Source organism: Lipophrys pholis (genome assembly GCF_963383615.2).
Source record: "Lipophrys pholis genome assembly, chromosome: 16".
In the NCBI taxonomy this organism is placed as follows: domain Eukaryota; kingdom Metazoa; phylum Chordata; class Actinopteri; order Blenniiformes; family Blenniidae; genus Lipophrys; species Lipophrys pholis.
In genome coordinates this window covers 5,491,531-5,615,305 of record NC_137634.1, presented here as the reverse complement: position 1 = coordinate 5,615,305, position 123,775 = coordinate 5,491,531, and the positions used below count along the sequence as shown (strand labels likewise).

The window sequence follows — 123,775 nt, the reverse complement described above, 5'->3', positions numbered from 1 at the left end:
TACCAGACCGCAGCATTAAAGTACAGGAAGGTTTTCAAACAGTCACATGGGCTGAAGGAGGTCAACCAAAGATACATCAGATCAATAGAAACACACAGCCACATGGAAAACACACTTCCCGCTCCTGTCTGTTATTAAACCTTTTCTTAAAGAGCCCACCCTTGATCCAGGTGTTTTAACAACTTCCAGGCCAATATACAACCTTCCCTTTATTTCTAAAATCCTGGAAAAAGTGGTTGCAAGTCAGCTACTTGACCGTTTATGTACAAACTTTGATACTATTGATCAGAACATCCTGAGACTGGATGATACTATGGTATCATCAGGATTAAAGGCACGGGACCGGTTTCAATCATATTTATCAGACAGGTTCCACTTTGTTCATCTTAATGATGTCTCTTCAGATCAGCCTAAAGTTAAACATGGAGTTCCACAGGGTTCTGTCTTAGGACCTCCGCTTTTCTCTTTTCTTTTCTCCGTACTATCATATATGACAAATTCATAACACACTGTGTGGTGTGAGGTTTTATACCAGAGATCTGACACAGATTTGTTGATATTTTACTACAAGAGATGGTTTTGAATGAAGAAATGAGATGGGCTCAAAACCTTGCCATGAAGAGAAGGTGGCTGAGAAAAAAAAAAACTATAAAACATTGTGTGTTTTGAGCCAAAGATATCATAGATTTAAGTGGATAAACCCTTCATGCAACCCACAGTGGAAGCAGGATGCTGAATGAGCCGTTCCCTTGTAATGTAATTAACTTTGCAGCAGAGCCATCAAACCACGAAAAACAAATACAGTCACTTTAAACGTTTTGTACTAAATCGGCACCAGTTTAAGGAGAGCTCCAAAATACATGTTTGACTAAGTACAAAAGCCCAATAACAAAGATGACCTGGTTCTGATTGTGAAATAAATGTGGTATAACAGTGGTAATAGGAAATATTACGCTGAAGAAAACAATTGGATTCATTACAAAGTTTTAGGAGTAAGGATAAGTGTTGCTGGGCATTCGTGCCTTCTCTCAGTGTTAAATACTTGCATTTTCTTCACAAATACAAACTAGGTTTAAGGAGATTTAACTGGATAAAAAGGGTGTGCTTTCCTCTGCTGTGTAGGTGGGTCAGGAGCAACACCCGACTACACGTTACTACGTTAAAACGGCGGTTTGGGCTCACTATAACACGATATTTCAACGTTTCCTCTCTGTTGGAGTATATTCGAGTAAATATGATTATATTTCAGCTCGCTGCAGAAACAAACCGTCGGAAAAACGTCCACATTACCTGAAACCACAAGGGCCTCGTTCGGTCCAACGGTGTGGCAGTTTCCCATTTTATACACGGTACAAAACCTTAATCCTCTCACACTCGACGCATACAAAAACACCTTAAAAATTAAACTCCGATGTTTTTCTCCGATGTTTGTGCCGTTGACGTTGGATTATTGTCTTCACGCCCCTACCGAGCACTTTAAGAATTGTTTTCTTTTTTTTTTTTTTTCTTTCAAAATGGAGAATGGAAATTAACGCTGAGTCAAGTTAACGACCACATGACTTTTTACTTCCGGTTAACTCCTTTCAAAACAAAGCTCTATGCGTACACAACGTGCCCAAGCCATTCTTACTTTTAACACTCGGTTGTTGGATTGGTTTAGTTGTGTTACTGCAAACTTTACGAACTTGATTTATTGCCCCTCCCTTCAATGCGGCCCCCTCCTCCAAGTCACAGGATTACGATTCCATAATATTAAAATGGGCGTGGTTGGAGAGTGGCTTTCTCACGCAAGTCAACGAGAATCTGTTTTAACTGACCGGATCACATGATACTGAGCTCATCCAACATCAATTAGGCCGTTTCCCTGAAATGTATTAGTCATTGGCAGGTCTGATTGAGCTGCACGTCACGTGCCACAGGGGCTTTAAGACAAAACATGCGACAGAAAACAAGATCAGGTTTACACACAGTGGGTGAAATGGGCACAATCGTGTGACACACGAAAACAAACGAGAGTAAAAACAGAACATAGTATTAAAGTTGTCAGGAAAGGATATACAGTATATATACTAACGGAGCCAGAAAGATGTCAGTGGGTGGCCAGGATCAAACATGTGTGGCACATAAAACACTATCAAAAGAACACAAAAATGTGTCCCACCCAAAAACAATTGTCTATATAAAAGATAAACACTACAAACATGTTTAAAGTATTTTGCGGAATATGCAGATTTGAAAAAAAAAAAAAAAAAAAAAAAAAAAAAAGAGACAAGAAAAGATTGTTGTTTTTTTTATATAGGTGGTGGGAAACTATGGAAACGCTGTCCTGCCACAGTAAAGCATTAACATGAGGAGGCCCCGGCCATCCCCTGGCTCTGCCATATCCCCTGGCTCTGCCACTACACACAATACATTTGGAAATCAGTTTAGCAACATACAATAAGTGTAAGAATAAACTCAGTTTGGAAAAGTACAATACAAATAAAGTTAGAATTTTTAATTGTTGTTGTTCGGTGGGTCTGTCGTCTCCCAATCAGAAGATTGCAGCGTGGGGCTGCTCACGCATTTGAAAACCGCCATATAAGTGAAGTTCATTTATGATTATTATTGCAAAGTAATATTATTTGCTGGTATTTGACAGATTAAAAGCAAAAAGCAACACAGGGACAGTATTATCAAGTTTGCATAATCTGTTATATATATATATATATAATTAAATTTAAAAAACAGCGTCAATTCAGCATTTAAAGAGTTGAATTTAACCAGTGTCAACTTTTCAGAGTTAATGTTACTTGTTTCAGAGTCAAAAGTCAAAGTGGATTGTGTAAAAATATGACACTGAGAATAACATGGTTATAAAGCTATTTTCACTCAAAAAGTAGTTAAAAAGGACACTTGATATTTAATTTTAATTTCTCTGCTATATGCATCATTTACATATTCATCATATCACAAGTTGCTCAGTTGTTGTGGTCCAACTTGTCTAAGGGAAATAAATGCAACATACAAAACTATTCATATGGTGCCATGCTTACCAGAGAAATATAGGACTACAAAGAGAGCTACAGTATGTCATTCAGTCCATACGACTTTAATATGTCAACAGGCCTGAGAAAATGCAGACTGTCCACATGAAAGACAGCAAAATCTTGCTTTGTCCTGGTCCCGTCATAGCCATGGAAATGTCAGTGAAATGTTGCATACAACTGACTTAACAGTGACGTAAAGTGACAGAATGAGCGTTCTGATGGGTTTCATTCTCAATAATATATATTAATTATATATTATCATAATCTTAATTTGTACACACCAACTCAAGAGATAAATTGCTTTTCACACGAAATTCATAAAACAGTTCCCTAAGACTTTACACCAGCCACAAAAAGGAGGATGGAAATATGCCAATTCACTACACTCGGCATCCAGCAGAGGTCGCCACTTCTCAAAACTATGACTAAAGATAACTAATAGTTGAGAAATGTGAAAGAAAGGAGGACCTGAAAGAATAAACCATAGATTTTGAACAATGACAAACCACAAGTGTAAATACCATCATGAAGGCCACTCGTTAGAATTCAAATTAAAACATTTTTTATTTACTATAAATATAAAGGCAATTTATTCACAAAAACATAGCTGAGGTACAGGAAATTATATGTTGCAGCAGGTATTCATACCTGTAGACAGATATGAACCCTACAAATAGTCAACTCACAGTAGTGATGTTAAAACACAACATGTAACACTTACATCAGAAATATGCAGGACAAGGACTACATACAATTGGTCGTTTTATCTAGTTGAATTTGCATTAAGTTGGAACAGAAGATAGAATAATCTTTTCAAGCTTTGTGTTAAATATTTAAATAGTTCTTCTTGAAGGCAATATGTGCCCCATGCTGATTATTAATAAAATAGATTGTGACACATATTCAGGTATTTGCCCAGCACAAGAGAATTAAAAGATTTCTTAATCCGTGGGTGGTCACTTTGTTTAATCCTCGATCTGTCCTGTTGCACCTCTGTGTTTCCTCCAGCAGGGTTCGCTGTGACAGAGTCCAGATGATATGTTGACATACGTAATATCCTTCTTCCCTTCTCAGGTTGTCGTGGTGAAAACCAAACTCCTGCAACTTCTGGCTTTTGATTGAATAAATTATTTTCAATTTCATTTTTAAACAACAGAGCTACATTTATATAAATATTACTTAATTTCTTTATAGCTTCCTGACTTGATATACAAGATGTGATGCCCAGCTGGACCATTGGATTTCATCAATTCACCCAAATGGCTGCTTTGTGTTTACAGTTCCCTTCAAAGTAAGAGGGTCAAACTGTTTTTCATTCAGGGATCACATGCGGCCCAACATGATCTGAACTGTGCCCAGTCATAAAAATGATAGTATAATATCCTTTAAGCAATAACTCCAAACGTGTCCTTCTGTTTCAGTGCAAAACAAAAAAGTCCACATTTAATTCAAGATCCATTTCCAAAACCTTAAGAAGTTTCCATGCATAAAGAAAAATTTCAACATCTTGCAGTTTTTTTTCTACAATCCTCCCTGGTTCGAAGTACCACGAAATGTCTAAAAATATATCCTCCATTTGCAGCTCCTGTTTTCTCTTCACATTTTTTTTTTTATAACCAAAATACAACACATGACTTGATGTTGCATAATAAAAAACGCACCTGCAACAGTGTGGCTTAGACGCTAATGTTTCTTTAGTTAACATTTACGTCACTGAGTCCCTAGATCAGGTTAATTTTTTTTTTTGTACTTTAATATTTAGTCAAGATCAACCTGTGGGCCTACATGGACCTCTTTGCGAGTCGGTTTTGGTCCATCAGCCGTCTGTTTGACACTTTTGCGGTAATATGTGTGCGCATGAGAAAACCCTGGAGAAAGTGTTGAGAGATTCTTTTATCTCTGCTACGGTCGAGGAGGCAAGACGTCACACTGACAGATGAACTACATCCAGAAGGTACAGTTCAATAGAGTCAGTGTGCATAGCGTACGACACTAGATGACGTTTGTTTACAAATTTTGGGATAGAATGTTCTGAGATTATGTCAGTGAGCAAATCATGCAGCAACACACGCATGAGAATAAGAAGATGCAACACAAGAATCTCGTGAGCTTTTATGACTCATTTAGACAAACACATAAAAACCTATTTCAATAAGACACCCAGGAGGGGAATTAGGAAAGTAGTCAAACTCTTATAACATTAGATTGTATTTTGAAATAAATATTCAATCCATGAAAGTAGATTTCCACACAGGTAAAAATGAATAAAATGCGATTTAAGAATAAATATTGATGTAAATACAATCACAAATATATATTGGGTAAACATCTGCACCGATTTCCTGTGCATGTTATAAATTTGCAAACAGAAATATGTGAAAACTGAAATTTGCTTTCTCTTTCTGTTCAACTAAAGTTTTGTCATTGTATTTTAGCACACATTTCAAAGGCAGGATGACTTTCACACGAGTTAAATGTCAGAGGACATCGTAAAAGCAGGCTTCTTGGCCTCCTTCACAATCATAATTCTGTAAAACGCTAGAGAGGTATACCCCCATCTGACTGTTATAAAGGTGTTGCGACCCGGCTCTGCTAAGAGAAGGATGTAGGAAGCAACAATAACCGGGTGAGTTTGGGTGAAGTGAGGGTTTTATTGGTAGTCCTCAGGTTTACAATAATATAACAAAAGAGGGCCAAACAGGTAATGCCCAGTAACTATACAAAGGTTGATTCACTATAACAAAAAGGCCGTGGACTAAGGTTTCAACCAACACTAATTCAATAACCAAGAGAGCGGCAAAAATGGAAACAAAACACCCGCTTAACACAAAACAACACAGCTGGTGCCATCGCCAAAATGTTGTAAAAAAAAAAAAAAGGTCAACGAAATTCACACCCTCAAAGATCGGAGTGGCGCAGAGTCCAAAAGATCACACACGTCCAAACACACACCGAGGTTTCTCAAGGCAGACCGAGCAGACACTTTCCACATCAGCCGCCATGAGGAGCCTGCCGGAGCCGGTTAAATAGTCTCAGCTGGTGGGCGGCGCTGAGCCAATCAGCAGTCATCCTCCAATCAGAGGGCTCCACATCAGGACAGGAGGAGGAGGAAGGCGGTGAGGATACCTCCTGTCAATCAGCACACTAACAAACATACACACACAGAGGGCGGAGGCGAGGCCATACGGCCTGTGGGCTGTAACAAAAGGATAATTGCATATATATTTGAAATGTAAGATGACTTTTAATAGAGTTAAGGGTTAGAGGATCTCATGAAGCAGTTTTATAGATACCAGTTGATCTATCAACTCATTTATCAACATACGCTGATATACGAGTTGCCAACTGGTCACAGGTTTTGTTGTCTGGCCCGTGAGACCCAGAGAAGGAGAGCGACCTTTGTCCCCAATGCTGTTCTCCTCTTAAACTTTGAGGGGTTACAACTTTAAGCTTTGTGCAGTATTGAGCAATATTGTCTCATGTGCAATATCACAACATCGTCATATATAATTTTTACTGTGGCTGCAATTTTTACTTAGAGGGTTACTTTTACCTTGACTTTACACTGTGCAATATATTACCACTCTATACATTCCACTGTTCATCCTGCTGTTTTAACTGCTGCAGATAATCAAATTTATTTTCTTATTCTTTATAATGGGCGACTCATCCAGGATTTTAGGTGGTTAAGTTAAACTTTCAGTTTGACACCTTGATCAGTATCATCTGGCTTCATAAATAAATAGATTTGTGTAACATCCGTATGGAAGTCAATGGGGTGTTTCCTGATCATATTCTCCACAGGAAGCATATTGTGAAAACAATGTGTCCCAGCACAGAACTCTGTGGAACTCCAAAGTTAACTTTAGTCTGAGCTGACGAGTAATCATCAACATAAACAAAGTGGAATCTTTCTCATCAATCAATCTATCTATCTCCTCTCAACTCTGAGTTGGTTAAAGAAGTACAGAAAAGGGACGAATGACATATGAGCTCATGGAAACAACATATCATGCATGATGTATTATGCAGTTTTAACTCTGAGGAGGCAGTCTGCTCCTGGTGTCCAGCATTTATCCAACCAGCTGCATTTAGAATTAACCTTGGCACATAGTTTCTGATCTCTTTTCGTACATGTTGCATCTTATCTACACTTGTTTGGTCTGGAACTTCTCGAGGACACGGTGACGCTGCTCCCGTGGAGCTGATATCAGCTTGTTGCCAGGAGTATAAAACTATTGGAAATAAAATATGAAAATTACTCTACAGTTACTTACTTACAGTTTTTTTTTGTCAACTTGTCACTCAAGTTCATCTCACATTAAAGTTTGCCTGCAGTTTCCATCTTACACACAGTTCTGGTCTGGTTATTTCATCTGAAAATATGAATCACAAAAGAATAAGAAGATACGAATATACAGAGATATCAATTTCTACAAAGATATTTGTTCAGTCACTAAGGGATATAAGAAACTATATAAAATTGTGAGTCATTTTGTAAAGTAATACTTTCTTGATTGTGAGAAAAGAAGCTTCCAGTCATTCATACAGAAATGCACATTTAGGCTGACGTTTCATCCAATACTGTGTTTTCATCTAATTATCCGACCAGAACCTTTGCTTACTTCTGAATAAAAGTGGGGCAATACACATTTGTGGTTTTCCCTGGTCAATACATCATAAGTAGAAGTTTAAGTCAGGAGAGTTTTTATAAATATGTAGATGTCAACAATATGTTTCTTATTCAACTAACCTGTTTTGAAAAATGTATTCTTAAATATATGGTTTGACACGGCTATTATTTGTATTGTTCCAGAAACGTTAAAATTATTGATTCCAAATCTATTACAGATAAACAACTATTCATTTACTTCTACTTTCTGAGTGCATGCATTCATTTTACTTGTGCACATTTCTGATAATCATAATGATAAAATGATAAAGATAAAATAAACTTTTCACAAGTGTATTTTATAGGGTTATTGTTTTATGATGGTGTGACCATCACAAAAGATTAGAGCATGAATTTGAAAGGTAGAATGACTTTCACATAAGTTACAGATTAGAAGACGTGACAGGTTCAGGTGTGTGCTGCTGTTGTGGGCGCCATTCAGACCGTCACCGTTGTTCAACCAATCAGCTTTCAGCTCTCCAAAAGCAAAATGCTCAGCAGGAGTCCACAGGGGCGGCTCCTTTTCTGTCTCATCTTCATTACAACATTTACACTCATCACTCTTTGATTTGTGTTAGTCGGTCTTGTTTTGTTTAGTTTTTTTCCAAGGGAACGTAACACATGCCTTGGAATGTGAGCAAATTCAATGCAAAATCTTGAATATTTTCCATTGAATTCAGCCTCACTCGTTGTTTTTCACTACATCAGTGCCGGAACAGAAGCCCCGATGGATGCACACACATATGGATCTTCATTTTCTTAAACCAGGAGTCTTCAAACTTGAACCGGAGGGTCTCTGTTCTGCATATTTTAGGTCTCTCCCTGCTGCAACACACAAAACTGCAATGAGAGGCTCCTTATTGTGCTTTCCGAGGAGCCTGAATGATGATAAAATCATTAGATTGATGCAGAGACACACGTTAAACATGTAGGACAGGGGCTGGAGAAAAAACCACGACAAACTTATCCATGACTTGTATAACTCCAACCCTTACCCCGTAACCTGAACTTCATCAGGTGCCCGTAACAGCAACAATACATCTACACACACACACACACATGCACACTCCGGCCTGCATTTGAACCTCGAACCTTCTTGGTGTGAGGCGACAATGTTAACCCTTGAGACTTGTTATAACACACAGCAGCTCACAGTTCAATCTAAAAAATAATTTCCACGCACCCTATCTGTCACCATAAAAAGTCAGAGATTACTGTGTTTACAGGTAGTTTGTTTGGCGGGGATGACCCACTTGAAAGTAATGCAACAGCACGTGTTGCTGTTTGAGAGGCTTGTGCCATATGTGACTTCCTGCACGTGTGGGTTATAAAAGAGACTTTGAATGGAAATATTTCAACATATATTAAATCACAAGAAAAAAAATATTACAGAGAGAGAGAGAGAGAGAGAGAGAGAGAGAGAGAGAGAGAGAGAGAGAGAGAGAGCAATCAGAGATATGTTCAAAACATTATTTAAAGTTAGGGTTAGCTAGGGAAGAAAATCATTTCTGACATAGTCAGATTTTCAAACGACAGTAAATCACAATTTTAAAAAAAATTAAATAATCCGCCCCACTCTCAGTAATATAACCATAAATCTGAGCCGTTTAAAACAAATATTAACTCAGACCAACTTTTCTGTCATGGAGCTGCTGAAGGCTGCGTTGTTTCTGCTCGGCTAATCATTAAAGATAATAAAAAGGAAGGTTATATCAGCCACAGCCACTTAAATTCCAGTCAGGCTTTCTACGAAGTTTGGGCCCAGACGAACAGGAGTGGCGAGCACACATGGATCAACCGCCCAGCAGACCAACATGGAGCAGGCAGATAGAATTCACCCTGGCTGGCATCGGCTGCGCCGTGGGTCTGGGAAATGTTTGGCGGTTCCCTTATCTGTGCTACAGGAGTGGAGGAGGTGAGAAACCACACTGCAATATCAGAATGAAACCGAACTGTGGATTATTTTTCAGGAGACTGACTCAAACATGTATTGTCATGGTAGGAAACAGTATTTCAGAGTGTGTCGCTATGGGCATGGGAAAAGGTACAACCTGCAGGATCCATTGAGAACTGATGCACCTTTTCACCTCTTTGGACTTTGGAAAATATAAAACCTTGGATTGTGGAAAAAAATGTGAAGACAGTCATGGGATAGACAGCAGGGGAAAACAAAGAATGTATGTTTTGTGAAATTCTGAAACAGCCACACTAAGTTGTAAAACTGTATTAGTTAATCTTATCACTCATCAAACATTTCAGGGCATTATGACTCCAAACTCTGTTTCTTACTTTTGGATGATTTGCAAATGTGCTCAAGATGATCGACCCATTCATTAAGGTTTTTTAGTTTTTTAAACTCTGTGATATTATGTTGAAATTCACATGTGAGTCCATGACGACAATCTGCCCAGTCCCTGAGGCACAGCTGCACAAATGAAACCTTGCAATATCCCCACCGTGCTTCACAGTCAGCAACAGCTTGTTTTCCCAGAACGTAGTCAATGTTTTCCATCCCAAAAATTCTTAGGGAGCAAATGATTCCAAACAGAATCCAGTGTTTGGGTTGTCTGTTGCAGCATTACTGGGTGAGAGGTAATTGAGGGACATATTACCGCCACAACGGCAGCCACATGATTGGATTCCGACCAGATATAAGACCAATGACCAGACCACTTCTCATTTATCAGTCCCCATCCAAGTTACTGAACTTACTCCTTACATCGAGCAGTGCAGTTACTTTTATGTAACAGTAATTTCCTCATTAACCGTTTCTCTCCATTATGACGTCCCACAATGATTCATTCATTTGGTTCAGCTGAAGGTTTATAAGTCAAATAACGTTGCAAACATGCTGCGTTGGTCTGTTTGATAAACTCTAGTATTATTAAAATCAGGTATTTTAAAATGCTTTCTTCGCCTCTCAAGGAGGATGCAATTTGGCGTAACACCCGTTATCCAAGGAAACAAGAGTATTGATTCAAGTCAATGGAAAGACACAGCTGAGATAGGCTCCCAACTCTGTTAAAGGGTAAGATGAAGACAAACAGCAGGTTTAACCCCTCGAGGACCGTCCTTCCCATTCGGGGAGGCTTTGTATTTTATTTTTGCTGACTCAGTAATCCAGAGGTTTATATATTTTTCACTACATGCATATTATACCTTGTTTGAAAGAGCTTGCTTTATCTACAAAATGAATATCGTGTTTATTTTGTGATTAAAAACACCCCCAAACAAACCCTAAAGTAATGAGCAGTGATACTGTGTAAAAGGCAAATCAGTAATCGAGCATTTTGTCTGATTCTGTAGGTTCAATACAACTTCAATGTAGGGATTCTTGTGCTCATTCTGTTCACAATAATCCACTAAATAAGAATATTACAACATATTGCCCATCTGCTAGCCCATGTTCCAATGTTCCCATCTATAATCACAGAAAATCAACTCAAACAAGGTTTCTCCATAAGAGTTTAAAGCCTTTTACTGAACAGGTAACAAGCTCATACTAACCTCACTAAATGTAACTGTGATTATTTTCATATTAGTAATCAGATACTTTCACATTGCTGCCAGAAGTATTGACTGTAAAGTGGAGCGTTACGGCATAATGCATTATTGTAAACACTGGAACCAGCGTGTCTCTCTACAGCCTTCCTGCATGGTGGTGTAGTAGTTAAGCACTGTGACCTCAAAGTCAGAAGAGCTCCAGTTCAATTCTGGAGTTTAAAGCAAGTTGTGCATGTGTTGAGTTTCTCTGGATGCTGTGGTTTTCTTCCAACAGTTTAAAAAAACACAGATTTTAAGATCATTGATTACTCTAAATTGAATGTCTGTGTTGTTGACTTCTTTAAGTGGCATGGACATTCAGTGGTTCACAAGGTTGCCTCAAAAACAAGAAGATCTGAATACAAAATAAGAGCAGGGATATTTTCCAGAAAAAGGTTCTTGATATTAACTTATGAGATGAGTGGATGAAGAGTTATACAAATAAAATGGATGGATACTTCTGTTGACCACTCTGCCTTTGGAGATAAAGATTTGGATCGTTAATCTTATGTATATGAAATTGTGAAGTTGCCAGTGTGTCATGCAGAAATGCACATATTTCATAACTCTGAAGGAAAGTGGTGCAACTTTCCCACACATTTCTCCACTTTCATTAGGAACCTTTTCCCGTCGCGTTATGTCAAATGTAATGCAATACAATGTTCCCATCTGAAAAACGTGGGAATGTCACAACTAGACAAACGGATCAACGCTGAAGGTTTTCTGGATGCTTTGTAGCTTCCCTGGTTGAAAGATCAAGAGCAGGAGTCAGAAGAGTTTTGTTGGATTGAAAACTGAACTTGTGTGCTTTCTTGTTCTACTCAACTCTGTATTTTGTTTCAGAAAATGTCCAAGTTACAGATGTATCGCATATAAACGATTGAGTATTCTACTTTCTAAGTGTACACTTTCCCTTTACTGTACAGGTACAATAGTTGTACTTTTAAAATCATGGAGATAAACAATTTTTTGGAGGTATACTTTATGTGATTATTGTTTTTATCATGATCAATCAAGGGCATACAACTATAAAGGGGTAAACCTCTGGTGAATGTCATGAGGATTATAGCATAAATGCAAATGTAGGATGACTTTCACCAAAGTGAGCGATCACAGGACCTCATAATGCAGCGGCTCTCTGCTCATTGTGTTGCAGGGGCCTTTCTGGTGCCGTACCTACTCATGCTGGTGGTCCTGGGGATTCCCCTGCTCTACATGGAGCTGACTGTGGGCCAGTACACCAGGAGAGGGCCTGTCCACGCTCTGACTAGTGTCTGCCCACTGTTGAAAGGTACTTTTAACCGCACGCTTCCACGAGCGCATGACAGACGAAGTGCGGATTCTTCTACTGCCTTTCTTTCTGACTTCAGGAGTGGGCATGGCATCAGTGGCGATCGCCTTCATCATGTGCACCTACTACAACATCGTCATCACCTGGGCCCTCTATTATCTCTTCAGCTCCTTCCAGGATCCACTGCCGTGGCAAAACTGCAACAACACCTGGAACACTGCCAACTGCACCGTTTATGCAACCAACAGTAGCTACACGTCCACAGCGAGCCAGGAGTTTTTCAGGTATGCTTTATAGATACTGATTTTGTAATTTTACAACTGTTTTAAGTGAAAATTGATCATTGAAAAAGATGACAGCGGCATTACATAATCACCCCCAGCGTGTCACATAACTGGCTGGATGACAAGTCCGAGTAGGAAGGAGGGAGGAAGACTTCCTGACTCATTTCTTAACAGAACGCACATGTCAGAGGGACGGCTTGTATTTAATCAAGCCATATCAGTCAAAGTGAAGGTCAGTGATATGACTAAGTGGCAGATATTAAGTCATCTTGAGGAAGTATTAGAAATGTTACTGTCAATAAATAATCTTTAACCTTATCAATAACCAGCCAAACTATGCATTGCTTGTATGCAGCTGCATTAGAGTCTATGCAGGTTCAGCAGATTTTAATATTGCTGATAAACTGGTGCAGCAGTTGATGTGTTATGGATTTTTATGGACTCCAAACGTCCATTTTCTTAAATGCTGTGAATACAGCAGGTGAGGGGTGACAAACATAAGGCCTGTGGGCCAAAACCGTCCGCAAGAGGCTGCAATAGAATAGAATAGAATAGAATAAAATGCCTTTTATTGTCACATGTACAGGTACAGTGAGATTAAAAACAACTCCAGTGACAGTGCAGCAGTCAAAAAGGGCAGAATATAGTGCAAGAAGGAGGGTGGGGGGTGTAGGGGGTAAGGTGCACGGTCCAGTCCTGTGAACGGTACAGAGTGTATTTACAGGGGTACAGAGTGTATTTACAGGAGTACAGAGTGTATTTACAGGGGTACAGAGTGTATTTACAGGATAATAAAAACTATAAAAATTATATTGCACATTATGAGGTAGTCTGTAAGTAAAGTAAAGTAAAGTCAGTGCATACAAGAGTTCACAGTGGTTACGGCTTTGGGGAAAAAACAGATTTTGAATCTGTTCGTTTTTGATCTCATGACCCTGTAGCGCCTTCCCGAGGGCAGCAGGTCAAACAGGTCAGAGCCAGGGTGGGAGCTGTCCTTGATAATGTTCGTAGCTCTGCTGAGGCAGCGGGAGGTGTAAATGTCCATCAGGGAGGGGAGAGAGCAGCCGATGATCCTCTGTGCTGCCTTTACCACTCTCTGGAGCCTCTCCCTGTCTGCAACGGTGCAGCTGCCGTACCATACTGTAATACAGTAAGTCAGCAGGCCCTCGATAGATGAGCGGTAGAAGGTCAGCAGCAGGTTGGAGTCCAGGTTGTACTTTTTGAGAACTCTCAGGAAGTGCAGCCGCTGCCGAGCCTTCTTGGTGACGGCCAAACCACCAAGCAAATGGCAGTGAATTCAAAGAAAACATTAATTAAAAAAATATATATTTAAACAATTTCCTAAGAGTTGTGGATGTGTGAGATCTTTGAGCCATGCAATCATGTCTTTTTTTTACTACATATTTAAAACAGAGAGCGAAAACCCATAACATTACAGAATAATAGATACAAGTGGTGCCAGTTGAGGAAGAAAAGCGACAAAACACAAAAAGGCTGCTCAGGTTGGACAGATGTGAAGATGAGTACATGTCAACACTCATTGGCGGAAACTGAGCTCAGTATAAAGAAAACAGAAGAACTGAGAGAAAGAAGAAATAATTGTAAAAACAATCTCAATGAACACGTAGATTTTTTTTTAATTATTCATCAAAATGTGTTTGTTAAGTTTAGTTAATATACATTCGATCAACTGTTTATTTTTCCGTGCTTATCCGTCTCTTCACATGCATTTCAATAAACATGCTGTTCAAATAAAGTCATTTGTTAATGAAAAGCTCCAGCACATTACGAAAAAGGGTGTTTTTCAACATTACATTGAAACACATACAAAATGATCTTTCAAAATGTAATTTCATCACTCGCTCGCTCGCTCGCTCTTTGTGCCTCTTTATAGCTACAGTACCATTAAAAGCCATATCTTATGTCAATCTGTTATTTGCACTGTAAATGTAAACCAGAGATTTATTAAAACTTGATACAACGAGGAGCAAATCATTCTCTCTGTAGTCATACGTGCACAACACAAGGCGTTTCATTCATTCCCTTCCTGACATGATTAGTGTAGTATGATGTTCATACACCAAGTCAGTGGAAAGAACTGAGTAGTTATAGTACATCTCAACCTTTTTCAGGGAAATGTCTGGTCTTCTGAAAGTATTTCCTAATATGTGATGACATAAGACTTCTTGGTATTTGTTAAGTATTGATAAATCTCAGAATCAATGTGGACTGCAATCCTCTCACTACTTACCCACCTCTGTTTGGTTCTTCTTGCAGGTACAGAATGCTGGAACAGACCAGCGGGGTGGATGTTGCAGGAACGCTACGATGGGAACTTTTCCTCATCCTCATTCTTTCCTGGGTCGTTATTTACTTTTGCATCTTCAAAGGAGTTAAATCCACAGGAAAGGCGAGTAAATAGAGAGACTGAGACAATTGAATGACTCAAACAGCTTTTTTTTTTTTTTTGTAACATAGTTTTCTCTGTGTCCAGGTGGTGTACTTCACCGCTTTGTTCCCATATATTATCCTGATTGCCCTGCTGATCAACAACGTGCAGCTTCCTGGAGCTGTGGATGGAATCAAATTCTTTATTGTACCAGAGTGGGACAAGCTACTTTTGGTGGAGGTGGGCGAGGGTATTTACAAGGACAATTGCATCTCCAACAAAGTGATGAAACAGTCGTGTGTCGTCTGCGCTGCAGGTGTGGGTGAACGCCGCAGCTCAGATCTTCAATTCCATTGGGATCGGGTTTGGCTCGCTCCTGGCCATGTCCAGTTACAACGCCTTCAATAACAACGTCCTGAAGTAATGAATCAAAGACCATCTGCACTTTCTTTTTTCTCACTTTTTCAGAAGAGTCCGATCAATGAATGAGGTCCCGCCTCTCTTTCTTCTCCCACAGGGACACACTGACTATATCCATCATCAACTCTCTCACCAGCATCCTGGCTGGTTTTGTCATTTTCTCTGCCTTTGGTTACATGTCTCATCTCCAGGGACTCCATATCAAAGATCTGGCTGTTGACGGTTGGTGGATTTTCTTTTTTAACTTATGCACAAGTATTCTAATATCGTAATGATGTCAGATATATGATATATACAGACTTATAGTTGATGGATAATTATAGATCTGATCTATTTATTCTGTCAAATGTAAACCTGTTTTCATTTTCATACCAACCAAAACACAACAAACGTTGCACAGCGGAAAATAATCAGGTGAATTCCTCGTTGGCATGAATGAGAAACAGGAGAACTCCGTCAATAAAGATTAAAGAGGCAGAGATTAAGAGGTCTTACCACTGTGTTACTGTGTCATCAAGCAGTGCAGTGGTTTAATTGAAGAATTCTTAAATTGACGATAGAATCTAACAAACACAAAGTGTTTTGCATCTTGTACAAAAGCTACATCCGTACACTCAATAGGTGCATTTGGGATTTAATAGACATTTTGTTTGTGGATCTCCAGGTCCAGGATTGGTTTTTGTTGTTTACCCACAAGCCTTTTCCACCATGCCGGTCGCTCAGGCCTGGGCTGTGCTGTTCTTCTTCATGCTGCTCTGCCTCGGGCTGGACAGTGAGGTACATACAGCTCGCCACAATATTTTACATTCTATATTTAGAAAAATAACCAAAACAAAACCTGCCACTTTCTTATTAAATTATAATTTTTTTTGCTTCAGTTTGCCATGGTTGAGGTGATGGTGACCAGCCTCATGGATGAATTTTATCATCCCCTGATGAGAATCTTCAAACGGAAGGAGCTGTTTGTTCTCGCAGTTTGTGGAGTAGCCTTCACTTTTGGAATCCCCTGTGTGATGCAGGTAGAATCTACGTCTTATCTACAGCAAGATGAACCAGATTATTACCAAATTACAAGAGCCACTGTCCCACCTGGCTGCAGTCTTGAAGAGTGTCCCTGTTTTCAGGTGGGAATCTACGTCTTCCAGCTGATGGACCATTACACTGCCATCGTGTCCATCATGTTTCTGGCCTTCTTTGAGGTCATAGCCACCTGTTGGTGTTATGGTGAGAACATATTCACTTCAGTCACGATCGATTTCATCCCCATTGTCAGGAACAATGGAGAAAATATGAGTGAAAAGGGAATAATGTGGAGCTCTGAAACTTTGAGTGGGGCAACAAAAACAGAATAAACAGGATATCAAAAAAAACATGGAAAAGGTGCTAAAATCAATTATGTATACGGTTTAAAATTTCACAAGATGTTTAGGAGTATGTGTAATATATAAAAAAATAAACAACAAACAATTAGATACATTTTACACGACGTGAAAAAAAGAGGTGAGCTGACCTTTAAAGGCACAGTGCAGATATTACAGGCCAATGTAATCAGATTACAGTAATGAGTAAGACAATGCAGAAAAAAACATTTCTGATACTGATTGTATTCTATTTTTTTTATTTAACTTTCAATCATAAATATGTAGATTTCTGCAAAAATAATGGACTTTTGGGTTTCCACCGTGCCTTACAGTTTGTTCAATAATTATGAAAATTATCAGAAAATTCTAAAAAGGACACTTGGTCTCATGATACATTTTATTCGCTCTATAGAAAATATAATAAATAGTATGTATTAAATGCTGTTTTTGTAGAAAATGACTCGTACATGATCAGTGGGTTTAATGGTAAAAGAGTCACTGGTAAATTAAACGTTTTAATTGATTTCCTCACCGCATTTGAATCCTTTTAACTTTAAATAGACCTTTTACTTAGTGAAACTCTATTGCACTAATAGATTTATTGACCACCACCAACCGTTTTAACGCACTTTTTTACCTTTAATAGCCAGAAAGCTGTAAATACAATGAACGAGGAACTGAAGTAACTTCATGACCTCTTCTTCAGGTGTGAAGCGACTTTCAGACAACCTTGAGGAGATGACTGGAAAAAGAGCAAACATCTTCTTCAGAGTGTGCTGGCTTATAATCGCTCCTGCCTTGATCACTGTGAGTTGATTTTTTCAACGGCTTTTATGTTTCATTCTCGATATAAAACCCAAAGAGATGATTGATGACTGTTTGAACTCTAATGCTCGTCTCTGTTGTTGCAGGTGCTCCTGATTTTCTCCATCATCCAGTTCAAACCAGCCCGTTACGAGGACTACGTCTTCCCCCCGTGGGCTCAGGGCGTGGGCTGGGTCATCGCTCTGGCCTCCATCATCTGGATCCCGTTAGGTGCCGTCCACACATTGTGGGTGCTTCCTGGTTCACTGATGGAGGTGATGCATATGAAACATGTTTTTGCAATGAACAAAATGAACCATTCATTCATTCATGTGTTGTGTGTTGTTAACATTGTCGTCTGTCCTGCAGAAACTGAAGCTGTCCATCACGCCATACGCACTAAATGAGAGGTCAAACGACAAGAAGGGAGGGACAGACACTCTTCCAGTCGTCTCCGTCATCAGCTCTGACTGGACGTCTGCGTCCAGCATCCATCCGCCTGAAAAACCCGTTCAGACTCACTTGTGATACATTCAGTGTTTCCTGCGTCAGCGGCTGTTAAACTCGGGATAATTCCTACGTCATGTTTGCCGCTCGTTTTCCAGTCTGAGATTTAAGTTCCGGTCAGAAAATGAAAACAGATAAAAGACTTTGCAATAAATTATTTACTTGATTGTGGAAATGTGATGCTACATATCTGCCATGCAGATAACCTAGAGCGGCCATTTTTGTGAGCCGATGAACTTATCACATTTAGAAAAGAGTGTTTAGAATTATTATTTATGTGCATCAGTTGTTCATTTCTTACACTTCTTTACTGTGACATGTTTCGAGTTTCCTGGTAAAAAGAAAAAAGGAAAAACACCAGATCTTATTTGATGATTCAGGCTAAAAATTTAATAAATAAAAACAAAAGTTGAAATCTTTGTTTATTGGTAATGATCTCAAATATTAGTCAATTTCAGTTTTAAATGATGGAAAATGTACTTTTCCACTCAAATCTTTGTGGATGTACACGTAGGTTAAGAGTGCCATCTTTTGGCCATATCGGTTGAGACAAGGAGCGAGGTACAGAACTATTTTCTCAAGAAACGGTAAAATAATCCCACTATTCAGTATTTTCCTCCCCAGTTAAACCCTCTTATCCTGTTTCCTTTAAAACCATGAGTCAAATTTTTGCAGTGATGCAGACGTGTGTAATACATCAAAATGACATTTGGAGCTGATAACAATCGACATAGATAATTATGAAAGGAGTTCATAGGTCACGTCAACTGTATAATATGTAATAAAGGTGTAATAACCTGTCACAAAGTCCAGAATCTGTGTCTGACTCAGGATAAAAAAAAACATGACACAAATGATAACCTCATTCCGGGCAATGTTTTTATTTTTTATTATTATTTATTTCATTTAATGTGAAATTTCCAACAGAAGGGTACATGTTTCTACAATATACATGTGCACAGTTAGTTTCCTCCTACGTGAGTTGCCAGTGTTTCCCTCATGTGACTCCTCGCGATTCAAAGTGCAGAACAACTGAAACTACACAGGCAGAAAGGTAGAATGTAAGAACGCCTGCGATTTACAGACACGAGTGTCTCTCCTTATGCTTTCCCCCCTCAGAGGAGGTTTATTGATCCAAACGATGTCAACCGGGCAGAACGGTGGGGAATCTAAGTTAAGTGAAGGTGGCAGAACGACATATTCATCGGTTACTTAAGGGGTGGGTACGGCATGTTATAGCATCGGGTTAGTTAATGTGAGACCACGTCTATCTATAATCAAAAGCTAAAATATTTAAGAAAAATGAAAACGAGCGAGAGAAAAAAAGAAATTCTTATAAACAGCGATTACTCTCAATTTAATTTCAAAAAGATATGTTGTAATGACCTACAAAAACAAAACAAAAAAAAAAAGAAATGAAAAGAAAAACATGTGCAATCAATGGCATACTCTTCCCTCTGAAGTGACTGTCATGCAGATGACCACAGCACAGCAGCAACTCTCGCTTTATTTGTTCCTACTGTAGTTTGGAGTCGGCTTCGGCTCTGGGGGGCGAGGGGGGGGAGGGGGCTCAATTCACAAATGTCGGGTTGCTGCATTCAGTAGTATTTTTGTAGTGGTTAACAAAGTCCACGCGCCCTTCGGTTCCACCTCCGCTCAGCCTCCTCAAGGCTCCGGCCCTCCTCGATCACGTCCCTGCAGACCCAACACAGCTGTGGTTGATTTGTGTTAACCCCCCCCCCCCCCCTTCCCCGCCCCTCCCCCTTCGCCCAGCAGAGTTCGCTAAGGAGTCACCATGGCTGCTGTGTGTCGGCTCCTCCTGCAGGTTCCTGCTTCACTGCTATGACACCTGCTCCACGGGCCTCATCTGCACGTCTCCGATCTGAGAACAACAACATTCGGATCAACACTCAAAACGTACCACCGCTCGACTCCGGACAGAAGAACAGTGAGTCACGGATACCTGGACATGAGGAGGAGCACTGAGGACAAATGTGACAACACTGGCTAGGTCTTCTGCTTTCAAACACTGAAACCAGAGAGAAATGACACTTTAACGGGGAAGCAGAATACATACAATACATAGAAGTACAAGTAGCTGGAAGGTCTCTCAATCAACCCAAACCGACTTACTTTGATACTCTCGTACACCGACGCTGCTTTCTCTGGATCGCTGTTGTGCAGCCGGAAGGCAAATTCAGTCTCCACTAGACCGGGGGATATACACTGCAGGACGGGAGAAGACTTATTCGCCGCTCGCTGTTTGCACCAGCACAGACAGACTTTATTCTGCGTGAGCTGCTCTAACGGCGTGCGCTCACCGTGGCTCTGATGTGGGTGTTCGCCTCCCGCAGCTCTTGCCGGATCCCCTCGGTCAGAGCAGTCACGGCGTATTTGGTGGCAGAGTAGAAATGCACGTCGGCGTTCGGCACCACTCTGTGCCCACTCATACTGGAGTGCCAGGAAAAAGACGAGGCCGTGTGAGAGGGACAGCGTGTGAGCTGATGAGCACATTTTGGAGCTCGACCAAATCTGAATGAAGTTTTCTGAGCTCAAACCTCACAAATAAACTGAAGTTTAGAACATCACAAAGACAATTTCTTGTCAGATTAATACATTAGAGATAGTTTATTAGGTCACATTCTTAATTGGAAATGAGAAAAATCTGCAAACGGGAGGCTTTATGGCTCCTTATGTGTTAGTATTTATTGCATTATGGTTTAACTCCTCACCTGTTAATGTTGATGATGTGGCCGTCGTCCACGTTCCTCTCCTTCATTGATTTATAAGCCTCGCGGGTGCAGATAGACAAGGCCAAGATATTCACCTGCAGAGGGGGCGAGAGCAGAAAATAATTTTTTACCATTTTCATATGAATCGGGGCGCAGAAATTCTTTCATTTTAGAAGTGCGTTTCTGGCAGGAAAGTCGAGTCCACACCAACAAAACCCCTCCATGTGCAGATTTCAGTCGGTACACGTCTGTTCACGAACAGTGAAAGGACTGTACTGAACGTTGATGCACAATATCAGGAGAAAGGAACAGTTTACACAACAATTTCTGTTCCCTGGCTGTCTCTGTTTGATATTTAATCTAAATTGCACAAAAGAAATACACCAATAGCACCATTGGAACAGTTTAACACCAATAAAAATGATCAATAATTCCAGATGCAGCAGTTCCAGCTAATATTGCCCTCAATGATGTCACTGGTTTTTACACCGTCTGATGACACCGGGAGACAAAGGATCTCTTGAAGCACTCGGTCCGCTCACTGCAGCTGCTCTTTTGTCCCTGTATAGAGTGCAACGGTAAAAATAACCGATGAAACAATGATCTGTTTACATGACGCATGCAATTAAGTGCTTTGTTTTTATTTGTGAAGGAGTGCGATTTATTTTCCCAGTGAATAGGGTTCATGTTTGCAGGCACCTTTTATCACAGTTGTTGAGGTGTTAGAGCTGAAAATTAACTTGCCGTCTTATTGTGGAAAAAAATAAAAAATAAAAAATACACGACTACCGTTGCATTTTGGGCGTCTGGTTACACGCCAACGGAGCTTGGAGCCACTGACGATGCAACTTCCTGAAAACGGCTCCCATGGTGGAACTTTTTAAAAGTGCTTCGACGCCGTTTCCATGGAAACGCTCGGGCTCCGACTCCGTGAAGTGGAAACACGCAGTGACGAGGACAATAAAAACAACCCAACTTGGTCGTTAACGTTTATAGCTGATTGTTCTCTGTGCTTGTGTGTGTGGTTTCATCACAAAAACGACAACAGCGCCCACTAGTGGCCCATCACGAAAGCCTTCATGTGTTCTGCTCAATGTTCATGGAATGTATTACAGAAAGATTTTAAACTCACAGAGCTGGTCTCACTGGGAGAGTTTAGGGCTCTTTTACAGCATCTGGAAACAAAAAAATCACCTTTTTCTTGTTTTAACTAACTTATTTTTAACTATTGGATGGCTTTTAGAGTTTTATCTTTCATATGCTCTTACTCTGTGTCTGTATTTTTAATTGTTTTTCATGTACTTGCCTCTTTGCTATCCATTTGTTTTAAGAACATTTTAGTATTATTGACACTGTAATTTTATTGTATGTACTGCTGCCAGGACACACTTGTAAAAGAGATTGTTAATCTCAATGTGGTTCTTCTGACTCAAAGGCTAATAAATAAATAAATGAAACTACATCGTTTTCATAATGTTGCGGTGCAAACACAAAACTCTGCTGAAGCGAAAGGGCAAAAACGATGCGTTTTCACTTGAAACGTTGCCGTGTGCAAGGGGGCCTGAGACGCATCTCTACTGAGCAAAACTGAAGTCAATTTATTTCTCGGCAACATCAGTCCTAGTTTTGCACGTGGCCCCTACTGAAGGGATTATAATCCCAACACGTCGTGTCAAAAGGTGCGATCATATTTTCATAGTGTCATAATCACTCTTCATAAAATACCAGATTACAATCTTTAGCTTAACTTTCTTGCGTTTAATCACAGACATCCCACTGCAGACGTCTGTGTTCAGCTGCTCCGTGTTCCCCGGGTCACCGTGTTCGACCATCTGAAACCTGCTGCTCTCGGCCGGCTTTGAGCCACATTGATAGATAGCAGGTTAACGGCAGTGTGGAAGCAAGATAGGGGGGAGGTGACCAAACAAGGTCAGTGGGCAGATTAAACACAGGCTAAAAATACACGCTGCTGTACGCGTTCGTGTGGGCTGCCATGACAACAGATGGGCGAGTATTACGAACGCTGGACCCGGGAGAAAAGAGACTTTTAGAGAAGGGGGGGTGTCTTCAGTGGTCAAGGGCTTAATGAATGACAATGTGGAGTCCAAACATGAGAAATAGAGCTGGCTTTCATGAGTGGGCCTCAGCTTCTCCTCAGAGCCAATGAAACTGACTCTGTGAGGGGAGGGATGCCGCTACATATTACTGCTTTCACTTCAGGAACCGTTTCAGCTCCTCCCTCTGCTTTCCTATTACAGAAGACTATCAAATCAATAGAACATTAGCAGGCAGCTTTCGGCATCATTTTTCTCAGTTAATTTAAAGTATGTTAAACCGTATGTGCCTGTGATTCACTCACATCGATCATGTTCCTCCAGCCCTCCGTCTTTCCGCTGAGCAGCGGCTCGCTGTGGGCCAGGCCGGCGTTGTTGATGCAGACGTCCACGCCCTTGTGCAGCGTCTTGATGGCCGAGAACATGGACAGGATCTCCTCCTCGTTCGACAGGTCACACTTGTAAGGGATGAGCGTGCCGCTGTAGGCTGCGCTCTGGCATTCTGCTGCCAGCTTCTGAAAAACACACAAATAACGCCCCATTTAATTTCAATATCATCTTAATGGGGGACACGGTCGTTGAAAAAGTGGCTTATTTTGATCTCTTGGACTGAAACCGTGTTAATGATTAACTCTCAAGCGCCATAATAGAGATGAGTCGGCTGATAAACGCCCTACCGGCTCCCACAGAGGAATCGCAGGGAGGCCGTGCAGCCATAAAACCAACAGCACATCAGCTGAGGGCCAGAGGTAATCTGTCAACACCACTGCTCAAACCACCACACTGGTGAGGATGAATGCAGTTAAATTCTGCTCAAAATCAAACTTCAGACGAGAGGAGAGCTGCTCTACACTGAAATGCCGAGCGACGCAGGCAGAACTGCAGACCGGTCCACCGCCGTGTGTGGTTATGATAGTAACTGACACATCTCCTGCTGCCACGCACAGCGGCACCGGTCACCTGACGCCTCGCTCCGGACGCACAGCGGGTGAGGAGGGCAGGGCTCCTGACACAGAGACCGTGACACCGGCAACAGGATTTAACGTCGAGGAAGTTGACCGTGAACGCTCACACACGTTAGTACCACAGTGGCAATGATTCTGTCTGCAGGGAGCAGCACTGATCTGAATACCAGGCGATGGGTTCAATAACATCCTATCAATGCTCCGCCAGCTGGCATGAGGCCCGAACATCCTATCGGATCTTCATTTCTTGTGTTGTTTAATTCCCTTTATTAAAAGCTCTACATAATACATGATCTAAAACACAACGTTTAATCGAAAAAACACAGATACAAGCTGAAATTATTGATTATAACTATATCCACTATTCGAGCTAGTATCACTTCACTACGTCAACTTGCTTATTTATGTGCTTATTTGCAACGGATGACAGTAATTCACTGGTTATTTAGCCTGAATGCTGTTAGGAAATGTTACACCGATATTGTTAACTACACGATATGGAACGTCATTACTATAACACTGCTATAAATTTATAAAAAGAACAATATTTTTTTCACAATGTTTTATCCAATAAGAGCTTCCTGTTTATTTTATAATCTGAAATAATTGCCAATAAAACGTGTTAATCCACCAATTGCTTAATTTAATTTATTTAGCAATAATAGCAGCATAGTTATCTCAAGAGTTTTTATTATTATTATTATTATTGCTCTGCAGCAGAATCAAATAGTAAAACACCAAGAGGATGACATAAATTGCTCTATTTTATCATCTCTGACTGTATGTTTCTAAATTCAGTTTTCATGAGGAAAAAACTCACAAAACAACAATTTATGGCATTTATTAGTTAAAAAATGCCATAAAAATTTTAATTATTTAGTTGAAAGGAACAAACATTATTTTCATAAAAGCTTTTCCTATTGCAAACTAGTAAGGTTTCATAAATACACAACATATATAGGCGCTGTCAAATTCTATTTACATATTAACGCACTCATCTTATGAGCAAGTGCACACAGCATATATTTCCAGATTATATTTATCACTGAGGTGATGATCTCCTGAAAGTGTAATGAAATCACTGTTGTTTAATTTAATTCTTCCAATAGCCTCCTAAACTTCATTTCCTTATCTGACAGGAGGAAACAATCACTTTGTGCTGCTGTCTAAGCCAGCGAGAAGAAAAAAACAAAAAACAAAGGAGGGGCAAAAAAAAAGAAAAAAAAAGAAGCCATTTTTGCACAACAGTCATGATACAAAACCACATCCTGATATTGGACAGCGAGAAACTTAAGAAATCACAAAGTTAAAACCTTGTTATGCCATTTTCACACAGTCTTCAGCTGACCAAAGCGCATTACTGCTCAATAAAGACACAATCGCCTCAGAACGAGGACTGAACCTTGCTTTATAGGAACCGCAGCGTGTGGTGTTAAGAGCGCTGACACACATTTAATGATCATTTGTTCATGGAGCTTCTCATGAAGCAAGAAAGATCCTGACACTTTCTGACATTTTAAAACACTTTGCAGGCGAATTATGATACAAAGGTGTAAATTTAGTCATCTGTCTATGTTGTAGAGCGCATATCTTTAAACACTGCATGAACTGTAGTGGATTTTCATATTATTATTTAACAAAATAAAGCATTATATGCAAAAAAAACTAAAAATATGACTGACTGAAGTGGGCGTGTGTCACTACAGTCACTTGCACTAGTCTAATATGCATTATGTTAGAAGAGGTATTGTCGTATCTGGTGCATTAACTGGAAGAGAGGCTGTAAAGAGGTCACATGTGCAAAGTGCATGCAACAGCAGTATTTCTGTTATGTGAATGTTGTGGATAGAAACAGAGGCAGCACCAATTTAGCACAACTAGTTGGTCTGACATTGTCTTGCTGGTCATCAATTATTAATATTAGCCATAAATGAGGAGTCATTTGGCCTTTGTATTCCAACAAAACACGTAGCGGAGAGAATTCACCGTATCCCTCGCCGCGAGTCTGCAGATTTTGCTGCTCCGCCTGTAAGCCGTTTAACTGGGATTATCCAGAGACGAGCTATTACCTGAACAAAGCTGTCAAAACGCTAAAACACTGAAAACGTGCAACAGCTCTGCAAACACCACAAAACTTAATGTTGTAGACCCGGGGAGCGGTTTCCTTCTGATGTGACACTGCGTTTGTGAGCCTGCTCAGCGACAATAATGCCTTTTAAGCTCGACATCTGACGTGCCATCAGTCTGAAGCTTTGTACTTCACACTCGCCCGAATCCCCTGCAGGGCCTGCTTCGGACAGGCTGCTCTTTAAAAGAGGCTCCGCTTTATTCAGAAAGGAGGTTAATGTAAAGAGGAAGCCGGGGCCGCTCTTTTGTTGGAGAGGAAGAATTACTACTGCTGCTGAGGTTGAAGTGAGAGCGGCAGTGCAAAACCGGCTGTGATCTCGGTCCAGCTCCAGGAAGTCCCAGGCTGTGAATCTCTGTGTGTTTGTGTAAGTGGGTGTGTATCTGGCACCAGCTGCACTGTACTGATCAGTACCAGCCCTCATGCTCACGCCACACCTACAAACGACCGAGCGAACGCTGCAGCAAGCTTCCCCACAGATAAGCAACCAGAACCAAATAAATATCGCAGCTCTGGAGCTCGAACCAAACGTGATGATTTTCCCATTTTCTCAGGGTGCAAAGCTTCAAAGTTGATAATCAACAACAGACAGCAGTGGTCTCTTTAACAGCGTGAAAATGTGACCTAACCTACTATTGCTTCACAATTAAATATGCAGTCAATAGAAGATAAATCCAAATTATGTTGACGACAAGAAATTTAATCAACCTTGAAATAACTTTGATTTCTTGTTGTACTGTTGATCTTTTAAAGCTATAAGGATCAGCTTTCAGCATACATTATATGGTTTAGGTGTTTTCCGTAGTAACTGTTGGATTTTTGTAAAAAAAAAAAATAGACATTTACAAGACTACAACAAAGTAAAACTTTAAAGTTAGAATTTTAAGGTGAATTTTAAATACATTACTAAGGAAATATATAACATCAGAATAAGCATGAGTCAATGTTCTGTAGCATGGAAAGGTCAACTATGTAAGAAGTAATATTTATATTAAATAGCTACATTAGAACATTCTTATTAGCAAAAGGTAAAGTTTCATATTCGGGGTCAAAATTCTATGGGGCGGCTCTTTTTTCCATACTAGAAAAGTGACCCGGGGATCACCTTTCCATGGGGTCAGAACTCTACATGACACTGGTCTGGCAGACTCGAGATGAGATTGGATTGTATGTGGAACATGAACTAAAATGTGTCTGACACCGGTGATTTTAACGTTTTCACTTTTTCCCCAACCGATACCAGCAGTCACAGATGGATCGAGATGTTTCAGTTGGTTTTGCAGTCGAGTTACAATCCTTCATACGAGTCCTTGTCGAAGACGGACAGATCTCTAGAGCTCTTACATCAGTGACACAAAACATAATTTGCATACTACTAATTCACACCTGCCTCTCATAGGTTGTGACCATTATCAACTGTTTTATTTAAAAGAACTATCTAGCTGGATAAATGTGTGCAGCTGAAACAAGGTAATATTTTCAAGAGGTACAGGCCCTTTTAAACGAATGCTGCCCACACACCAAAAACGAGCTGTAGACGGACTCATCGTGTGTGTTTGAAACCCCTCGATAATTGTATATACTATCAAAAAATAAGCTTGACTTTGTTCAGTTAGATGTAATCTGCCACTCCTCCACTAGATGCCCTTATATTGCCCAAACCACCCAGAGAGATGAATCCTGGTGGAAACCAGGGAAGGTGTTTAGATATTACTTTAAAACATTTCACATCAATACGTCTTCATAGGTCCTGGCTTATCTGTCATTTCAATACATTATTCTTGGGCGACTCAAAATCAATGAATCTCACAATCTAGATAAGCTCAGCACACAAAGACAAACATTCATGCAATTTATTTGACAAATATTGTACTGCAGATCATTAATTCCTTACAAAGACCTCTGCAACCGACGCCTACGCCTACACAGTCACATTCATGACCTGGACCTCCTGCAGAGGGGCTGTTGCATAATCTCCACAATGCAATGGGCATCATTGTCCAACATCATAATCATCAATCATTCACCCATTCACGGGAAAATGTTGTAAATCGTCCAGCAAAACAAGTCGCCAGAGAAGAGCGGGGAGATAAGGAGGAGGATGCTAAAGTGCTGAAGGCAAACAGGCTCTCAGTGGAGAGCCAAGATCGATTGCACAAGGCATCAGCCATGAGCGTAGAGAGCGGAGAAATTAGATTTGTCTCAGGTCGACTCAGGAGTTCTCGCTTACAAAAGGAGGGTTTGTGTTGTAGGGCGCCATGTCTACCCTTACTTTATATACCGGCTGTTAAAGGTAGCAAAAAAAACCAAAACAAAACGGGAGATGTAATGCAGCCATAACTCAGACAGCTACTCCCTTTTCTCTTATAATGTATTCTAAATACCTGTGCCACAAAAAAACTGTTTAGCCTGTCATGACACATTTTCATCCTCATTATCAAGAGTGACGTCCAGTGATTACAAAAAAGTGTGCAAAAGGAAGGCGAACAAGAGGGAGGCGAGGGGAGGGAGGCTTGGCAGCCACAAAGAGAAACGGGAGGCGACTGAGAGGAAGAGAAAACACTGAAGCATAATGCATTAAAACGTATTGAAGCTCATGCAGGGTACACTATACTTTCTCTGGGACATGTTGTACAAGTGCGGCTTCAAGGACATATCCACCCACTGACTGAAATTTAAGCAATACTTCAGACTACAGTTAAAGTCAATGCAATGTCATAAAGTTTTTACTGGTAGACACACCTTGAAGAGTCAGAAAACCCTTCATTCCTTACTTTTCAGATTGAGAAATGTATCATGCTTGAAATGCTTCATCACTGAAAACTCATTATTCAACTTAGCTGCTGTTATGTGATTTTTTAATTTATTTCTTTTAAAAAGGTTTTTTTCAAGTGTAGGTTGACACAGTGGTGCAGGCTGCAGGGTCGAAGGTGACATTAGGCTGTATATTAGGATTGCAGCAGGGTAGAAGGGATGGTTGCCTGATTATCTCTTGTTTACAATGAACACTGCCACTAAAAGGTCTAAAGGTTGAACGGGGTGGTTTTTATAGCGCTTTGCTTGGGACAGCCTAATCTACACAAGCAGATAAGAAAAACAATTACCTCTTTTGAAGGGAACTACCCTCATGCACAAAGTAGGGGAGTTCCAGGCAATAAAAAGACTGCGGGTCATACGTACTCCTCACAAGCTGTGCAACAAACATTTCAATTTTGACATGTGCACACTGCTTGGAACTTCTATGAGACTCAAAGTCTTCATTACCTTCGCAGGTTAAGGACATTGCAGTCATGTATTGTGCAACAGACTGGTGCAACCAGTGTGGTTGGATTTTACCGTCCTAAACAAAGCAGTAAAACCCAAGAAGCAGGGCTTTACTCAAGAAAGCACAGTGATGTAAAGAAAGCTCCTTAAGTGACACGTCCATATTCACAAAGGGATCTTGACACAAAAATGGCTCTCAGTTTATCTTGTTTGGTGTTGAAACATGTTAAATATTTAAATTATTTGTTTAAAAGTTGGAGCAACAACGTTCTCACTGCAGCCCTGATGCAAACTACGAGTAGATACACTTTATTGATCATCTACGGGAAACTGTTGTGTTGCAGCAACATAGACAACAGAAATGCTGCAATGAGCATATGAATATTTATCTATCATCATATATCAATATTATATGATGTAGTATATTTATATTTTGAAAATAGTGGTACAAGAGCAATGGAAAAAAAAAAAAAAAAAAAAAAAAAAAACACACATTCATATTCACCCCGGACCATTTAGAGCAGGGCTGTCGAACACATTTTAGTTCCGGGGCCACATACAGCCCAAGTTCATTATTTAAATAGTGCCACGATAAGCTTCAAATTGAACCTTTAAAGTTATTCTTTGTGGTGGCGCAGAGTACACGTGATGATAACGTCAAACCTTCCGGTGCAAAATAAAGTGAAATGTCTTATAGGTGTTGCATTATGGGTGTTTTTACAAACCCTGACAGCATTGCTTTGAGGATAATGCTAGTTTGTTAGTTTTCATTTCAGCATCATCAATATCTCAGCTCAGGTCTCAGTGTTATGTCGTGTCCAAAACTCTTAAGAAATTTGTTTAAAAAGAAATATATATATATATATTTATTTCTAATGCAACACCTGTAAGACATTTCACTTTATTTTGCACCAGAAGGTTTGACGTTATCATCACGTGTACTCTGCGCCACAACAAAGAATAACTATATATATATATATATATATATATTCTTGGTGGTTTTAGCGGCTGATTGGAGCCTCTTGTGGGCCGGTTGTGGCCCACGGGACTTATGTTTAATTAACCTGATTGATCAAGAGTCTCCAATGAGCCTCAGCTGCATCTGTTTGGACAGTGGGAGGGTGTTATTGTCCTCTAAGGAAGAATCATCACTGATACAAAGAGATCCATCCCGACTACACGAGTGTGACCAAATTGAGTCCCTTCATTTGAACTTCAACACCTCCACCTAAGCAAAGAATGCAAGCACTTCTGCCAATTTTATCTATGAGTCATATCACTCACACTAGTGTCATGACAGAAGAGACTTTAGAAATTGACAGGGGAGAGGTTTGTTTGGACGGTGGTGATCCGACACGATCCAGAAGCAAAGCCTTTCAAAGTGGGCCAGGCTGGATTGTGTCTATTCAGCATGTGAGCTGAAATGTTTCCAATATCAGACCTAACACTCTCAGACAAATCCAATCTGCCTGCTGTTGAAGCAAAAACAACCCCAATCCAGAAAACTGGAGTTGGTGTACTTGTATTTTTGTGAAACAGATTCATTAAAAAAAGTGTTCACCTCATGGCTTCCCCTCTTATTCATCTCTCTCCGCTTCACATAGAAGTACGTTCTGTTGCAAGCGCTGACCTGCTGCCACAGTTATTTACATTTTTCTCCCCCCGTCTTGCGCATCGCGTCTGCTCACACAAATACACACACTCACAAATTATGTACACAGCTAAAGTGGGTTTCAGCAAGTCTCCAACAGGACAGGACAGGAAATGCTCCACCTATCATAACGGGAGGCCCAGGGAGGGAACGTCAGTGCCAGTAAACCTTACACCTTGAAAGATGATAAAACGCTGAGAGGACGGCGCAGTGGTGGTGCATGGAGGACGGATCATAAGGGTCACTGAGCTGTCCAGATCTATCACTGTTTACAGCAGGAAAAGAAAAAAACAGTGCTCCAGTAAAATAGGTCATTAAAATTGCTCCACAAAATATTTCATTAATCTGCACAGAATCCAGCCTGTACTGCAGCGATACAGGAAGCGTGACGAGTAAATCATGTTTTAAAAAGGCCTTCAGTCTGAATTAATACAAAAAAACTAAATGATTTCACCTGCTCAAGGGTCTTTGCATGAGCCTCCGGCCTGATGTAACATCCATTTAAATTGTTAAAGTACACAGAGATGACTGCATGGTTAAATCTACTAAGTCCAGTGTTGTTTGCACAGCCGTGACTAATGGAGGATTGATATTCAAAGAAATGCTGTTTGTATTTACTGTGCTGCTGTGAGTCCTGGTTCTCCCGAGGGAGGGGGATCCATGGAAACACGATGGATTATGAGTTAGGTATATGTCTTTGTCAGCTCACGTGGAAAATATTCAGTCAGTGGAAAAGCTTTCTGCCGAGGTAAGACAAAAGCCGAGAGGTAACTCGATAAGCTCGGCTGAAAATTGACACAGGGAATAAAACCGTAACCGTGGAAGCTGTGATGAACAGTGACACAGCAAAAACGCTTAAAGTTAAAACATGACATCAACTATTATTAGATTCTGGATGTAATGCACATATGGGTGAAAGCATTCAAATACAACAAAGTATTTTGGGAAGACTCTTGGAAATCACTAAAATTAGAAGCCACGCAATACGACAAATAAGAATCAGGACAAAGAGATAAAACCACAAAGTGAGACAGAGGGTATGAGACAACTGAGTAAATCTGTCTGACCTGACCTAGTTCAAATCTATTCACTGCAAACCAAGACGACAGACTGCCCGGACGCAACCTGCAGGAGGTGGTGGAGACGGCCTCAGATCTGACGAAAGAGAGACGCCGCTTCACTTTTACTGTGCCGCTTTGGATTGTGAAGCATGACTGAGCAGCTTTTACTTCCTTTAGAATGGGCACCAAGTCCAGGCGGGTCAGCCAAGGTCTGAAATTAACCTTCGAGGGCTAACCTGCCGAGGGCTCAAAGTTTTAATCCGCCATTTAATCACGCAAATAAAAAAGGTGGCTGGGCGAGGTGAAAAGGCAATGTGCGAAGGGTCGACGCCATGGACGGGTTGAAGGTGCTGCTTTGCTCAGGGGTGTGTGAGGCTGGTCACAAGCTTATTTGCTGGTTTGCGGTGACAAATTTCAAAACAGGCAAACATGAGAAAGTAAACGTCAATAGAGAAAAAGCATGTCAATTTTTTCCAGTCCATCTGCACCGACAGACCATATATAGATTTACATGACACTTAAGCTCATTATTCTTTTTTTCCCCCTTAAATGTTTGACCTAATATTAAACTAAATATTTGTACCGTTCTCTTCCCAATCAGTTTAGCACAAAAAAAAAAAAAAAAAATCTAGGAAATATGCAGCCAGAGCTTCGAATTGAGACATCTGCTTTTATCTGCTTCAAAAGCAGCAAACACAAGTCTGCTTCACTCAGTCAGTTTGAAACAAGCTTATGTGCAACACAAATATTCATTATCTTGAGGGTGATGCTCTTTCTGTTTTTAGTCCGAGTTCAAACAAATGTGACGACTTGCTCCGAGCGCAGAGCGCTCTCCCGGAACGAGAATGAAAAGGACATTTTTACCGGAGCCACACTGCCTAATTCATGATGCGTTTATTGATACTTCTATCAGGACTGCTTATGCACCAACACCAGCTATGCTTTCTATAGGCGACCGTTCAATTTGATTGATTATATGACAGGCACCGCCCCGTCCCGACCTCTGCCTCTTCTCCTTAAGATGAACTGCAGCATGAATGCAAATCTCCAAAAACACGGTTCAACATGAAAAAGCAAGTCATGGTGTTCCTTCTCCCCTAAAAGTCATCCCTCGATTAAAAAGATATGAAAATGTCCTCTCGCAATTACTAGAAACAAAATTACGTTTATCAGCATAATTAAGATATTATGCTGTCGAAGAAATTATCACTCAAATGTGACATTGCTTTTAAACAACAGTTAAATGAACACTATTTACTGTATTCCTTGAACCAAGAACATGTGATTATAAATGTTTGTTCCCATTGCAATTAAAAAGAAAATCACTGAACTGTTTGTGTTCTTAGTGGTGTCATTGTGATGTCTCAAACAGCCACAAAAATATAATTATATATCTTTCCATCAATCACAAACTTGTGTTGAAACTATAGATCCAAAGTAGGAACAACCCATTCAATATTAATGCTCAAAATACTGAAACTACTGATAGAGCTATAGCTGTTTCATAATCAGTTGTCTTAAAATCCTAAGTGAAGATATTTGTCATTAAAATGCTCCTAATTTCATCCCTCGTGTAGACTGGAACCAGAAGGAATCAGGTTTTCGGGCTTTTTTAATTCACATTTTATGAATACTCACATTTCATTTGTGAAATCATACGCAAGGACATCTCTGTAAATGAACTTAAATGTTAACTTTCAAAAAATGCTGTCAAATAAACAATTAAGAGTTTTAGACTAATGATGAGGCAAAGAGAATATCATTAATTATGTTGTGTTCTTCAGACATTTCTTCCGGGGTTTTTTTCCCACCTTTTGTTTGTAAGTTATATATATTCAAGGTTATACTAGAGTTTATAATGGAGGCAAAAATGAACAAAAAATTTATATTTTTTGATGTGTTGAACTATGACCAGAAATAAATAATTCATTTTAAATGTGACAGTATATTAGGTTTTCAAAGGAATATGAGTTTTTCCAACTGCAGGTCTTCTTTGAGGTTGAGGATAAGAGTCACATCCTATTTGAGGATTTCTTGTATTATCATGCCGGCTGTCCTCCTATATTCAATCCATAGGAACTGCCTGGAATCAGAACTCACAATAGAATCAATTCTGCTCTAAAACATGAAACACACCTCACTGTATGATAGTGTAGTCCTTAACTCTCAACAAGTACAACTGTCATCCACAATAAAAAGGTAGTAAAATTACCCGTTGAACCTGTTAATCTTCTGCTTTCCATCAAATTAAACCACTTGACAAAATTCATAGACCCAGAAGTTTATTTTGTCTAGACATCCACTGGAACAAATTTTAAGCGGTAACTCATTTCAGCTGTGAGAATCCTTAATGCTAAAGTTCAGCACTTGGATGTTTCTTATCACTCGCATCCAAAAAGACCTCAAAAGATATAATACTTCAAAAAAAAAACCTGACAATTTTCTAAACTTCATATTTGTGTTATGAATGACTACAACGTAGGTCAAAGGTGTCAAACTCATTTTCATCCAGGGCAACATCATCATGATAGTTGTTCTTAAAATGCCGGTTCTAACATTTACCTTCAAAGTTAGAACCGGCATTTTATGAGAATAACAGAGTTAAATAAATGTCTGTTCAATTACCCTTTTTAATCAATATGTTATTAAAAGGTGAAAACCTTGAATAAAACTCTTGATTCAGCACTGAGTGCTGTCTGACTTTTAATTGAGGGAGAATTTAATGTTTTTCTTGGAGCACACCTCACTCAGACGTGTTTTCAGATTAAATTTTGGCACCAACATGTTTTTGAATATCACCCTTCCTCTGCGTGGATTCTCCTTCTCAGGCACGTTGGCATTCTTTTCACAATCTACTTTAACACAATTACTCATGACCAAAACCACAGTTAAACATCAAGATGGAAACATTGCGATCTGGAAGCAGGATAGTGTGGCACAAAGTCGGCATGTCATTTGATAAATGCGGTTAATTGTTACTTCTGGACTAATATTTTAGGACTATTGTGAATTTCAAGTCTCGTTGGCCACATAAAATGCCATGGGGGGCCGGATTTGGCACATGACGTAGGTGGTGCACTGCAACCTTGATCTGGAGTGTGTGGGAATCTGAAAACCCCGGTAAAGTGAGCAGACAAATGAAAGACACTGATCAGCATCTGTGTTCATCCTCCCATAACTGTAAAAAAACAAAAAACAGATATGAAGATAAGACATGTGGGTGATGTGGGACAGAGCAGTTGAAATGGTCTAAAAAAGAAAAATGAGCTTTAACTTTAAATTGTACCTGAATCACCAAATTCTTTTTTCATGCTTCCCTCATTTCAATACCTACAAACTACAGCACATAATCTCAACAACACTCCATATGTATAGCTACGATAAGCACACTTCTTGAATGTGTTGCAACTTTTACACACTTGGTAACTTTACCGAACAAGTAGTTTATGCGCTAAAGGAAAAAAGTAAAGCCCGGTGCCACTGGTTGTCACAGGGTTTCACCAAAGTTAGTGAGAATGTGTGTTGCTGCCTCTTGGATGCTGCCCGAGCGTCTCCATTCCTGCCCAGAACCCATGGTGACCACACGTCCACCCCCCCCACCCTCCCCGCTCCCCACCCCCCTACTGCCAGCTCCATAGTCTCACAGACAGCAAAACAATGCTGCCGCCACAACCCTCCACTCCACTCGATCCCAGTTCTGTTTACACACAAAACAGAAGCCCATAACATTTGGATATATTTCTCCCTCTCCTCACTGGAGGGAGAAAATATTGCTGCTACGAAATGGCAACTCTAAGAGCTTTATTTCCCCCCCAAGTAAAGTAATAAACCCGAGGAAAAAAAAGAAAAAAAGAAAAAGGAAGTCAAGAACAATTGCTCGGTGATGCATGGACAATTGCATTCCGCACGAGCAGCATGCCAGCTTTGGCACAACTACAGCCGGTTTACATAGCAGGGAGGGTACAATGCTGGCTTTATGGCTCTGCTCACACACATACACACACTCTCAGGTCTGACACTCTCAGGTCTGACATAAGTGACAAAATAGTTTAAATAAATCCTGATTTGTGCTTTGGGCCCATGTGTTGTCTTATCAATTGTTCAAAGTTAAAAAGTAATAAAGTACAAATATGCTACTGTTTCCAAGTAGAGGATTTATCAATACAGGATAATTATTGTGTGTTTCAGAGAAATAATTCAAGTTAATAACTTGGAGAACATAAACATTACCATTCTTGTACATTTTAGAAGTTATTACTTCACTTTAAATTTACTCATTTGTTGTTTTTCTTCAGCGTATCCAGCTCAGGACGCTTGCATTGGGAAAGAAGACTGTACTAAACCGCGTTTGAGTGCGATGACCTTGTTTTAGTCATGCAGAAGTCACAGACAGGGGCTGAAACAAGCTGTTGCAGTTAACTATTGACAAGCAAGGCCACGTGACCGGAGTATGAATGAAGGCATCTATTGCACAATTCTGAGTGCTGTGGGCATGGGTGTGTGTGTGTGTGTGTCGGCAAGGTAGGGAAAAAATGCCAAGAAGTGATTCAGTAGTAAATCGCGACACTCAAGCAAAGCCGTGGCGTGTAATCGGAGTTGGACCTTAACATCAGTTATTGAAACTGACAATACTGCAATCCTCTTTGTGAAACTTCAGTGTTGTAACCTATAGAAGTGGTGTAAGAGCCAGAGGGTTAATTCGCAAACAACTCAATACAACATGATTGATGCAGGGTGAGGAACTAATTCAACTATAGCAGCACATGCTGGACAGAGAGATGTCACAGGTCATCATGTGTGATGGTATCACATGGATGAGCCCTTCAGAAATAAAACAAAATAATCATTAGGCACATTCTTAGTCCTCTGATTACGTTAAAAAAAATAAAAAAAAGACAAGTCAGTCTATATTGATCAAATGAGCTCACATTGCCTGTTATTGCTTGCATGAAATTCTATAAGTAGTGGATAACTACTGTCCCGAGGAAGTAAATATTGATAACACACATGCACAGGTGTACAACTTAGGTGTAAAAATAAAAAAACAACAACATGAAGACACAAAGTTGAAGTGTAGAGGACTCGTCGCAGCACAGAGCTGGAATCTGTGGGGCGAGGAGGGCAAGGCTTAATTATTGCCCGACAAGATAAGCGAAGGCGTAGTGCCTTATGGCTTATAGATTGGTTAGAGAGGCCGTTCCAGCAAAGCTTGCCCCGGAGGAGGAACCCGGCTTTATATTGATACGCCCTGAAAGTGGTTCTGCTGGAACATGTGCCACAGCACCTACTCTTCATACCTGAGATAGTTTACTGTCATGATCGTCTGAAAGGCTAAAAACGCTAAGTAAACAACAACTCTATTGCATAATCAAGTCTGACACCAATTACTCAGTTACAATGAGTGCAGGATTTAATACTTACTAACGGGTGTGGCTTGCACTTCCTATGATACAGCTACTGACCTCAGAAATTACACGTGTATTCAGATGTATTGAATTGAAAGCACTAGATATTCATTTTTTCTGGCTGAATGCCGCATGCTGACTGATTTTATGTGATTGCAGTGCAAAACAAGGGGAAAACTTTAGGTTCATGTCATTTATCTTTTCAGGCATTCTTGTGGGAAGATGAAAACAGGCTTGGATCTGTGATCAGGAGAGACTTTCCTACACACTTTCTTCACAGTCGCCCACTGTTGCAACTGTCCCACACAATGTGGCTATTATATCTACTTAACTGTGATCTGGTGAGCCAGAGCTGAAAAGCTGCAGCTGGATCTGATCTCTCCGGAGAGAAATCTACCAGAAAGTGACACTTAATGGATCAATGCATGGGGGGGATGATACAATCAAGTATCCTGACATGATTATTTACAGGTCACGAGAACATTAAATAAACTACACTGAGCAGCAGTGGTATTTTGACATTTGATCTAAGTTAAGATTTATTTTCTTGAGACACCGTAGTGATGTTTTAGTGAGTTAAACAAGAGAAATCCAACTACTGTTCATCTGGTAAAGCCATAGTGGAAATGCTGCAGCTGGATCTGACCTCTGGAGAGAAAATCTATAATGAAGTGACACCATCATGGAGGTGATGGTGCAAGTAAGTATCTTGATCAGTTACAGGTCGTGAGAGCATTAAATACTCTCCCGGGGTTCAGGATACACTCATATTAGTGTTACATTATGCTGCAGTGGTACTTTAACATTTGATCCCGTTAGGATTTAGCTTCTTTGGACACTAGAGTGACCTTAATAAAACAACAGATAATTATAGATTTTTTTTTATACCTCTCAACACAGCTTCACTTGTTCCAGAAAAGGACAGAAATACGTGTTTATTTTACACCCACATGGTGTTGATATAAGGAGCTAGAGGTTCGTAGCTTCAGTGGCGGAGCTAACGGCTAGCTAGCCCGGCTCGTTCGTTCGCCAGAGGAAAGAAAAAAAAAAAAAAAAGAGCTTCTGAGTTTCACTGGAAGTGATTAACGCTTTTTAAATGTCGATGACCCACCTCTATTTTGTCCACATTCCTGGCACAGCCCACCACCCTCATGCCTTGCTGGACCAGTGCCCGGGCTACTGCCGCTCCAATTCCCACCGAGGCTCCGGTGACCAGGGCCACTCTGCCTTTCCACCGCTCCATGCTCGCTACACGAACCGTACAGCCCCGTCGCCACTGCCTCTCGGCCCCGGTTCAAGCCGTCGACTCACGCCGCCCGGTCGGCAAGATTAAAGTCGCGGTGCGTTTTTCGATGCACCGGCTACTGTGTGTGCGCGAGTCAATGCAGCATCCACTGTGCGCGTAAAGCCAAGATCCATGCGCTCCTCCGGTGGAAATATGAAGGAGTCCGAGTGGAGAGAGCGCGTAAAATGTTTGGTTCACGTCACCTCCCACTTCGTTTTTTTTCCACGGGCCCGGTGTAGAGGGGTCTCCTGTGCGGTCCTCCACCACCACCTACTGGAGGGAGGCGGAACAACAAGGGCAGGGTTTATCCATAATCCAAGATTTTGGATTATTGTGGATTTGAAACGTGCAGTTCCCCTAAACCTGCAAGCAGACTGGTAAATCCCAGACTTACAGAGTTTTAACTTGTAATAGCAAAAACCAAACCGGCCCGCAGAATGAACAACATACAATGCATATTAATAAATATTCTTTATTTAGTAAATTTTTCCACATTTTGACATGACACCCAAATCCTTATTACAAATGAATGCGTATTCTCTGTAAAATCTTTTATCATTAGAATTTCTGTACACATTTAATGGTACAACTTGTATCACTACACTGAAGTGTTATCAAGAGAAACAAAGAAAATTTTTTTTTTTAAAATAAGACTTCTAAAGCTGCGTCCCTACTGTCACAGCTTGCAAAGCTTGATTATTGATTCCACTGAGCTCTTGCCCAAAAGCCCTACACAAGATTAACAACAGAAAGCTCGGCTTGGTCGAAGAGAACAAATACATATGTGAAAAAATGTGTTGATGAATTGGTGGGAGATAGAGAATGATGTGATAAAAAGAAAGTAATAATCACAAGAGACCGAACAAGACACCAAGAGGTACACCAGAAGTGTGATTTTCTAACAATGCAGCAGTAGTGGTCATGATTGGTTTTGCCAGCGGAAGACGCCAGTAGTGCAGCTAACTGACGCTGGTTGTGGCGAACCATTTCCCACAGACCGGCTTGCTTCGCTCAGTGGCACGGCAGTAGTTGGTGAATTTCTCTTTCAGGAGCTGTCGGTACTGGTGGCGGTTGTTGTAGAAGGACCGATTTCTTTCTAAAAACGCCTGGATCTCATCCTGTGTGAGACAATTCTCTTCGTCTGAGGTCATCTCTGAATCATCCTGAGAGAAGAAATGAAAGAAAACAAAGGTTTGTAAGGACCAGAAAATAACCTTTGTTTCAATTCTAAGCACAACAGAACTCCTGTGTTCACCGGAGCCTAAAACCCAGGCATTCACAAAGCATAGGAACTTCAAAGTCTTCACAATATGCATTGTATAAAAGTATTAACGCATCAGTTTTACTTCGTCAATACTAAACTAAAAAGGGACTTCAACATGACTTACCAGAAGTTCCACAAGACTCTTGTTTTCCTCTGGAAGTCTCACGTGAAGGCTGAGCTTCTTCTGATGTGCCGTCCACGGCAATCGCAGAGCAATACTGGCGAGTTTGTCACCACATAAAGAGGAAAAGATTTCTTTGGTTCGACAGCTGTGCGTGGACGTGAGATTGTGGTCCGTTGCTTTCTCCCCCTGTAGAAACATGCATGTCGATTAAACACACGTCGCTGAGTATTCGCTGCAATAACCGTTTTCCTCAGAGTGCTCTCTCTCTCTCTCACCTGGTCGCCGCAAGTCTTGCCCTTCCTTTTCTTCTTTTTACTCTTACACTGAGAGCTTCCGTCAGAGTGTGACCAGCAGTCCATGCAGCTGTGTAGTCCTTCCTCCTCCTTGTCTTCAGCGCAGTGATGGACGTTCGGATCGTCTCCTTCAGAGGGCGGGAGGAAAAACCCAGACAGTGAGACACAGTCAAACGTTTAGCAGGACGACGTGTTCAGAGTCGGCTGCTGAAGGCCTCACCTGCTTCGTGGTTGCAGATGCCCTCGGAGCAGGCGACATCGGAGCCTTCTGGAGAACACGTCTCGCTGCCCTCCATACTTGAGGAGTAGCCGCAGTCGCTGCCGTTACCATGACGGGACAAATCTGCAGACAAATGGGAATGTTTACCGGAAAGTTCTTCATTCTAAAACAATGAAAGTTCTCCACCGAGAGTGTGTATGTTTATTTTACCTTGTTTGGTGTTGTCCGGACAGCGGCAGGATGTGGAAACATTAACGGTGACGCTCTCCTCACAGCCGACCTCCTCTTCTTCGTCCTCCTCATCTTCGTCGTGGCTCCCGCAGGCCTTGCAGCTGCCCTCCACAGACTCGAGAGATCCCTGAAAGACCCCAAAAGGCCGCAGTTAAAATCAAGCAAGAGCCGTCTTAAACAAAGTGGAAAGGGCGAGATTGTGCAGTGGACTCGTTACCTCATCCAGAGTTTTGTCCTTGTCCTCTGCCTCCTGCTCAGACATTTCAAAGCCACACTTGTTTTTGCGTCGATTTTTCCGCTTCTGCCGTTTTTTCTCCTGCTTCAGCTCCTTGGCTCTCTCCTCCTCAGACAGCTCCTCCACAAACTGCTCCAGCCGGCTGATCCCCTGCATTTTCTCCACTGCCATCTAGAGACACGTGAGTTAATCCATTATACAGACAGCTATGATATACCACACATCTGTCACAATACTGCATTGTTAACAGCAATACTGATGAAATCTTAACACATGAAGAAAGGAAAAATAGACTGTCACTGAATATATCATAACGCACAATGTGCTCAACTGATGTGTAAAAACACTGAATAGAATTCACCAAAACTCTTCTCAGTATAAGCATTCGCTCTACCACCATTAATCACCGTTCTGACTCAATACAAGTCAAACTACCACAAACTTGTATTTGGGGTTGAATATATACCACAGAAGCTACAGCAGCATAGCATTATTTCAGATCTGTAATACCGAGTTTCACGACGTTGTATTAAATACCTCAAAGCTTTTGCGTAGCGCATCAATTCCGAGATGGAACAATATTTGCCAGGTCTGCTCCTCCGCCCGCAGCTTCTGCCAGATTCTGTGCAGCCGCTCATACAAATGAATGCCCACACAGGTGAGGACTTCCTCCTGTGCAATGTCAATGGTCTTTGCATGTCTTTCTCTGCGTCTATAATTCAAAGAAGTTAGAATAAAATTCTACATGAATTTATGGACATAACATTGTATTAAGACAATAATGAAAGTTTCACAGGAGCGTGCTGCGGCGCTTCGTTTCACATTTGACGTACTCGTATCCGCCGGCAAACTCCGGCTCCGCCCTGCTGAGAAGGTGAGCCAGGAACTCGGTGTTTGACCACACGTGGATGTGACGTTCATGGGGGCAACAGCACAGTCCCTCATACAAGGCAGCGTAGTATCCCTTCTCTTTACTGGAGTCCACCTCGCCCACCAAGATGTTATACGCTCTCAGGACTTTATTCTTGCAGTCTGTGCAAAACCTGTTGTCGAAACAAAATTTTTTAAACAAAACAAAATTCTCTTCAACTTTGAAATAATGTTTAACTCTTATCAAATCAAAGTCATCAAAGTTACCTGTGTTTACGCAAGTATGTCTCCAGTGTCTCAAGGAGACAGGCACTGTCTATGACGACCACCTCATCCCTGCATTCTGGAGACATCAGCTCCAACACGTCCATCCAGTTTCCCCTGTAACACACATTTTAAGGTTAATACTTAAATCTGCAGAAAGTCAAGAGTCATTTTTTGGCATAACTATGAACCTTGAAATCATTTTGTTCTTTGTGCGTCTCCATTATCCTTTCTGGCCCATCTCAGCACCCACAACTGGATAACTACTACTATTGTTAATGTACTGCAAGCTTGCTGTGCTCGGCAAAAATGTAGCAACGGCTTTGCTCAGAGGACAGTGTAATTATCATTTTCAAAGGGATAAACATGACTCGATCTGCTGTTTTTCCCAGAGAACTGAGAGCTGCACTGAAACTAGCTGTTCAAATGTTTACTTAAAACATAAGATAAACATATAAAACAGCTGAAGCCTTTAGTTTCCACTGGAAAAGTTGGAGAGGATCAATAGAAGCAATGTTTTCGTAATGCTGTCTTCTCATCCGTAAGACTTACTGTACAAACAACCTTTCCAACAACTTGTTTGCACACATTACTATTGGAACAGATAGAAAATGGCTCATGTTGATCTCCAGACTAAAACAGGATCTTCTAAAGCTTAGAGGGAAGGAGTGCCTCAATCATTTCTAACTCATACCTGCCTGCAGGGGGGCACAAACCAACTAAATGAAAAATTCTTCACTAAAATCACGAATCTTCTCCGAAGTCTTCCTGCCTGGTATCTTTTGTCCAGTATCGTCGCGACTTCTCCTCGGGACATATCTGAACCTTCCTTACTTGGCCTCTCTATGCTTGTCTAAAAAAATACTAAAGAAAACAAGGTGCCCAAACTATTATCTTCGATCATCATCAGTCTTCTATAGCACTTTATCCAACTTGGCGCTGGAGCTGCTCTCAGCTGACAATATTCTAAGACAGCATACAACCGGGACAGGTCAGAGTTATGGTACAGGAGGTCGACATGTAGCTTATCTTGTGGACTGATGAGCATCGGATGGATAAAGAGATTAACAGTAACATTCATAACAGTACGGAACACTTCTTTGGGGCCATGACGAAGGCTGTATGTCAATGCGGACAAACTGGCCTTGCTTGACTTTTCAAGCTCTCAGTTACAGTATTCATACAACAGTTACTGCACATGTCAAATATTTTAACTGATATAAGTTGAGGAATAAATGAATGGATATGGGAACATTACTCACCCCAATGGTTTGGGTTTATGCGTGTCTAAAGAGTGCAACTGGCATCGTTTGTTCTTTTTACTTTTTGGAATGGCATCAATCATGTCATTCAACATTGACCTGTAAAAAACAAACAAACAAACAAAGGCAAACTGTCAGTGACAAGTGTACAAATATATCAGGAAAACACAGTATATATTTAGGATACCCGGGAGTTTTGGTTACAATAATGTTGGCAAATCTAGTGAACACCAATGGCACATTTCTGAACGCCTTACCCATGGACGTAGAAGAGGGAGTAGAGCTTCTTCACGTCAGCCAAACATGTCTTTGTGACGGAGAGGATGCCGGAGGGTTTCACAGTGAGGGGCTCCAGGGCTGGGTTCCCCGATTCCACTAAATGCGAGAAAAGTCGCTCCACGCTCCGTCGACAGCCCACACACGGCACCAGCTGAGACAACGCACCGTACACCTCTCTGGATGTCACCATCAGGGCCATATTCAAGTCCTGCTGCTTCAACTTGGAATATTGCTGGGGACATAGGGCGCAAACGTACGGCGTGGACGTGAGCTAGGTTTGTGACGATGACAGAAAAGTGAGAGGATGGGTCATTCTCTTTACCTCACGAAACCGTTTCCAATGAGAGGTGTTTATTTCCTGGCTGTCGACATCCACACCGCTGTCTGAAATCTCCATCACCATCTGACAACAGATGACACACAACCTGCTTAAACCTGCTCACAACATTACAATTGGGAACGATCGTGGTCTAGCAGGGACATAACTCCTACCGTGATGGTGTCGTCGATAAACAGGGGGATCTGTCTGGCCTGATACTTGTGGTCTTCCTCGCCCTCCTTGCAGAATGCTACCAGACGTGCCATGACTGCCTCCAGGCCTGGCTGTGGTGCAGCTCACCTGCAACGTTTCACAACATTTCACTGAGTCCGACACGAACACGAGCTTCGCCAAGCTAATCAACCACACAGCGCTGCAGAGGAACTCACAAGATTATTCGCCCTGACCCAGATTTAACCAGCTCAGTTAGCAAAACAACCTGCACACCGACCCGACGTCACACCGGGACAGATCGCTGGGCTTCACTTTGATCAAGCTTAACGACGTTTTATCGTCAATGTTGAATCGCGTGAATCGTGTGGAAGTAACCAGCTGCTAGCTCGTTTCGTTTCCCCAATACAACTTCCGAAACTGAGGAAGCCGGGTTCACGTATTTCTTGCACAATACTAACGACACTATTTTATTGTGTGTGTGTGTTTTGTGGTTAACACACAATTCTAACAAACTCCGAATCTCCAGGAGTGTATATATAATTTGCTCGAATCTTGTCGATGCCAGCAAACTTGGCTAACTCACTTGTTAGCAGCGCTAACGTTAGCAGCTGCTACTGCGGCTAATATAAAGTTAGTCAGGCTACTTAGCAACTGTCACTTTGCGTTTGCCTCACGCACAAAATCCACCGCGTGGCACCGTCCTATTGACGTGAAGCAGCGCTGCACTGAGATTGATATCTAAATATATATATTAAAAAAAAATCTCCTTTGCTTACCGTCTTCTTAAAGTTCGTCTGAAATAATAAACAAGTGCGCCAGACAGCGGCTCGAGCGGCGGAATCCTCACTCGCTTCAACCTTTACCCTCGGTACGTAGCGCTGACGTCATATATACGCACGCAGCCAGCAGAGGGCGCGAGACCCTCACGCGCGCGCTTCCATTGATTATCTTCGCCAACGAAAGTTTGGCCAAGAAGGATATGTTTTTGGCTGCGTGCATTATTTAGTAGAATTATTTATTATATATACAGGCATATAAATAACAATAACAATAATTATAATCCATTCGGGACAGGGTCGCAGAGGCAGAGACAGCAGGGATAATATTTATCATATATACACTGTATATCTATCTATATATAGGGCATGTTCACACTCCTTCCTTTCAACTTAATTTCGTCAATTTGTGTGTTTATGGCATGTTTATTATTACACATATAGTTTTAAGATGATTTCTACATAGGCTGAGATTTGGACTAGTTTTTATTCAGCTGTGTGGGTTTTAAGTAGTTTGGGCCAAAACAGTAAGTTCATATCTGGCAACCCAGGTGCTGACCGGCTTGCCATCCATATTTACTTCTGTAAATGGCATGCTCGGTGTAAATCCTTCTACGCATGCGCTCTGGGACCCCAAAACGTCAGGTTCAATCACCTTCAGACGGCAGTCTGATAGAGGCCACATTTAAAATGTAATGTGAACGATAACATAAAAAGAATTAGATCCCAGCAAAAAAAAAACGTAATTGAGTGTCAAGGCCTGTAGTGTGAACATAACCTAAGACCAGGATTTGATTATTCCTTATTCAGGTGAGCCCCATGAACACCTTACCAATGATTTACTGTGATTCCTCCTCTTGGTGGGACAGAAAGACTCAAGTTATGATAAAAACACTGCAGTTGTGCCTTTTATTCTTGTTAAGCATTTATAAGTGAAACCGGGAATAAAAAGCAGCAATTATGTTTTCAATAACACAAACCCATGCGAAACAGTTGCCTTTCAGTGTAGACTGTAGTCCGAGTAAATACACAATTCTATCATGTGTCACACTTTTTGTCAAACGTTAAACTGACCCACAGTATTTTTTGGAGGGGATGGAACAGATTTAGCTGCATAAAGCTTACCAGAATTTTATTGTTGTTCCACTTATATGCAAAACATAGATTACAAAGGAATTAGAGAACATGTACGACAGTAAAACACACACCGAAACTGAACTGCTACAACGAAGTGTGTCTACTAGCGAGTTGGTCAGTCCCGTCATTAGGTTTGCAAGCAAAAAGAACAACAACTGATTCCGGCTGACAGCTTGAACGAGGCAGAATCTATCTCTTTCAACTCTCTTTAGGTCGGATTGTTTCTTACACAAACTCCATGACGACGGTACAAAGTGACAACCCGATGCTTTTTTTGAAAATAGTAAAACCATATCAGCTGTACCAAGGCAGGACATGAAAAACAAAGACTGTGCGACACTCCACAGGCAGAAGGATAAGTTCGCCATGCGTCGAGATACAGGCTCCACCAGGGTCAGGCACATCCACAGGGCAGTGTACAGGACCAGGCTTCCCATCAACAGGCTGAAAAGGGCTTTAAACCAATCTCTAACCTGGGACCTCGGCTGCATCACGTAAAGTCCGATACGAGCGCCTGTCAGGTAAATGGCTACGTAGCCGACGACAGAGAATATCCCCTCCTTGTTAGCGTGCAGAAATCCCTTTTCTCTGTCATTGTTGTGGACGAGGAAAGCTTTGAGCTCTGATGTCTCCAGAGTGAACTGATACAAGCCGCTGAGGATGAGAGCAAAAACCCACGACTGTTTAGCGGGAAAAACAGCCAGAATCATGGACGCAACAACTCGGACAATGGCAAGTGTGAAGAAGAAATTCCAGTGGACGCCATACTCTGACACATGCTCGTGGTAGCCTGTCATTTTAAGGCTAACCAGCCTTCCTACACCAAGAGCGATCAGGGGCCAGACAGAGAGGAGCTGCTTCAGGACGTGGTTCATCTTGGATCCTGAGATGTTTTTCCCCCTTGCCTCCGGACACACGAGGGCGTTCGCAAAGACGAACGCTCCGACTCCAAAGTCCATGACCCCCGTCCCGTACGTTTCCGTTTTTGCATATCGTCTCGGAAATATTGTGAAGTCCACGGCAAGGATACTGATTGCCGTCTTCACGTTCACAAACACTCTAAACAGAGTGACGAATGGAACCTGGTCTGACTCAACATGACTCTGAAGAAAGGCGCCGACGGGGCTCTGAGGGTCCCGTTTAGCGCTGTGTCTGCTGGCACGGTGGATGTAGAATAACAAACAGGCGGAACATAAAGCCAGACCCAGAATGACAAGGTGAAGAACAGTGCTTAAAACAGTGCATGACAGGACGAGGGGGAGAATGAGAACAAAGAAGTCCAGGAGCATGTGAGACATGAGTGGAAGTGGCAGCGGTGGAGTCCCTTTGGATTGATGGTAGAGGATCAGGAGAAGTCCTCTGTTGATGAGGCAGACCGGAGTGAGAAAGGAGCCCAGTGCAACCTCCTCCAGACTGGTCCCGTTGAGATTGCTGACAAACGCCTCCTTCACCTCCCTCTGAGCCATGGCCTGAAAATATAAAGATTTAATATTCACAGCTCTGATCGGAAACGTCCTGCACTTAAAAGCCAGTGAATCTGCATTAGTGTCAAAGACACTGAAACATCACGTCAGGGACAGTTTTTCAGGGACAACTCATCCCTCTGAAAATGTCATGCAATTCGGGTGAGTAGTTTTTTGCGAAAAGTTGGTAAAAAACAAAAACACAACACAACATACAATCCAATGAATGAATAAATACACAAATAAACAAATAAATACACAAGTTGGTCACCTAACCTTTGTTGGCGAAGGCAATAAGATTATGATCAATAAGTGTTGATCTTTAAAGAAGATACGCACAGCACGAATCGCTCAATGGACTGGTGTTTTGTTTTTCTTAACTTACCCTGATGATATTTTCTTTTTTTTCTTCTCGTGAACTGAGGTGATTTAGCAGTCTGGCCTGTTCCAAGTCGTTTGCGTTTGCTAATGCTACATGAGTTGCCCGTCTGCGGATCAGCTCTGACCTCGGGGTTTTCTGTAAGGCTTGGGAGTGTAGGCTCACCAAAATACCTGTTCAACTACATTACACTCGACAAACGCTTCCAGTTGAACCTGGCCCGACCATGATGTCTGTCTGCTGCAGTGGCCGCGCTCACTTCCGTGTTGTCTCTCATGATGCGTTCAGGACAACTCGGTCACAGCGCTATTATACCCTCTATTATTATTTATTTAGTTCTATACATTTGTATTTGGACTAGTACTATTAAAGCAACTACAACTACCAATACTTTGAAACATATGTCAAATTAATGTCATGTTTCAGAATATTTCAAGGTCAGTTAGAGCTTCCGGATTGCAGTTTAAAAAAGTTTTACATATTGAAATCGGAAATGTACACGATTTTATTTCATTAGCTACGATATTGATATATGATCAAAAAGTTTCAGTCATTAACTTTGTGGTTGGTAGCGGACGTCGCCGGTGTTTTGGATTAACTGGTTTACCTGGTAACTAGTGATCGACGTCCTTTAGCGTCCATTGTTGTAACAACAGATATTTAAAAACCCAACAGGAATCCATAACTATCCTGTCGAAAAGCAGTGTAACTACATTTACAATAACGTTTTGAAGTGTTTTCCCTTCTGTGTGTTGAAATCGGCTGCAACTGCAGACGCTAAAGGAAGTCGGTCATCAGTTAACATCAAAACCAGTTCATGCGAAACACCTGTAATAAATCCCGACTGTTGCTGGAGGGGCCGTGAAGCGTCCTCAGCAGGGCGGGAGGGAGTTTGGGGGCTAAAGCAGTCAAAAGCTCCAGCAGCCACGGGAAGTCGTCCTTGAGGAATTTGTGACAGTAATGGAAACATTGAGAGCTCAGTCCTCAGAGTGAGATAGCCGCGTGTCTTGGTGAAACGCTAAAGACCGCTTTCCCCAAAGTTTCACAGTGAGTTTTTGTTTTTTGAGACAGAAACGAGGATAGCGGTTAAAAATCAATGAGTTCTGCGGACGACTACAACGTCGGCGCTGGACACAGAAATGGAGGGGCTGCGGTAAGTCCAGACCACACTGTCAAACTACTCAACTCTTCACTTTTTTGTAGGATTTCAAACATGTTTATGAAGTCTACGTAAATCTTTCTGACTCTGTACCTGAGCTTAGTTAAGATTTGGTGGTTTTCAAACATTTTTATATATGTGGTGTCATTTCAAGTCTACATACCTGAAGCCGAATAACGACTCGAACATTAAACTGCGTTTATTGCGTCAGAAAAAAATAGTCCCAAAATACAAATATGTGAAGATAATTGATAAATCAAGCAATCAAAGCTTATTTATCCAGCACATCTCAAGATTTGAAGTAAGAAATCACTATTTAAAAACGTAAAATGTGAGTGACTGTTACAATTGAAAAAGGTGAATTTAAATACCCATTAAGCAGCAACTAAATACGATTAAATAAAATATTAAAATGACAGTAAATGTGATGTTGAAAACCAGACAAAATAATATATAAAGCAATTAATATCCTGACATACTACGTTACTACATTGAAGGAAGGATCAAACCGAAATTTATAAACACAAGATATTATGATGGGATATTAATGACAATTGAAAGGTAAAACTGAAATCATGACACAAATATAAATCAAATTGTACAGATGGAAATAGTTAAATACATTTCATGGATTTCACTGATATAGTTGGGAGAAAAATAACAATAAATTAACTCGAAAAGAACGAAGATGATATAGTAGTTACATTAAAACGAGTGAGTTTAAACCCATAAAGCCATTATATAAAAGCCAAACTGAATACCATTACATTTTCAAAGTGATAATCTTACTGCTGCTTGTCTGTCTGTAAAAGTTTAGTTTTGTATTCGCACAATTAAAAATCTTAATACTTAAGCATTGTTTTAAGATACCCTAGGAAACTCTGTGTGCTTGGGGGTATTAGCCGTGCAGCATTAGGTATTAGATTAATTACATTAAGATTGTTTACACGGTTTAAAAATGGCCTTGGATTGATGGGATGTAGGCTACCTGCTATTGGATTAAATCAGTCTGTACACATTAAGTACTGAGGACGGCTGACGTCAGGCGGGCTGCAGGTCCAGGCCATGTGCTGTTTGTACAATGAAATAAGTCTTCTATTGCGATTTTAACTGAATTAATCAATACATTGATAAAACCTAGCACTCAACCATCAGTGGTTTAACAAAGATGCTTCTAATTGTAAGACTGTGCTTTTTGAGGTTTATAATGAAAATAATGATCAGCTGTCTTTTTGTATTTCAAACATTCCCCCACACAGTGAGAAACACACTATAGGTCTCATTTCCGTAAAGTTTGCTCAGTCATCTTCTACTTGTGTGTTTACTTTATGAAGTAAAAAAAAATATATATTTCTGTGTTTGCTTGCCTCTTGTTCACAGATGAAGGGGTCCACCCACAAAGGTTGTTCTTCTCCCCCGTCCCGGAACGATTCCCTGCAGGGGGAAGTTCAGGCGTTCCTCACTGAAGAAGATCAGCTCCACACTTATGATGACCTGACCAAAGTCAACCCAGTCACCCCTACAACAGGTACCACGTTGGATTAAAATACCACTGAGGCCGACGTTATATATTAGTTAGTCATGCCAACTTCGGTTGAATAATGAAAAATTCAATAGTTTTTTATTTTTTTTAAACCTACTTTGAGTTTTGTGTCGTATTTATGTTGTGATGTGTCTGCATTTAAAGTAAAATTGATTAATCCCACAGGGGAAAGGTGTTTGTAGCATTACTCCGCTAAGAGTAGTAGCTGTTGCCCATATTCAAGATAAAATCTCAACGATAAATTCCTGTATGATGAACAAGAATAAGATTAATTTAAATGACCGAGCGAATGCTGTGATGTACTTAATTGTCAGACATTCACCCTCAGGTTTTTTTCTTCTGAGACACATGGAGCAGATCTGTTCAGTTGATTGAATGCATTGATCTTTGAATATTATTTTGCAGTTTTTTATGGTATAGAGTTTCACCTCACATTTGCCTTTTCTGAGTCTGGTACTGCTAAATATGCTTTATATAGAAACACAGACATTATGGTCCTGAGAGTTGTTACCGATTGTCTAGAAATGATCAGATATATCGGGTCAAACCTGTGATGTACTTATCCTGTGTGTGGTTATTAAGTTTCTAAGTATTTGTTTCCTCCTGAGCAACTTTAATATAGTTACTTGAGACAATTCAGGGTCGGAGGTTTGATGAGAGTTTCGGCTTGTTCCGCGCTGTCAGATTAATACTTGATCAGATCAATTTGCTTCTCATAGTTTCCATCAGTAACAATCAGACTGGCTGATATTTTCTGTCTAATGATATTTAATTTTGTTCCCCTGTCAGTGCTTAAATGCCTGCAGGCCAGGTACAGTGTGAAGGTGTTTTACACCCATGCTGGCTGCACCTTGGTGGCTCTTAACCCCTTCCAGCCCATTCCTGAACTCTACTGCCTGGATGTGATGAAGGAATACCACTGTGCTCCACAGCCACAGGTGGGAAGGGATTTTTGTGTTTCATGACCTTGAGATTATGAGTAAGACAACTTGAATTAAACAATGCAGACTTATGAAAATCAACCTTTAATGTTGCATCCAGTATGTTGGAATAATCTTACGAAAGGTTATCACATTCATTGTACCAACATTCTTTCTCATCTGCTACGACTTGTATTTCTCCACTGTGAACTTTTATGGTAAGGAGGAATGTGGTCTGCAGATGGGAAGTCCTTGTAATAAGATAAGAGGACCCCTGTGATCTATTATGATAAGGAGAAGTGGTCAGCAAATGGTGAAGTGTTGTGTTTTCAGATGGGAGGAACCCTAATAAATGGAGAGGAAACGGCAGAGGTTTTTCAGAGCGGGTTGGAGATTTGTACCTGAAACATCTCTCTGTCCGTTTCTCCTCATGAGTAAAACCATCTTAACTCGGTGTGAATTCTTCCTCGCAGAATTGATAAATGTTCAGAGGGTAGACCTGACACAGTAAACTCCAGATCCTCATGAAATATTGACATGACCATTGACATCCGCAGTTTAAATGCAAGATGTTTTTTGTCAACAGGAGTTCAAACCACACATCTTCATTGTGGCAGAAGAAGCCTACAGGAACGTCCAGGGTCAGCTGGAGCCGGTCAACCAGTCTTTGGTGGTCAGTGGTGAGAGCGGCGCAGGAAAGGTAAACCACCATGAATTCCTCAGTCCCAAATAAAGCTTCGAAATATTATTTAATGGGTTTATTTTCTTACTTCTTGAACCGCAAATTCCACTGCTGTTATTAGGATATTGGCCAGTTTACAGTGGATTAAGCTGAAAAGTCACTGAGTAAGCTCTTCATATTTATCATAATAACTGGCTGCAGCAGATTTGACCAACATGTTGGCCGAGGAAACCCGGCGTCCTGCAGTGACCTTGTGATTAGACCACTGAGCCGGTTCTACAACTAACTCTCCCTACAAACATGATTTAAAAAATGTGGAAGTTACTGACTTCCTATACTGTCAGTGATGATTTTTACAAAGATGTAAGGGATTTCAGCTAAATTGCACAAAGAAAGATATTGATGAGAATGAATGTATTGTTGTTAAAAACTGTCTGTTCTTTCCTCATTTATGAATAGGTTTTGTAATTATGAGCATAACTTATAATTGATACCTGAAAGTCTTTTATTATTCAGGAAGTCTGAATGTGTAGTACTCTGGCTCTGTTTGTAGTCCTGATTTGTCTCACATATAACCAACAAGTAATATTTTCTTTAAAAACAGACATGGACATCTCGTTGCCTCATGAATTATTACGCCACAGTAGCAGCCACCACCTCAGTGGTGAAGAATCAGGACACGGTGGAAAGGATCGAGAGGAGAGTGCTGGACTCCAACCCGATAATGGAAGCTTTCGGTAAGAAAAGCACATCATCGAAAGTTCAAACTGCTGAGATTCCGTCATCACGGTTGTTTCCTCCGTGTAGGTAATGCTTGCACGTTGCGAAACAACAACAGCAGTCGCTTCGGGAAGTACATCCAGCTGCAGCTGGACAGGTACCTGCAACTCTCACTCCTCATTCATTTATATTAAAGAAGTCTCATAAATCCAATAAACCGCTGACTTGTTCAAACTAATTTTGCCTGAAGGGGTCAGCTGTTAGTGGGCGCGTCTGTACAAACATACTTGCTGGAGAAGACCAGGGTGGCCTGCCAACCAGCCAATGAGAGGAACTTTCACATCTTTTATCAGGTGCTTCATCAAACGCATAATGAACCACGCGCCTTCATGGGAGATGTATCGTATGTGCTGAACGGATTTTTGTTCCAGATGATGAAGGGGGGAACAGACGGTCAAAGAAAAGAGTGGATGATGCCACGTGACCAACATTTTGTCTGGCTACCAAATTGTGAAAAAGCCATTGAGGGTTTGTTTTCAATTTTATCTGTTTTTTTTTTTTATACATTTTTGGTCAGTGAATACTCCAGTGATGGTTTGATTTGGTGTTTTATAGAGGATTGTTTGGTCCAGACTGTGGATGCGATGGTTAATCTGGGCATCGATAAAGAAAAACAACAACAAATATTTCGGGTGAGGTTCAGCCCTCAGTAATACTATTAAACATATGAACTGTCTTAGCATAGTGATCTCTCTCCGTACACACAGTGATCGATTTGTTTGTTGTCATGGATTTCAGACTTTGGCGGGAATTTTGCACTTGGGGAACGTGGGTTTCTCTTCCTCAACTGACGAGTCGCAGCCTTGCGGCCTCGATGAAAAGTCCAAAGGTAACGGACGTGATTTTGTTGGAGATTTATAGTTTTCCCAATCCCTGCAAGTTAATAATTCCACAATGCCAACAGTTTCGAGTGGGATTATCTTAAACGCTCCCCTGCTTGGCGTATCTCTGTGAGACGTGCTGCAGATAAGAATTTCCAATTTGCGTCCTGTGCTTTAGACTTCCTGCAGAGTTCTGCCGAGTTGCTGCGCGTCTCCACTGAGGAGCTTCAGACGTGTCTGAGAGTGAGGACTCTTAAGGCTGGGAAGCAAAGTGTGCTCAAACCATGTTCCCAAGCAGAGTGCAGTGTGAGGAGGGACTGTCTGGCCAAAGTCATTTACGCCCAGTAAGAATAAAGTGTAAAGTCATGATGGCTGCACATTGTTATTGTTCCGTGACTGTCTTTGTTGTCCTCAAATGTCCTTTTCCATAAAAACACGTACATGTGAACCAGCATTCCTTTTTGTTGATAGTACACAGCGAGGAAGATATGCTAGTTAATATTTATTAACCACACTGTGTTACTTTCTACAGAATATTTGAATGGCTGGTTACGTTTATTAACAACAGCATATGTGCTGACAAATCTACGTGGTCCAACTTCATAGGTAAAATCATTTTTCTTTAACGTCACAGAATACAAAACTCAGTGCACGTGTAAAAAAACTCACAAACCTCCTTTGTAATCCTCAGGAGTTCTAGATGTGTATGGCTTTGAGTGTTTTAGGATCAATAACCTGGAGCAGCTGTGCATCAACTACGCTAATGAGAAACTGCAGCAGCACTTCGTGGCCCATTATCTCCGAGCTCAGCAGGTAGTGTCAGACAGTTTTCTGTTTACATGCACGCACACACACACACACACACTCGATTTGAGGTCATGGTCAGACCGCCGGCACCTCAGCAATGCAATAATGACATGTTCTGTCGTGATTGTTTGCCCACAATAATCAAAAATTTCATATTTAGATGTTGATGATTATCCTGGCTTCTTTCAGGAGGAATATGTGTCGGAGGGGCTGGAGTGGTCATTTGTCAAATATCAAGACAATCAGAGCTGCTTGGATCTCCTGGAGGGAAGCCCCATCAGTGTGTTTTCTCTTCTCAATGAGGTAGTCTGGGCAAACTTTCATATTTTAAGAGTTTAATTACTTTAGTCACACGTCAAAAAGGGATTTTTATGATTTGCCACATTTAAATGTATTTAATCTGCTTTTCCATCATAGATTGTTATTGTTGGGAGACACAGTGTAGACAAACTAAAAAAAAACAACAACAACATATCTACAAGGTGGCAATAAAGTCATCACTCGAGAACTTATTTCTATAAACTTATGAAAAGCAAATGTCCTGACAACTGTAATGTTGAAATGAAGAGAAATCTTTCGGCCTGCAGTGCTTTCTATTCCTGTTTAACATCTACATGAATTGATTAAATTGATTTGATGGCTAAATTGCTTTTTACATCTGTTTATTCAAGGAGAGTCGCCTTAATCGGGTGTCAGATGCCAAGACATTGAAGGTTCGTTTGGAGAAGGAGCTCAGTGATAATGCCAACATCAGCTGGGACAAGTTCAGCAAGGTGCCACACTTCGCTGTGGCCCACTACGCTGGCAGAGTGAACTACCTGATAGAGGGCATGGTGGAGAAAAACAAGGCAAGACAAGCTTTTAAACCTGCGAGCTAAGATGTTATCCGCACATTCCTCCACTCATCTGCCACCACACGTTGTGTTTCAGGACCCGGTGCCACCAGAGCTCATCCGTCTGCTTCAGGAGTCTGAAAACCCGCTGCTGCACCAAGTATTCACTGACAAGGAAGCGGAGAACCCGACGACCAAGGGGCTCAGTAAAGTCACTGTGGTGTCCAAGTTTAAGGTAGGATCTGACTGAAGCAGTCATCACTGGGATCCGTGTTAATCCCACTGGCAGGGTTGAGTGTGATGACGTTACCATCTGATTGTAGAACTCGCTGGAGAGCCTGATGAAGATCCTCCACGCCACGACTCCTCACTATACACGCTGCATCAAACCAAACCCTGACTGCAAGCCCATGACCTTCAAGAAGGAGGAGGTAGAGGTTCTCACAAATGTATCTGCTTTCTGTTTTTGCAAAAGAAGACATTGTTTGACGTTCTCCTCTCGCCTGCTGTCAGGTCATCATGCAGTTGGAGGCTTGTGGGATAGTTGAGACCATTCACATCAGTGCTGCTGGCTTTCCAATAAGGTAAAACAAAACCCTTAGTCTGAATTTTCTTTTGGATTTTGGTTGACTCCTTATCTTTGTCACACAGAATTCCTTTCGCGAGCTTCATGCAACGTTACAAACTGATTGCAAGACATTCAGGGAGCCACAGTGTCGGTAAGTGCAGCTTCCCTCACAATCTATTGATGACTCACTTCAGCATGTTTAACGTGGACAAGGAATGAGCAGTTTCGGTCCTCTCTTCATGTCTGCTGATTTATTCCTCCTTTCCATCTTTTACTCTCTTAGTCACAGTGTTCCTCTCTTCGCTATTCTCCTTGGGACATTGAAATGTGGTGAATAGAAACTGAACATTTGAACTAAATATGCAGCTTCTTATGACCTTTCCAGGTAAACTTATGCCTGCGTGACTGTGTGAGCTCTACATGCCCACTTCTCATGCCATTCTGGACTAATGCTGACTCCTCTTTTATTCATCATCACTCCACTATTCAGCTGCTTTTTGTCTTTGCTGTTGTCAGAGCTGCATGATGGCCCTGTGAAGGACGGGATCCACCATTATGAGTCCACAAAGAATGATTCGCAATACTTAAATGTTACGCTGATGCCATCGTGAAAATATCGTATCTAGATTTTATCTGATGTGTCTAACAAACTTGAATGAATTACTATCCGGAGCTGAGAACAAGCAGAAATGGAATGACCAGGTTTTGTGCTGTGGTGCCGCTACAATTTTAGTTTTATAAATGTTTCGAAAATTTGGAATAACTGTTGGTTTCACTGAAACATTTCTGGTATTATCTATGGTTTTATAGCATGAAAGATCATTCCACACGCCAGCTTGAACTCTCAGGCAGGCCAGGTTTGGCCTCCGGGCCGTATGTTTAACGCCACTGTTTTGCAGTAAAAACTGTATTAATACTAATCAAAATGGAAATGTTCTTTTCTAAAAAAAACAAAACCCAAAACTTTGTCTTTTTTTTGTACTTTAATTTTGTGTTGTTTGGTCATGGAGCCTATAACTGAAGAGTGTATATCAGTTTGGCTGAGTCATCTTTCCAACTCGACACCAAACTGAAGCATGATGGAAATGATGTTCAACATGTCAAATATTATACCCAATCACATTCAGCTTTTATGTCTGTAAACCTGTAGCTTTAGTGTGATAATTCAAGTTCTCTGCTCACGCATACTAGACGCTACCACTGATTTAGTTCGAACTCATAACCACATTGTCTTTGTGTGCACTTGCATGTTAAAATGTCTGCCGGTTCTGTGCTGTTCATTCTTCCACCACACTTCTTCTTTCATTGACACTCCTGTTGTACCGCAGCAGGAGTTTGTATCTGTGTCACAGATGTGACATCTTGCCTGACTGGTTGTCTGGTTGCCTCGCAGACTCGGAGGCTGGCGGCAGCGCTCTTCACACAGAGGTGGAGAAGCTCGTCAGTGTGGTGCTACGGGACCTTTCCAGGGAAAAACATAAGACCCTGGTGCACTGTGGAAGGACCAAAGTTTTTCTCACCCAGGCCATGGTCAGTCATTTAGATACCATCTCACATTTAGAACAGTTTTTTTCTTTTTGTTTGCTCTTGTTGCCCTTGGTGACTTTTGTCTGGAAGATAAATGACCTGTCTAAATTGGGCTGCAGCTAGATTTGCTGGAGGATCAGCGGAGGAAGGTCTTGTCTCAGTGCTCCTTCTCCATCCAGTGCTGCTGGCGGCGGTACTTGTGCCGCAGACGCCACGCCTGTCGGCAGTCTGCTACCCTGATCCAAGCAGGTAAACTCTTAATGCCTTGGCAAGGGCCAGGCACTGCCCTGTGTCCTCACTGCCACTGTGTGAATCTGACCTGACTGTCTGGCCAACAGGGACCAGCTGGTAGAGTCTGCACACTGTTTGCAGCAGGTTGATCCCTTCAAAACAAAGCCTGTCACATAAACACAGCTCATGTGATTAACAGTTCATGACACTTTGTCTTCTGACAATGCTCTTGGATGGGAGTGCTTCACACTTCTTTCTACAATAACACAAACTGTGATTGGAATTAACTGGACGGAATATGCAAGTTCGCTGACTAAGGCTTTTGAACTGTCTGCAGTGGTTCGGTCCTGGCTGGTCCGGAAACAGGTCCAGAAGTGGAACAAAGCAGCTGGAGTCATTCAGGGCACGTGGCGGAAGTGGAAGGTGAGATTTTACAGGACCTTTAAGATCTTGTAGTTATTTCTTGATATTTTACAAGTGACCATCGGGATAACACGTAAATCATTCTTGTTCTCTTGTGCAAGGCGCTGATGAAATCTTTGGCCGAAGCAGAACTAGATGACGCGAAGGACCTAATGGAAGAGGACGCGCCAGTGATGAGTTCTCTAGTCAGAGAGCGAGGCTCGGTGCAGCTCTCCACCATCCAGGAGCCGGTCACTGTGAGAAGCTGGCCCATGGGCCTGGCTCTGGCCTCGGCTCCGTCCATCACTATGTCTCTGACGGCCACAGGCTTCCAGAAGATGATGTCAGTCATGGCCTCCATCAACCTGCCCTCCAGGAAGGGAGAGTATAAAGTGAAAACCAACCAGTGCACACAGGAGCTGGCCTCCATACGGGCTCAACCAAAGGTGAGGAAATGTTTTTATTTTGTCTTGTTTTCATGCATCAGACCAGCAACCGCTCAAGGCTGTGGACAATGCTGCTGGGATGGCCAAATGATCTCCAGGGACTTTTCTCCTCATTCATTTTTAACGTGGCGATAACTTGATAGTTTTGTTGGCCTTGGACTCACATGCGGTTCTTTAGCAACCCCTGACCAACCCTGAATGGTCTGTGAGTGTATGTAGTGGAGCGGCTTTGCTCTTTTTTTCTAGGTGGAAGCTTTATTTTTCCAGAGTTGTAGTTTAGTTTATAGGCATTGTACTTTTACTCATCTTTATTGTGTTGGATGATTATAATTAAAATCATCATTTTCAAATAAAACATGCAGTGAATGAAGCTGATTGATTCAGGGCAGGAAACATTGTAAACATGTAATTTACACAACTTCATTAAGAGATGTATTCATTTTGAGTAGAATTTGACTCGGCCGTCAACGATAATCCTGATTTTTTTATTTTTATTTATTTTTTCTTCATGTAGCTCGTTTCCGAATTATTACCCACCACCGACCAAGATCAATTATGTAACTCTGCATTGTGGTGGAAATGTCCAGTTTTCATTTTGATGATTTCTTTTTTCTACCCAGGGATCAGTAAAGCTGCACTATCAGCGCTCTCCACTCCTGTACGCCCACAGGCAGCCGGGCCTGAAGACCGACGTGACGGGACTCAACGAGATCCTGCTGGAGAAAACTTTATAGTGGCAGCATTCATTTCACCGTCAAGAGGTCATCAGACTCTGTCGGTTGATTAAAGAAATGCTTTCACGACAAAATTAACCAAATTGGCTTTTCATGTAGTTACTCTGCATTATTTTTAAAATGCTAATGAACTTTTTTTTTGTTGTTAAAAGTTACAGCATGAACAATGATTTCTAAACCTTTTATCTTTGCTTTGAATGTTTTAAACAGGTAGTCGGGTATAGACTTGCAGGTATCTTCCAGGGTCCTTTTTTTTCTTTTAAGTTTAAAATCTTAGTCAACTTTGAATTGGGTCTGTTTTAAATGTATGAGTTGTTCTCAAGCCGCTTTCAGAGCGTGTGCCACGTGGTCTGCACATTGTAATGACTGAGGGGTGAGATATGATCATGACTATATCACTGCATTTTGTCTGGAGTATTTGCACATTAGAGAACCAGCAGGTTTTTGTCTCTTTGAAGAGTCTGATGAGAGTATTCGGCCTTGTAACAAGTGCCTTCGTTCAAACCTCTTTGAATCACAGATTAGCTGCTGCCACGTGTATTTGTTTAGGCAGATTATCTTTCTGACATTGCCTAGTTTTATTTTCAGGATGGAAACACAGAGGTGAATCACTGCAGGCGAGGATATTCAGCATTTGCCAGTGCTCGGAGGAAATGGTAGCTGAGCAAGTATTGCACATTTAAGGCACTTATTGCACATTAAAACGCACAAACCTGTTCACGCATAGCAACCAAATATAAACAAGCACGTCACTGATGTAACGCAGGGAACAGATGTACCGGGGGATATTTAAAATGCTGCTCTTTGAAAAGGTTTTAATCAGCAAAACGTGATGAAACCACTTTGTGTGGATTTTATACAGAGTAAACCAAAGTTTTTGTACACTACAAGTGTTTCATGGGAGAATAAGCTTTGTTATTACCTGACTGGAATGAAAGTTTTTAGTTTGATATTCACATGTGTACCAAACAGTGCATGTAAGTCAACTCCCATGTTTGTCTTCCTAACTTTTTCAGTCACTACATTACCTTCAGGCACAGCAGTGTAGATTCCCTTTTTTTATATTCATTTAAATGTTTTTGTTTTTAAAATGTATGATTTAGGATTTGTAACCTCTGATCGGATGTTATGCGTCATCTCTGTCAGTGATACCAAGAGTTCCACCTGTACACTTGAATTATGCGAATTTAAATGTTTTCTTGAATTAAAATTTGAAATATCCTACATTGTCCTGTTATTGTGTGATTAGTGGCTGTTATTCAACTACACTTGTTTATCTTTCATCTTCACTCAAGAACTTTTCACAGTGTGAAAAGGGATTTAAGCTTTTATTAAAATGATAAACGCATTTATTTTTGGACGAGAAGCATAAAAGTGCAACAATCAACCAAAAAGTTCCAATACTGGTACAAAAATGTAAAAGAAAAATATGCGCTAAAAGACGATGCAATATTTTTCTATTACTTACAAATCACCATCATCACTGTCTGAAAATGCTTCGACATGATTTTCTACAATCTTTAAACACTGATCTGAAAACTCGGCGAACAGAGGCTCCTGCATGGCGGCTTTCATGGCGTCGTATTTACTGTCCGCACTGTCGATGGAGCGTAGTAACTGTCTGAGATGAGGGTTGCAAAGACGATCTCTCAGCTGTTTTGACTGGCCTGAAGACAAAATAAGAAACTTGGGATTAAACACAAGGAGTCTTTTTGCTGCTGAAATAAAGTTGTGTTGGATTGTTACCTAACAGCTGGAGCCTCTGCAGAGGAACTTTGTCAAGAACGTCATCTTCATGCAGAAGATCGTCAACGTACCACGAATCTGCAGAGACTAAACAGGAAAATGCTCGGTTATGTCCTAAAACATGATCAGAAAAGTGTCTTAACAATTTAAGAAAGTAAATCTAACCTGTGGGCAGAGCATTCCTCTCTTCAACACTGCGAGGTGCAGGCTTCTCAGCAGGAAGGCACGTGTCTGTGGACAGAAAAACACCTTCATGGATAATTGAACGATCACAACAATCCCTGGGAGTGGAGCCACAACCAGTTCAAATGTTATTACATACAGAGATCAGACATGTTTACCTTTATGCTTCTTGTAACAGCCAAGTGAACAACTGTAAGAGACAATATAATAATAAACAGTAAATTATATGTTTTACCTCTACAAAACAAGCATTGAGATACAACATGTTAGGTATCAAACTATTTAATAAAGATAGAAACTAGACTGAAGATAGAAAAGACTGGAAAACATTCAGCTCTGGGCTCCTGGTTTACTCAATAAATCCACAATATTTGAGGTCCTTTCTTTCAATAAGAAGGTTTAAGAGGCCTTGATATTTGAAAGTGTAACCAGGGTGGGCCTGGTACTGCAGATCTTAACCTTTTTCTGTTTTTAATGAGTGAGCTGTTTCTTTTATTCTTATTTTGATTTGGGGGTGTGCTTTAATTGTTTTGTTTTACTCTTTCTTGTTTAGTATTTTTAATGTGATTAGAATTGACTGAGCACATGCAATTGGTGTGTGTGATTGAACATTGTTTGCCTGAAAAACTCAATAAACCAAAATTTTGAAAATAAATTACACAAACGAGTGTAATGTCGGGGTTCTAGGTGCGATCGCGAAATTTGACCCTCACGAGTTGCCGTCCCACGTGGTGCTGCCCATCGGTTTAAGTGTGAATATTTTTCTGTATTTTATACTTCAATCTCTATTATGCGTCTTTCCTCTATATTAACCCTACAATTCTACACAGGTAAATTCATTAACTACATTAAAGATTATTGTTTTTAAGCGAACAACACTTAAAAAATGAACACGCTGTCTGACTCTGTGGCTCAGGCTGCTCAGTTTACAACTGTTTTCATCCTAATTCCGGGACATCATGATTATATACTCTTTAAACGAACATTTCTTCTTCATTCGCAGATATTTCACAATAACAACAAAGCTAAGCGAGCTAGCATGTTGGCATGTGTGACCCGTGTGGCAGAACGTGGACTTACTATCTGATCTTGCAGGCCGGACATCTGTATTTCGGTGTCTGCTCGTTGCACACATTGCACATCTGCATGACTCGTGTTATTTAGAGACGGTTTTTTATTCTCAAAAATAACCTATTTTTGAGAGACGAAAACTTCCGTATCCCAGTGCGTGCGCGTTGGCGGCGGCGGTCACGTGACTCCGTGGACGAGGCTGCAGGCGGTCACCTGACTGCGTGTATATAAACACAGATTGACATCATCTGTTTACTCGCGCCCCGATCGTCCCTGCAGAGAGCCTCTTCCTCCTGCAGTTCGCGTCTCCCGATGGCCACAGACATGGATCGATTCGTCTCCTTCGAGGAGGCCCACTACGACCAGTACGACTACTACAACCTGCTGGAGTACCCGTGTCACGCGGGAGGCAAAGGGAGGACCAAGAGGGAGATCGAGCTCAACACCAATCGCCATTGCCCCGCAGGCCACGAGAGGAAGCTCGCAGAAAAATACCACAACAGCGAGATAAAGCGCAGGAGTACCAAGAGCTGCTCGTCGTGATGATTCTCCTTCAACGTTTACAGGTAAACAACTTGTCGTTTGTAGAAGTTGGGATTTTGCATGAGTCTTACACGGTGGATCCAAAAACAACAACCCTGTATTTGCACAACCAGCAAGATCCCGCATCAGCTCACACCCTCGATGAGGGGAACAGCATTTCAGAACAGTGTAAAGCCTGCTTGTATGTTCTTGTGTGTTTTGCGCCACCCTGCAGATCCTCCCAAGTCCAGACACCCAGCATTCAGTATTCACCATGTTAGTGTCAGTTTGGAACAACCAGGCCTGATTTTCTGCACAATTGGGGGAAACAAAAAAAATGTCTTTAAAAAACATAATTGCAGCTTTTAGAAAATAGGTGCAGTGTAATTGCTGTTTATGCACTTAAATCTCCACCTCAAACAACCAGTGCATAGTCCTGGTAGATAAGTGGCGCTTTTGTTCAAACACTCACTGTTTTGTTCTGTTTTCTACCCAGAGACGGACCCAAGTTGGATTTCAGATGTTGACCATGGCTAAAGTGTCCCTGCCTTTTTCCTGAAGCAGCGATCGGAGTGATGTGACAGTGGGAACGTGCCCAATGATCAGTCAGCAGATTGAGCTCCACTCCCCTGAAACTAGACCTGCTCCTCCGTTTACAGCTGTGCAAGACGTAGTTTGTGTTGAGCTAAATAGGTCAGTGGTGTGTGTGTGTGTGTGTGTGTGGTGGTGGTGGGGGGGGGGGGGGGGGGGGGGTGCTTGATAAATATGTGCTTTTTGTGAATATGTGTCTGTGGGTAGAGAGTATTTTAATTTGTATTTTAACTGAATAAAAGTATGTTGAATAAAGTGATGTGGGTTGTTGTATTTGTGTTGCTGAAGTTATTTAATCTTTACTGTCTGATCAAGTGAAAATGAATTCCTGAGATGATTTTTATTTTATTTTATATATATATACATATATATATATACTTGCATGACTCTCAGTATACATTGGTCCTGTTTCTTTTTTTTGCCAGTGGTATTATTTTGTGTGTTTTTCTATTCAGTTCATGTCCTAATAGTGTGACTTGGTCAACTCAATTGCACGCACACATTCAAATTCATACAATGTTTTCACACATTGGGATTAGATAAGCCTTTATTTATCTTTCAGTGTTGTCAGCAGCAATACACACAGAGATAACATGCAAATAAAGAATAGTGCAAGCATGAAATATAAGAAAATGTAAATTAAAAAACTGCAAGTCTAGATATAAAAAGTACAAATGCAAAACATACACAAACATACATGTATTGTAATATTGCAAATAATAACAAAAATCCTATAATGAGGTCAGGTGAGCTGAAGGCTGTGTTCATGTTTTTGTACATTCATCACAACCTCGGACAATAACAGCCCTGCCTGTCTGCCGTCACACCTTCATGCCACATGTGCTTTTTCCCAAGAGCAGAAATACCAGCATTGTGCTGAGTGTTCAAGTTGTTTGCTTTAACATTCACTGTAAACTTTAGTTCAGAAAGTCAAACTATTTGTGTTTATATTCCAATAATCTTGCTGTATCCTGTCATTTCAATTTCCCTATGTTCACACAAAGGCACACTAACTCCATTGTCAGGTTATAAGTCTGTTTTTGTTTGTGTATTCGTCTTTGAAAATGTAGCTGGTTAGTTTAGATCATTTTTGTGTCATTAAGGTGGGATATTGCTGTCAGAAAATATTGTGAACCAATCGTAAAAGTTATTAATGGTTATAACAGATCGTGCGTTTTTCTGCCCTCCAGTGGACAAAACGTGTAACTACGTCAGACACGTGTAAAGTTATAATATTTACAAAGAGACAAACCATCTGCTCACGACATCCAAGAATTCATTGTCATTGGTTTATTCGTTTATCATTTAGTAGGCGTGACTCCGAGTCATTAGGAATAATACGTTTCACTTACATTACCCTGGATTTACATTTAACTTTTAACATCTAAAAGTAGAAAAGCTTATTTGGAAGTCCAGCAGTCAGTAAAGGAAAACACGACATTTAGATGTGATTTTATTAGAGATAATGTTTTACAAATTCATTAATACGTTGGTTTTATTGACACTGTTTTAAAAGGGAATCAGATGTTTAGTTTTCTAATTTTTGTTTTGTTTATTTTTGTAGTGACTCATTTCGACCGCTAGATGGCAGACACCCAGACACTGTCCCAAAAGACTCAGGAAAACTACAATTAACCCAATTGAAATTAAACTACAGACTGGACATTGAAAACGACTTGACTGAAATGGTTACAGAATTGTGGAAGCACAATGCATTTAATGAAGGAACAATGTAATGTAATGTTGGAGCATTAAACATTTGATTATCTTAGAATTGTGAAAACAACGCTGCCTTTTGTATTCTGACCCAACAAAGTTATGATCTTGGAACCATGGGAACCGTTCAAGTTTTACTATAGCAATATTTGATTTTGTGGCTTCTTTAAATTAAGTAAGATAATGTCTCGGTTTTCCTGAGATGAGATAACAATCTCAACAAAGCAGCACACGCATATGCACACATCTCTTACAGAGGTCTGTGTTTGACCTAAAGGCACATCTAAAATATACGAACCAGGATGGGATTAAATTAATTTATTATACAAACAGAAATGGGGGAAATAATTCAACTAAGAAATAAGAAAAACACCAAATTAACTTATATCATTGGAGTTACAAAAATAATCTAATGAATATAAGAGCATTTTTTTAACAATAACATTTTGGATTTTCTGGTCTAAATAACATAGAGAAAGAAACAAAGTATAATAAAGTATAAAGAAAATAACATAAAACCTTAAAAATGAGGAAGTTCATTAAATCCATTGTTGTCTTTTTTTGAGTGTAAGAGACATGATATTTCGACATTTAATATTATTTTGCACCTGGAGGAAATGTTAAAAAAGATGCATAATATTGAAGTTGACCTCTTTTTCTTTGTAAATATAAACTTTTCCATGTTTTCAATATATAGAATAATAATAATTGTTTATTTGGATTGAGCTAAAGGAAACGGATTAGAAGTTGTTGTTATTGTAGTGATCCACTGTCTGGACATAAGCAAATTGATTATTTGTGTTATTTTACAGTCTGGATTGAAGTAAATTGTTATTTGTAGATTATTCATAGATGTTTGTTGTTATTTTGCACTCTCTAGACTCTGGGTTGAGGGGAGTTATTATTTTCAGATTATTTATAGTTTTTGCGAGTTATTTGGACTCTGGATTAAAGGGAAAGGTTGATATCTGTAGATTTTTTATAGATTTTAAGTGTTTCTACACTCTTGGGTCTCTGGATTAAAGTGAATTGTTGTCATTTGTAGAACATTTATTAATTCTTTTGTGTCATTTTACACTCTCGGAACGCTGGATTAAAGTGAATTGTTTTTATTTGTAGATTATTTATTGATTTGTTGGTTTTATTTTACACTCTCGGAACGCTGGATTAAAGGGAATTGTTGTTATTTGTAGATTATTTATTGATTTTTTTGTGTTATTTTACACTCTCGGAACACTGGATTAAAGTGAGTTGTTGTTATTTGTGGATTATTTCAGTATTTTTAATGTTATTGTACTGCTCCGGTCCGTTATCTGTCTGGATTTAGCGGCACGCGGCTGTCCGGGATCCGGACGGGCTAGTGGCAGAGGTCTCGTGCAGAGGTCTGCGTGCGCCCCGCCCCGCCCCGCCCCGCCCCTCTCTGCCGCTCACGTCGTGACGCTCCTGACGCTCGTGACGCTCCTCCACGTCGCCGCCGCGGCTCACAGGCGGACTCGCTGCGTCTGTATGCGTGTCTCCAGCTAGGCCAGAGAGTGATGGCGGCGCCCGTCCTGAGAGTGTCCACCCCTCGGTGGGAGAGAATAGCCCGGCTCCTCGTCTGCCTGCTGGGCATCGTGCTGTCGCTCTACGCGTTTCACGTCGAGCGGGAGAAGGCTCGGGACCCGAGTTTCAAGGCCATGTGCGACGTCAGCAGCTCCATCAGCTGCTCCAAAGTCTTCAGCTCCAGGTAATTTGAATTCAGCGAAGAGCGCCGGCGGTGGCGCTCAATGGAGCCGCCGCTATTGTGGCAGTCTGGGACGGGCTGCCCGCCCTCCGCCGCCCCCCACCCCCCCTCTCCCTCACACACACACACTCACACACACACACAACCACACACACACGGCCCACGTTCAGCCGCCGCGCGCCGCTGGAACAAGCGTGAACACGAGCCCCGGTACTTTAGCGGAGGCTTCGCTTTACTCAGCTTTAGCTTGTAGCCCCGCGGAGCTAAGGTGGCTAACCGCTAGCTGACCAGCCCCGTTGTTTCCCCACAGCAGCTCATTCACTTCTTATCCGCGCTGTGATCCACGCCGGGTGCTTTTTTTTTTCTTTTTTATTACGGTTTATCAGGCAGCTGCTGGTCCATGTTTCTGTGTGTTTGCAGCCAGAGCTCGGTGTTTGTGTGTGTGTGTGTGTGTGTGTGAGTGTGATGCTAACACATCTGTATCAACAACTTGAGCTCTGAAGTTGGGACTCACGTTGCTGTGAGTCCGTGGCAGGATGTCGATGAATGAGAACTCCGCAGGCCACAGGCAGGCTGTGTGCCGGTCGACTCGACTCACGAGCAGAGATCTCATTTTCAAGCGTGTAGCCTGTCATGCAGCCGTCATTGGCCGCGGTGCTAATGTCCCCAGCTTTGAGCCCCCGGTGAGGCGCTTTAAGCTGACCTCCAGGCAGACCGCGGCCCCGGAAGGTCACTGTGGTTCTCACCATCACACACTCACACCAACCTGAGCCCCAAACACCAGGCTGCTGCAGGGAGTACGGCCTCGAACATTGAAAACACTGACACATACAGTAACCACTTGTTAATCATGGGATCCCATGACTTTGTTAAGGTCACAGGTTCTGTGTGAAACTCTGTCTGAAGTTGTCACACCAGCTTTGGCTGTGGGCATGTAACCATGACTGCATCAAGAGGACCCCACCTATGCCAAGAGAGAGAGAGTGTGCAGGTCCAGGATGAATGTAATAATACTCTGGAATGTATCCTGCCCAAGGACCGCTTGCATATTTCTGCAGTGACTGAGTGTATTGTGTCATCAGTCCGCACTGTTGTGGCACACACAGCCCAAATCAGCTTCAGTAGATAAGATTTCCCAAGACAAACGTACTGGTTCACAACCTTTTTTTTTGTAATTCCATCTCTTTCTTGTGTTATAAACGGAACTACTTGAACCACCAGCTCGAGTATAGCCTGTTTTTTTGTTTTTGTTTTTAAATAGTTGACTTTTGGTGTTTCTTTCAGTCGGCACAATGTCAGGTAAACACGTGACGATGTTGCTGTGAATTGCGATAACGGTCGACACTTGGGTGCATGATGTTGATGTGTTTTTGCGATTGGTTCTTTCTCTGACACAACTTTGCCTTGTTTGTTATTCTTATTTTTAATCACAAGTGCATCAGCAGTGTTTCAGAAGCAGAGCTGTTGATTTTTTATTTTTTATTTTTTTTAAATTTTTGTGTTGAACTTTGGTCTGTGACCACAAGGTCTGAAACTCAATCAGTTTAAATTCAAAAATGTGTGTGAAACTTTTGCCATTCATCAAATTCTTTTCCCCCTGTCATTTTGACGTGCAGAGCGTGAACGCACGCTGCATGCACAGTGCGAAAGGAATCAAACATAAGCAAGCCTACCGTTGTGAAATTGTGCCAACATGTTGCACGCTCGGAGCCGATTGTAATGTGCCATCACATTTATACGATTTAAAGCAGTTTTAAATGTGAATCGCCATTTTATGAACCTGATTTTTACTTCAACAGTTACTCTGTTGTTGCAGGAACGCAGCAACATAAAGCAAAGGTCTGATTAGACTGGCTTGTTTGCCCCGTACAGATTTTAAAGTGGAAATTGAACAACTGCATTTAGACGTGACAGAGTGGCCATATCGGCTGAAGTCTGCTCAAACCAGACACAACACCGTTTGGAATCCACAAGCTGATTCCATAAGCCTCCACTTTACCATCTTTAGGACAAGCTGGATAAATCCAGAGTTCCTTACCTGTAGCGTTGTGAATTCATGCAATGATAAATAGCTGTATATTGAGGAGTGCGTGTGTTGAACTCTGGGTCGTGCTCATTGATTAATTGAATGTGTGTTTATGAAATCATTTGACAGGAGCAGATAGGATGTAACTCACCACGCTACACACACACACACACACACACACACACACACACACACACACACACACACACACACACACACACACACACACACACACACACACACACACACACACACACACACACAGCTGAGTTTGTGAAATGTGAGCGGCGTTGCAAAGTTATACATATAAAGTTATCACAACATGGACTCGAACCACAGCATACCTGTGTGAGGCCTCAATTCAGTTTTGACAATACTGTCAGTGTGATCACTACAAAGTTTAAACTATCATGAGCAGATCTACATGTCTAGATCTCTGCACTGGAACTGATGCTGAACCCTGAATACTCACAGGAAGCCGGCTTTAGCACTTCAGTGACATCAGCTGAAGATTAATAACAGAATGAGGAATCACTTGAAACTTTGCTTTAATACTTGGCCCCATTTACACCACAAAGTTTCCAGTAATTTGCATTTTCGTCTCAGAGAAGTTTTGAGTTTACCCGGCAACATTTTGAAAACGATGCCCGTTCACATGAAAACGGCAGAAACGTTGAAAACGATGTAATTAGCATGTAGGGCAACGAGTTGGCGCTGTTTGTTGTTTTGGTAATGAAACCATACACACATGAGCGTCGAGAACAATTCGCTATAAACATTAACAATAGGACTACACGGACAGTCGTATGGACAGATGACGAAGTTGGATTGTTATTAGGAGTCATGATACTCTGGAGGAAAGCATTGTTGTTATTGTCCATCTATTCATGTATGTGCAGTTCTCAACAAGTTGTGTTTTCAATGTCTCGGAGCACCGCAGCTGTGTGAACGGACTCCCAAAACACACACACACACACACACACACACACACAAAAGAAATTGCGTTTTCACTTGGAAACGTTGCCCTGTAAACAGTAGGGATGGAATAGTTCTCTGAAATATATTGAACCACTTTTCATTACACCCTATGGACTTTGTTTTTTTGGTTTTGCAATTAATTTTGCATTGATGCTTTCTGTGTGTGTGTGCGTGTGCGCGTCGAGTCAGCCTGCTGCATAATAGTCCTCCCAGCAAGTTAATGTCCAATCACTGTTGTGGCTCCGCCCACAACTGGAGCCGGGAAAAGTTATGCTCGCCATCCGCTGCACAGAGACTTGCAGGGAAACACACCGCATCTGAAAATCGCACGCTCTGTGTGTGTGTCACTTCCGCGCCAATAGACAGTGGCATCACTCGGGGGGGGCTGTCTACTTCCTGGAGTCCGAACCAGGCCGATATGGCAGCACGGACACAAACTTTTTCTTTTATTACTACAACAGTTCAGCAAAAAGTATATTTGAAAACATTTGAGGTGAGAAAGCGTCAGACCGCCGCTCTCTGTATCGGTTTCATACAAATGGTGTGAGATTGTTTCAGTGTCCCTGTTGAATACACCAACGAGGAAATAAAAACAGTCAACAGAAATCCCATTTGCAAATGTTGCTTGAAAAGAGTCTCGTATGTAAAAGGAAACGCAAGCAATGCGAGCGTGAGCACTCTGATGTGACACTTTCTGACGACCGAGGACTCGAGAGTGTAACACAACTGTCTACCCAGAATGCTTTTCAACAGATCTCTAGTGCCACTTAAAAAAACAAAACTGTCTTAAACTATGTGGGACAATCTGAGCTTGATTGAACCAATTCAGCCTTGAGATAATTTCAAGTGTCAAATGAAATCTAAAAAAAGAAAATAAAAGTTAATTTGGAAACTGGTTCTCCTCATCAAGCAGTTTCCTCTCAATCCAGCTTCCCCAAAGTTATAAATAAGTATAAATGTAGTATATTTGGAGTTTTAACTATAGTTTAGAGGAACATGTTTAAAGACTGGAAAACTCAGACACACAGCGTTTACTGGTTTAAATACGTTTTGTAGAATCTGTAAAATCTGTTAATAAAGAAGCAAATGGCACCATAATATATATAACACTTACTGGTAGTCCAGCTGTTTAGAGTTTCTGTCCAAGTTATAAAATGTATATTTAAGTTATTACAAGGAGCTTCTGTTGTATTTATTTTGCAATCTTCAACTTTTGTGACACTGTATACATGAAGCTATTATTTGAATTGCAGTTGTTGTTGTTTTGAACAGAAAATAACAGCTGTTTCTGTTTTTGAGTATAGTCATAAAGGTTAACTGTTCTGTTCATAGTGAATCAGCGTAACATGAGGGTGAATTTGAAGAAAGCAGGCGGGCTGACGGCTGCGGATGTCCTGAGTTTTGAGGAGCATCGGGCACATTGTCATTAATAACAACGGAAACTCTTGTGGAGAAGATTTTACATTTTTCTGCAGATCTGGAACAAAACAACGTGGAGTCATGAGCTGAATTTTTGATCGCAACAGAATTCAAAGCTTGAGTATGCACTGCAAAGAGGACATAAGTTGATATTTCACTGTTTTGCACCACGAGACATAAATAAAAGTGTCAGATTGTTAAAATGGTACTTTTTAGGGTTTGCAAAAATACATTAAATCGACAGCTTTACCCCAAAACAAAGGGAAGAATTTGGAAATTATCTGTGTTATTTATTTTTTTTATAAGTGTCTTTTTCTCATTCTGGATCCATTTGTGATCTCCCGAGTGTGAAACTGCTGCACTGCACCCTCTTGTGGTACAAGGTGGTATTGCAAGCTTGAACATGCTGGGGTTGGTTAACCAGCTAGCAAACTTTAAATACCCACACCTACAGCGCAACATGTCACTATGAAATAACATCCTGACTTTTGTTGGCTTGTAATACTTCTACATTAAAACTTTTCAGTATCTTTAAATGGCTGCGTGTGTGTAACGCAGACATTTGCTCATGATTAAAAAGTAAACGTCACACAGCTGCTCTCTGGAAGGAAACTCGAGTACATTTAGCATTGTTAGTGTTCCTCTCTCTCTTGACCGTGTCCAGCTGTGCTCTTGTGTTTTGTCTTCGATTGACGTTGTGACTCTTTGTTCAGGTGGGGTCGAGGATTCGGACTCTTAGGCTCCATTTTTGGGAACGACAGCGCACTGAACCAACCCAACAGTGTCTACGGGATCGTCTTTTATGCCTTTCAGCTCCTTTTAGGTAAGAATGTGACAACTTTATGTTCGTATTGCAATTTTAGGGTGGTCAGCGAGACGCCAAAAGGTGCTGACTCGGCTTTTCGCCTTCCCATGTCTCCGCTGTATCTGTGTGAGCCCCCTCTCACATGACGCCACCATGCCTGCTATAATCAATGCCACAGGTAAAGCTCGTCCGATCAATGTTTGGTGTGTTGGCTGCAGAGAGCAGATATCTGTGCAGCGGCAGGAAGAGTTGGGAAGCGTGCAGTCCTGCAGAGAGACGCCTCATTCTTCCTCATAATGCTGTGCCTGTCACAGTCTCACACTGGCGGTTCAGGCTGATCCGGAACTTGTTTGAACTTGAACTTGGTGTCACATTCACAGTCGCGTTCTCCTCCCTTCGGTCCGTTGACGGTGTTGCTGACTCAGTCGTGCTGGTTTGACGTGTTTCCAGCCGACTGGCCCGTAGTCTGGCCGGGCCACCTGGCCTCAGCGGCAGAACAACAGCTCCTTTTTAGCCACAGCCGTCACCACAGACACATCCCAGTTGACCCAGCGAGTTTCAAGATATCCAGTCAGGGTAAAAACTTTGATTATCTTGGCCTCAGAGTGGCCTGTATTCAGAAGTGGGCATTCCTCCAAAGTGCGCACAAGTGGGGCTTTAATCTGATCAATGCCAGCGTGGAGCTTCCGACGGCTGTGGCTGAATCTGAAATTAATGTTATAGCCGGGACTTTACCCGGGACTTTCAGCGGTGCCCCTGCACTTCGTACGGGGCTTGTAAAGACACCGCTTTTGTGTTTTAATGTAGACGAAACTGCAAGCGGGATCTTATCTGTGACATGATCATTGAGTGTGTTTTGTTACATGTCACTTTAATTCATTAAAAAAAAAGGAAACAATTTACAGAAGCTTAATCCTGCCACAGCTGGAATCTGATAACTTGGATTAGGTCACATTTCACCACAGTCATGCCTTATTACTTATTACTCTTTAATAAAACAATATTACAGTAAAACTCAAAATGTGTCATTCGACAATGAGTAATGTTTCACCCTTTATTGTGACACTTAATCACAATATACAAAGTGACATATTAACATTAGTTTTAATCCACCCTTCCATCTTCTATGTTGAATATTTAGGGTCCAGACTAACTGGAGCGATGAACAATGCTACTAGAAAGCAAAGGTTTCTTGTTGTTTTCCATATTCATGGTTGACCTGATGAAATGTAACAAAAGTCACGTGAGCTCAGAATGATATGACCCGTCATCACGAGGACGCTGGCGGTGTAAACACAAAGTTGTCTGAGGCTGAACTGTGCATGAAAAGAGTCGACTCATCAGGTTGCTTGTGTTTTGCGACATTGTCTGTTCTTCCTTCTGCGCTGAGCCTCAGCCTGTGTTTCTCGCCGCAGGAATGACTGTCAGTGCAATGGCCGCCCTTATTCTCATGACGACGTCCATCTTGTCGGTGGTGGGCTCCCTCTACCTGGGCTACATCCTCTACTTTGTCCTCAAGGACTTCTGCGTCATCTGCGTCACCACATACTTGCTGAACTTCATTCTCTTTATTCTCAACTACAAGCGACTGGTTTACTTGAACGAGGCCTGGAAGCAGCAGCTGCAGGCCAAGCAGGACTAACGCTGCTGAGAACTTCGAGGAAAAACACCACAAACGGGGGTTAAAAAAAAAAAAGAGAAAGAAAGAGAGAGAAACGTGACCTCTTGAACATTTGACTTGCCACCAGGAGACCTTGCTTCCAAACAATGTTTATTCTGCTGTGTGTTCAAAAACAAAAAAAACAAACGAAAAAAAAAAAATGAAGAAATTAACTTAAATGTTGGGCCTGACATCTCAATGTTGATCGCAAACATGGAAGGTTTTTGTAAGTGGAAGAGGTTTACTTTTTCTTTTGATTTCTTTCCCCTTGTTTAATGTACTCACTTAAGGAACGGGGCTGGCTGAGTGTGTGTGTGTGTGTGTGTGTGTGTGTGTGTGTGTGTGTGTGTGTGTGTGTGTGTGTGTGTGTGTGTGTGTGTGTGTGTGTGTGTGTGTGTGTGTATATATGTGTGTGGGTGTGTATGTGTGTCAGTGTGTGTGTGTGTGTCAGTGTGTGTGATTGAGGAGGGTGGGTGGGAGAACAGCCCAGGTGGGCAGAAGACCACACAAACGCAACGACGGACAGGACAGCTCTCATTTGAACAAAGAGGATCCAGAACGGAGGAGAAGACGGGACATTTTGAAGCGGTCGACTTGAAATGGTCCTCCAGCTCCGGTTACTGCACAGCGACTCTGCACTAAAACACTCTGAGCCCAATGGCGGCTCCCAAAATTCGACAAGAACACTCGGTAGGGCGTCGTGCAGCCGGTAGGTGGCGTGGCGGGGAAGAGGGCGGCAGAACGATTAACATTCATAAACGGTAGATGTTTTTTCCTTCATGTTTACACTTCGTAGGAGGTTTAACTTTTTCTTTTTTGTTGTTTTGAAGAGGACCACTAAAACTTCAACACGGGGCGGCGCGAGGAGACGAGGACGAGGCGTGTAGATCAGTCGAGAGCGTTTGTTTTGCAATTCTGTAAATAGCTGCTGAGCAATATTCCAGGCTAGATCGTGATGTAGTGTCGACACAAAAACCTTTTTGAAAGGATAAAATTGAAAATGGTTTGAAAAAAAAAAAAAAAAACGGGGAAAGAAGAAAGAAAAAATTGATTCTGGAGCAAAAAACAAAATCTGATCAAGGTCACGGTCCGGTGGGACGAGGAGGACGAGGCGCTCCGGGGAGGTCAGGCGGATTTGATCGTTTCATCCGAGGCCACAGAAACTGAACTGCAGGTTCTTTTCACCACATCGAGGCGCCGTCGCTTTCATTTTCCTGGTTGTGTGAAAAAGCATTCCTGACCGCCACACATGTGGGATCCATAAAGACTTATGTGCCTAAAGGAGTGTTAAGGTGAATTTCTATTCTTGTTTTTTTTTTTTTTTTTTTTACATTTTGGGTGTGTGAGAGAGTAATGTCATTAACATCAATTTTCTCCCCCCCTTTTTTTTTTTTTTTTTGTGTCACAGGTCCAAGGCTTTATTTTTATGATCCAATTTATTTTTCTCTTTGTAATATACCAGTAAAGTGTTTCTCCTTTCTTCTTCTTTTTTTTTTTTTTTAAAAAGTCTCATGAGGTAGCAAAAGGCTGCTACACTGTGATTGTCTGCAGAGGCGTTTCTTCTCTCGTTTCATTTTCACCTGACTTTTTTTTTTTGTTTGTTTGTTTTCTCCGTATACATGTGATGTCAACTGAACGGTGACGGTGATCTTACCAAGCTGAGTTACGGTTCATTTGCGGGAATGTGAACAAAGGCGTGGTAACGTGTCGCAAGCAGAAGCGCCGCGGAGATGTGAGAAAACTAAAATGTGTGTTAAGCCATATGTGGAGTCTGTGGGTTCTTTTATTTATTTTTGATCCGATGCTGGTCGCTGATTGGTTCAATCTGGCATGCGGCGGGGATGGGGAGGGTTTTGGGTTTGGGGGCACAGATCAATCTGGTTAGTCCAGAATTCACTGTTCAAAGTACTTGAGAGATACACGGTACTCTCTCCTCGGGCTTTAAAGCGTACGAAGGCCGTCGGATGATCTCTGTGTGAAGACCCGTAACAGTAAAATCTAACAATGTGACATATAGTTAAGTTTCCATTCACCTTTTAGTCGACCTCAGGTGCTCCTTTTTTAATCGAGGCTGGTTCTAGTATCAGTGATGAGGAAATCACGTGGAAATCCACCCCCACCCCCTTTTTTTAAGTTGAATTCCTTCTGTTTGTGCACGCTCCGACTGCCCTCCAAACGTGTCGTCGTTCTAGTTTTGTTCCCAGCAGAGCAGCCAGACATTCTTCTCTCTATACGATGGTTATCACTTAATCCTGTGCGGTGGGCTCCACCAATAATGAAAAATGTTGAGCCTTAAAGCTAAGAAAATGTACTCTTAAATGTACTTTAACATCCTATGTATCTCAGTTTATATATATATATATAAAAAAAAGGGGTGGATCTGAAAGCAACAGACTTGTGTGTCTTAGATCATTGATGATCTTTTCCATTTAAAAAAAACAAAACAAAGTGAATCTGTGGCTGCCACGAAGTGAAATCAATCTTTGGGTTTTGAAATGTAAAATGTAGAAATCACACAGTCTGAGATTGACACTAAACACTAATTTTCTTTCTTTTTTTTTTTTTTTTTAAAACAATGGAACCAAAAATTATAACATTTTGGGAACTGCGCTCAAAGAATTAAGCACTTATATTGTTTTGTCATTTAAATGATTCTTTGATGCCAACATCTTTCAAACATGAAAATAAAAATAGACCCAGTCCTTTAAGAAACTTCATGTTTCGGAAGTCGTCAGTCCAACCAGGTCAGCCTTACGTCAGCTTTTTTTTTTTTTTTTTTTAAATCTCAGAATGAGACCACCAGCCTCCACACTGTTTCTCCTCTTTTTTTTTTCCTTTCTCAGACGAGGAGTCGCCGGATCATTTGTTTGGCCAGTTCGAGTACCGACGTAAAAACTGATGAGCGCTCGTCATTCGGATTCATACGGTCGTGTTTTGGCCCGCTACTTTTAAAAAGTGAGAGGCTACTGGGATGTGGTAGTGAGGGCGTCAAAACTGATCGAATACCGCATCCTCATGAATATTCATTTAGCCCCCCCCCCCCCCCCGAGGTAAAACTGCCATGTTAAGTCGCATCACCAACGCCAACGAAAGTGCCTTCTGTTTGATCACTCGGCCTCGAGCCAAAGACGAGCAACAGCCTTGTATGAAAAAAAAATTTAAATAGAAATAAAAGAATGGTAACTGCAACAGGCACTTTTGCTTGCCTTCCTTAAGGTGCAACCCGATGAAATTGATGATTCCCAAAGATCTGATGTCCAGTATGAGTGCAAAGATCCATTCGGAAGAATGCCAGACTGAAATGCCCCGTCGAATCAACGGCCGCTCCGTTTATCCGTTTCTTTCCTCAACTCCACTAATTATCATCTTTATTTGTCTAGCGAGGACATGTTTGTTAGCTAGGAAAACACTGTTCCAATGATAAGATTGTAATGTTTTCATCATTAATTATGCCCTTTAGCTGTATAGACTGTTAACACTCTGGGTTATTTTAGTAAAAATTAAAAAAAAATAAAAATAAAAAAAAATAAATTTAAAAAGTTGAGGGGTTGGAGGGCTCGGAGTCCACGTGTCAGCATACAACGTTCATTCAATTGTTTTCTTTGTGGAGGAAATCTTTGTGGGTTTGCTTCTGTGTTGCCAAATATGTTTTGAAATGCTGTATTTTCTTACATGGAAAGTGTTACACGGAGTGGTAGGAGGGAGAGAAATGTGTGGAAATCCAGCTCACTTTGAAGGGACAACTGTGGAAAAGGTTGACGTGAGAACATTTTTTAATTGTGTCACTGTCATGTGGAAATGATCTACCATTAAAACATTCCCTCTGAAACCACCTGCACGTCTCTTCCAGCTGGACTGAGTTCAGTGTGTTGAGCAGATCTTACCAGTTCACTGCTTATTTACAGACACCGACTTAAACGCTTTCCTTAAGAGTAACGGATGCAACACTAAGACTCAAGTGATGCTACCAAATGCAAACCATTTAGAATTTTTTGGGGGGACATTTCACTGCATTTTTCACCTGAATGTATCATTAAAATTGTCCTTATGTTGAAATTGCAGCAATTTTCAGTACTAATTGTTTGGTTTTGCAAAAATATTTTTTTAAAACATGTATGCATTGTTAGGTTTGACTCACACTTTAATTTCGTGTAGAGCACAGGGATGTAGGCGATAAGCTTTGCAGACAATAAGCTTTGGCATTTAGGGATGTATAAACAGAAGAAAACCCTCAAAATGAGATTTCCACCGCTGCTGCAGTGTTACAATCTTATCATTCAACATTTATATCGAGTATAAATGACTGAGAAATCCTGCACAGCCCCTCTGATCTCCTTCATAAAATCACACCAAGTTTACTGGACACACCTCCAGCATGAAAAAAATAAATAAACCCAAAGCCTCTTATCGTTTTGTGAAAATTTAATTTAGAAAACGTCAGAGCGGTTAAAGTCTCAGCCGTTATCTTTTTTTTTTTTGTCCAGACCACAAGTTAGGATCAGCTGGATTATTATTATGGAAACCACACGAGGGGAGTTACTTAACATTAAAATAAGAACCATTTCTTCAAAAACAAGTTGGCCTTTTCTTTTAAGCACATTTAAAACATTCAGACTAAAATATAAGATTCCATGCTTTGGGATGAGGGCACAGAGATACTCGATGTTCAGAAATCCACCCTGAGATTCAAAAAGTTTGCAAATCATCTTTAATGATTTCAATCGGGACACATCGCAACAAAAGATGTAGATTTCCATTTATAAAAATAAAGCTTTTCTGATAACATTCAGCTGTGAAATTCACATTTACATGAGACGACGTGTAGAAAAGAAATAAATCATTTGAAAATTAAAGATCAAATCCTCAAACTTCCTTCACCAACCTGCTTTAAATCAACAGTCCAGCAAGAGTGAAAACTTTGCTCCCCAAGTTGATGAGCAAACCGTTCCCATATATTGAAACGCAGCACGCTGAATATTGAGTATATGAACTAAACTAAAAGATTTAATTCATTCTTTCACACTCTAAAGTTTAACCATTGGACACAGAATGCGACATTATAAAGGTTCAAGTTTGCCTAATAACTGCAAGTTTTAACAGAATACAAACTAATGTTAAAATTCCTGCTGATTAATTATAATAATTATAATGACATGGATCACTCCCCTTGGTTCATTTTGTTCCATGTGTTTTTGTTTATTGAAATTCATGCTAATTTATAGAATCTTTGTTTAAAAAGATAAAATTAGTGTGTGCGAGTCTTTCTGTGCGGTGAAGCTAAAACATCCAAAAACAAACGCTGAAATACCAAAATGTCTTCAAATGAGATATTTGGAGCCATTTTGGGAAGAAACGTCTGATGTGGCAACTTTACATCTTCATAACATCTCTAAAGTGATGTTTGTTTTCTTTTCGACTTGCTCATTTACCTAAATTAAAATTAAAAAACAAAAGCAAAGAAAACTTGCATGTGACCTTATGACATGACGTTGTGATTATTATTCAATTTGAAATGATTGTTGAGGCACTTTAAGCTCCTTAATGGCAGGAATGTATCATAGTGTTGATACTTGCATTCACACAGCTGAAGATTTGACCTTGTGTGTGAATAAAACACTCCCAGCGTAGTTTTTTTTTTTTTTCTGTGTGCGTCACAGTGAACAGGGGTACTTGACCCACGGAGGAAGGGTTCCCGTTTCGTTAGCCAGCCTCCAGTACCTCTCCTTCAGGATGAACGCCGAGGCTTTGGGCTGCCGCTGTCGGGTGAAAACGCCCTTCTTGTTGCCCATCACACGAGCGATGCCTGCAGAGGGGTTAGAGAGGAAACCGTCACTCGTGTTAGGAACCTGCGACGTCCTGAAATAAACCTTCCGAACCCTTTTGGACAATTCGCCTGAACGAATCTAGTCTGATCTTCTTCCAAGTCACAAATCTAATATTCGGTTTTGATAAGTGGCAAATTTCTGTTTGTTCGCCAAGACGCACTACAGTCACAGTCATGTGCGACAGCGATGATGCCCCAAGGAAAAGAAGGAGTTTTGATTCATTTTCAACATCAAAAGGTTCAATATTCTCTGAAGCAGTGCCCATTGATAAAGACTTTGAATGTCATCCACGGCACGGCCTCTTCCAGAAATGTCAACTTTACGGTTTTGATGTGATTCACGCCACAAAAACACGAGACGAGAGGCAAATAAGTCCTACGTTTAAAATTTCTTTAAAAAAAACCGCCGTTTGCCGAGGGGCCTTTGCGATTCTCTCAGGACGCAGTCGCTACCTTGTGCAGTCATGAAGTCTGCAAAGTTCCAGATGAGTTCTCCGACGACGTACTGCTTCCTCTTCTGGTCGAACACGCTGTGGTAGTTCCGCAGGACTTCGCTCTGGTACTCCTCAGAAAACATCACCGGCGGATCCTGAACGACGAGAGTTACTCATTGAAAAATCACTTAATGTGACAGCTGGCGCAGTACAGTTAGGTAGTGTGTGTGTGTGTGTGTGTGTGGGCGCTTACACTATGGAACCCCGGCACCGTGTCTGCTCCATATTCGCTCTGGATGATGGGCTTCTTGTACTTGGCGTGCCAGTTCTCAAACTGCGTGTTGAGCTGGAGCTGGATGACCTCCAGGTGGCCGGGATCGTGGTACCAGGAGAAGTAACTATTTGCACAGATTACATCCACATAGGGAGCCTGGAGACGAGATGAAGGCAGACTTACTGACAAGAATCTCAAAAATGTTGAGTTTGTAGAAGTAGCCTGTCGAAGAGTTTAAAACACGAACACACACATCAGTAGCCATCGCCTTAAAGGTTTTTCCACACATTGTCAAAAATGTTCTGAATCGGGTTATTCACAGGCATTTTCAAATATTTTGTAAATTTCCTGAACGTTCAACCTGCAGAAACATGTTGCGCAGCATGATCCTCACTGCATGATGCTGCCTCCACCATGCTTCAGAGAGGAATGCCCCCCCCGCCGCCACCAAAAAAAAAAAAATCTTCATTTTGGTCTCATCAAACCAGAAAATCAGTTTGTGCCTTCAAATACCCGACGGCGCTCTGAAGGATATTTCTCACTGCACAGGAATGTGCAAAGAAACGTTCAGGCATGTCAACAATGTAGTTCGACTCCCGAGTCAACGAAAGCTTCAGATTCCAAAACAGGAAACGCAATTAGGTCAAGTAACACCGTCTTTCAGTTCAAACATGAAAATGTCCATAATTTCTTGAAATAAACACGGGTAGCTGGAGGAGCGGTTGGTTTCTTCATATTTTACAGCAAAGATATTCAGGTGTCTGGGAGACGACGACATTTCCCAGCATGGTTTGGGCTAAAAAAAAATAAAGTTATATATATATATATATATATATATATATATATATATATATATATATATTAAATATATTTTTTTTTTCTCCACACGTCTGAAGCGTGTGGAGAAACTAAAAGAACTGGTCATCGGGTCCAGCGTGGTTCTTTTAGGACTCACCCCTTTGTCCCTGGCGTAGTCGCTCGCTGTGATATATGTGACGGGCCGAGTCGGGTCCAGATCTTTGGTGTGCTTTATCAACGTCCTGTTAGAAAATATGACAACGGGTGCCAGAGAGCTTAGTCCACACATTACCGATGGTTTCCCATTACATTGTGTCGTGCTGGAAGTTCAATCTCAGCTGCTGCAGTTTGACTCCACCTCAGGGCGACGACGCATGCACACTCACGGGTGCAGCGTGTCCCGTTATCCTGGTGGGTGTAGCAGCTCGTCTTTAATGCTTCAGGTTATTCCAGAGCCCCCCCCCCCCCCCCGAGTACTTCTCGTGCATTAGTCATGTCAGAGTGAAAGTATCGATCAGGGAGGAGCAACTTTAATCACCGAGCATAAATGTCTTCCTCACTACCAGACGGTCACACGGTGACAGGGAAATGTTCATTATTGCAGCTAATTTAATGAAAAGGTCTTTAATTGCCATCAATATGGATGCATTTTATTTTTTTTAAGGAGTAATTTCACCTGACACTGGGATCAAAATGCTTACTAATAACTTACTGAAAATAAGTTATTTGCATTCATATGCTGCATTATCACACTGTTGTAAAACACAGAACTTCAAATCTGTCATAACGACTCAAACAAGGCTGTTTTACTTTGACCAAAAAGCTCCGACTCACTTTAAGATCAGGAAAATCGGCGTAATCATGTGCACAGAAATCAGGTGCGATAGATGGCGTGTCATTTTTTTGTGTGTACAGTTTACAAATAACATTGATTTGAATATTATCAGTGGCTGATGCACTCCAAACATCTTGCCACATATAAATAATAAGTGCCTTTTTAAAAGGTGACTGATGTTTTCTTCTGCAGTGATGATGATGATTTCCTGAGCTGTTAGTTATTCCATGACTTGCACGGTGGAAGCGCGTCGTCCACACTTACTTGAAATAAAACTCAGCGGGTGGCATCTCGGCGGCCGGCTCATTGGCCACCGACCACATGACCACGGACGGGTGGTTTTTGTCTCGGCGCACGAGTTCGTCCATCACTTCCAGGTGGTGTTTCAGAGAAGCATTCCCGAAGCTTTGGCTGGAAAGAAAACGAGTCACACCGAGCTGGAACTGACGCTATTGACGCACGAACACACACGCACAAACAAAAACACTGGATGCAAACAATCCGACTGAGTGAACTCATTTTGTACGCAACCATATTTGTTGAGATTGTAGTAATTTTCTTTGGTGATTGCTTGGTTTTATGAAAATATAAACATTTTCATCACGTATACTGTGCACCACGACAAAGTTTAAAAGTAAAAGGTTATTATGACATTTTCTTACTTGTTCAGCCCATTAAAGATTAAACGGGGCTGCATGTGGAACATGCACTAAAATGTGTTTGACTATTGAGGACTGAATGTGCCAAAATTAAATAAATACACCGTTAAATTAATTAAAAGTCATTAATTTATTAAAATTGGAATATATAAATGCGTCAATGAATTAAAATAGCAATTAATTGATGTTTTTATACATATATAATTATTTCACAATTTTTTTTTTTCATTACTTAAATGTGCCAAAATTAAATAAATGAATACACAATTAGATAATTAAATTGGTCATTAATTACTTAAAATTGGAATTATATGTATCATGTGTCAATAAATAAAATATGAATTTGTTTTATGTAAAAAAAAACATTTCACTATTTAATTAATTATCTAATGACACATTTATATATTTAATTCCAATTTTAATAAATTAATGACACATTTAATTAATTATTCAATGCTGTATTTACTTATTTAATTTTGGCACATTCAGTCCCACATATTTGTCACCCCTGATTTAAATAATTAAATGTTATGGTGAGTGAAAGTTGGTTAATTTGCATCCATTGCTGAACATATTCTCGAAATCATGCGCTTACAAAAACTGACATTTTGAAGAAATACCGAATTACATGATTTTAAAATTGAGTAGTTTTACTTTCTCGATTGCGACTTTCATTCAAGCTCGGCTGATGAAGGAAATTCTGGCCAGAGGTTGAGAACCACTGCTCTCGACGAGCAAACGCCCTTACATGTCCTTGATGCCCACGCCGGGACACTCGTCGATCACCACGATGCCATGGCGGTCACACATCTGCAGAATCTCCTCGGCGTAGGGGTAATGGCTCGTGCGGAACGAGTTGGCCCCCATCCACTTCATCAAGTTAAAGTCTTTGACAATCAGAGGCCAGTCAAAGCCTTTACCCCGAATCTACGACAAGAGCAACAGGTTCATCAAGTTGATGTATTTTTCTCAATTTTCTTTTTTTAACAGACACTCCAGGTGGCACACTGAGATTTCTGTGGTACTCACATCAGAGTCCTCATGCTTGTTAACTCCGTGGAAATAGAAGGGTTTGTTGTTGATGAGGAACTGCGTGCTGGTTACACTGACTGTGCGGATGCCGACTGGTAAAGTATAAACGTCCCCGGTCGATCCGTCACCGGCAGCCGCCAGGCGAACCTTGGCGTTAGAAGAACGAGTGTCAGAAATGTTTTGCTTGTGTCTCCGTCGGTGGATATTTTAAGTAGGATTTTACTGGATTGTTCACAATTTTATATATATGGGATGTTCAGTCTCCACTTTTACATGATAGCCGTTCGTACTGCACCGGAAACATGCGTGAAAGTTTTATAACAAATTTCAAAACAACACAGGATGAGAGTTGTAATTCGTCATACCTCCAGAGAGTAAAGATAGCCGGGATTCTCATGCATCAGGTACGGCCACCACAGCTTCACGTCGGCCACTTTGAGAACTCCAGACGAATTGTTGGAAGAAGCCACACAGTGGCCGTCTTTATCAATCAGTGTGACCTTCAGAGAGGCTGTGGTCGTACCTCGGACTGAAACTTTGTACGTCACGAGACCTGGAAGTATGAAGGACATAAAAACTTTTAATGAACATAGGAAACCCCCCAGACAGCGTTTGGTCTCAAACCGTTTACCCTGCAACATCTAAGTCACACGCAATGGAATGACGTGGTAACAGGAAACTCTACTTGACGTTCCATACTGTATAATATATCTTTAAATATGTTTATTTCTTCAAATATGTCAACAAAGTGAAAGACTCAACTTGAAATCCTAAAAAAAAACCAATGTTAGTGGCATTTTTAATGTTCAAAAACTTTTTATCAGCGGACAATTTCCCCCAAACTAGGACATAATTAAAATCCACTCTACACGTCGTCTCTGCAGTGATTGAATGTCAACTTAAAATGGTCAGATGTGGTCTTTTACCTGTGCTATCCATAAAGTCGGTCACCACGGTGACGTCGTCCACGTACGCCTGAGGAGTCGTGTACAGCAGCACAGACCGATGGATCCCGGCGTAGTTAAAGAAGTCGAAGGAGGTGCTCTGGACAAAGAAGCCGCTGGGATACCTGTGGATCATCACATCCCAATGAACAGATATTCAAGTGAGGATAAAGTGCTGCAAGGATTTATGAAGGACACATGATTCACATATTCTACAATCCTAACATTAACTGAAGCAGGAGACTAAAACTGAAGAGAAAAATAAAGCGTAAAGGAAAAGTTACAGAAAACGAATAAAGAAGCATTTAGAATAGAGTTTAAATGCAGTTTCTTTTTGATTCATAATGTACTACAACGGTAAAACACAAAGATTTAGACATTTTAAACGTAAATGATAAGAACATAATTAAAAAAAACATTTATAAAGAATGCATGCCTTATAAGGAGTAAGAAGAATTAAATCCCACCTTAATTCAACAAAACATATCAAAACGATTCCATTAATGATCAATATTAATTTTCTTTTCACACGATACAAATGAATTCCAATTGATTTATCATTATAAAGTACTGCACGTTATATAATACTGAGGCAAATATATCATTGTGTTGACATTTAATACGTGAATAATAATTTGCGGCTGCAGACTCCTGCTCTAGAGACAGAAACACACCAGGAGGATGCCAGGGTGAGGATGCAGGAAACTTTATACCGAGCAATGATTCAGACCAACGGCGCCACCTGGAGGCGCTCAAGGAAACAGACCGAGTCGTAGACTGATTTCACCAAAGTGCAGGACAGAGAGCAGCAGACGTCTTTCCTGTCCGACTCTTTAATGAACAACAGCAGCTAAATAATCATGAATATAAATATTTATATATAATATCAACATCATGTTCTGTATGCACTGATCGGGATATTAAATGTAAGATTTTCTGAGTTCTGTTGGTTGTGAGAACAGATTTTTGTTCATATTTCCCCGCAGTTCAGTCCAGTCCAACTGAAAAAAGAGAACAGTGTGTACCTGGAGGTGTCCTTCATGTAATGAATGGAGCCCGGAGGAAGAGTCTCCAGAGTCAGGGTGTTGTTGACGGCCATGGTGATCCTGTACGGGTTTGTCGTGTCTTTCCGAAATAAACTGCTCAGCTCGGCCTCGAACGGAAGATGGCCACCGTTGTGCTCCGTTACCTGCGCCCCATTCACCCACTGACAAAAAAGACAGAAGACATCAACAAGCCATCCTCCAGCAGCGACCTCACAGACACCCCCCGGAGACACTCACCACTATTGAATAATAGTGAGCGCTCCCCACTCGGAGAACCACTCTTGTTCCCTCGTCTGTGATCCAGCGCGACGGCACCTGCACCTCCCGCTCGTACCACACCCAGCCGGTGAAGTCTCTCAGAGTCGGGTCCTGTGTGATGTCATTGTAGCTGGCGGGGACGGGCATGTCGATGACGGGGCCCGTCTGCAAAAACACAAACAAGGAGAATGTGATAAAGTGTTTAACATTACTCCTGATGGCGTCAGCCAATGTGAACAGCGAGGGGCAAAGAGTGCAGCGTCACCTGTTGCCTCGAGAGGCTGGGAAGATGTGACTCCTTTAACAGTGATCTTTGCTTTGTGAAAGTCATACATCCAATTAAATCGATAAACTGATGGGGGGAAAAAAAATCTAATTTCTCGATAAGTTTAGATAAGTAAGGTCATTCCAGACAATCAAAGGTCTTTTCAGCATCAAGAAACCGGATCCAGTTTTCTTTGGCGTAGTCAGAGTATGATGTTGTGAAATCTTCTCATATTGTTGAGTACGAAACCCGTTTGGTCGGTATTTATATTGTGAGGTATGAGAGGTTCTAGTCTGTTTTATACTTTTTGCTTCTATTGATTTTTTATAGCTGATATTTGACGTGTTTTATATAGTTGCTTTTGCTCATATTGTTTTTTTTTAGCACATTGAGATTCACTAATGTAAAGTGCAATACAAATAAAATGCATTGTTATAATTTTGTGTTTCGGATATTATTTTTATTAATAGTTTGTAATCAGAATTTAAAAGAGATATTGGTTTATATGAAGCACATTGTTGTGGCTCTTTACCTGGTTTATGGATTACTGAAATTATCTATGGAGAGGTGGATATTTATTTTTATTTTTCCATTTCCTATTGGCTCAGACTTCCACTGCAGGAATCTGTACTTGACCTCAATCTTTAAACGTTCCTCGGCTCGAACAAACACAAAGAGCAGCTTTATCTGCAGCTCTCGGTCCTGCTCACCTCTGCCAGGCGCTGTCTGTACCAGGCCTCCTCGAAACCCCGGTTCCGGTTCGGGGACTTGTCCGCCCGGAAGACCCACAGGCCGTCCATCTCCTTCCGCTCCCTGGAGGCGGACTCCCGGGGGAACAGCATGCCGGAATCCAGCAGCAGCACCGCGTCCAGCGCGGAGAAGAGCCACAGAGCCCGGAACATCCAGACTTTGTCCACCACAGACATGTTGGACCACTTCACAGCCTCCACTGCTCCACACACACTGGGGTTTTATCACTTCAGTCACATGACCGGTTCCACGTGACCAGACCGAAGGCAATGCGTTCACAGACAGTCGTAAACATCACTACTGTGAGTAAAGTTTTTATTCTTATTTTGAACAGTCACGTTGTTTCACATCTTCTGTTGGGCAACAGAAAAGCGTCACAAAATACAAGATAATATATAGTCAATAAAAGTTTTTAAAAAATAAAGAAGGGACTGGAGCCGCTGTCTGCAACCCGCGGCTATCTGAAGCTTTCACTAAATTACACCTACGGCAAATAAACTTTTTCTAATACTTTTTATTTTTATTTTTTATAATTTACACTTAAGAGTCATTTTCAAAAAAGCGTCAAGGACTTTCATTGGGAGCGTATGCGTTCTAACAAGAACAAACAAATAATTAACAACCGGCCAAACTTCGAGAATGAATGAATGAACGTAAAACCGGAGACCCTGCAGTTCAACCGACCATGCTGTTCCAGCTTGACAACACAGGAGTGCGTCACTGAAATACTTCCTGACACGGCGAAAAAGTTTGGCAACAAAGAAACATGCCAAAAAAATGTATAAATTCAAAATACTTAATGATTGACGGAAAGGGTAGCCAGTTACACTTCCACCAAAAAATGTTTTGGTGAGCTAACAACCCACTGTGAATCAACCATAGTTTCTAAGCCATCAATAACCTTTGCCCTTTCACAATTTTCCAGTAATCCGCAACAGTGAAAACTGATATGTCTGATGCAAGCGTATCTCTTGGAAGCTTGAACTCTTGAACTCTTGAGCAACCAACTGCTTATAAAACCGATAAAATAGCTAAAATGTCCTTCTTTCCTGTGGCCACAAGCCTCTGTAAATCCTCTCTGTAAATGGTGTTGCTGTGTTTTGGTTATTTTCATCCTTTCTGTGCTGATATTAGTCACTGTTAAACCTTGTACATATTATTATTTAAAATTACTTATCTGAATTTTATCCTGTCGAGTTTGTTATTTAACTTTCTTTCTATACAATCTGGGCCGAGCAATTCTTTACGGAATTACCCTCTGGGATTAATACAATACATCTATTCTATTCTATTCTATTCTAAAATGTCTGGAAATGTTTATCATCCTAAATTTTCATTGAAACTTCATAAATATAACGGATACAGTTTTTGTACATGTTTCAGAACTACTGTCTGTATGAAGCTTTAGAAGCTTTGTCCGTCTGATTTTAAAGGATAAATATGTTTTGTGGCTCCTGGTAACTTTGATTAAAAGGAACAAACGTCTTCATAAACGAGCACCTTACCAAGAACAACGCAGACATAGCCAGAAGAGCACGATATCCAAAGAAGCAGAACAAAATACTGAACACTTGGACTTTAAACTGTAAAATATTCATTAAACTAAATGGAACACCTGAGGAAGCTCGGGTGCTGGTGATCAGAAACATCGTGGACCTGGACAAATGTGAATGATCATCATGAGCTGGACAATAAGGTAACCAGCAAGAACATCCTCAACCATGACACTCACTGATAGAACTCAGTTTGCAACTGGAGACCATTAATTTCCAAATTTATTTCGAGCTACACAACACAGGCATAAAAGCCAGAAAAAAATACAATAAAAGAAAAAATAATATCAACACTCTAGTTCGAAAAGGAGTGGGAAGAAGACAAGCTTATTAACTCCCACCCCTGTTCATAAACTTAAATAATAATGATAATGTGGCTGCTACAATAACACTGTTAAAATAAAACAGAAAATAAAATAACAACAAAAACAGCCAAGACATATAGTCTATTAGATAATGTAAGATATTACTAATACAATATAATCACTTAGTTATTTCTTGTTAACTGAATTACATGTTATATCCTCTTACAATAATAACAACCATAATGATAAAAAATAATGATACCAATAACAATAATAACAATAATAACAACTGCAATAGTATAATAGGAATAACAACAATAGACTTCATCATTAGCTAGATCTGACCATTAAAGTATTAAAGTATACATCACTTTGTAACACCCATTAGTAATCAAGTGCCCATTTCCTCCTTCTGGTATTTTGACCATACTATTTTTTTATATCTTGATTTGAATTGATGAATATTTGGACATTGTTTGTGCTATAAAACACACCATAAACACACAACTCAGGGAACAAGTGGACAGGATCAATCCAAATTGAAAATATTTCATGACAACGATGTGGACAGAGGAAGCCATCAGTGCACTAAAGAACCACCTACTGGTACAGAACTGGGGTATGATATACCAACAGAAAGACTCTGATAGTGCATATGAAACATTCTTGGAAACTTTTTGGTCACTATACGATAATATTGTCCAACCAAAGAATATAACAGAAATTCAAAATACAGTAACTGTCCATGTATCACAAAGGGACTACAAAATACCTATAAAAAGAAAAATTCTCATGTTATAAGGAAAAGTAAAAAAAGAACATTGTAGGAAAATACTTGAAGATAGCAAAAACAATATTAAAGGAATATGGAATATACTGAACAGTCGTATAAGAAATAGCACTAGTCTAACAACGTGTCCTAGGTATTTCATTGATAAAGATAAAGAACTTGATAATATGGAGGACATAGCGAATTCATTTTATAATTTCTTTGTAAATGTCGTACCTGACTTAGCAGCATAAATCCCAAATCCAGGACCAACTGAAAGGTTGCTCGAGGGAAATTCTTGCTCAATGTTTCTTAAATCAGTGGACGAGAAAGAAATACTCGATATTGTTAAAGAATGTAAAAACAAAAAGTCTACTGATGTGAATGACATTGATATATTAGTAAAAAAAGGAATTGGTCGAATTTCAAAACCATTAACATACAAGGGTTCATTTCCAAATAAAATGAAAATAGCAAAGGTAATACCTCTTTAAAAAACTGGGAACAAACACCACTTCACAAACTACAGGCCTGTCTCACTACTTCCGCAATTCTACAAAATATGAGAAAAACTCTGCAACAACAGATTGGATTCATTTTTAGAAAAGCACAGAGGTGTTGCATTAAAATGGATTACAAGCTACTTAAGACAGAGACAAGAGTTTGTGAAGTTGGGTAATGTCAGGTCAGCATGTTTGGACATTGCTTGTGGCGTCCACCAGGGGTCAGTGTTACGACCAAAACTTTTCATACACTATATAAACGATATTTATAAAGTTTCGAAGCTGTTTAAGTTAATCCTATTTGCAGATGATACAAATATTTTCGCTGCTCTGGTGATAATTTAGATAAACTATTAGAAGATGTTACTACAGAAATGAGAATATTAAAAATATGGCTTGATAGAAACAAACTATCACTAAATCTGAAAAAGACAAAATTAATGATCTTTAGTACCTGCAAAATAAATACACAAGAGTTAAGGTTACACATTGGTTATGGTTTATCTCTTATTATTTCACTTATTTATGCATGTGTATATGTGTGCGTGTAAATGTAGGTGTATGCGTATATATTTTCAATTTCAACTTTATTTGTATAGCACCAAACACAACACAGTCATTTCTAGGTGCTTTTAACAGAGAAAGGAGAAAAACCCAACAAATCCATATGTATATATATGGATATATGGATATGTGAGTATATATTTATATGGATAAATATAAATTGCTAGTATATTTGTATACACTTTTAATGTATTTTACATGTATAAACACAAATTGAATATCATATAAATAATTAGGAAGCTGGAAATGATCAAATTATCAAACAATGATTTATGGAAAAGGGGTCGGATTAAATAAGTGTTTGTACACTTCTTCTCACTCCTTTTCGAATATATGGATGTAGTCCAGAAGTGTGGAATAATTATTTTGCTTTATGAAATTGTTTTATCTGTATGTGTATGGATATGTATGTATATGAGTCTATGAGTATGCATGTGTATGTATATATCTATTTTTGTGTGAATACAATTTTTCAGGAATTAAAACGGTGTTAATGGCCAAATCATGACTGGATATTGTTTTTAAACAAGGTACACCAATAAAGGAAATGTTGTACTTGTTAGGTCGAATTTGCAAAACAACCGGCGATGCAAGTTTATCCAAAAACAATCACAAAATTACGGTGAAAAAACAAAAATGTTCACGTGTTTCAATGTCTTTGTCACAGAAAGAACAACCGTTCAGTTCAGTCATTTGTTTGAGTTTTACTTGCAACAAAATCTAAAGGACAAAAAAAAAAAGGTCTGTTTTTTGTTTGTTTGTTTGTTTTTGTTTTGGTATTTCATTGTATTTTGCACATTTATCACATGGATGTTAACAGACGTTACAAATTCATTTGAGGAAATTAAAAACAAACAGAAAAATCTGAAAAAAAGATCAAATAGAATAGATGACAAAAGGCATATGAATATTAGAATATTTAGTTTTACAGCTTTTTTTCTAACAGATTATTAGTTAAAACAGCATGTTGAAGTTTAAAAAAAACTCTGGTTGAGATTATTCACCACAAAATTGAAATCAGTGTTTTTTATTCTAGATATTGATCAGGAATTTAATTGATTTACTGATTTCATAGCATCATGCAGCTGCACCTCTCTAAAAGTGACACCAAGAGGCGCCACATACATATAAAATAAAATGCAGAAAGCTGCAACGGCAGCAGCGCTTCAATTCATTTAACTAACTCTGCATTATATAACAGCTTAGAACGCTGACTATAAACCTTTGAGCATGTCCCTGGTTTATCATAAACTTGACACTAGTCATGAAACAAGATATTTACTGATTCAGACTTTTATTGACGCTCCTATCTGTTTGAATGAAGGAGGCCTGGAGACACTGAAAGAGGCCGGAGGAGTTAAAGTTATGCGAATGTCTGAGTAAAAACTCAAGGATGGATAGTTTAGGTTGATGGTTTGGCTTGTTCTGACTTCACAACAGCTTCTTGTCCAAAACAGTCATGACTCTGGGCATCACAGGTGAAAGCAGAATATTCGAGTTTGTGTATTTCGAGCATTTTGCTGTAATTTTCCTATGAAGTAATTTGATTGACTATGATAAATCGATTCCAATGGAATTGACAGTGAAGCGTACTAAAAGTTCATTTCGATGAACCTTTCTCCAATTTTCCAGTCATTATCGCTGAGTATTTGTAAATGCTTATATATTTTTAAAATAGCTTCTGAAAATAATTTTCTTTTGAAGTGTTTCTTTTATTTTTTCTTCTTCTAATTATTCATGGTTTCCATTTCTTTCACACGTGACCTCCCGTTTCCACTGATGAAACTTTGATTTTGTAGTTTTTTTGGAACACACTTTCTCATGAAATCATAACATTTTAGTGATATATGTGAGTTGAATCTCTTTCTCTCGCAGCCTAAAACACAGACAAGATATGTTTTGACTGAGCGTCTCATCCAGACAATCCATACCACTGCCATCTCAAGAAATAATGTAAGGTTAATGGTGAGTTCACCATTCATTTCCTGTGTGAAATCTGTCCCGAGGCATTTTCCCACCAGTTCGTTAAATGTGTTTTGAAATAAATCTTCTTTAAATGTATGTTTGGAGCCATGAATCATGTGTTGGTTCCCACCACAGTGTAGTGATGTCCATCACACAGCTCTGTGGAAAAGAAAAACCCTAGAAACTTTCATTATTGAAACTCTGGACAGTCACACAGACCTAAACTCACACTTACAGGTGACTCGGAAGTCAAAAAGAAAATGCCTGTTTTAGGACTGTGGGAGAAAACTCACACATGCACAGGGAGAACATGCAATTTCCAGAAACTAAATCCCCCTTTCAGCCCAACTGAGAGTCAAACCGAGGACCGAGTGAGAGTGTTAACATTACACAAGCTGAAAACTTCACGACTGCTACTCCACCATTGGTCTGAAATCTTTATAATGAACCTCCCACCAACTGTAATCTCTATTTAACAGCAATACGTCTTAATTAAACTCTTTATTTCCCTCCAAGACGTCTTTTTTAAAATTGTTCTTATTGTTGAGTCAGAAATTAATTTACCACCTTCAGAAAAAGTGACGCTGTCACACTTGTTGCCTACAAGGAGTCCTTATGAAGCACTATCTGCTGTGCGTCAACAGCCAAAAATGTTCACATTTTTGTGCAAAAGCTACAGAGAGGCTGAAGAGCCACATTCACATGTTGCACTGAGACAAGACCATCAGGTTTTTATGCGACGCCATGTGAAGCTTCATTGAGCCTAACATGCTCCACTGAATGAAGAAATGACCTGCCATCCTCAGCCTGTCCAGATCCCCATCGAGGTTCCACATCACCACACAGGATGTTTTTCCTCCGTCTGCAGAAACCTGCTCTCTCCATTATTGTCAAAGATTCCCACCAAACTGCTGCATCAAACCTCATTGCCTTACCGATGAGGTTTTTTTTTCTTTCTTAACGTGATGGAGAATGACTCCCATTTCACATCAAGGACTAATTTATGGCTGAATGTCATCATCAGGATGTTATTGTTTAAAGAATCCACAGTCAATATGAAGCTTAACTCTCATAAGACTTTGAAATATCGACTGTTGTAACTGTCACCATGTCCTGTACTTCAATTAGTCTTTTATACACAAAAGTGTGTTTTTATTTAAATAAAAATTGGTTAACATGATTTCTTCACAAAGAGAAAAGTCATGCTGAGACCCGGCATCATGATGACATCTCAGATTATGACGACGTAATCTAGAGATCTGCCTCAAACACTCTCCTTCACCAGAGATTAGGATTCTTGTTGGGAATAGCTTCTGTATGTCCACCGTCCCTTCTCATTACAGATCTCAGTCTATGTTCTCATCCAGGGGTTTGCAGTCGTTCCCATCAAAAGAGCGGCTTTTGTCACTTTCCACCAGATAATTTCTTTTTCTGGAGCCACAGAATCCATCTAATCATGAGAGATCTCACAGCTTATTAAGTTATTTATGTAGTTTTGCTAAACATATATTAATGATGTTTCATGACTATAATTTTGAATTGATTTAGCTGTTTTAGCTTTTGTAGCCATTTTAAGCAGTTTTAGCCTTTTTAACCACTTTAGCCTGAAGAATGTTTTTTGAAAATGAGCCAAGTATGCAAATAAAACTTAAAACTAAGAAGAAGATAATATATAATATGATGGAATTTGTTCTACATACACATTTCAGAAAGCGTCAGAGAGCCCATACAGACGTACTGAAGAGCCACATAGCTGCAGGTTGCATATACTTACATATACATATGTTTATATTTGCTTTTCAATTGACCTGCCTGGTAAATTAATTTTGGGATTTGGTGAAAATTGGCACTCTCTTCCAATGAGGTGTTGCTTCTACAAGTTTGACTTCTACACTCTTTACATTCTGCACATTTTCAGAGAGGCATCATATTTAAAAAAATAAAAATAAATAAAAAAAGGGAAAGGAGCTGAACAAGAGTCGTGACCTCGACCAACGAAATGAAACAGGCAGGTCATGGTCACATCAGCATGAGGAACGAGGGCTTCGCTTTTGGCGAGTGTGTCCATCCATGTGACGTCTCTGGAGTCCGCTCTGTCCTTCAGCCTCCAAAATGTCACCAACTACTATTTAACAACGAGGCGACTGACGTTTGACTCATTCATTATCGGTCCTGCACACTGATGTTTTGTTTGTTGGTGCAGATTGTGAAGAACTCTACTTGTTCTCTGTTTGTTTATTTCTTCCAACATGTATTTCCCAATAAACACGTTAGCCTGCAAAAAATAGCAGGGTACAGGAAGAGCTGTTTTTAGAGGGGGCTCGTTCATGCATTATTGAGAAGTAAGCAAGAATAGAGCCACACACACAAAAGCACTGGGAATAAAGTGGAATACAACTCCCTGAAGCCACCACTTCTGCTGATGTGCTCTTTTGCAGCTTTGCTTACACCTCACACACAAGTGCTGAAGGAAAAGAACGACACTTTTGGTCGTGAACAGTCGTGACAGCAGCATGTCTGATTCACACGGATCGGTGAAATAAGCTGCCTTTCCTCCAGAAAGAGTTAAACTCCATCAACGTGCGATGGTGGAGATAAAGCGCAGCAAAGTGCTGAGACTGCAGCTCACAAGCAGTACAGGACGTTCCCTGTCAAAACTATCACGTTGCAAAATCTTTACCCCAATCTGTGTTTTTGTCAAGATGTAGTCTGAACATTTTTTTATCCTCGGTTATCGTCCTCATCAGGAGTAGATACCAGCTCAGTTTCCTCACTGGCAGCTTGCATTTGGTTTTATGAATGGACGACAGTGAAACACTCCTTTCTTTCCCGAGTGTTCCTTTGGGGGGGGGGGGGGATTTGTTCTAATATTAGTAATCCAGTTATTATCAAAAACAAACTGCTAATTAACTCCAGTGCAGATGTATTTGTATGTTTCCTATGGTGCGCTCTGCATCCGCTTCCTCTTTATTGTTGGTATTGTCGCATAAACATTCTCTGCAGCAGGGCACCTCTGATAAGCTTTTCTCCACTGCGACTCCCAAAAAAGCCACAAATCCCAACTGGAAGGAAAAAGATGGTGATCCAGAGATTAGCCAGTATTTTTTCTGGTTCGCTTATTGTATGTAAATAAATGTATTCAAATAATAAATATGAATAATATGCATTTATACTGCTGATTAAAAAAAAAACAGTTTTATATTGTGAGGTGTTAATTATGATCCAACTGAAAACACATTTAAATCTCATCAATGATAAACATGGACGAGTGAACGTGTGAGTGATTAAGAAAAGACATTGGTTTGTGTATCTGTTGATCATCAGGTAATACTATTGACATGTACTAAAAAAGCAATACAGTGGTGTAGTGGTTTGCAAGCTTGTCAAGATCATACGTTTGATTCTGGGCTTGTGGGCAGAGTTTGCACGGCGTTTTCTCTTTTATCCCTCCACAGTGTAAACACACGTGTATTAGGTGAATACGTTGTTTGTAGTTTTAATGCATATATGCATTGTGTGTGTGTCTAAAATGTGATAATTACTGGGAATTGAGAGAATTAATATACAAATATAAAGAAAGAACATCTGAAGTTACAAATTTGATTTAAATTAGTTTTATTATACGAAATAATGTGCTGATGACAATAAACAAACTTCTTGTAGACTGTGTCTTAAGAGGTTCACTCACTATTAACAATTACGACAGAGGCCGTACGAGCATTTAGTGTTTTATATGTTTAATTGTTTTTTTTATTCACGTTTCTGTGTTCACCTGTAAACTGGGTTTATGAGTAGCTTTTATGTTTGCCTGTACCTGAACGCGTCGAAACCAGTTGCCCGCCCTCACCAGAGCAGCAATTTACAGAGGTTAAGGTGCCGCTACGGAGGCATTCAGGTTTTTTCTTCGGCGCTCTGCCAGTTCCAACAACTTGTGTAAAGTGAACATGTGTTGCAAGGTGACATTATCGCGCTGCTGGCTTTCTCTCATCCACATCCTCTGTACGGGGCGGCGCAGACTCGTCACGTGTCCAGACCTGAAATATTCTTAAGTGGATTGGATCTAATGTGAAAAGACACACAACACCCAACAAGAAACGGATAAAGTCGTCATGTGGTGAAGTTTCTAACACCGTATTAATGCAAATGACTTTTGAGTCACTGTGTCTATCAGTCACTGATAGATTATTATGAAGTGAGTTGAACATTATAAATAGGCGTGTAAATGTGTTGCTAAGAAGTTACGCTCCATAATGCATTTGGACTTTAGTCGGGCATGAGAGTCTCTTATTTGACCTTTTATTTACATTTGGGTCAATTTAAATAAATTGACCTCTCCACGGAAGTAGGATAATATATATGGTTATAAGAAAACCTTCACTAATACCTAACAGTCACACGGTGGTGTTGTGGTCAGGACGCTCATTTAAAAAAGAGCATCGCACAGAGCCCTGGTTTCGGGGGCCTTTCTGTGTGGAGTTTGCATGTTATTGTTTTCTGTTCGGTCACTGTGAGGATACGTGGAGATTCTAAAAGGAGATGAATAGATATTTAGATTTGACGGCGTCAGAAAGGCTGTCATTTACCCGCACCACCAAATTTACTGATGTCAGTCATTGTGGAAACTCGCCAGAGCTGAAAGCAGCACGAACACTAAGTACTGGACTGAGTTAATTTCACTTTGAGGACGTTTCTATACATTTTTCCAAAGGAAATAATGAAATAAATGGAACTCTATGCTCAAACAGTGTTCTTGTTTTGCACCACTGAAGCTGCTCAGCGTTCAGTTTAATAAGTCACTAACTTCACGATCAGAAGTGTAAAACAACAATGTCATCAAGGGACACCTCAGAACTGGTATATATGAACTATTGAAAATGAACTATTTACACAGTGGGATTATAAACATTAAAAAAAAGCTTAATGAACAAAAAAATGGTATATTTCCACTTAGTGGTCTAAATATTAAAGAGGGACGTCAGTGGCATCCTTCATTTTACCAGATGGCCGTTTCAAACAAATAACTCTTGTAACTTTGAGACGTGTCTTCATGCAGGTGAAATTCACCCTCTGCCTTTCTCACTTTGGATGAATGCATCCAGACAGGCGTAGAAAAACAACTGCGGATCCTGTTATGACATTTTAATGTTGTTTTCTTTTAACGTTTGTCCATCATGAATTCTCTCTTCAACCAAAACTGCTGTTTGACATCCAGATCATTTACTGTGCGCCCAATTTCTAGTTTGACACCAGAGACTCACATGCTGATGCACATGACTGTGCGTTTATTAGGACTGAATTGTGTGTGGTTGTTTTTCCCCCCTTTTTTCCTGTCACAGTGAGGAAAAATACACAGTGTACCATTTTCTTGCAGAAGCCTAAATGGGAGTGTCTGTGCAGCCCGGGTCCTGGGGGCACTCAGATAGCAGTAGTAGCAGATTGGCTGTGTGGGCGCATGCATGACGGAGTAGGAAGTCATCTCTTAAGTCCCGCTGTGCCTCCCTCTGTGCCAAGGTTTGGTGCTGCCAAAGCCCCGGCTGTGAGTGTAGCCTGCAGAACTGCCTCCACCTTAGCACTCTCTCTCCTCAGCCCTCCACTAATGACCACTTTCCTCCAGCAATGCTGAGTTTGAGGAGGTGACATGCCGATTATTCCTGTCACAGCTGTGGAATGATCTCCTCGCTCTCAACAGAAGGAGCACACCAAGTTTTAAGCTTGCCGAGAGGGTTGCCATCTGTCAAAGTGTTTGTCGAATCGCGTATTTATATTGGAACCAAAGATTTATATCCTGCGTCGGCTTCGTTGTGAGCGAATAACAGGAGCAATAAAACAGATCGTTTCCCTTCTAGTGCAAGATGCTCCCAGTGGAAGCAGTAACACAGACGTATTGCGGCAGCTCTTCACACCGGAGGATGCAGGAGAGGTGGGAGCCTCAGCTGCACGGGCGCACAAATCCCTCCGATCAATTTTCAATTCAATTTCCAATCGTGTCCCTGTCTGAACAGGCCGCAAGAGATACAGAGGGTGAGGACCGAAATGGAGGCGATCCTGAGGAGAGGAAGGAACACAACGTTTCTCAACATCTCAGGTCACATTGCATCGGTCTGCAGCCTTGTTTTCACACTTACCTGCATACAGGTGAGGGACACAACCTGCTAAAGGTTCACTGCATCATGTGGCTGGAGCCGTAGAGGGAAACGTAGTGACGATGACGATGCCTCATCACTTTCAGTGGCAGGAAGCAGGTGTAAGGTCGTTTGCTCTCCGCTTTGTGCCATTCTTGGTTGATCAGTAATAAGTGACATAATTCCTCAAGGACATTTCTGCATTCAAAACTCAAACTGATATTTGGAATATTCAAATCAAGTTGCTTTAACTAAGGGGTACGTCCAGAGACGTGTGGCCAAACCAGGAAAGTGATAGCATGATAATCTAAATACTGATAGCGCCAACATTTTTCATGAATTGATTCCATGAACATTGAATAATGTGCAGCAGGATGATTGAACCATTCGGTTAGTGGATCAGGCTGATGCGTTTCTGCACCGCGCTCATGATCCCACATCCAGGTTCTCCTGGGAGATTTGAAGTTGGGTTTGTTATCTCAACTAATAAAAGTTGTTTTATTATTCGGGTCAACTTTCTCATTGTTTAGAGTCTGACCAGGAAAGAAACATTCATGTGTTTCAGTTTATTGTCATGCTTTGCCACCGCCTGAGCATCATGTGGTGACGTTACACAGCAACGTTACGTGGTACATCGTTCGGCTACTCTCGCATGTGCACAAAAACTATTTACTATGGCTGCAGTGCACATGCGCAGCAGCAGCAGCAGCAGCAGCAGCAGCAGCAGCAGCAGCGTTGCTGTCGTTTCCTGCCGGTTTACATATCGCCAGAGTCGGATCATTTTCAAAAAGTTGCATTTTCAGCACCGTTGATGTGTAAACTGACACCCAAAACGCAACGGAAGTTTTGCTTTTACTTGAAAATGTTGTTATGTAAATGAGCCGTAAGAAAGGTGCTGCAGACCGCCATTCTGCCAGACCGTCGCACTGATGTGGACACGTCCTCTCACACCATCACACAAGATGAGATGAAAACAAAGAGCAGTTTCCACATCTGCTCCAGATTCATCAACGGGTTTCATCATGGTTTGGTTTTCTTTGACATGTTGAGAGCAGGGAAAGCCTTGAACCCTCTAAGGGGGTCCCTGACCTCAGGTTTGGGTCACTGGTATATCATAGTATACAATATTTATCAAGGATAAATGCAAACAAATGTGTGGAACTAGATTATTAATGAGTGGTGGATTTGGAATGAGAGATTATTATCATTTTTTCTTTTTTTTCTTTTTGAGAATATTCCAGCACATTTTTCAAAACCATGCTGAACACAATCAATCTGGAAGTTTCCCTCCATTGTATTTATAGCTATATTTAGCGTCTTTGATCCTGCGGGTTTGGGTTTAGTCCGATACGAGTCAATAACGACAGATTTTAGAATTACACAGGAAATCTGGCTTCGGTTCTTAAATCCCTTGAGGGTTTATCATGGACACTAATAAGAGGTGGGCGATTTACTTCTTCCTCCTCGTTTTTGTTCTGGACGTGTCAGAGTGACAGTGCTGCATGGACGAGGCGTGTTGAGAGGGAGGTGTAGCAGAAGGAGAGGAGAGAAAGGGAACAGGCATTCCTCGCGTCTTCTCTCACTGTTCTCATGTGGAAATCTGAGAGCTGAATAATTTATAGCCTGTGGGAGGGTGAATAATGAATATGTGTGTGATTAAAGGATGCATGCTGATGAGCGGAAGAGAGTGAGGGAGAAGGGCTTCCCCTTCTGAATGATCCCTCATCGGCTCCACACACACAGAAAACAGAACCTATGGAAATGTCTCGGCGGACGTGCTTGAGGAGCTCAGATAGGCTTCATTTCATTTGTTCCGAGCTGGATTTGTTGCATTCACATGCTCAAGCTTTTTTTCTTTTTTTTTCCGTTCTTGCACCGAACCTCTCCGAATGAATAAAACTGTGTAAATGGAGTGAAAAGGAGAATCCATGTTTAAAGATGGTCAATAATGCATCACTGCAGGATCACGCAGAGCAGTGTCTGCACGCTGGGGTTTCCTATGCACGGGGGAGTGGATGTGGAGCTGGTGTGTTCAGGGTTCTGTTATCCCCCCCCCCCCTTTTTTTTTTTTTACTTAAATACATGTGTGGCAACGAGGTCTGTGCCTGCGCATTTGAACCTGCGCACGTGTGATTGTTTTCTCGGACACGGCTCACTGCCTCCAGTTTTAAAAGTAAACTCCTCTCATCCGCCCACGCAGCACCCACCATTACACAGAATCATTCTAAATATACACCTCACATGTATGTGAAGAAGCAACACACCCCCGGGCAAGACAAACGAGCCTGCTGCACTTTTTACTTATTGAAGCGATGTGGAGGGGATGTGCATGCGTGGTGGAGGTTATAACCCGAGAGTTTCATTGAAGCTGTGGCAAAACACCAGGGAGCAGCTCAGCATGCAAAGAGCAGAGAGGCAGATGCACCGTTCAGACGCTGTTTAGTCGGTGTACAGCAGCATGTACGATGACAAGACGGGGGTGTGTGTGCCAACACTGTGCAGCGAGCTGAATTGATCTGTGCTTGTTTTAAAGCAGTGCTTAGGGCTTCCCCGTTTTAATGACATTAGGTAACGCAGGAATAATTTATGCTGACACATAATGAACAATGTGTAATTTGACAGGCTGCGAGGGCTGTTTAAAAGACTGCGTGGCTGAATCTGGAAATGACAATATACAATCGGAAAATAGCTCAACATGATGCCTCATATACTGAACAGCACTTTTGTTTTTCCTCCCATTTTCCATGAGCTGAACTCAAAGATCTAACTGAGACTATGCGCACAAAAGACCTATTTAGCTTGCATATTGTTCACAAATGTGTCTAAATGTGTGTTAGTGAGCACTTCTCCATCCACCTCACAGGTTTTTCATATCAAGGTGCTCATTAGACAGAAGGGTCATTGCACAGGTGAGTCTTAGTTATTCTTATATCCACTAACTAGTGTGCGATTCTGCTATTATGCAGCTATAATAGAATAGAGAAACTTTATTAATCCTGTGGGAGAATTCCTTAAACCAAAGGACATGGCTGCCAGGCAAATCACTCAGCCCATTCATTGGGAGCAATTTGGGATACAATGTCTTGCTCAAGGACACTTCGACATGTGAACAGGGGGAGATGGGGAATCAAACCTGCAACCTTCAGATTGCGAGACAACCCCTCTACCGCCTGAGCCAGAGCCGCCCATCAAGAACTTGTTCACAAGTAACTTGCCTAAAAATGCTTATAGATTTCTCCATCAGTCATTTCTCAAACCAAAGGCCATTATTCTGTGTTGACAAGCTTTTCTTATTTAATCTTATAAGTTTCGGTGTGTCATCAATCAGTTCTCTTGTTCCACTTAAAATACCACATTTTGTCAAAGCTGCTAGTGTCTAAGATGGATATACAATCCCACTTTAATCAGAACTACGTGTAAAGCTTCAGAAAAATTACCATATTTAAACACATTAGTTTCAAGTCATGTGTTCAATCCAACCACCTGACCTGCATCCTGCATGCACCTTCATATTTGTTTTTACTCCCTCACCCGACTTCCTCCTGTCATCAACGCCAAAAGGCACCTTGTGTGTTTCTCTGAGTTTCCAGCAGCTTTGACAAACTGCAGTATTTGATGTCCTGCGAAGGAGACCTGGCTGCCGCAGCAATAACTCTCCGCATCATTGGGAAATTAGGCTGGCCGCTTTAATTTTTTCATTACTTGATGTCTGTGGATCAGTATTAAAGATATTTACCATCTTTTAGGCAAACAGCCATTTTCCAGTATTTGGAGTTGCATGTTCTTTGACTACATTGAGACTTTACAATCTCTATATGGATGTGTCGGCTCATTGGTGCTCGGCAGATGGTGGAGGGAGGCATCAAACAGCTGCCGTCTGTTGTTGGAACGCATGCCGATGAGAACAGTGAGACTGAACCAAAACAATCGCAAGCCACAAAAAAACATCAAAACAATAACTTACATATAGTAAAACAATGAGATGAGTTCTGTGTAAATTGAAGTGAATCAGCCATGACGCCTTATTATTATACAAATATCAATGGGAGAAGCATTAAAGCCACACATGCAATCTGAGGTGTTTTCCTTTGTGAGTTGTTCAGATTGTTTTCTACCAAGATCAGCTTAATGTTCCTGGTGAGGGCCAGGGGTCCCGAGAGCAGACCAATGTCCTGTTGGTCCTCAGCTGAGATAATAAAACATCCCTCCCTGCCTGTTCTTGAATTGCCGAAGGCGCTCGGGGCAGCTCCGTCGCCTCATTCTTCGGGGGAGCAAAATCTGCGTGCAAAATGACGCACATCAGGTGAACGTTTTCGTTCACATGCTGATCATGGTTGCGCCACTTCTGAGCTCATGACATCGTCTGTTGTTAGAAGAGTCGGAATCTGGAGAAATCGTGATTAGTCTTTGGCTCCCACACAATTGAACACTCGGCTTCCTCTTCCTGCACCCGAGGAGACTACGAGGCAGGCGCTTCATGAGCGCGAACGCGGCGAGGCAAACACAGAGGATGTCTGGGAGAGGGTCGTTCTCATGAAACGCCACACGCAGGCACGTAAACATGCGCGCTCGCACGCACCTTGACCATCCCACCCGGCAGCTACCCAAACCTGGTTGTAACCTCAGCCCTCAAACCAAATCTTCAGGATTGAAGTAAGTGAGTAAATAAACACATGTAAAAGGTCAGAGGATCCAGCAATTCAGTCTCGAGACTACAAAGTATTTTGGCCTTAAGAAGCGAGCGAAACAAAGGCGCACACACACAAATCATTGGGGAAACGTGTGTTACGCTCCAGGTCGAACTATTTCTGGACTGTGACTGGAGACGTTGAAGTCAGGACACAACATTTGGCACGTTTTGCTACAAATTTATGATAAATTCATTCTGTTAATATCTAAGATGACTAAAAAAAGAAGTTTTTGTAATTGATACTAATACCACTACAAAATCAAGAAAACATGACATTTTGGTATAAACAAGTATAAACTCCCTCCATCCCATGGATGCAAAAACAGGACATTTTATTTTTAGCACTATGATATTTGTATTACTTACCACCAACAACTCGATAATTAAACTCTCAACGTAGCTGTACTGATACCTGCAGGAAGGTGCAGAGGAGAGAAGACAACCTGCATGAGGAAGAGACATAAAGATCAGAAACTCTCAAGGCATTCAAGAAGGTTTCCCAGCAGTCTAAACCTACAGCAGGTCAACTAAGAAAGTGTCTCTTGTCAATAACTGAGACAGAAAGGAAAGTTTTAATTCTGGTTATGGAGACAGAAACATTCACACCTTTCTGAAGTGAATCTGAGAGCTGATTCAAAAATAGATGAGCTTTAAAGCTGACAGCTCTGCTTCCAATTCTATTTTTGGAAACTGGAGGAGCGTTTGATGAGCCAGCTCTCTGAAAACAAAGTGTTCAGATGGGATGACAGGATACTGGGATACTGAATCACTGGGATACTATGTGGGATCCAAAGTGATGGGGGCTCAAATTTCTGTGGTGAGGTAAATTCAGAACACAGATTTGTGCTTAACACAGATTTTATTGTCAGTACAGACATTTTTTTAATAGTAAAATAGTAAATTATGAACAGTGTTAATACATGTGAACGAGTTATTTAGTTTATGCCTTCTGATTGAGGAATGCACAAAATTGGGACACACATTATGACCAATTCTTACTCTTTATTCCAAGAACCAATGTTATTTTTTAGAAAGAAGCATGGAAACAGAGTCAATGTTTTCTTGAAATATTGAAATAAACAGTAACAACAAAAGTAATAAAGAGCTGTTTCTCCATTTTATTCATTCATTCATTCATTCATTCATTCATTCATTCATTCACGTATGTTTGAGTGTCTTAAAAAATGCTGTACAAATAAATTGGATTATTATTATTATTATTATTATTATTGTTATTTATTATTTATTATTATTATTATTATTATTTATTATTATTATAGTTTTGTCATGAGAGAAAACTGACATGAGTGGAAGTGACTGTGTCTCAGACTTGATAGTAATTTTGATTTGTTGTTAGTTTTTTATTATAAAATTGCTGTTTTGACATAACTTTATTCTTCTTTCTGCTCCCTTTCACACAGAAGTTTGGAAACTTTTGTTTGTCTTTTGTCAATAAACTAACTAACTAACTAACTAACTAACTAACTAACTAACTAACTAACTAACTAACTAACTAACTAACTTCTTATTATAAATTTATTACCTGCATGGTGTGACGTAGAGATCAGCTGTAATTGGAGTGAAAACCAAAAGTGTTGATCATTGATGAATATGTGCAACTCGTTCCCCAAACAATGTCTGAAGTGTGGAACAGATATTCTTAGGACATTTAAAGTACTCATTATACCTGCAACAAAAACTTATGGTCATATTTTCTCATATACTTCCTCCTGTTTAACAACCTGTACATTTATTGTTCTCGGCATCAGCGCAACAAACGTTTTCCCTGCTCTTATCTAGTTTTTGCATAAGGCACACTGAATCAGTTTTTAAGATCATATCAACGCAGAGGGGTTTTATGTTTGGAGGACTGTGAGAGCACGTTGCAGGTAAACCAGGCAGCTTCACGTACAGAAACACGTCACAGATAAATAAATCGACTTCATGTCTGGCCTCAAACAGGAGAGGCGAAGGCAGGGCAGCAAAACGCGTCTGAAGATCGCTCCCATCTTGGACCGCTGCCGTTCAACTTTCCACCCTCGAGATGTAGGAGTTTTTATCTGTGAGCCATCAGATCCCTGAACACAAATATTTGATACACACACTATTGCACGATATTCCATGTTGGACGTATTCTCTATTGAGGGGTGACCCTTTTCAGGTCATGATATTCTAAAATTACTGTTTTGCATCAGGGATTCCTTTTGGTCATGCGCCTGGTATGACGATGTTCAATTTCAATTCACTCTGGAGTCTCTATCTTTACTTGACCCGGGTAGATTCCGAGCGACGGTGTCGCATGTCGTGACACGGTTTTATTTTCCATTGTCCCAGGTTGGACGAGGTGTCTCGACCTTTTCCCGTTGGGAATTTCTTGGGGCTGCATCCCGCAGACTGTGCTTATGGGCTTTCCTGTGCCTTTCTTAAAGAATTTCCCTGTGGGATATAAAGAACTTCCCCCCGGGATTAATAAAGTCCTTTCTATTCTATTCTAATCGAAAGGATATCGCACAGTCCCCTACATCTGGTCTACACGAGGTACACCGTGTACTCAACACCATGACGGCGAGAAAATATCGAGGAGAAGTTTTTAATATGTTTTAAATGGGAAATAGATTTAACTTATATATACTATGGTGCTTTGTCAATGCTTGAACAGCCGCCAAAGCGCTTTACATTGTTACACACACACACACACACACACACACACACACACACACACACACACACACACACACACACACACACACACACACACACACACACACACACACACACACACACACCAATGCAAGGTGCCCATGCCGGGAGAAGGGGAATCGAACCTGCAACCTTCCAGTTGAGAGACGACCACTCTATCACTGTCATGTTTTAAATTCTGTATAAATCTGCTCTATGAAGAAAACAAATCGCAAACCAAAAAAAAAGGGCTGATTTGGAAAAATGTATAAAGAACTACAATCTGAATCAAGCATCAAAATCAAGGTTAAAAAAAAGGGAATTGGAAGCAAATATAATAATAACAGACGACAAATGGGAAGAAACATTCAGGACTGGACATGAGTTGGAAAGTGGAGATGTTTTAACACATTATTATCACACGGAAATATAATAATACCTCTGATTTGTGTTGAAGAAATGGTGTGAAAACAGGTGACTTTACTCATATCTTCTGGGATTGCATGAGGATAGAAGATTCGGGGAAAATCCTGCAAAAGAAACTGAGGGAACTGAGTTAACCCTTAACCCTGCAGCATAAATATTGGAGATAGAAACTACCTGAAGCTCTAATGGACAGAGACTGTGGAGACTTAATGAGAGTCCTGCTTTTAATTGGAAGGAGAGTGATTTATTATTACTGAGACAGGAAATGTACATGGATGTGTATGTGTACAAGTAAAAGTAATGGATGTGACAATAGTGTGACCCGGGACAGATGTGAGATGTTTGTTGACACTTGTTGAAATAAATAACATTAGAAAAATGAATATCTAGAAAGAATCCTCGTAGAAGCTGTAAATACAAGAGTCACTCTCATGCTCAGTAACAATGTGATCATATCTTATCATTGGTACATTCTGTATGAGAAAAAAAAAAAAAAGCCATGTCAAGCTGGTTTGGGTGTCGTGTCAGTGTTTTCATGTGCATGCTCAGACACAGATTGTGTGTCCACAACATTATGTGTTTTTCCTTCTCTTTTACCAACACCCTGATAAAAGTTTAATCAGCTGTGGTTTTATCTGACAGTCAACATCATCGCTTGTCTTCATCTTTGCCTCTTGTTTCCGACTGCATGTATGCAGGAGGAATATTGATTTTCAGATCGTGACCTCAGCCTCAATTGCAGGATGACTAACCTTATGTAAAGTCAAGGTTTGTTCGCATGTGAAATCATTACAAAAAAATATATATATCTTTTAGATGTTTGGCATTACTCTCCACCCAGACAATGAGCTGATGAATTTCATCCACTCACTCAAGCAAAATCTGCAACTGGCCTCCTCCCGCCCTCTAGTTTAACTTCCTATTGAGAAATCCTGTTGCAGATTTGTTCACATTATTGAATTATTTGTTCTCCTGAAACCTTTTGGTTCACTTTACATCAGCCCAAAGCAGCTCTTTAATCCTTTGGCGCTTGAATTAAATTCTTTTGATTGCGACACATGGAGACATGTGCTTGCTATTGAAACGACTGCACGTTGTTTCAGAGAATTTAAAATGTTAAGTGGTTGGGAAATATATAAAAACAAACATTTCCATTGCGCGTACTTTACAAATGACTGTATATGGGTGGAGAAAGTGTTCAGAACAGCAGGAAGGTTCAAAGCTATAAGTTAAACGGAAAATCACGATGGAATGAGCAGCGATTGTAGTGGGAAGAGGACACTTGTCATGAGAAAGTCGTGGCCTTACGCACAGATCAACCACAATAAACAATCCAGGGTGAAACATCTGGACTGGTCTGTAATGTCAGGGAGGTTTTAGGCTACAAATACTGTGAGAATTTCTCACCAGCTCTGAGGTTTGATGATAAAATACATCCAATAACTTTAATTAAACTGTCAGGTGTCAGTTTCTCTTGCATGCCATGACCTAACTGGAGAATATGAAATCAGAAACTGATGGATTGTTTTCTTTATCTCCGAGTTCTCCGGCTCATCTACTTCCCCGTGAACGAAAGCAAACAATGCCGTGGTTATCTGTTGCACATCCTCCCGGTGTGATGTCACTAATCGAGACCAATCACCTCTCCTGTGTATCCTGTGTCTGGTCGGGTCGCGGCCCCGGCCCCCCGCCGCACAATATGGACGAGACCTGCGGGTCAGCGTCAGCAGTTCAGCCCCGCGCCGTGCCATCTGCAACAAAACAAACCAGAGACATGTTTGGGTTCGCCGTTGAAATCCATTGTTTCAAAACATTGTAAAGTTTGTATGGAATGAAAAACGTTAAAACACAATTGCAGATTTGCGATCATTTTCCTTCGTGTGGCTGAACTGCGATGAGCTGTTGCTTTACAACAGGGAGGTTCAAACCTTCTGTCTTCTCCTGATAATCTCCTGATACCTGAGGTCCCCGCTAATTTGGCTTCTTACTATCACTGTGTTGTGGCTAGAAGTGTAAACACAAGAAGTCAAAATGAAGTTTTTTTGTATGATTTAAGCAAATGGTACTCGTCTTCAGAAAATAAAATAGAAAATTGAATCATTATTATGAAGGATTCCTGGTTAGTTATGAGTCCCTCAAGGTGACTTTTCCCTGGAACCCCTGGACTCTGCCACACTGTGGTCTAGATAAAGTAGGTCTACATGATGGATATTTGAATTGTATTTGTTTATAATCACTGAATTGATCCGTTGGCATATCAAGTTATGTAAGACCTTGCAGAAAGACCTCAAACAGATCCTTTAAGCACGCACTGATCTGTGTGTATTTATTACACTCCACATGTACAGATAGAACTTTATTGATATAATAGACACAGACCCAAAACTCCTGCAGACCGTGAAAGCCATTGCCTTATGCACTTTAAAAAAGGTGCTTTATGTTACAGAGTGACCTTTAGTATGCAGATTATGCAGATTTCAATCATTGAATTACACCACCGGACATTAAAAATCTATTTTGGAAGCCCGTTTCATTACGCCATTAAGATGGCAATGTGCCGTGGAAAGTGTCAAAATGTAACTCAGATGGTCGGAGATGTTCAGCTCAGGAAGGACGGAAACCTCCTGTAGAGCAGAAGAGCACAAGAACCTTGATTTGCAGTTTGAATCCAGACCATGAAAACGAGGCCTCATGATGCCTTTAAGAAGGAGCTGTCAATCAGGTTAGCACAGGGATAATGAGTGTTCACTGTGATGATGGCTCTTTATAGCATTGCGACGCAGAACTCCTCACAGGGCTGCTCAGTGGCGCAGCGCATAGCGTCGCTCTTATATCCCTGCGTTTAACCCGGGCTGGGGTTTCTGTGCCGAGTTTGCATGTTTGCTTGTGAGTTTTTGGCTGATCTCCGGCTCGGATCGACTCAGCGCCCTGCCACTCTATGTTGGATAAAGCAGTACAGAAGAAAGATAGATGTATGTATTGCTCACTCACTAGTAGCCGTAATATTAGAATTAATATGAGACATGAGATGGGTTTATACCCGGGAATCACTGGTGGCACTGTCAACAATTCAATTCAATTCAATTCAATTCAATTCAATTCAATTCAATTCAATTCAATTCAATTCAATTCAATTCAGTTCATAAACGTAGCATATATATATATATGCATGCTACGTTACTATATATATATATAAAACAAGATATAACGAAACTGCAAACAGAAAGTGCAGCTTTTTTTCTGACTTTTAAATATCTGGTTTTTAACCACTATGGCAGGAGTTTAAGTTAAGACACTGTTAGATTTAATTCAATACATTTTGAAGACGCATCAATCTGACGTTTGACGGATATGAAACCCACCAATGTCAAACTTGTGGAGGTAATGGGGGCCATATGAGGAGATTAAATGCAGCAATCCATAATATCACAATATGATATTCTTAATATGACAGAAAACCTTCATCATATCCCAGTTAAACATTAATAATTCATGCCCCATTGATGAAGCTATTAGGAACAACATGAAAATAGTGGTATGAGTTTTACGAGAGAATAATGAGGAAGTTGAGAAGACGTCTATTTCCAGGTACTCTCAGTCACAGTTTTCCTCTCTGAAGAGGTGTAGCTCACAGTAAAGGGTGTAAACCTGAAAAAAACCATTGTGTGATTGAATCTTGAAAGGCTCCTGCTTGCCGTTACGGATCTCCCAAGTAAATGAAATGTGTTGCTGGAGCCTGTGGGGCAGGTTGGCAGCCTTCCTGTTGAGGGAAAAGATCCAGGTGAGACAAAGATGGCGGGTAAACACAAATGTTCCTTGTCTCACAGGCAGTTTAGCTCATCTAATCAAAAATTCCATCCATGGTGAAAATGACATTTAATGAGCTTTTTAAGGTGCCTGAGGTCCGTCTACGTGACCTGCTTTACATCACCACTGCTCCCACTTGTTTCACCGTTTCACCGACTGAAAACAATGCTGTTTGCCTACTGTGGGATTGGTGACATCAGCATCTGAATCCAAGGTCATTGTGAGAGCGTGTGAGGCACAAATAAAGACGCCCCTCCCATAGAGGCGCCCCTGTTTTCATAAATAAACTCGTTTTGTTTGCCAGTGACAAAATCTCATCCTATTCTGGAGAATAATTCACGGCAGGATGTGTGAGTGATAAATATTAATAATCCAGGGGGCCAGTGTTTTGAGAGCCACACTTCTGACAGAAACTTCAGGACCAGGAAAAACCCAAACAGGCCTTGGTGCATGCAGACACGACTGTGGGAAAACATTAGAAATGACAGATTCAGGAAAAGTGATAACTTTGTGTGGGTGGACACCAAATAGCTCAATATTAACACAGTTTCATGTGACCTTTGACTGATATCTAGATGTGGTTGCTTGTTGGAAAATGTTCTCATACAAATATATATGTACCAAAACCCATAACAATAAATATAGCATTGTGTTTCATGTGAAGACAATTGTCAAAATCCAACTCCCAGAAGGATTACGACACAGTATAAAATGTAAATAAAACTTAATTTATCTAAAATTCATATGAATCTGTACAGTCTGAACAGTTTACGCTTTTTAGATTGTGCTGATTTCCAATTTGATGGACATATCTTACATGCATTGGGGCCTGGGAAATAAAAGGCGGAAATGATCATTTTCTAACCAATTGATTAGTTTTCAATGGATTACATCAGAGAGGAGATGTTGACAGTTTACCAACCTGTAAAAAAACAAAAAAACACGTGTAAAATTGCAAAGACTTTGGCTATCTATTCGTGTACAGTCTGTCAGACTAGGAATGGATGCAGAGCAGGGCTTATCAAATTGTTTTAAACATAAAGGCCATTTACACCCAAGTGAAACTGTGAAACTGTTGCACGAATGAATTGCATGAAAAAAAATCTATCTATCTATCTATCTATCTATCTATCTATCTATCTATCTATCTATCTATCTATCTATCTAGCTATCTATCTATCTATCTATCTATCTATCTATCTATCTATCTATCTATCTATCTATCTATCTATCTATCTATCTATCTATCTATCTATCTATCTATCTATCTATCTATCTATCTATCTATCTATCTATCTATCTATCTATCTATCTATCTATCTATCTATCCATCTATCTATGTGTATATGTACAGAGAGGAATGAATGACAAGTGAGTGCAAGCAGCTTTAGAATTTTAGGGGTAAAACAGAGTCTCTTTAGAAAGGTTCCGATATAAATAAGTCATGATAAAATTCTAAAAATACAATTCCTTTTATTCCACTTTTTATTTTTTTTCCTCTCCCAAAGTAAACTGTGAGAGTAAAGGCAGAAACTTCAAAGTGATGCCGGCGTGTCAGAATGGCAGACGTGTCACTGAGCAGAGCTGCTCTCTGTTCTCGCCGTTTCTCCCGTGACGTCATCGCTTTGGAGTCCTCCACAGAGAGCCGTTTCCTTCCTCCACCAGCGCAGACGTGTATCTCACAGTCGCTGTTTTACGGCAGTGACTCCTGCCTGCAGCTTCGGTGTCTTACTGGGTTTGTGTGATCCCTGAGAAATCCCCCGATCAAAAAGCCACGCAGCCATCTGACGCTGGCAAAACTTGTCATGTGTGCAGCCTCGTTGCGGGGCAGAATGAGGACACCCACTTGCAGCTGATCACACAGGCAAACAAACAAATGGTGGGTGGGGGGGGGTGGGATGTGTGGGGTATGTGTGGCAAAAAGGGGCGGCGGAAAATTAAAGGAAGACTGGAGCTGTGCTCTCTCTGTGGGGTGCCCGCGGAAACCTTTGAAAAGTTCTTGGCTTCTCGTTCCAAATCAGCACAAAGTCAGCAGAAGCGAAGGGGAACGAGAAGCCCCTCGTCCCCTCCAGGCCGGCGGGACAGACACCTGAGAGGCTTGCAGTGTCCCAAACTGCACAGCACAGGAATCAGATGCCAAGAGGAGAGACTGAGGAGGACAGTGTGTGATTGGCTTTGTGACACATTTCTAGGTGGTCAATGTTATATAATAATAATAATATCTGTTCCTTTAATACAAGCAACCACCATCTTTTTCTTTTTTCATTAATACTTTCATTTCGTTGTGTTTGGACATAATAACATCCTAGTGTTTTTCTTGCATGCCACATTCAGTGACCTTGTACCTGACTGACTTGGCCCCGAATCCTGCCGATGCATCCCCTTTGAAACTGGAGTGTTTTGTCTAATTCAGCGTTAAATTGAAGTGGTTGAATATGATCTGTGCCTCTGGCTCGCGGCGTGCAGCCGCGACCCTGAACGTCACTGAAAAAGAAATGTCCGAGGAGGAAGCTCTCCCTTGTTTTAATGGGCCTCTGCGGTACTAATGACAAGCCGCTGGAAGTCAACTAATAAGAAAGAAAAGGAAGGGAGAAAGAGGGGGAAGTATTTAATATTTCCTGATTCCTTCCTCTGTTGGAAAATGAGTCGGGGGTGAGGATTTACCCCGTCTGCACGGTGGCTGCGCACCGATCCATGAATCCCGCCTCAGCGTCTCTTGGGAAAGGTGGCGGCGCAGCGTAACAATAAATGGATATATGCCTGCGAGGAGGAGAGGTGACACGACCTTCCCTTTGACGTAAAGTGGACTTTCCATTACAGAGGCTCTTAAACAAAAGTTTCCCAGTTATTTCTGGGAAAGATCATGGAAGCAGAGGAACCGCTGCAGAGCTGCTGTCTCCGTCGCTAACTTCAGCCGTAGTACCTGAGATGCTCAAGTACAACAGACTATAGAGCATCTTCCTCCAGCGAGGAAGTGGGACTCACACAGACATTAAAAAAAAGTGCACATTGTCAAGATAGACTTAAATAAATGACAATGGAAATTGAAAAATAAATCAAAAATGATGAAGAAAGTCACTTATCTGCTTTTTTTTCTTCTTTTTTTAACTATACACCCCTTTTGAAAGATATTTATTTAGTCTGACGTGGTGTTGATAAATTATTTCAAAATGCTTTAATTCTTTGGGAAATGCCAGCGTATAGTTACTATCAGAAACAGGAAATGATCAGTTTTTGATGAATTTCATGATAAGACACAGTGTAGACTGCTTAGAAATAATGGCTCCTCAAACATTTCCTGTAATTCTTTAGATAAACTGATACTCAGGTGATATAAAGTGGTTTGGCAATGCAACAATAGTTTAACAAACTATCATCACCATTTCTTGGAATGTCTTTAATGCAGCACAATGACTAAAATAAAAGCGTCACAACATCTAACAGTAATTTCAGAAGTGACGCATTAGAGGTCCAGTAAACTGCTGCACAAGTAAGTGTTTCCTCCGCCAGTCTGAGGCCATTTTTAGAGTCGTACCGTTGTAAGAAAGAAACAGTGAGACCGTGTGGAATGGAGTTATCTCTTCTAAGTCACAGAAAAAGTTCTTTGCTTTGGTTCAAACTTCATCAACTGGAGGACTCTCAGGTGTCACAACCTTTCAGCCTACAAAGAGGAACTCCACAAGGATGTCTCCTGAGCCCACTTCTGTTTGACACAGCTCTGGGGAAAAAAAGCTCTTTACAGCAGCTCAGTTGTTACCGGTGTCATTATAAATAATCTTAGCTTTATGTGGACGACTTCTTAGTCTTTGTGTTACAAGTACATCCTGCCGTGTTATTCACTTACTCCATCCAGTTTTTAGGATATACGCTAAACTTGCACTGAAGTTAACCGTTTCCCATAGATATAAAATCTTATTAAATTTGCAGGTTTATTAAAATTATTTGTTTTGGCGTTACAGTCACAAAGAAGCACAAAGACCTTAATAAAGCAAAATTCATTGCTCAGCTCACAAACAAAACAGAGTTTTAGACGATAATCAACCAGATTAATTCCAATAAAATGACTGAAAATAACTCTGATTGAGGACAAACTATATGAAGTTTCATACCTAAATTGTGGGAGAGACTGGACTGCCAATGTTTTACCAGTACTGCTATAAACAAACGGAGCTCAGCTCTGTTAAAAACTCTTTGATTCCAGCTCTTCCTGACGTGCCATTCCCTCTAACCCCCGATGTGCCAGTTGAGAATCCAACAGTGAGACATCCCATCAGAGTCTGGGTTCAATTCAGAAAACACTTTTTTTTAAAATTTAATTTTCATCTTTAAGCATCATAATATCCAATCACCAACCAGAATTTCAGGAAAGGGATCAAAAAGGAAGAAAGACGAAGAAAGCTTAAGATATAAACACCCACTTCTTCAGATGAGAAGAAAGGAGCAGCCGCTTTTGATGAAATCCGATGATGAAACACGAGCATCAATCTTGAAGCTCGTTCATTTCTCGTCTCTTCCTTCCTGTCGCTGCCTTCTGCAGTTTGAGACGGTGCAAAGGGGCACCAAAGAAAAATCCAACCAGAAGTGAATCAGCTGCTCCAGATGTGCAGGAGATGATGTTTTATACATGCTCTGGTATTTACTTTTTTATTTATTTAAATGAATTTAGTTTTGATAATTAGTAGAGAGGTCATAACTGTGCTGGATGCCAATAATTAAAACTTACAATGTCCCACTTCCCCTCGGTTATCTTACACTTGTGGAACTGCTGTACATAGTTATACACAATATTTTCTGGGTTGTTTTTTTTTCATACTTTGTCTAAAAGTAAGTAATAATAATAATAAAAAAAAAGAATTATTAAAGAAACAAACTGGTCTGGATGCAGAGACAAAGGTGGGAAGTAACCAAGTACAAACACTTCTTTCATTGTTTTCTACAGGAAATTAAATTTCCAAACTGTACTCAAGTTTTTCCTTTTAAGGTTCAACTGCAACCTGGTTTTTAAGACAGACACTTCATCAGTTTGATTATTTAAATTTTTGCAGTTTGAGAGAAATGAGGACTTCGTTATCCTTTCATTTGTCATCGCTGATTTCGATCTGAATGGAGACATTTGGAGAAAAAAATGTGGCTTTTGACAAACTATCATTGTTTTTCATGCATAACAAACATGGAGGTGAAGATATAACTCAGTAACGACCAGAAAGAAAGACAGTAAATTGTTCTGTTTCACTAAAAGTGACATTTGTAATGACGAGATGTTTGCAAATTCAGTTATTCAACATCTGTGACCTTAAAGTGCACACCTGGCTTCAAAACATATTATTCACCAAACTACTCTTCATCGAATTAAGTCTTGGATCTTTGATTTTTGAACTTCTCCTTGAGTAAAGAGGTTTATTCTGGATTTCTACCAGACACACTCAACATTTCACTAAAGCGTGTACATTTGCCAACTCAGCAAAAATCATATTGGATAATCTAATTCAGTGATGATTTTCATTTCATTTCATTAACATCTGCGGGACTTACAAGTGGAAAATGTTGCTTTAATGCAGGAATTGGAAAGTTTACTATTTGCTCCTTCCATTAAAAACAAAAATACAAAAACCTAAATCCACTTTGACATTTTTCATTTGATTGTACTCACTCTGGGAAATTATATTTTAACATTTGTAAAATAGAACACAATTAAAATAAATAGTATATCAGTGGCCAGATTATATTTTATGTTAATATAATAAGGAAATGTTTATACAAACACTCAAACACACAATGACAGAAAATCCAAGTTCTTTTCATGACCTTGATATAGTTTGCAAACATAAAAAACATCTTTATATTAGAATGAGGACTAATAAAACACCTACAGCCTCTGTGACAGATTTATTCTATGATAATGAGATGCTTCCACGAGTTTAATCACTGATGACAACTTTTTTAAGTCAATCAATTGAAGTTATTACTAATACTGCAACTTCCTTATATAGAAATGACCATATATGGCCTCTTACAGATTCTTCCTGTTTGTTAAACAGTTACAGATCAAATATCTTTTCTTAGAAGCATTTTCCTTCTTTCAGGACATTGGTACCATGTTGTGATTAGGATGAGTCCACAACTTTTGCCGTCTGAGACATTATTATTTACTGTAAGTTGCTTAATAAGATATCATTTTCGTCAGTTTTACACTTTTAATCTGATTTCTATCAAATAATTATGACATTTTGTTATTTTTCTTGTTTGACTCTGAAACGTCTCACGTGAAACTTTAGCACGCTGGATTTATCTCTTATAACATGAAAACTTGTCTTAAAACAAGAGGTTTTATCACCCTCATTTATCTGCTGTTACCCAAACTGTGCATGAGTAGGAGTGCTGTGGAATTAATAACTAATACTCTCTTGGGTAGTTAATCTGAATGATACGTGTGGGGTGCGATTAAAGGAGGCGTTAATTAGGACTAAATCTCCACAGTCGTGGTTTAAAGTCTCCCACAGCAAAAGAAGATTACAAAGCAAGCTTGATAATGACACCCTACCACAAAACTGGACTTTAGGACTTGGATTTGGATTGTTTGGACATAATAAGCTGCTCCAGGTTGTTTGTACTCCTATTAGACCGCACTGATCTCCATGCTGTCCTACAAGGACACTTCCATCACCAACCTCTTCGTCTGTCTGCAACTGCGACCAAAAACATAAATATTACTTTTAGCAAAGGACAAACTGTCTTTTTCTACTATGTTGTTTGATGGTGGTCCAAAACCTGGCTGTTTGGAGCAAGTCCCCTCCTCCCCTAATACCAACAAGGCTGAGTGCCAGGGGTGGAAGGCAGGCGGGAGGTGGAGGTGGAGATGGAGGTAGAGGTGGAGGGGGGCTTTGCCATCATCTACCAGCATGCAGGCTGCAGTCCTTCGCTGTCAGTGTGTCCTCACAGTGACTCATGAGATTTGATTTGGAAAATTAAAATTCCCCCCGTCGCTTCCTCGCCTTGTTTTTGGTGGACAGGTCGTGGCGTCAGCCAGGAGACAAACTGTTGGGAGCAGTGGAAAGAACTGCACTCGGAGACAGGTACACAAAAGAGCATGCGATGGCATCACATCCTCACGGGAGAATTCAGACAATCAATGATGATTGGTCAGCAAAGTATTTGGAGAGGATGTGCACCATGTCCTGCAGACACCCACTCATCTAATTCTGGCTCCTCAGACGTGCTCCTGTATCCAGGGTGCAATGCTCTCTCTTCATGATGGTCCTCACTCTTCACCAAACCTCCTACCGTGTCTGGAGAACACAGCAGCACAAAACCATTGTGGTCCAAAATTAGCAGTACTCTGCCTCCGGTTCTTTGTCAGAGCTGTTTCTTAAGGTACCTTTGTTTCTGTGAGAGTGTTTCAACCCGAGCTTGTCTTCCTGTTGCTTGACGCCACCGCAGTCCAAATTGGCACTCAGGTCAGCAGGAGTGTCTTTCACAACATAAACTCAAATCAGCTTTCCTGATTTCCCTCCATTCACTCTCCAGTTGAGCCCAATGTTCAACACTGTTGAGCAAATTTACTCTGAAATGGTTTGTTGAAGGTAAACTCAACATTTCTTTGCTCTGGTTCTCAGACAATACCACTTCTTAATGTCACAGGGCTTCTTGTTATCAGGGTTCACAGTTAGAGACAGAGAGCAAATCTTGCTTCTTTTCAAAGCTGCACACCCTCCGACATCCAGACTGAAGTACATCGTATTGGTAAGGTGAGAAAAGTTCAGGAATATTTGGCTTTTTGACACATTTATTCAACTATTCATTTACAATCCACCTAAAAATAGAACTCAACGAAGTCGTTGCTCTGGATTGGATGATTACAACCTCATTGAGAGAGTGACAGCTGTCTCGGACATCTAGGCTCTCGGGGTGCTGTCCTCTTTGCTAATGAAGCCAGTGAATGAAGCCAAGATTAAAGAGCTATCTAAAGCCTATTTGACACTTAAAACGATCACTAAATGGTTTGAAGTCAATAATTCACCTGTGAAATGACCTGAAAGATGTGAGGACTTCTACCAACTGCTGATTCGTCCTGGACCGACTCAGTAAATTCAATTCATTTGAGGCAAGTTATGCCACAAAAAAAACAACAACATACTTTCCTCAGAGGATCTCCAGGGAGCAGCTCGTAGTGCTGGACTTCATGTGTGAACGATGAGAGGTACACTGGACGATGACAGCGGGATGGGAGATGTGAAGACACTAAATAAAGGTGAAAAATGGACACAGAAGCAGAAAGCAGACAGTTTCAGGTCCTTATTAAAGACGTCCTGCCAGCAGAAGAGCTCCGCTGCAGCCGTAAAGTCTGTTTGTGGCCACGCTCTGATCGGAGGTTGCTTTGCGGGGGGCTTGGTGAGGTGAGAGGAGAGGTGATGACACGCCAGACTGCCACAGTCAAATTCAGGTTTGAAACCCAAACCAGACAGAGTTTGAGTCTGGGTTTATGAGTGAAAACACAAAACTTGCGTTGTGTTTTGTTTGTCCGTTTACACGACAGCGGCGCGCGGACCCACTGAAAACACAACTTCTTCAGAACCCTCCGACTCCATCTCTGGTGTCGACGGTGGAAGATGCAACTTTTACATAATTTTCAGCATTTCTGGCGTCACGTGTCAACAGACATTTTCAAAACGCTGTTGTTGTGTAAACACTAATCATATCTGAAACTAAAACAGAAAAAAGACGCCTTTTCCCTTGAAACTGTAAACTTTATTAATCCCATTGGGGAAATTTAAATGTTTTTTCTGCATCTGATCTGGGTCAAGGACCTCGCTCAGGGACTGTCGCACCGCAATTTGTAATAATGGTGTAATATGTAATCATGTAATACATTTTCAACTCATTATGTAATAAACTGCCACATTTTGTAATAAACTTTACCACATTTTGTAATAACTACAGGGACCCACAGTGGAAGCCCGTCAGCTGTGGGATTCAAACCTCCAAACTCCCGATCTCTAGTCCACTTCTCTAACCCCTCTAAGCCTAACCCCCTGAATAAACCAACTGATCCGCCGACCACATGAAAGGCGCACTCTCCATTTGGTGTTCAGAGTCTTGCTCAAGGACACGTCAGCATGTGGACGGCGGGGAAAAAACGGAGTCGATCAGTGCAAAACAAAAACATATTGATCAGCTGGCGTCCTCAGAGGCAGGTGTAGGTCGTTTCTTCCAGTGTTCGCGCTCCTGGAAGAAGAAGAGTTGGCGTTGAAACATGAATGAAGCTAAATTCATTGCAATAGCAGCGGCTGAGCTCATATTCCCCTTAATAGTTTATATCCCAACATAAAATACATTAATAAAAAGAGGTGCTCCTTGTAACTGTTATTCCGGGCCTCTAAAACTGCAGCCTATCAATTTAAAAGAAAGAAAACTCCGATAAACAAGAGAAACCAATGGAGTTTGAGATTGATAGACCATGTAAACAAAAAAACTAATAACAATGTTTACTGAAGTGATTCAAAATAAATGTTTAGGAGTGTGAAGGAGAGGAGCCCCACAGGTTCAGAGAGGCTGACTGATCATTTTAATTTAAGGAGCAGTGAGTGGAGACGAATGAGCAACGAGCTCAAGAGGATTAATTGGACAGAAGCGACGGTGTAATAGAATGAAGATCTGGAGATGTTTACAGTACATGTGTCCTGGACCTGGGCAGATGTGTTATGAATCGTCACTTGTCATCTAAACTTTAAAAAAAAATTTTTTTTATCTGACAAACACCAATCATTGTGATGATAAAATAATTTGATGTATATTTAGCGTATCCGCCTCTAAAACACCCCAAAGATCAGACAGAGTGATAACAGCAGCCCAGCTTCGTGCAACGAGTCATTTTTTTCCTGACAGTAAAGTTTCCCACTCAAATCCAGAGATTTGCTCATTCTGTGAGATATAAAGTCTTTTGACTTGCTTCATTTTCCTTCTCATCATTTATAACGGCGCCGCATGAGAACTGCTGTCAGCCGCTCTGCAGGAAGGACAGATTAATTCCTCCACAGATGGGAAACGCATGCTAATGGCTGGAAGAGCCTCAGCAGAGCGATAAGCAGGCTCCTGAAATGTATTAGAAGTTAATGGTCCTTTGCTTTATTTCTGTAAATTTCCTTATAACGTGTAGACAAAGCATCACTCTAAGTATCTTTCTTCAGTTCAATTCAGAAGGAAATTGATGTTTAGTTTTTTTTTTTTTAATGTTCCCAAGAGGAAAGGGAGGCTGCGGCTATGTTTCCCTGCGAAGGGGGATTATTATCCACCACCACTGCGGCTGCTGGTTAAACTCCTACACAAGTTTTATCACTGACAGCACGATAATGAGGTTAGCAGGTGGATGAATTAGATTTGCATAAACCTGATTGAATCACAAATGTCTCTCGATGACAGGTTGGATGTGTGGGATTTATCCCGAGGCCGCGGTGCAGGCGATAGAAGGCGGAGAGGCGGTAAAGGTGACAGTTTGTTTTCCTCTAAATAACGAGGAGAAAGAGCGGCCCAGTGCCCTTTCCACTGCGGTCAGCTATCTGATGGAGGGTCACATTCACATGAGGATGCCTCCGGTTTCTCCCAGGGAAGATAGTGCCCTTTGTTCCGGACAGGCCGGGGACATGTGGGGGTATTTCAGGAGAGAGTCGGGGTGATTGTAGACGCTGTCCCGTCACTGTACTTCTGCTGTAACCAGGCATTAAGCATTGATCCGCCTTCAGACCTGATGTTTCGAAGCTGAAGAAGTCGGTTTCAGTCTTTCATTCATGCTCTGATGTGCTCGTCTTCCTGTCTGTGACAATAAGCCTTTTGATTCCTTTATGACCGAGGGGGAAGCAGAAGGAGATGCAGAGGGGATATTAAAAGAGCACCTGCAGTCTGTCACTGAGGCAAATTTAAAAAAATAATAAAAAGGGATTGAATTTCTTGGTCGAGATGTCGACCGACCGGTAAACAGAGAGCTTTGCTTTATGGCTCAGCTCCTCTTCACCACAACGGCCCTGTACAGTTACTGCATTACTGCAACCTGTGGCTGATCTCACCGCCCCCCACCCGCCCACACCCCCCTACCCACACCTCACTTGGAGAGGACCTGCCATCCTTTTCCGTCAGAGGACCATGGACTCAGATTTGGAGGTGCTGAGCCGCATCCCAACCGCTTCACACTCGGCTGCAAACCATTTCAGTGAACGCTGGAGGCCCTCATGCGACGCCGCCAGAAGGACGATATCATCTGCAAAGAGCAGAGACGTCACCCTCCGGTCCCCCCAACATGACGCCCCCCTGCACCCGGCTGCACCTCGACACCCTGTCCATGAAGATCACGAGAGAAAGGGGTGACAAGGCACAGCTCTGGCGGAGGCCAGCGGGCCACCATGCTCAAGTCCGTCTTAGTGCCAAGTAGACGAACGCAGCTCTCACACTGGGAGCTGAGATATTTGACCAACATTTTAAATTCCATGCTCACAGAAATAGTTGGGACAGAAGCATATTTACATCTTTTTTAAGAGCACATTGGAGGGACGATTCGCTCTGCGTTCATGGCCAATATGGCGGAGCAGGAAGGACAGCATGGCTCACACCGCTGACCTGACCTGACCTGACCTGACCTGACCTGACCTGACCTGACCTGACCTGACCTGACCTGACCTGACCCGACCCGACCTGACATGAGGGCTGAATCTTTATCCTCTCAAACACCAGTCTTGACTTGACTTGGTTTCATGCTCAGTCTTTTTACAGACAGGTGAGTTCCTTCATTGGGAGGCTATTTTTATACCTTTTTTTTTTTTTTTTTTTTATTGGACATTTTTAGAATTGATATTACACCTCTCCACCCCTTTGATAGCAGGCTTGGGTTTATTGTAGAATACAAACCTGCCTCTATATAATGAAGTTAATTAGAAAAGGATTAAGAAGTTTCTGATCTGTGAGCGATTTTAAACTCGCCTGACGGACTGAAAGGGAATCGGTCAGCTAAACTGAGAAGCCTGTGTGTGTGTGTGTGTGTGTGTGTGTGTGTGTGTGTGTGTGTGTGTGTGTGTGTGTGTGTGTGTGTGTGTGTGTCTGTGTGTGTGTGTGTGTGTGTGTGTGTGTGTGTGTGTGTGTGTGTGTGTGTGTGTGTGTGTGTGTGCCAGCAGACAAACAACAGAGCCAACAGAGTGTATTCTAATATCAGATTTCACAGTGCCGAGACACCGCGGCAGAACTGACACAGAGGCTAAATTATAGCCGCGCAAGCAGAAGACACCGCTATTAAAAAAAGCAAGTCATTTATTGTTCAGTTTGGAACACATTCTCCATATTATATACGACACGTTCAAGCATTACAACCTGACAGTCTCATACACTTTGAACGTCACAGGTAAACTCGATTGGTCATGAACAACTTGATGCTTGGTATATGGATTGGCATTCTGTTCTATATAAAGTTTGTCATACATAAATAACAATAACTGTGCGTCTCATATCAATATACACATTCAGTACATAAATACATGTGTACAGTAGACACAGCATAGAAATATAGCTCGATGCCCTATGAAACAATGGAAAATATACAGATCCCTTGCTCTGTCATCACAATAAATCTTGCTGGAAAATTGCACAGATCTCTCACTAGAATACATAACAAGTCCTCCTGAATAAATGAGTGAGAACTCAGTTGGGTGTAATTCACAGTCGATAACATTCAGTGCATCCCAGAGCCTGAAATACAAGCCATGAACAGTCACATGTTCTCACTATAAACTCACTCAACTTCATGGGTCAGAACTAGGAACACGCAGTGTGTGTGTGTGTGTGTGTGTGTGTGTGTGTGTGTGTGTGTGTGTGTGTGTGTGTGTGTGTGTGTGTGTGTGTGTGTGTGTGTGTGTGTGTGTGTGTGTGTGTGTGTGTGTGCGCGCTCTCTTGTGGCATCTGGAAACACCAAGGCATGCGTATTCATGCAGTTCACATTTGAGAAGCATGAAAATAAAGACGAGCGGTTGGAGGAGATCTGCTGCTTTGTCCTCAGAAGCTGCAGAAGCGTCGTCTTTCCTCTCCACTCAGTCTGTGACCCTCCATCAGCATCTCGACGTCTCTGCCTCAGGTGTCCACTTCCTCCGAGTCTGAGAGGAGAGAACAGAGCCGCTCTGCTCTCGGGACACCATGCAGTTTGTGCTTCGTGGATTTTCTTGACACTAGAGTCTGGGGCGTAAACACAGAATACTAAACCCTTGCACACATACACAC

The 123,775-nt window shown here is 40.9% G+C and overlaps 10 protein-coding genes across 13 annotated transcripts in view; 4 read left to right on the top strand and 6 right to left on the bottom strand.

Moving 5' to 3' along the window:
- Positions 1–1,516, bottom strand: part of LOC308121951 (flotillin-2a) — a 17,133-nt gene extending 15,617 nt beyond the window's left edge. Inside the window, exon 1 of one of the 2 annotated variants that reach the window (XM_080483501.1) lies at positions 1,291–1,516. In XM_080483501.1, the coding sequence (XP_080339627.1) occupies positions 1,291–1,339 (49 nt within the window). In that variant the 5' untranslated portion in view covers positions 1,340–1,516. The remainder of the gene's footprint in view (positions 1–1,290) is intronic. The other variant, XM_080483502.1, reaches the window with a different exon arrangement.
- A 7,930-nt stretch (positions 1,517–9,446) lies between these two features.
- On the top strand, positions 9,447–19,164 carry LOC308121330 (sodium- and chloride-dependent GABA transporter ine). The gene is made up of 13 exons (XM_080482508.1): positions 9,447–9,616; positions 12,401–12,535; positions 12,615–12,819; positions 15,097–15,229; positions 15,314–15,448; positions 15,525–15,628; positions 15,726–15,850; positions 16,293–16,405; positions 16,507–16,647; positions 16,753–16,852; positions 17,696–17,796; positions 17,901–18,068; positions 18,163–19,164. The coding sequence occupies exons 1-13, from the start codon at positions 9,490–9,492 to the stop codon at positions 18,319–18,321; spliced, it is 1,746 nt and encodes a 581-aa protein (XP_080338634.1). The 5' UTR covers positions 9,447–9,489; the 3' UTR covers positions 18,322–19,164.
- On the bottom strand, positions 19,156–39,052 carry dhrs11a (dehydrogenase/reductase 11a). 3 transcript variants are annotated; one of them, XM_080482509.1, is made up of 8 exons: positions 38,669–39,052; positions 23,392–23,601; positions 21,033–21,127; positions 20,622–20,751; positions 20,434–20,526; positions 20,264–20,329; positions 20,095–20,182; positions 19,156–19,995 (listed from the first exon to the last, which is right to left on the bottom strand). In XM_080482509.1, exons 1-7 carry the CDS (start codon positions 38,798–38,800, stop codon positions 20,141–20,143), a joined length of 768 nt encoding a protein of 255 aa, XP_080338635.1. In that variant the 5' UTR covers positions 38,801–39,052; the 3' UTR covers positions 19,156–19,995; positions 20,095–20,140. The 3 variants fall into 3 exon arrangements, with proteins under 3 accessions (XP_080338635.1, XP_080338636.1, XP_080338637.1); XM_080482510.1 differs by having other exon boundaries at positions 19,156–20,012; positions 38,669–39,011; XM_080482511.1 differs by lacking the exon at positions 19,156–19,995 and having other exon boundaries at positions 20,019–20,182; positions 38,669–39,007.
- Positions 39,053–39,295: 243 nt separating this feature from the next.
- Positions 39,296–45,267, bottom strand: ggnbp2 (gametogenetin binding protein 2). Its single transcript, XM_080482469.1, has 14 exons — positions 45,154–45,267; positions 44,377–44,503; positions 44,207–44,287; positions 43,863–44,116; positions 43,606–43,704; positions 42,347–42,460; positions 42,043–42,252; positions 41,747–41,921; positions 41,192–41,380; positions 40,954–41,101; positions 40,744–40,866; positions 40,506–40,651; positions 40,231–40,416; positions 39,296–40,005 (listed from the first exon to the last, which is right to left on the bottom strand). The coding sequence occupies exons 2-14, from the start codon at positions 44,467–44,469 to the stop codon at positions 39,802–39,804; spliced, it is 2,022 nt and encodes a 673-aa protein (XP_080338595.1). The 5' UTR covers positions 44,470–44,503; positions 45,154–45,267; the 3' UTR covers positions 39,296–39,801.
- A 774-nt stretch (positions 45,268–46,041) lies between these two features.
- On the bottom strand, positions 46,042–48,309 carry pigw (phosphatidylinositol glycan anchor biosynthesis, class W). Its single transcript, XM_080484070.1, has 2 exons — positions 48,139–48,309; positions 46,042–47,759 (listed from the first exon to the last, which is right to left on the bottom strand). Exon 2 carries the CDS (start codon positions 47,754–47,756, stop codon positions 46,275–46,277), a length of 1,482 nt encoding a protein of 493 aa, XP_080340196.1. The 5' UTR covers positions 47,757–47,759; positions 48,139–48,309; the 3' UTR covers positions 46,042–46,274.
- Positions 48,310–49,009: 700 nt separating this feature from the next.
- Positions 49,010–60,808, top strand: myo19 (myosin XIX). Its single transcript, XM_080483009.1, has 24 exons — positions 49,010–49,285; positions 50,672–50,819; positions 51,624–51,772; positions 52,341–52,454; positions 53,041–53,173; positions 53,244–53,313; positions 53,407–53,509; positions 53,588–53,684; positions 53,772–53,848; positions 53,955–54,045; positions 54,216–54,381; positions 54,570–54,643; positions 54,729–54,850; positions 55,034–55,147; positions 55,516–55,692; positions 55,775–55,912; positions 56,001–56,108; positions 56,191–56,261; positions 56,329–56,396; positions 57,639–57,775; positions 57,892–58,021; positions 58,341–58,426; positions 58,528–58,851; positions 59,472–60,808. Exons 1-24 carry the CDS (start codon positions 49,229–49,231, stop codon positions 59,583–59,585), a joined length of 2,868 nt encoding a protein of 955 aa, XP_080339135.1. The 5' UTR covers positions 49,010–49,228; the 3' UTR covers positions 59,586–60,808.
- A 90-nt stretch (positions 60,809–60,898) lies between these two features.
- Positions 60,899–62,992, bottom strand: znhit3 (zinc finger, HIT-type containing 3). The gene is made up of 5 exons (XM_080483894.1): positions 62,595–62,992; positions 61,673–61,704; positions 61,497–61,562; positions 61,332–61,418; positions 60,899–61,252 (listed from the first exon to the last, which is right to left on the bottom strand). Exons 1-5 carry the CDS (start codon positions 62,660–62,662, stop codon positions 61,050–61,052), a joined length of 456 nt encoding a protein of 151 aa, XP_080340020.1. The 5' UTR covers positions 62,663–62,992; the 3' UTR covers positions 60,899–61,049.
- Positions 62,898–63,128, top strand: LOC308122202 (nuclear protein 1-like; the record flags this gene model as incomplete). Its single annotated transcript, XM_080483895.1, has 1 exon — positions 62,898–63,128. The coding sequence occupies one exon, from the start codon at positions 62,898–62,900 to the stop codon at positions 63,126–63,128; it is 231 nt and encodes a 76-aa protein (XP_080340021.1).
- A 3,797-nt stretch (positions 63,129–66,925) lies between these two features.
- Positions 66,926–74,476, top strand: vkorc1l1 (vitamin K epoxide reductase complex, subunit 1-like 1). Its single transcript, XM_080483102.1, has 3 exons — positions 66,926–67,140; positions 72,274–72,383; positions 73,781–74,476. The coding sequence occupies exons 1-3, from the start codon at positions 66,950–66,952 to the stop codon at positions 74,005–74,007; spliced, it is 528 nt and encodes a 175-aa protein (XP_080339228.1). The 5' UTR covers positions 66,926–66,949; the 3' UTR covers positions 74,008–74,476.
- Positions 74,477–78,716: 4,240 nt separating this feature from the next.
- gusb (glucuronidase, beta) lies at positions 78,717–87,397 on the bottom strand. The gene is made up of 12 exons (XM_080483601.1): positions 87,105–87,397; positions 86,109–86,294; positions 85,851–86,032; positions 84,808–84,950; positions 84,247–84,434; positions 83,879–84,028; positions 83,598–83,776; positions 82,455–82,601; positions 81,513–81,597; positions 80,537–80,713; positions 80,303–80,438; positions 78,717–79,828 (listed from the first exon to the last, which is right to left on the bottom strand). Exons 1-12 carry the CDS (start codon positions 87,318–87,320, stop codon positions 79,677–79,679), a joined length of 1,941 nt encoding a protein of 646 aa, XP_080339727.1. The 5' UTR covers positions 87,321–87,397; the 3' UTR covers positions 78,717–79,676.
- Positions 87,398–123,775: the final 36,378 nt, after the last annotated feature.

What these genes read in the sequence shown, in the direction of transcription:
- LOC308121330 (XM_080482508.1), top strand. Translation starts at nt 9,490, where the DNA reads ATGGATCAACCGCCCAGCAGACCAACATGGAGCAGGCAGATAGAATTC. An exon ending in GAGTTAAATCCACAGGAAAG is followed by an intron (nt 15,230 to 15,313) that starts GCGAGTAAATAG and finishes CTCTGTGTCCAG; the next exon opens with GTGGTGTACTTCACCGCTTT. An exon ending in GAATCCCCTGTGTGATGCAG is followed by an intron (nt 16,648 to 16,752) that starts GTAGAATCTACG and finishes CCCTGTTTTCAG; the next exon opens with GTGGGAATCTACGTCTTCCA.
- dhrs11a (XM_080482509.1), bottom strand. Translation starts at nt 38,800, where the DNA reads ATGGAGCGGTGGAAAGGCAGAGTGGCCCTGGTCACCGGAGCCTCGGTG. An exon ending in GGAATGTGGACAAAATAGAG is followed by an intron (nt 23,602 to 38,668) that starts GTGGGTCATCGA and finishes TGTGTTTTTCAG; the next exon opens with AAGCTGGCAGCAGAATGCCA. An exon ending in ACACCCACATCAGAGCCACG is followed by an intron (nt 20,527 to 20,621) that starts GTGAGCGCACGC and finishes CCCGTCCTGCAG; the next exon opens with TGTATATCCCCCGGTCTAGT.
- ggnbp2 (XM_080482469.1), bottom strand. Translation starts at nt 44,469, where the DNA reads ATGGCACGTCTGGTAGCATTCTGCAAGGAGGGCGAGGAAGACCACAAG. An exon ending in GAGTTTGCCGGCGGATACGA is followed by an intron (nt 41,922 to 42,042) that starts GTACGTCAAATG and finishes TTTGAATTATAG; the next exon opens with ACGCAGAGAAAGACATGCAA. An exon ending in CATCTGCAACCACGAAGCAG is followed by an intron (nt 40,652 to 40,743) that starts GTGAGGCCTTCA and finishes CGCCCTCTGAAG; the next exon opens with GAGACGATCCGAACGTCCAT.
- pigw (XM_080484070.1), bottom strand. Translation starts at nt 47,756, where the DNA reads ATGGCTCAGAGGGAGGTGAAGGAGGCGTTTGTCAGCAATCTCAACGGG.
- myo19 (XM_080483009.1), top strand. Translation starts at nt 49,229, where the DNA reads ATGAGTTCTGCGGACGACTACAACGTCGGCGCTGGACACAGAAATGGA. An exon ending in ATCCAGCTGCAGCTGGACAG is followed by an intron (nt 53,314 to 53,406) that starts GTACCTGCAACT and finishes TTTTGCCTGAAG; the next exon opens with GGGTCAGCTGTTAGTGGGCG. An exon ending in CCATACGGGCTCAACCAAAG is followed by an intron (nt 58,852 to 59,471) that starts GTGAGGAAATGT and finishes TTTTCTACCCAG; the next exon opens with GGATCAGTAAAGCTGCACTA.
- znhit3 (XM_080483894.1), bottom strand. Translation starts at nt 62,662, where the DNA reads ATGCAGATGTGCAATGTGTGCAACGAGCAGACACCGAAATACAGATGT. An exon ending in CCGGCCTGCAAGATCAGATA is followed by an intron (nt 61,705 to 62,594) that starts GTAAGTCCACGT and finishes TGTCTCTTACAG; the next exon opens with TTGTTCACTTGGCTGTTACA. An exon ending in GCAGAGGCTCCAGCTGTTAG is followed by an intron (nt 61,253 to 61,331) that starts GTAACAATCCAA and finishes TTTTGTCTTCAG; the next exon opens with GCCAGTCAAAACAGCTGAGA.
- vkorc1l1 (XM_080483102.1), top strand. Translation starts at nt 66,950, where the DNA reads ATGGCGGCGCCCGTCCTGAGAGTGTCCACCCCTCGGTGGGAGAGAATA. An exon ending in TCCAAAGTCTTCAGCTCCAG is followed by an intron (nt 67,141 to 72,273) that starts GTAATTTGAATT and finishes CTCTTTGTTCAG; the next exon opens with GTGGGGTCGAGGATTCGGAC. An exon ending in TGCCTTTCAGCTCCTTTTAG is followed by an intron (nt 72,384 to 73,780) that starts GTAAGAATGTGA and finishes TTCTCGCCGCAG; the next exon opens with GAATGACTGTCAGTGCAATG.
- gusb (XM_080483601.1), bottom strand. Translation starts at nt 87,320, where the DNA reads ATGTCTGTGGTGGACAAAGTCTGGATGTTCCGGGCTCTGTGGCTCTTC. An exon ending in TACATGAAGGACACCTCCAG is followed by an intron (nt 84,951 to 85,850) that starts GTACACACTGTT and finishes GATGATCCACAG; the next exon opens with GTATCCCAGCGGCTTCTTTG. An exon ending in ACTACGCCAGGGACAAAGGG is followed by an intron (nt 80,714 to 81,512) that starts GTGAGTCCTAAA and finishes TCTCGTCTCCAG; the next exon opens with GCTCCCTATGTGGATGTAAT.